Source organism: Haliotis asinina, chromosome 5, assembly GCF_037392515.1.
Source record: "Haliotis asinina isolate JCU_RB_2024 chromosome 5, JCU_Hal_asi_v2, whole genome shotgun sequence".
NCBI lineage: Eukaryota > Metazoa > Mollusca > Gastropoda > Lepetellida > Haliotidae > Haliotis > Haliotis asinina.
Genome location: NC_090284.1, coordinates 77,949,485 through 78,064,757, shown reverse-complemented (window position 1 = coordinate 78,064,757; position 115,273 = coordinate 77,949,485). Strand labels below are relative to the sequence as shown.

At 40.9% G+C, this 115,273-nt stretch overlaps 2 protein-coding genes and 1 pseudogene across 7 annotated transcripts; 2 read left to right on the top strand and 1 right to left on the bottom strand.

Annotated features, from left to right (window-relative positions):
• The first annotated feature begins 26,877 nt into the window (after positions 1 to 26,877).
• Positions 26,878 to 70,847, top strand: LOC137285344 (cell death-inducing p53-target protein 1-like). Of its 6 annotated transcripts, XM_067817711.1 has the most exons (9): positions 26,881 to 26,962; positions 38,392 to 38,486; positions 39,509 to 39,550; positions 41,103 to 41,129; positions 42,166 to 42,186; positions 45,090 to 45,110; positions 57,083 to 57,106; positions 59,688 to 59,883; positions 67,934 to 70,847. In XM_067817711.1, the coding sequence occupies exons 2-9, from the start codon at positions 38,414 to 38,416 to the stop codon at positions 68,040 to 68,042; spliced, it is 513 nt and encodes a 170-aa protein (XP_067673812.1). In that variant the 5' UTR covers positions 26,881 to 26,962; positions 38,392 to 38,413; the 3' UTR covers positions 68,043 to 70,847. The 6 variants fall into 6 exon arrangements, with proteins under 6 accessions (XP_067673815.1, XP_067673812.1, XP_067673813.1 ...); XM_067817712.1 differs by lacking the exon at positions 42,166 to 42,186; XM_067817713.1 differs by lacking the exon at positions 57,083 to 57,106.
• Positions 31,313 to 33,898, top strand: LOC137285343 (E3 SUMO-protein ligase ZBED1-like). The gene is made up of 2 exons (XM_067817709.1): positions 31,313 to 32,388; positions 32,657 to 33,898. The coding sequence occupies exons 1-2, from the start codon at positions 31,762 to 31,764 to the stop codon at positions 32,957 to 32,959; spliced, it is 930 nt and encodes a 309-aa protein (XP_067673810.1). The 5' UTR covers positions 31,313 to 31,761; the 3' UTR covers positions 32,960 to 33,898.
• Positions 70,848 to 81,192: 10,345 nt separating the features above from the next.
• Positions 81,193 to 82,443, bottom strand: LOC137284092 (uncharacterized; annotated as a pseudogene).
• Between the last annotated feature and the right edge of the window lie 32,830 nt (positions 82,444 to 115,273).

The following is a 115,273-nucleotide window of genomic DNA, read 5'->3' as shown; positions in this document are numbered from 1 at the left end:
AAAGGCATACGACTCTGTCCCTCACGAATGGATTCTGAAGTCTCTTCAGTGTATTGACCTCCCTGAGCGACTACTTCATTTACTCAAGTCTTTAATGAGTTGCTGGTCGACTCAACTTGAGATGTACTCGCAAGGAGAGGTGCAGACTTCGGAATCTATTCCAATCAGAAGGGGAATATTTCAGGGGGACTCCTTCAGTCCATTGCTCTTTTGTCTGTCTCTAAATCCTTTGAGTTTCCTGCTCAACGGGGAGAAAGGGTACCATCCCGGACCTCCTCAGCACAGATCCCCAACACCTCTCACTCATCTCCTCTATATGGATGACATCGAGCTCCTTGCCAAAGGAGAGACCAATTTGAAAGAACAGGTTCTCCTTGTCGAGTCCTTCTCTAATGATATTGGCATGACATTTGGACTCGACAAATGTAATACTCTTCACCTGAAACGTGGCAAGGTAACTAGTGATGGATCGGTCAAGTTACAAGGGGGAGGAGTTATTGAGCATCTTGTGGAAGATAAGGCCTACACCTATCTTGGAATGCAAGTTGGAGACAAGCTCCAGAATGCCCTGATTCAAGATAAACTTCGGGCCGAGTATAAATCTCGTTTAAAGAAAATCTGGAGTTCAGAGCTAAATGCTCGAAACAAAGTCAAAGCCACCAATACTTTTGCTGTGCCAGTCCTCTCCTACTCCTTTGGAGTAGTTGATTGGACAAAACAAGACATCCAGAGTCTTGACCGCCTGACCAGAAGGATCATGTCTGATAACAGAGCACGCCACCCTCGCTCCTCTCTTAATCGTTTATATATGCCAATCAATTCGGGAGGTCGGGGTTTGATTAATGTGGAAGCTCTTCATGACAGAATTTTATTGTGTACTTTCGCACATATTTATTTGTCAGATGATCCTCTGGTGATGCACGTCAAGATTCATGATGAAAGCAAGGAATTCCACAGCTACTTTAAGCGTGCCAAGGTTGTTGGAGACAATTTGAAATTTGAAGTTGATTTTGTTGATGGCGATGTACTGCTGGATGGTACAGTGATGGGAGTAAACCAGGTGAAGTCTTTCACCAAGTCTGCCCAGAGTCGGTCCTTTGTGGAGAAGCTGTCTGAGAAGCCATTGCATCGTGTGTATATGCAGTGTGTGGAACAGAACAGCAATCCAACCGACTCCTTCGCCTGGATGAAGTCGGCTGGTCTCAAATGTGAAACTGAGGGCTTCCTTTTTGCTGCTCAGGACCAGTCACTTCCCACTCGCAATCGCCAGAATGTGATTCTTAAAGAAAATATCAATATGAAATGTCGTCTTTGCAATCAATTTACAGAGACTGTCCAACACCTTGTTAGTGGATGCCCTTCCTTGGCACAAACAGCATATCTTAAAAGACATGATGGCATGGCTCGCTGCTTTTATTATCGTCTCCGCCATGCCTGTGGCTTTGACTCCGAGGTCCATCCATGGTACGACCCTGAGCATGTCCAGGGCGTCCTGGAAAATGACAGCTACAAACTTCTCTGGAATAGGCCAATATACAGCCTGAGACGAATTCCAGCCAACAAACCTGATCTTGTCCTTTTTGATAAAGCCAATGAAATTATTTATATCATTGAATTTTCTGTCCCTTTTGACAGCAATGTGATTGGCAAGATTCAGGAAAAGCATGATAAATATGCGGACCTCGCCTCTGAAATGTCTCGCTTGCATCCCAAGTACACTGTCGTCAGGCTCCCCATTGTTCTCGGTGCCCTTGGTTTGGTACCTCCTGATCTCTTGGCGCAGATGAGGAGAGTGCCCGGGTTCTCCACCGGGAGCACAGCCCTTCTGACAATCTGGGTAATGCAGAAGGCTGCAGTGTTGGGGAGCTTTCATATTCTCCGAAAAGTTCTTGGTGGGTTCGACTAGGCAGTGTTTCCTGGGAGAAGTCCCATTCGCTGTCTGGGCTGCGTGTAGAGGGGGCGAGGGCCCTGAGCTGATGATGAGCTTGACCAGCCTGACTGTGCCAGGATCACCCGAACCCTCTCTGCTGCATTTCAATTTTTAATCTGTAAAAAATAATAATAATAATAATAGTCAATAGTGTATTGACCTCCCTGAACGACCTCTCCATGTGCTGGATAGACTACAAAAAGGCATACGACTCTGTCCCTCACGAATGGATTCTGAAGTCTCTTCAGTGTATTGACCTCCCTGAGCGACTACTTCATTTACTCAAGTCTTTAATGAGTTGCTGGTCGACTCAACTTGAGATGTACTCGCAAGGAGAGGTGCAGACTTCGGAATCTATTCCAATCAGAAGGGGAATTTTCCAGGGGGACTCCTTCAGTCCATTGCTCTTTTGTCTGTCTCTAAATCCTTTGAGTTTTCTGCTCAATAGGGAGGAAGGGTACCATCCCGGGCCTCCTCAGCACAGATCCCCAACACCTCTTACTCATCTCCTGTACATGGATGACATCGAGCTCCTTGCCAAAGGAGAGACCAATTTGAAAGAACAGGTTCTCCTTGTCGAGTCCTTCTCTAATGATATTGGCATGACATTTGGACTCGACAAATGTAATACTCTTCACCTGAAACGTGGCAAGGTAACTAGTGATGGATCGGTCAAGTTACAAGGGGGAGGAGTTATTGAGCATCTTGTGGAAGATCAGGCCTACACCTATCTTGGAATGCAAGTTGGAGACAAGCTCCAGAATGCCCTGATTCAAGATAAACTTCGGGCCGAGTATAAATCTCGTTTAAAGAAAATCTGGAGTTCAGAGCTAAATGCTCGAAACAAAGTCAAAGCCACCAATACTTTTGCTGTGCCAGTCCTCTCCTACTCCTTTGGAGTAGTTGATTGGACAAAACAAGACATCCAGAGTCTTGACCGCCTGACCAGAAGGATCATGTCTGATAACAGAGCACGCCACCCTCGCTCCTCTCTTAATCGTTTATATATGCCAATCAATTCGGGAGGTCGGGGTTTGATTAATGTGGAAGCTCTTCATGACAGAATTTTATTGTGTACTTTCGCACATATTTATTTGTCAGATGATCCTCTGGTGATGCACGTCAAGATTCATGATGAAAGCAAGGAATTCCACAGCTACTTTAAGCGTGCCAAGGTTGTTGGAGACAATTTGAAATTTGAAGTTGATTTTGTTGATGGCGATGTACTGCTGGATGGTACAGTGATGGGAGTAAACCAGGTGAAGTCTTTCACCAAGTCTGCCCAGAGTCGGTCCTTTGTGGAGAAGCTGTCTGAGAAGCCATTGCATCGTGTGTATATGCAGTGTGTGGAACAGAACAGCAATCCAACCGACTCCTTCGCCTGGATGAAGTCGGCTGGTCTCAAATGTGAAACTGAGGGCTTCCTTTTTGCTGCTCAGGACCAGTCACTTCCCACTCGCAATCGCCAGAATGTGATTCTTAAAGAAAATATCAATATGAAATGTCGTCTTTGCAATCAATTTACAGAGACTGTCCAACACCTTGTTAGTGGATGCCCTTCCTTGGCACAAACAGCATATCTTAAAAGACATGATGGCATGGCTCGCTGCTTTTATTATCGTCTCCGCCATGCCTGTGGCTTTGACTCCGAGGTCCATCCATGGTACGACCCTGAGCATGTCCAGGGCGTCCTGGAAAATGACAGCTACAAACTTCTCTGGAATAGGCCAATATACAGCCTGAGACGAATTCCAGCCAACAAACCTGATCTTGTCCTTTTTGATAAAGCCAATGAAATTATTTATATCATTGAATTTTCTGTCCCTTTTGACAGCAATGTGATTGGCAAGATTCAGGAAAAGCATGATAAATATGCGGACCTCGCCTCTGAAATGTCTCGCTTGCATCCCAAGTACACTGTCGTCAGGCTCCCCATTGTTCTCGGTGCCCTTGGTTTGGTACCTCCTGATCTCTTGGCGCAGATGAGGAGAGTGCCCGGGTTCTCCACCGGGAGCACAGCCCTTCTGACAATCTGGGTAATGCAGAAGGCTGCAGTGTTGGGGAGCTTTCATATTCTCCGAAAAGTTCTTGGTGGGTTCGACTAGGCAGTGTTTCCTGGGAGAAGTCCCATTCGCTGTCTGGGCTGCGTGTAGAGGGGGCGAGGGCCCTGAGCTGATGATGAGCTTGACCAGCCTGACTGTGCCAGGATCACCCGAACCCTCTCTGCTGCATTTCAATTTTTAATCTGTAAAAAATAATAATAATAATAATAGTCAATAGTGTATTGACCTCCCTGAACGACCTCTCCATGTGCTGGATAGACTACAAAAAGGCATACGACTCTGTCCCTCACGAATGGATTCTGAAGTCTCTTCAGTGTATTGACCTCCCTGAGCGACTACTTCATTTACTCAAGTCTTTAATGAGTTGCTGGTCGACTCAACTTGAGATGTACTCGCAAGGAGAGGTGCAGACTTCGGAATCTATTCCAATCAGAAGGGGAATTTTCCAGGGGGACTCCTTCAGTCCATTGCTTTTTTGTCTGTCTCTAAATCCTTTGAGTTTTCTGCTCAATAGGGAGGAAGGGTACCATCCCGGGCCTCCTCAGCACAGATCCCCAACACCTCTTACTCATCTCCTGTACATGGATGACATCGAGCTCCTTGCCAAAGGAGAGACCAATTTGAAAGAACAGGTTCTCCTTGTCGAGTCCTTCTCTAATGATATTGGCATGACATTGACAAATGTAATACTCTTCATTTGAAACGTGGCAAGGTAACTAATGATGGATCGGTCAAGTTACAAGGGGGAGGAGTTATTGAGCATCTTGTGGAAGATCAGGCCTACACCTATCTTGGAATGCAAGTTGGAGACAAGCTCCAGAATGCCCAGATTCAGGATAAACTTCGGGCCGAGTATAAATCTCGTTTAAAGAAAATCTGGAGCTCCGAGCTAAATGCTCGAAACAAGGTCAAAGCCACCAATACTTTTGCTGTGCCAGTCCTCTCCTACTCCTTTGGAGTAGTTGATTGGACAAAACAAGACATCCAGAATCTTGACCGCCTGACCAGAAGGATCATGTCTGATAACAGAGCACACCACCCTCGCTCCTCTCTTAATCGTTTATATATGCCAATCAATTTGGGAGGACGGAGTTTGATTAATGTGGAAGCTCTTCATGACAGAATTCTATTGTGTACTTTTGCACATATTTATTTGTCAGATGATCCTCTGGTGATGCACGTCAAGATTCATGATGAAAGCAAGGAATTCCACAGCTACTTTAAGCGTGCCAAGGTTGTTGGAGACAATTTGAAATTTGAAGTTGATTTTGTTGATGGCGATGTACTGCTGGACGGTACAGTGATGGGAGTAAACCAGGTGAAGTCTTTCACCAAGTCTGCCCAGAGTCGGTCCTTTGTGAAGAAGCTGTCTGAGAAGCCAGTGCACCGAGTGTACATGCAGTGTGTGGAACAGAACAGCAATCCAACCGACTCCTTCGCCTGGATGAAGTCGGCTGGTCTCAAATGTGAAACTGAGGGCTTCCTTTTTGCTGCTCAGGACCAGTCACTTCCCACTCGCAATCGCCAGAATGTGATTCTTAAAGAAAATATCAATATGAAATGTCGTCTTTGCAATCAATTTACAGAGACTGTCCAACACCTTGTTAGTGGATGCCCTTCCTTGGCACAAACAGCATATCTTAAAAGACATGATGGCATGGCTCGCTGCTTTTATTATCGTCTCCGCCATGCCTGTGGCTTTGACTCCGAGGTCCATCCATGGTACGACCCTGAGCATGTCCAGGGCGTCCTGGAAAATGACAGCTACAAACTTCTCTGGAATAGGCCAATATACAGCCTGAGACGAATTCCAGCCAACAAACCTGATCTTGTCCTTTTTGATAAAGCCAATGAAATTATTTATATCATTGAATTTTCTGTCCCTTTTGACAGCAATGTGATTGGCAAGATTCAGGAAAAGCATGATAAATATGCGGACCTCGCCTCTGAAATGTCTCGCTTGCATCCCAAGTACACTGTCGTCAGGCTCCCCATTGTTCTCGGTGCCCTTGGTTTGGTACCTCCTGATCTCTTGGCGCAGATGAGGAGAGTGCCCGGGTTCTCCACCGGGAGCACAGCCCTTCTGACAATCTGGGTAATGCAGAAGGCTGCAGTGTTGGGGAGCTTTCATATTCTCCGAAAAGTTCTTGGTGGGTTCGACTAGGCAGTGTTTCCTGGGAGAAGTCCCATTCGCTGTCTGGGCTGCGTGTAGAGGGGGCGAGGGCCCTGAGCTGATGATGAGCTTGACCAGCCTGACTGTGCCAGGATCACCCGAACCCTCTCTGCTGCATTTCAATTTTTAATCTGTAAAAAATAATAATAATAATAATAGTCAATAGTGTATTGACCTCCCTGAACGACCTCTCCATGTGCTGGATAGACTACAAAAAGGCATACGACTCTGTCCCTCACGAATGGATTCTGAAGTCTCTTCAGTGTATTGACCTCCCTGAGCGACTACTTCATTTACTCAAGTCTTTAATGAGTTGCTGGTCGACTCAACTTGAGATGTACTCGCAAGGAGAGGTGCAGACTTCGGAATCTATTCCAATCAGAAGGGGAATTTTCCAGGGGGACTCCTTCAGTCCATTGCTTTTTTGTCTGTCTCTAAATCCTTTGAGTTTTCTGCTCAATAGGGAGGAAGGGTACCATCCCGGGCCTCCTCAGCACAGATCCCCAACACCTCTTACTCATCTCCTGTACATGGATGACATCGAGCTCCTTGCCAAAGGAGAGACCAATTTGAAAGAACAGGTTCTCCTTGTCGAGTCCTTCTCTAATGATATTGGCATGACATTGACAAATGTAATACTCTTCATTTGAAACGTGGCAAGGTAACTAATGATGGATCGGTCAAGTTACAAGGGGGAGGAGTTATTGAGCATCTTGTGGAAGATCAGGCCTACACCTATCTTGGAATGCAAGTTGGAGACAAGCTCCAGAATGCCCAGATTCAGGATAAACTTCGGGCCGAGTATAAATCTCGTTTAAAGAAAATCTGGAGCTCCGAGCTAAATGCTCGAAACAAGGTCAAAGCCACCAATACTTTTGCTGTGCCAGTCCTCTCCTACTCCTTTGGAGTAGTTGATTGGACAAAACAAGACATCCAGAATCTTGACCGCCTGACCAGAAGGATCATGTCTGATAACAGAGCACACCACCCTCGCTCCTCTCTTAATCGTTTATATATGCCAATCAATTTGGGAGGACGGAGTTTGATTAATGTGGAAGCTCTTCATGACAGAATTCTATTGTGTACTTTTGCACATATTTATTTGTCAGATGATCCTCTGGTGATGCACGTCAAGATTCATGATGAAAGCAAGGAATTCCACAGCTACTTTAAGCGTGCCAAGGTTGTTGGAGACAATTTGAAATTTGAAGTTGATTTTGTTGATGGCGATGTACTGCTGGACGGTACAGTGATGGGAGTAAACCAGGTGAAGTCTTTCACCAAGTCTGCCCAGAGTCGGTCCTTTGTGAAGAAGCTGTCTGAGAAGCCAGTGCACCGAGTGTACATGCAGTGTGTGGAACAGAACAGCAATCCAACCGACTCCTTCGCCTGGATGAAGTCGGCTGGTCTCAAATGTGAAACTGAGGGCTTCCTTTTTGCTGCTCAGGACCAGTCACTTCCCACTCGCAATCGCCAGAATGTGATTCTTAAAGAAAATATCAATATGAAATGTCGTCTTTGCAATCAATTTACAGACACTGTCCAACACCTTGTCAGTGGATGCCCTTTCTTGGCACAAACAGCATATCTTAAAAGACATGATGGTATGGCTCGCTGCTTTTACTATCGTCTCCGCCATGCCTGTGGCTTTGACCCCGAAGTCCATTCATGGTACGACCCTGAACATGTCCAGGACGTCCTGGAAAATGATGCTTTTAAACTTCTCTGGAATAGGCCAATATACAGCCTGGGGCGAATTCCAGCCAACAAACCTGGTCTTGTTCTTTTTGATAAAACTAATGAAATTATTTATATCATTGAATTTTCTGTCCCTTTTGACAGCAATGTGATTGGCAAGATTCAGGAAAAGCATGATAAATATGCGGACCTCGCCTTTGAAATGTCTCGCTTGCATCCCAAGTACACTGTCGTCAGGCTCCCCATTGTTCTCGGTGCCCTTGGTTTGGTACCTCCTGATCTCTTGGCGCAGATGAGGAGAGTGCCCGGGTTCTCCACCGGGAGCACAGCCCTTCTGACAATCTGCGTAATGCAGAAGGCTGCAGTGTTGGGGAGTCTTCATATTCTCCGGAAAGTTCTTGGTGGGTTTGACTAGGCAGTGTTTCCTGGGAGAAGTCCCATTTGCTGTCTGGCCTGCGTGTAGAGGGGGCTAGGGCCCCGAGCTGATGATGAGCTTTACCAGCCTGATTGTGCCAGAATCACCGAAACCCTCTCTGCTGCATTTCATTTCTAATCTGTAAATAATAATAAGAATTCGCTGTCTGGGCTGCGTGTAGAGGACCCTGAGCTGATAATGAGCTTTACCGGACTGACTGTGCCAGGATACCCGAACCCTCTCTGCTGCATGTCAATCTTAATCTGTAAGATATAATAATAATAACAATAATTATAGATTTGCATAGGACAGCTGCTCAAAAGCGCTTCTCGTATCTGACAACACATGGATATACACAATACTGGGACTGTCCATCCGTAAGCCTCCTTGAACAAGTGAGTGTTGATGACATTGTTGAAATCATCCAGATACGACATAGAAGTGAGTTCCACAGTGCCGGGACTGCTGCTGCAATTCTACGGTCACCATAGGTTCCTGACATTGAAGATGAGCGATCAAGCACATTCTGACTAGCTGACCGCAAGACTCTGGTTGTTGCTTGTGATCAGTTCTTGAAAACAGGGTGGAGCAAGTTTGTGTTTTGATTTAAACACAAGCATCAGTACTTTGTATTTCACCCTTTGTCTCACTTTCAACTAATGAAGGCGCTTATGCTGTCAGATTTCCGTGTTCTCGTCACCACTCTGGCCACCGAGTTCTGTACTCGCTGCAACTTGTTGATGAGGGTCATGGGTTGTCTGTACAGCAGAGCGTTGCAATAGTCTAGATGCGAGAGCACATATGCCTGGACTAGTAAAATAGCAGCTTTGGTGGTGATGAAAACCCTTTTCTGACTGATGTTGCGTATATTGGCATATGTCCTGCGGCATATTTTGTTGATGTGTGATTCAGCTGAAAGAGTTGATTCAAGGACAAAGCCAAGATTCCCTGCCTCCAGTGCTGGTTTTATAACATGGCCTGCAATGTGAAATGATGGAAGACTCAACTTCTGTCGTGCAGATTTGGGACAGAAGATCATAAGTTCCGTTTTCTCACTGTTCAGCTTTAAGAAGTGGCAAGCCATTCAAAGTTTAATGTCCTCAGCACAGAGCGTCATCCGATTGAAAGCCGAGCTGATAGATCTCTGGTCGGTGGGTTTGAATGCAAGATACAGCTGCGTGTCATCTGCGTAGAGATGTATGGACAGACCATGGCTATATCTCCCAAAGGTGAAGTGTATATGGAGAATACGACTGGCCTTAAGACAGACCCCCGAGGTACACCATAGCAAACTTGTACGTTCTTAGACACACTATTCTTCATCTTCACGGCCCTGACAGATATGATTGAAGCCAGTCATAAGCAGAGTCGTCAACACCAAATCTTTGGTTTAGGGCCTGCAGCAGGATGGCCTGGTCAGTGGTGTGTAATGCAATCGTTAGATCTAGTATTACCAGAATGGAAGCCCCGCTGGTATCAACAGCTTCGAAAATGTCATTCTGTACTCTAACAAGCGCAGTTTCAGTACTATGCTGGCATCGACACGCTGACTGCATGACTTCAGCATTGCCAGTGGCCATAACGTTTTGGTTTAGCCTTGCTGCAACGACTCGCTCCAATATTTTGGATATAAATGCCAAATTGGAAACAGGACCGTATTTGCTGAGAACTTCGGCATCTAGGTTAGCCGTCTTTATCAAAGGCGTTACTAAGGCTTGCTTCATGTTCACAGGAACAGTAGACTGCTCAAGAGATTGGTTCACAATGTGTGTGAGTATTGGCACAGTTTCATCAACACACTCCTTCAGCAGCCATGTGGGTAGTGGATCCAGACTGCAAGATTTGGTCGGCGATTTCAGAATGATCTGTTTAATTTCTTGCTCAGTTGAAAGTACAAACTCAGACAGAGTTTGGAGTGGGGCTTGACAAACACTTGGTGCTGTACTTGAAGGTTTAGTTGCTTCGAGACTTGAACGAATCAGCTGTATCTTTTCTTAGAAGAACTTTGAGAAGTCCTTTGCTAAATCATCATTTGACTTAGTGCTAGGAAGGACCTGTGATTTGTTTTTTGAACAGCCATGTCCACTTATTCTCTAGTTGGCTCGTCAATTACTAATCAACACATCATTACATACATTGTGTAACCTTAAGTAATATGTAAATCTAGAAGTGCCTCATTAACTAGTCGCCATTGATAAATTAATTGTTAATCCTTGTGTCTATTGTTATTGTTCTTATACTTTTCAGATGTAGGAAGCACCCATAGGCATTAGGATTAGCTTCAACAGAAATTGTCCCGCGAGGCGTCATTAAATGAGAACACTGTTAAATTCATCTGTATCTTAGTTTTTACTGCTCATGCTGTGCACATTATGATTGTTAATTAAAAAATACACGAAATAGATGTAATGTTGTTTTACAGATAAGGTAAATTATCCAAAACCGAAAAAGCGGATCCTAACAAATTAACCAACAGAGGTTGTCTCCTACTATAATACTTTTACATTACATCTTCATACAGATAGATACTTTTAGGTGCCTGAAAATAAATTTGCAAAACACGCAGAAATGATTTGGATGTGAAAAAAATGAATGATTCAAGTAAAAAAAAAGAAACTTCACAAAATACAATGTAAATGACGTTAGCGCCAAATCAGGTTTTGCACGTGCAGTCGATCATGTGATCTTCGCATTGAAGTGTTCTTCATTTACACGTGTTTGCATTCGCCTCAACACACTTTTAAACCACAGTACTTTAAATGCCACCATTGTCAAGTGTGCAACGTGAACGTGCCGTTGGCATACTGCAAATGGGAAGACCAGTTATTGACGTCGCAAGAGCAATAGGATGCAGCCGTCATACTGTGTATGACTTGCGAGGTCGTCTACAACAAATTGGCACCACTTCTGATCGCCCAAGATTGGGTCGTCCACGTGTGACGTCACGAACAGAAGACCGACGTGACAGATCTCTGCCGGCTACCCGAACCAAGGTTGAGATGTTTAGAGGTCGATTGTTCTCACGGACCATTCGAAATCGGTTGCAGCTGTCAGTCTCCATTCTTGACGTCCATATTGTGAGCCAATATTGACGTCGTTTCATCAACGTCAGCGTCTCCTGTGGGCCCAACGTCAGCTCTGATGGACCCAGAGAGACTGGAATTGAGTCGTCTTCAGCGATGAATCCAGGTTTACCCTCAGATTCGCGGACAGCGGGCATGGAGTCTGGAGACGACGTCGTTAACGGTATGCCCAATGTTGTGTACAGGAAGTCGCCATATCTGGGGCAGAAGTTGCATAGTGAGGGGTGCTTTCTGTGAGAACAATCGTTCCCGACTTCTGGTCATCCGTGGAAATCTCACAGCTGCTGCTTACAGCGACCAGGTGCTCACTCATGAACTCGTTCCTTTCATGGCGGCTCATGGCCCAGGTCTGCAGTTCCAGTATGATAATGCTCGGTCGCATACCGCGATGTTGACATGAAATTTCCTTCAAAACGCTGGGATCAACGTCATGGACTGTCCATCACGGTCCCCCGACCTTAATCCAATAGAGCACGTTTGGAATGCACTTGGGAAGAGGCTTCCTGGTCTTTGGAACTTGCAAGAACAATGGCACAGAATCCCCAACTATGTGTTCACAAGCATCAGGCAGTCGATGAGGAGACGGTGTTTGGCAGTGGTGAATGAATTTTGAATGCGGCCATACACAATACTGAACTCAGAAATTTCAAATTTTTATTCTTGTGACTTGACATTCTGTATACCCATGTTTTGGAACGGCGGTGTAGCCTAATGGAACTGATTGTGGCACTGTTCGTGTATCGAGTACATCACACAGATCTCAGCAATGAAATAATAACAATCTAACCATCTTTACCGTCTCTTGTTCTTTTATAGTGCCCTGAAGAAAGAATGTGAAGTTTCTTTTTTGACTCAGCTTATTAAGATTTAGACGAAGTTTGGATTGAAAGAAATCAGCATATTTTAATGTATGACTCAGTATGGGACATGACAGTTTGAAAGCTATCACGCTATCACTGTCACGCTAGATACCGTAAACATATATTTACACATGGATATATTTGGAGAGCGATATAAACAGAAAGGTAAACCTTCATACTACTAGGTGGCAGACTCATTGAAGAATGAATGGCTAACTACAACCAGGCAACAAAATGTAGGTAATACGTTCATTTGAAAAAAAGCTTTTCGGGTTACTAAGAATAGATAACAATGTCTTTCAGATGGACTTTGAAAAAAGAGAAACATTCAGTGTCAGGACGAGCCACACTCTTTGACGTACCAAGAAAGTGTTAGCTTGAACATTAAAGAGAACTATTATGACACAGTAGGTGATAGGACTGTGTCGTTACAGGAGTCTCAAACTATGTAGGGCACCGTGAGTTTCAGCAACCCCCAAGGAACCAAAAGAGCCCAACGTTTCGAGATTTTCCAGTTTTCCCATTTGTTTTTCCAGAAGAAATGGCAGCCGAAGCAACGTATGAACATATGTGTTTGCGAGCCGATAAAGCAGTGTCATACAACCTTCTACTGGAAAATACCGTGGGAAGCAGTCTTCCACCGGACAATGCCCACGTAGACGGCAGTCTCAGCAAACGAATCTCCTACGACAATATCTATGCATTCGGCTATCTTTGACCAAAAGACTATCTCTATAGAGAAGGAACCGTGTATTGCACCATTGGGGAGAAAGGAATGGCATCCGTTATAGTTTCCAACATGGCGAGTGCAGCACGTGAATCTTTGAAGCAGGAGGGTAATGTGCAAACCAAAATCACTATAATATTCCTTAGATGCCCCATCTGCTATACAGAGCACTGAGTTTCTAGCTTGCGGAGTCTATCGTTCTTTTTCTGGGGCGTTCTCTTGCCAGTGAGTCCTTGGATTTCCTTTTCTAGATAGAATCCGCATATGGGTATATCTTCGTCTGCTGTCTCCACTCCAGTTGGAACAAGCCACAGTATGGCTCAGCGATAGGTTGCAGAAGCAATTTCCGTCGAATGTATTCCTCAGGAAGCATATCAAATTTACGTGTTGTTTCGTTGGCTTGTTTGGCTTCGCCTCTTCAATTGTCTTTTGTTGCAGTCTTTTGAGATCTTGCACTGCAGATTCCGTAGCAGTTGCTCGGGGAACACATTCTTCCGTGTCATCTGGCAGTGATACAATAGACATTGGATTCTAATAGATCGGGACACCTCTTTCTTTTTCGAAACTCCTGCTAGCAAAAAGAAACAGTGCCATGTGGAGTCCAATACGTTGTACATTCCCACCTATAGCGTTTCTCTTAGGAAAAATCGTTGCACGAGGAGAGAATTTGTTTGCCCAAACTACTATTCTTCATGGTCGTTATTTTGCACAACTACTCTGTGGGAAGTCTTGCTGGAGTCCCATTTGGCTTTCTGTATGGCTTTCTGCCATGTGAGAATTGAATAGGTTTTTATTTTCTGTTCTTGATGGATTGTGCTAGGTGGATTGTGCTAAGAAGGGAGAGACTGTTTTTGACCACTTCCACTGTTTTTGTCCGAAATGTGTGCGTAGCGCTTTTAGGTGGCAAAGATCTCTTCATGACTATGGACTTCCTCTGTTCTTCATTCATTTGCAGTCCTCTTGCATTGTCTCTAGAAGACTCCATGCATCTCTAGGCCATTTTTCTGCATTGATGGCATGTAAAAACTCTTCCAGTCGTCTATTGTGATCTCTTGTCGACCGCAGACCTTAGTAGGACCTACTACAAGTTCCGGTATCTCCCCTATCTCACATTTTGAAGTTTCTATGCCGACGGCGTTTGTGGTCCTTTTTTTGTGAAATTCGAAAGTGACTCGTTTGTTTGGGGTAGTGACGTATCTAGATTTAGACCTTGTGGATGTAGCTGCGTCGGCCTATGACTTCGAGATAGAATCCAAAATCGGCGATAGCCCATTGTACGGCATGCTCCCATTGACTATCGTCTTCAATGTTGGCTTCAGTGGGTTGTACTTGGATTCCAGATACTCATCCTGCCTTTCGATAGGTTCTCCCACTGATTTGCCGGCGCTTGTACAACGAATAGGTTTTCTCCCGAGAATAACTCTTACAAAAAGACCTCAATGTGAATGCAACTTCTAGCTTGGACATCTGGATGGAGACATTTGGATGCGTTTTCGTACTTCTCCAGCTTCAAAATTGGAAATTACCTTGTTGTAAACTTTTGTTCGCATGGTATTGAATTGGTTTCTTTCTCGATTCTTCACACAGTGCTCTGTATTGCAGATGGGGCATCTAAGGCATATTGTAGCTTACGCACGATTTTGGTTTGCACATAACCCTCCTGCTTCAAAGATTCGCGTGCTGCACTCGCCATGTTGGAAACTATAACGGATGCCATTCCTTTCTCTCCGATGGTGCAATACACGGTTCCTTCTCTATAGACACAGTCTTTTCGTCGAAGATAGCCGAATGCTTAGATATCATCCACGAATGAAGGTAGACCGTCCAGGGATTGGAGATTCATGGACATGAATATGGACAGTTGTATTATTGTTTATGGTGTTCTAAACTGATCCCAAACAGATAAATAAGACAAGAAGTGTTAAAATAGTTTACACTTTTTGTATTTATGTATTTTGTGACACTGGGTGACACTAGCGTTCGAATATTCACAGTTCATGTCGGTGACATTGGCGGTCGAGTGTTAAGTGTTCGTGCAGGTCACACTGGCGGTGGTGTGTTGACTGTTCATGTAGGTGAACTGTCCATGTAGGTAAACCGTTCATGTAGGATCTCAGCTAAAAAGCCCAAGCGATGTCAATATGACTGAGTGGGTGAGTTGTTCTTCAATGTTCCAGTGGCATGGCTTGTCTGCTTGCTTTGGTAAGAAAACACATGTGGAAGATATGAAACCCATAGTTTCTCACTACCTATTTCTAGTCCTGTAAAACCAAGCCACCAAGCAGTCACCACCACAGACATACATCAACTCAGGAATTGCTTCAAGGTGTTTGGTATACATAGATAAATCTGCTTGTAGAATATTTCCACAACGTAGCTGCTCTGTGACGTATCCAATACGTAAGTGTTCAAGGCTACTTGAAGAATGTTGCCACAGTTTTGCTGCTCTGTCACCTATACGTACGTGGGCACTCTTGTAGAGTGTTTCCACAACTCTGCCCTGTGACCTATACGAACTTGGGTGCTCTTGGTCACTTGTAGAATGTTTCCACAAAACATGCTACTCTGTTACCTATACGGTACTTGAGTGTTCAAGGCTCCTTGTAGATTGTTTCCACAACTTTGCTGCTCTGTGACATATACACGAGTTGCATGGCGACCCTGTTAGAAATCCGTAGTATCTTGACCACAAGCTGATGGAAATCTTAATTCAAATTTGTTAGTCCAACATTAAACATCAGAGTCTGAAAAGTGAACTTTGAAGAAAAAGCACGTTCCAGGCGTAATACACTGTACATGTTACATTCAGTGATGAAGGGCAGTGATGTGTTATACTTACACTTCATTGTTCTTTGTGGCTTTTACTCCAGGTTCTTCTACGGACTGAGTCCGCCTTAATGTTTAGTTTATTAATCTTAATATTCCTGCACGTACGACAGCAGAAACGTTTCTTCCAAATGTATGGACATAAAGTCTAAAAAGGTTGAACACATTGTAATGTATCACAATGGAATACTGGGATGATTCAAAAAGCTAAGATTAACTCATCTCATACAAGGTGACGAACTGAGAGTTGAGGCCTTTATGGTGGATATTTCAACATTCATGAAGCTTGCTCATGTTCACCAGTAATGTTTGCATCGATGACCTAATATTGTTCAGTAGCCATCACATAGCCAATTGCCTTCCACAGATTAACACATGTCAACTTGAAATTATGGGGACAACTGTTTCATAGTTTGACATATACATAAAGAATCATTGATCAAAGTAATCTTGCTCGACTAGTGTTTGTGTAGCTCTGTATCTTGTAACATTGTTCGACTCGACTAGCTCTGTGTCTGTAGTTCTGTATCTTGTAACATTGTTCGACTCGACTAGCTCTGTGTCTGTAGTTCTGTATCTTGTAACATTGTTCGACTCGACTAGCTCTGTATCTGTAGTTCTGTATCTTGTAACATTGTTCGACTCGACTAGCTCTGTCTGTAGTTCTGTATCTTGTAACATTGTTCGACTCGACTAGCTCTGTGTCTGTGTAGTTCTGGATCTGTATCTTGTATATCGTTCTACTCGACATGCTCGACTAGTGTCTGTTTAATTCTGTATCTTGTACATTGTTCGACACGACTAGCTCTATGTCTGTGTAGTTCTAGATCTATATCTTGTTCATTGTTCTACTCTACCAGCTCTGTGTCTGTTTAGTTCTGTATCTTGCACATTGGTCTGTTCGACTTGCTCGATCTGTGTCTGTTTAATTTTGTGTCTTGCAACTTGTATCTTGCAATTTGTTCTGCGCGACTAAAAACCTTGGAGTCAACTTTGTGTGGGGACTCTTTCGGTGTTGTCACAACCCCTAGTGTACAGTACACAACTCTGTGCACTTAAAGAACCCACGAATCCGTTGGTATATGACCAGACGGTAGCCACATGAATACGTGCAGACACCTAGTCGGGGGTACAGCAACGTGCAGTAAATTTGGACATAGTGGCAACGGGTGCCTGTCGTCAACGCGGACTATATGATTGACGTGGTTACATATATGCAATACTTTGACGAAATGATGAACGAATACGTTGCTGAGGACGAAGGCATAGTTAAGTTGTTCAAACTTCTTTAGTTGGTTTCACAAGACATGACAAACAAGTATACATGAATGAGGTGAGCGGACTTCCAGCTCAACCTCAGGGCCTTTCCTGCGAGCGGCATAATCCAGCTCGCGGTCGTCCCTACAAAGACAGTCGGAATGCCGGTCTCCACACTCACATCATACCTCCCATATCTAGATGTGAGCATACATATATATACAGTTTTTAACAACAATGGACAAGCAACGATTCAACAATGGACAGCTAGAGAAACAATAGTACTTCCTTCTACAGTTGTTGTGATGACAGACACAGCCAAGGGGGATGACCAATAAAGGCCATAAATGTCATATACAGTAATTAATGGAAGTGACAAAGAGGAACAAGGTAGCTGACAAAACAATGTACTCTGCGGTAGTGATAAAGATCAAGATTGTACATTGAATAATAATAACTAAATATCAAATAGCCTGGTCACATAGTTTTTGGTCTGTAGAAATATTTGGACATGGCTGTCCTGAAGTAGACACTATAACAATAGTACTGTGACTATGTGTCCCAGTCCACCCAGCTGTGAATTGGGTACCTCATTAGGACGAGAGAGCCACAATAGACTCTATGCGCCTAGTGGCAGCAAGAATTGTATGATCCCCAGTTGAGATTGATAATATTATGTGACGCTGAGACGGACATCCAGTTATCGAGGAGAAACAAATCCCAGCGCTTTGAGCAAGCACTAGTTGCATGGATATGTGCGCTATATAAATATCCAACAATAATAATAATCACTGGTCTGAATAATAAATACTGTGCATGCAGAGGGCGTAAATAGAAGTGATACAATGTAAACTAAGGTTTAAAAGTACAATTGCACTCGCCACACAAATCAAACATGGTAGTACAGATTATATTACGTGTGTGCGTCAATCAGTCACACATATCAAAGATACATGCATTCACGCCTTTAAACATACATGCATTCAAACGGACTAGTGGTTACTCTTTTGAGCTGCCTGATATTTAGTTAATCTATTCTTAGACATGCATTCAATACTTAAACGTTACATGTACTTGCTGTAACACGGTGATTTGACGGTTCAGTGATTTGATATCTCGGCTTGGCACCAATACAAGAAGCTGTATGGAAACGTCGCTTCACCTGAATAAAGTTGCTCATCTATAATGTTTGTCCTTGTAAGAACTATCCACATATGCAATAAACACGTCACAATTTCATTCTGGGCTCACAAAGGTCCAGAAACTCTCCGCACTGTGGCCATTCTCTCACAAGGGGTTTGACAAAAATAATCATGCAGCTGTTGCGAATATGTGCTAAAGATGAAAAAATGAAAATTTATTTTCCAAACCTCAAAATTTAAACTCGCCCATGGGCGAGAGTATTCAATTTCGTACAGAATTAATATTTTTTTAGATTGTAAATGAATGAAAAAGTGTTTATAAGTATCATAACAGAAATTTCAGCTCGTTGTGACTTTACTCCGCTCACTAACTTTAAACAATCTCGCCCATGGAAGAAAAACATTTTGGCCTATGGACGAGAATATTTCCTTTTACTCGAAATACATTGATTTGGAGGAAGCAAATAATTGCATGTACCTTCATGAGTATCATGACACAAAAGCCAACTCATTTTGACTTAATTCAGGGCTATTTTAAAAGTATGCACGAATACTTACTTTTACTCAAAATACATATTTTCCTGTGTTTTGGAGGTTATAAATGAATGAGGATATATTTAGAAGTAACATGGCACAAAATTCAACTCATTTTGGCTTACTTCTGCTTATTTTTAACAAGTACAAGAAGACGTACTTGTACTCAAAATACATAGTTTGTTTTATTGTTTTGGAGGTTGTAAATAAATGAAAGTGTGTTTATGAGTATCATGACAAAAGAAATGAAATCATTCTGGTCTAATTTCACTCGTGGACGAACATATTTCTATTTGCTTGTTTTCTTTATTTTGCAAACATATGATTAAAACTAGAAGAAATTATAATGACAGATAATTCAGGTTAACTAAGTGAACGAGTAACATTTTACGTCGCACTCAGCAATATTCCAGCTATATGGTAGCGGTTTGTAGATAATCGAGTTTGGACCAGACAATCCAGTGATCAACAGTATGTGCTTCGATCTGCTCAATTGGGAACCGATGACCAGTGTCAACCAAGTCAGCGAGCCTGACCAACCGATCCCGTTAGTCGCCTCTTACGACAAGCATAGTCGCCTTTTTATGGTAAGCATGGTCTACTCAAGATCTTCACGGGTCCTGAACGCAGAGCTTTACTTCCAGTAACATATACACTTAGAATACTACCCCTCGAGATTCTTTTGAATTTAGGTATTCTATAGATATAACAAAATTCAAAATATATCTTTGAAGCTGAAGTTATTTGTGAGAGTCCTTATCAAGAGTGACCGAACTCAAGTGACATAAAGACTATGCTGTACTGTCAACTTCTTTCCAGGACGTCACGTGTCACCAGTCGTGAGCTAAAGGCCTTGTGAAATCCTCTCACAAAGGAAACCCAAAGCACCAAAACTGTGTTTCTTTCTAGGTGACACACGGTATGTTGTCAAAGTTTCCTTTGTTGAATACATTCTGCCGTGAGCAAAACCTTCCGCTTGGAAAGTGTACCTACCCAGTAGTTTTACGTGTACCTACCCAGTTTAGCATGCTCCGTTTGAATATTGCGTGATCCATTTTTAGAAATTCTCGTTTGCCCGTCCAGGCTTTCTTCCACCGGGGTTTTATGGGATATTCTCCTGTTTGTCAGACCATTAATAATCAACAACAGGGATAGGTCAGGGATTGCTTTCTTTACCATTTGTACTAATTAAAGGTCACATGCAACCAAAAACTCAAACATAATTAAAATACAATCATCACTTTTTCATGACAAATAAAATACATTGCTGCTTTTGAAAAAACAAATAAACAAAATTATAAGCGTACAATCGCGATTCAAAAGTGCAATATTTTGTACTTGGGCTTACTTCCCTCGAAACGAAGCCCTTGGGAGACCGAACCCAGTCATAGAGGGTCGATGTGCACTCAAGAAGTGTAACGACGGCCTCCGACTGGCTGGTTCATTTGCTGATGCACTGAGGGCTCATTGTGTGTACAGAAAGATGATCTGTTTGATGGGCATTTTAGAAGTATGGCTAGTCACAAGAAAGTAAGATTCTTTATGGGTAACAACTTCTTTTATTGTACTTGATGCGTCGTTTCAGTATGGATTCGTATACCGTTGTCAAACAAAATCATATACACCAGGAGTTGTTATCCTTAAACAAAATGTATTTAGAGATGTTGGGTTTTGTAAATACATGTTCTCTGAATTTCCGTTCGATCCAAATTAAAAATCACCTCAGATGAGATAGTGAACTACTGGAAACTGTCATTCGTCCAAGTACAAAGCAGGACTTGAAAATGACAAGAGTTTGCACCAGTTTCCGTCAGATCCAGTCATCCGAGAAAACATGGATGTAGTTTGTTTTCAACCCACTGACATAAAAACATGTCATATGCACAAGTATCACACCTGCCTAATTACATAATGTCTCAGAGACAGGACTCGGGTGCACGAGTCTTAAATCAATTTATTTTGTTTCTGGCGTATAGCCTGAGCGGTGTTAAAGGGGCACTGATGCGGTGCGATTTCCGTGCAGTGGTGGTTTCTTTCGTTATTGTTTGTCTCCCGTGAGTACTCGGATGATATCCCAGAATTCGTGACTGGTTCGTGACCTCTGCTGCGCCTCCCATACGCGCAATTGATAGTTTATGCGTAGACTGAGCAACAATGATGAAGTCATTTTACTTCGTTATTATGAAAACAAATCAAACACCTTGAAGTTTACTTATCTGCCAGTGGTATAAAAAAAACGTTAGGACTGAAAAATAGCGAAGTCATTGTAGTCTTTATATTTTGTCTTATAAACCTAATTAGTTCCTTGTCACACTTGTATGCATTTTGAAAGTTAATGAAAAAAACGATCACGGTCTGCATATACTTACAGTGAATTTCTTACATTCTTACATGATTTAAATATCTAAACATTGTATAGAGCGCCAACGTGAATCATATTTCACACACACCTTATTCGCGACCTAGTCCATGTTTTCTGTAATACAGCTTCTGCTGAATGCTACAAGAAATAAATTAAAACAAAACGCAAATATTAAATTTAAGACAGACGAAAGTTATAGCAACAATGTCAGGCTGTTACCTCGTTCAGAAATGTATCCATCAATATCCACATAAAAGAACGATATTCCATTCATCTGCAGCTGGTAAATAATCCTGCTCTATGTCTTGTGTCTTTCAACAGTCTTTCAACGTGCGAAAAAGTGACACATGGTTTAAGAATGTTTCACACTGGTGTATACACAATCTCACTGGTCACCCAGGACAGCACAGTTGGCAACTAACTGTATGATGTCCGCCTTTAGTTAGGTAGTGGCGGTTAATTCTTTGTAGGAAGGATGTTGTTTTTACACTCGTACTTTACGACAGGGTGTATTCAGAATAGATTACGTAAATCTACACTCATAGACACTGTCTTTTTTGACAAATCCGCTAGAAGATAAAAGTAATTAATCAATCAGTGTGTTATCGGTTAATCCTTCGATCGAAGTTTGTTTTTGTAACTCATCTGATAAACCGTCTTGCATCACTTACATCCACATATTACATAACATTCAATACACTTGCCATTACAGACCTTAATTTATAATGTTGAGTAATTACTCCAGACCAGCATGTGATGTGAGGCAAGCATGTGACATGGACATGGCACGTCACCGAGCGCTCGCTCACTTTGACCAGGGAGCCTATATAGAGGGGGAGAAGAAACTCCTCGAAAAGCCGCTGAACATATGTCTCGGGTCCTTATGTAACCAGTGTAGACAATGTGGGGGCAGCGTAGTATTTAAGATTGAGCCCGGTTTTTTTTCAACAGCTAATAAAGTTCGCTGAGTGTTGTAACAACTGAAATCATACATGTAGAAGATAGGTTAAAGGTCACATGCAACGTAAAACACAACTTTGCAGATTCTGATACCTTTCCGTTTGCACTTACCGAAACAAATCATCGAAAATGCCAATTCCACCTATAAAGTTAAAAAAAAAACGCGATGAAAAAAAAGCCCGCGAAATCGGAGTTCAAACGAATCTCTAAATTTCTACCACCGCTCGGGGGGAAAGTGGTTTCAACAGCTGTGCTGCACTGCACCCATAACGCATGTGCAGTGAATAGGTTGAAACTGCACGGAGCTTGAAACAGTGTTCATGGCCGGAGTAAGAGGTTGTAAGCAGTAGTCTAGTCTTGGATGTGTACACAAACAAGTAAATAATCTACTCGTTACATAAAACAAACTTGTTGATTGTGGTAAGCAGCCTCTGTCACAGAGAAAGTTCAATGTCTGGTTTATTGACACCTATATGTCTGCCTGCATGTCTGCTAAAGACAATATGCAATACACAGCTTCAATCATTGACCACATGCAATTTAAAGGGGCACTGATTACACGATGCCATTTAGAAAGTGGTCAAATGCAACATATGTCATATTTGGGATTTCACTTTCTTAGTAAAGTACAAATTCTAGTACTTTTTCGGTTGAGTCCCATTCGGGATTCGAACCCGCACCCTCAGAGTCAGGCACCTAATCGCCAGCACACAAAGTCAGCCGCCTAGCCCGCTCAGCTGGCGATTAGGTGCCTGACTCTGAGGGGTGGAAGTCGCGGTGGTCGAAACCAAGCAGCAAACTGGCCAGCACCCGCTCCCTCGACCGTGACGTACAAAGGGACAGGGCTCCTATCAATATTAGACAATAAGTCCGAAAAATTGCAAAGCTTTATATTTAGATAATTTAGAGGGTTGGCCCAGCTGTCATAACAAACATCATACGTAAATGTAAATCACTGCTTCATGGTTCACTGTCTGCCGGGGATGCATGCTTTTCCCACGTGGCGGGGTAAGACTTCTCCCTCGCATGGCCACGTGAATCAATCAGAAATAGGCATTCTTAAATGAGGTAGGATAACTGTGCCCCGTACGTGCTTATGAAGCTTGAGCTTGCAGTTATATTTCTTCAGTTGTGTACAAATATTGGTCTAGAATAATCTTTCAAATCCCTTAGTGTTAAATATGTATTGATGAAGGGGCTCCATACATGTTCATGTTGACATTGTTGGTAGTTATTGTCTTCTTGTGAGGGTGCTAATGTCTCAAAACATTTGAAGTAAATACACCAGGTTTATACTTGTAGGATATTTATGTGTGTAAGTGATAGCTAAATTTGTGCACAATCGCTAACGTATGAAGAGACCATGTAAGTCCATCTCAGGTCCTTGCAGGCAGCAAAAGTACTGTAAGTCACCATGGTGATCTACCGTCAGTTCCTGGCGGTCTATGGCCTGTTCTCATTTTGTATGGCTTGTTTGTATTTTGTGTATTGTCCGAAAGGTGCTTTTATATAACTATTAAGTGCTTGGTTTAAATCTGACTCACATTCTTTTACTTTCCCTAATACTGACAGGTTTTATAATATACATCTATTTATTATCGATGTTTAACTGGGTCATGTGAGGATAAGACTGAAATGTTGCGGACTCCCGCTCAAATGGTTTTTAGGATTTGTTTTAATTTGGTCATCGAACTTTGATAATAAGGATAATCTTAAACAGTTTGCATTGTGGTTTCATTAAATGAAGAAAGAATTTTATCAAGTGTCACGATAGTTGTGTAGACATTGACGTATACAGTTTTGCAGACTCAAACAACTAAATTTTGAAATTTAGTTGGCTTGCCAATGTGTCAAACTGTTTCGTCATTGTGGACTGACTGTTTATAACTGTGTTTTAGCAGAAGTAAATATTCTCGCAAATAGGCCAAAGTCAATATGAGTTGAATTTTGTGTCAAGATACTGAAACATGTACTTTCATTCATATATACAACCTCCAAAGCATGAAAAAAACCCATGTATTTTGAGTGAAAATAAACGTTCACACACACGTGTCAAAATGTTTTTCGCCCATGGGCGACATTTTCTTTTAAATCGTTCTAAATTAGCTGAATTAAGTCAAAATGAATTGAATTTTTGTTTTTCATTCATTCGCAACCTCCAAAACATGGAAAAATGTGTATTTGGAGTAAAAATATTCTTGCCCATGGGCCAAATGTTTTTCTCCCATATTCGAGATATTTCAAAACAGCTGTAAATTAGCGGAATTAAGTCAACAACAGTTGAATGTCGTGTCATTATACTTATGAATATACATACCCTTATTCATTCATAACGTCCAAAACTTGTATTTAGAATAAAGGTATATATTCTTGCCCATGTGTCAAAATGTTTTTCGCCCATAGGCGAGATTTTAAAAAAATGTTCTTTCATTTATAATCCCCAAAACATAAAGATGCATTTGGAGTAAAAAGAAATATTCTCGTCCATGGGCCAAATGTTTTTCGCCAATGGGTGAGATTTGTAATAAAAGCTCTAAATTAGCGGAATTATGTCAAACCGAGTTAAATTTTGTGTCAGGACACTTATCCATTGGCGAGCGAGTTTAGATTTTGAGTTTTCGAACAAAAATATTCAATTTTTCATCCTTAACATATATTCATAACAGCTGCATGATTATTTTTGTCAAGTCCTGTGAGAGGGCGGACATAGTGCTGAGAGTTTCTGGACTTTTGTGAGTCCAGAATTAAACTGTGACGTGTTAGTGTTATAAACAATACGAGCAAACCTTAAATCATCATAAAATTCTCATGACCATGTCTTTATGTTCCCTTCAACAATACAATCAGGCATCGGAGTTCAAAATCTGACAATTGTTGTTAAGCTGTGATCAGCTTGGCCAATCAGTTAAACGATAGAAATGACTAAAAGCTGGGGTAAACAGTGTTGAAATCATGCAGTGTGACAATTAGTGGAGGTTAGACTGAGAGTTACAAGGCTTACTATGCAGAGCTGTGGAATAAAAGAAAAATGAAGTATAAAACATGACTAAGATTCTTATAGGTGTTCTTAATGTTTAACAGAGTAAGTTACTAAATAGAAACAGTGCCATTCACTTCATATAATCTTCCTAACTAGAAACTATGTACAAATAAACATTTGGGTCTGCTGAATATTTGTGTTAATGTGTACACAGTAACCAATGTAGTGTAATAAAGCTGAAATGGACCTGAACCTGAAGCATACAATATTTGATATGATGATATAATATGATATGATCACTGAATTTGAAATGAACGTCTTTCATAGAACCGGGGTAGAATAGGTCTTCAGGCCACTTTCTTTGTGGTAAGAGGCGACTAACGAGACTGTGTGGTCAGTCTCGCTGACCTGGTTGACACGGTATCGTATCCCAGCTGCCAAGCATGATGCTTATGCTGTTGATCACAGGAGTGTTTGGTTCAAACGTGATTATTTACAGTCCGGCGTCATTTAGCTGGAATATTGCTTAGTGTGGCGTAAAACTAAACTCACTCACTTTTATATAACATTCTGAGTCATGAGACCAATCACAACTAATTAGATTACTGAACAGTATCATTGACACCCATGGCTGTTTAAACTTCACAACAAATCAAAACGTTAATCTTGTACAGATTACTGACTGATGGCTGACACTCATGACTCTTTAAATCTCTTGTATACAAACATTGCAGAAACAATAACTGTTGTACGGCTGACTATACTCGTAACATAAACACCTATGCACTACTGTTAACCTTGTTTAGATTACTGACTACTGGTAATCATCAGACAAACAGTACGTGGTATGATATAATGTAAACACTTAACCACTCAGAGACATTTAAGATAAACAACACTCGAGACACGCGGATATGTTTATGATTAGAATTATTGCAACAATCTGTAATAAATTTCTTTTTAGTCCTACTGTTTTCTAAAAGTCTATGACCTTTTGACTTTCCGTTGGCCAAATTTTACTTTCCTTTGGCCCTTTTGACTTTTTCAATTTTGACCCGTAATTCTCCTTTGGCTCTTTTCACCGTCTTGCTCAGAGTCCGTTTAGTTCCTCATGGTCGATCCATTCTGTTCAGCTGAACTAGCTCAGTGCCTGTTTTGTTCTGTATCTTGTTTAATTGTTTTATTCGACTAGCTGTGTTATCATTGCGTCAGTCTACCTGAGAATCGTGTGAACACGTTCTGCTCGACTAGCTCTAGACTAACAACTAGTCTCTGAAATGAACATAGTCTACTGAAAAAAGTTCATAGTAAAAAAATACAACATAATAAAATGGAGCCCTGAGACATCCTTCATTTTCCTGACGCTTGGGGAATCTAGACTTGCCACATTTTCTAGACTTACATGAGCTTTCTTGATATATTTGCTTCAGGGTCTGTAGGGCAGACTAGACTAGCTCAGGTGATGTCTGTTCAGTTGTGAATGGTCTATCCTGTTCTAATCTATATTCTTATTCTATGGTCTCGGTTTAGCCATGCACCTCAGTGAGCATAGTGTAACCCTTCGTGTTTATTTAACTCACGAAAACTATGCGGAGCGTTACGTCAAAGAGTTTTTTTCCACAGTAACAATATTTCCTCAGTAATCTTTTATATGTGAGGTCCATTAGGGACTATTTCCACAGCGGTTCTGTTCATCATTACGTAATTCCTGAGAACGAAATTTTGACATTTGATAATATTAAATGGCGAGGCTAGAGCTTTCACTGAAGATAACACCAGCTCTGACATTGGCATCTCCAGGTAGCGCGTGCGTGGTCAACAAGCAACCAGTCATGTGATTAGGAAGGGAGGCAATTCGGTTTCCCCCAACACAAATAATTTCTGCACACGGCACCATAGTACTTACATTAGGTGTGACCGAGCGACAGTGTTCTAAAGTATCTGACATTTAGGTATGTAACTGGCTCTTGTTGTCTTTGTTTGTACCGACATATCAGACACAAACATTAATATTTCAGGTATTGTCAGTTGACGGAATCCTTTGTCTCTACAGACAGACTGCTTGGGGCGGACAATTTCCGTGTTTTGTTGGGGCTCAACGTATCATGTTTACGTTCTTACGAAACGTTGTTGTTCTCGTATTATGCCTTGAAGTGCTGAAACTGGTTCCTTGTGTTAGTAAGAGGGTGGCCATGGAGGCAGTTACGATACTTTCCTCTCTCAAGCCAACCCGATGATGTCAGCGCAGGCAGCCTGCAACAGAATTAGCCATAATTAGTCGGACGGACGGCATGCTCCACCATTAGGCAACAACAACAGGACGTGCCATTCAGGTTGGCTAGTGTTATGGTGGACTCGATAGATATATTGCGTGACAGCCAGTCGGTTAAACATCCAGCCCTGATTAGTAGGGGTATTGTTTTCACATGTACATGCAGCATGGTATGTCTTACCAGGCAGCAGATAATGCTTTTAACAGACTTCAATGTCGGAGACAGCCGTCACTTAACTATATTCTTGAACTATGCTATAAAGTAATAAGTGTCATTCTTATCACCAGTCAGCTCACAACACACGTTTGGTTTTCACGTTTAAAAGTGGAATTATAATCCTAGTTTGTAGCATGAAAGAGGCAAATAAACTCAGATTTGGTTCTAATATTCAACATTTAATTGGTGTATGTAGAAGTTTTCGCTCAAATGTCTCATTATTACAATGCTTTGTCAGTTATATGATAGAATGTCCAGAAGTAGTGAGCCTAACTATATTCTTGATGTGTAATGTGTATAAAGTCTCCATTTTATTGTGAAGGGATCATTAGCAAGGCCATATCCAAAGTTTAACATGTGGGTAGTGTGGTTCACATGACATGAGTCATCACAACACATTGGGGTATAATACTTGTGAAATAATTGCAGAAAATAAAACCAATATGTCACTTGGTACCTCTTGGATAATGGTATGTCCTCAGACAATATCTAAAAAAATATGCCCAGAATGGTATTGGATGTATTTCCATCATAATCAATAGCCAAAGATTTGGATTGCTTCAGTTAGATTTAGACAGATTATCCTTTAAGGATACCCCACTTTGATCTTTCACAAACTTTGTGTCCAGATATTCAAGCTGGAACTTGTGTGACCAGTCAGTATTTATTTCAAACCCTTGGCATCATGTATGAATAGTGAAAACATTGGAATCAGTTATGTTCTTATGATGAAGTCATCTGGAAGATGGTTGGTTGTGTTTCCAAAACAAGCTCTTTCAGCAGACATGAAAGTTGGGGGTCACATTTACAGGCAATTGTAGTTTTAAATTGCTTTTTTATGCACTTTAATATATATGTCTGATTCTAGTGGACTTCTGCCTACATCAAACACACGAAATGTTTCTTGCATATTTTGTTTCCTGTGGTTTGTGATACATTTAGTGCAGATTTTGTGGTTATGGGGGTACCAAGACAAAAAGTGAAAAAAATGATTATCTTAAGGCTGAAACATAGCAAACCAGTTTGCATGAGGTTGACAGATGTTATGAAAATAAAACACAAAAACAGCTGCATTTATACCATTGTCCTGGTGAGTCTCACAACTTTTGATAACCCCTAGTAAATCACCTGTTTCTCAACACCTCAAACAAGCTCAAACACGCATGCAAATACTCTAAAATTAAATCTGTAATTTATGACTCAAGTACTTGCTAGTGTAAGCTAACCATAAATACATTGATGTTATTTCTTCTTTCAGTTATCTCGTTGAATAAGGCTAAATAGAAAAAGGTGAAATGTTTCTTGGGCATTGGTGTGTCACTTTTATTTGTGTGTGTAACAAATTTTTTTATTTCCATTTTGAAAAAAAAAAGCAGTGTCCTGATCATTCATTTGTCCAAGAATGAATGTCAGTAAGAATGAGTGACTGAAACTACAATTCATTAGCACATGCCAAACTTCCCAAGCTGTATTTTTGAGAGCAAGAAAATAAAAATGTGTTACTCCCTCCCTTAAAATTGAAAATAAAGTCCTACTGCCCTCTTCACATTTGAAAAAAATGTCCCCGAGAAACATTTGATTTTTTTATGTGGCCTAATTGATGTTTCAGTTATCAAATTAAATTGATATTTGTAAGAAATGAGGTTGCACAAGTGCATCAACTGATCTGTTATTTAAAAAGATATTTTGTTATCAGAAATGTTCTACCTAGTTCTCTAACAGGAGTCAGTGACAATAATTCACTGTTGCCTTTTTTCTGGTGACAATGGGCTCTTTCTTCGGCTTTTTTACAATTCATGTATCTTCTGGATTTATTGTGTGTGGTATTTCTTGTGGATGTTTGAAGTACATCGAACATATCATGTTTCTACTTGGTTAATACATAGTAAGTGACAAAAAAGTAGCGGAGCTGTACTTTCAGTGTACAATTGTCGAAATTTGGAGATATGTGGGATTAAGTCAATGTTGATACAATAATAATGGATGTTTTGAGAACGCATCACCTTAAGGATTTCATTCAAAGCAAAGCTGTTCTTTCAGTTTTCCCCCTTGTTATGTGACTGGAGTATGACATGAAAATTTCAGGTTTACAAATTTCAGTCAGTAGTGTGTGATTTGACCCTGAAAACCCTGACCATGCAGAGATGCAAGAATATTATCTTAGGAAATGGTCTACAGTGATGTATGGACCTGCCTGAAAAATGTCAAGATTCATACTGACACCCCATGCACGTGTAGAAGGCTCCCATATTGTGCACATGCATGATGCTGCATACACAAGATGAATGTCATTGTAACGTTCCACAATGGGTTTTCTTTCTACCAGACTTCAAAGTTCAGGTTCCACTACTTGTTTTGAAGTGTATAGCATGTGTATAGTGAGCTAAGGTGGTACGGGTTAGTACATGGTGAGCTAAGGTGGTGCGGGTTAATACATAGTGAGCTAAGGTGGTACGGGTTAGTACATAGTGAGCTAAGGTGGTACGGGTTAGTACATAGTGAGCTAAGAAGGTATGGGTTAGTACATAGTGAGCTAAGGTGGTACGTGTTAGTACATAGTGAGCTAAGATGGTATGGGTTAGTACATAGTGAGCTAAGATGGTACGTGTTAGTACATAGTGAGCTAAGGTAGTACGGGTTAGTACATAGTGAGCTAAGGTGGTATGGGTTAGTACATAGTGAGCTAAGATTGTACGTGTTAGTACATAGTGAGCTAAGATGGTACGTGTTAGTACATAGTGAGTTAAGGTGGTAGGTGTTAGTACACAGTGAGCTAAGATGATGCAGGTGAGTACATAGTGAGCTAAGATGGTACGGGTTAGTACACAGTGAGCTAAGGTGGTATGGGTTAGTACATAGTGAACTAAGGTGGTACTGGTTAGCACATAGTGAGCTAAGGTGGTGCGGGTTAGTACATAGTGAGCTAAGATGGTATGGGTTAGTACATAGTGAGCTAAGATGGTATGGGTTAGTACATAGTGAGCTAAGGTGGTATGGGTAGTACATAGTGAGCTAAGGTGGTATAGGTTAGTACATAGTGAGCTAAGATTGTATGGGTTAGTACATAGTGAGCTAAGATGGTATGGGTTAGTACATAGTGAGTTAAGATGGTATGGGTTAGTACATAGTGAGCTAAGATGGTATGGGTAGTACATAGTGAGCTAAGGTGGTATGGGTTAGTACACAGTGAGCTAAGATGGTATGATATGTAGAGTTGTGACGATTAATCGATAAGCAAGTTATCGCGATTCAAGAGCTGCATGATATGATTGTCATGTATCGATTCAGCACGATACCTATATACCTAAAAATAACTCTATACCATACCTGAAAAAAATCAGTCAATAATATCTTTACGATAAACAAGTCGACAGCGAGGGGCGACCATGTTTCAGGTAAATACTCGCGCGTTATTTACAAGTAAAAAAATGGCGGATGGGGTGGATGCGGTGAACGAACTGCCACCTTCAGATTTCATAAAACCGCCAGCAGTTTTTAAAAGCCAAGCTTGGAAACACTTCCTTATGTCTAAAGACAAAGGTAAGGTGTGCTGTACGCTGTTTGGAACAATTTCTGGGTATAGCAGTAACACAACAAATATGCTTACGCATTTAAAGAGGCACCATCCAAACATCGCAATAGACGGCGATCAAAGGCATAAGAAAGTGAAACTTGCTACAAGCAAGCAAATACCAACTACTGTAACGATGTGTGCAACTTTACCAGATATGTTCATGAACACTCGCAAGTTCCCTGCGAGTGAGCTAAGATGGTACTTTATGGTTGCTGACTTACAGCCATTTTCTCTTGTAGAAAATGATGGCTTTATGAAGTTCGTTGCTGCTGTCGAACCTAGGTACAAGTTGCCAAATAGAAAAACTGTCACAGAAACTCATACCAGAATTGTATGAAACCACAAAACTAGCAGTGTTGTCAGATCTCGCCACGTGTTTAAACATTGCTTTGACGACAGATGGATGGACAAGTCGTTCAACCCAGGGATACATCACTACTACCAGTCAACACATATCCATGGAAGATAGTGTCATATGTGCTGAAAACTCGTCTCATACAAGAAAGTCACACAGGAGTTAATATTGGTAAAGTTCTGAAGATGCTGTGTTGGAGTGGGGAATTGAAGACAAAAAACCAGCTCTTGTGACTGACAATGCATCCAATATGGGTGAGGCAGCAGAGGTTGCAGACATGTCACCACACATATATTGCTTTGCTCACACATTGAACCTTGCAACCAAAGAGGAATGAAGCTTTCCAAGGTGTCTTCTCTACTGAGTCGTGTTCGCAAAGTAGTTGCGTTTTTCCACAGAAGCACAGTGGCCTTTGCTCACCTGAAGACAAACCAAGCTCGTCTTGATCTTCCAAAGACCAAGCTAAAGATGGATGTCGTCACCCACTGGAATAGCACATATGACATGTTAGTGAGCTACCTGCAGTTACAGCCGGCAATATATGCGACTCTGGTCTCCAAGGATGTCCAGAGAAATGAGAGTGATGTCAACACACTCTCTGAGGGTGATGTACGAAGCCTAGAACAACTCTTAGAAATTCTTCGTCCACTGAAGGGAGCAACAGAAGTCTTTTGTGAGGAAAAGACACCAACCATATCAATTGTAGCTCCCATGCTACATTTGATTCGTAGCCAGATGATTCCCCTGGAAGGAGATTACGGTCTTATGAAAGACGTGAAAGAAGTCGTTCTCACCGATTTGGGGAAGCGCTACAATTCAACCAAAGTGAAACATATGCTACATTACTCATCAGCCACTGATCCCAGATTCAAAACAGTACCATTTCTTAATGATGAAGAGAAAAGCAGTGTGTTTGCTGATCTAGCTACTACTGTGGCAGAGTACAGCGACAGACACAAGGTATGTATTCTTGCTGTGTAACTTGTTTTAATTTCTTTTTCAAAATGAAACATAGTATACGTAGCAAGTTAAAGAAATATTGAACTGTTGAACTGTATGTAAACTGTAATACGAACAATATATTAGTATATATGAATCTGCTGTCTCCAAAAGTTCTTTATCTCTGAATTTGATTTAATTCATTTAAGCTTCAGTGTCAGTTTACTTGTACTTACAGTGAATCGGGAAACAGAACAAATGTTTTAACAATACATGATATGTGTTCCAGGTTCCAACACTGGTGAAGGAGGTGCCTCAAGACCCCTCGGCTATCAGTGATACACCACTACCTGACCTACCTGACTTACCAAATCTATCCAACACTGGTGCTGCTGGAGGTGTTGGTCTTCCTCCTGTGAAGCAGGAACCCGTTAAAGTTCCCAAACAAACTGATTCTTCAGGTAGCCTGTCCAATCTGTACTGGGATGTGTACGTAGTAAAGATGGACCCTCCTCCACACCAAGAGCAGACCAAGTCCTCTCTACTCAGTGCACAGGAGGAGATTGAGAAATATGTTGCCCTTGAATGTTGATTGTAATCCGTTGGATTGGTGGAAATTTCATGAACATATGTACTCAAATGCTGTCCCAGTTTGCCAAATCCATTCTGTGCATTCCTGCAACGTCTGTCCCTTCTGAGAGGGTGTTCTCTGCTGCAGGTGATATTGTTACAGCACGGCGAGCCAACATCAGTTGGAAACATGTAGACAAAATGATATTTGTGAAGAAGAATGTCAAACACCATTTCTAAACTTGACTTGACCTGTTCCAAGTTTTTTGCAGATCAATGTGAAAGGGTTTATTTTTTCATGTTCAAGTTTTCCATGTTTGAAAATATCAAGTTGCTACTGAACTTTGATAGCGTGTTCTTAAGTTAAATCTTAAGGTGAATGATGAGCAAGCATTGCATTTTGAAATTGTCAATTTACCAGTGTTTTTTGGTATTTTTGCTTTAAAGATATTGTGGTTTTAGCGATTTCCTACAAGAATATCATGATTATATTCCAAATAGGAAATATATCTTCTAATTCTTTGGAACCCTACTTTGCATTACATAAAAGGAACAGCTGTTCTGATATATTCCACAAATGTTTGTGAAATGCAAGTTCAGTAATTTAAGACTTGACTTATCTTGACAAGTGGTTGTTCATTATGTTTAATGGGGTTAAGTTCTCATTTAGCAACTGTCACATTTTGAAATTGTCAATTTTCCAATGTTTTTTTCAAAATATTTGAAAAAGTTGTGAGTGTAGCAGTTTTATCATGCTTCTATTTAGATTTTCGTGGAAAATGTTGCCATGGACATGAGATGAGACGGAGACATGGACTGAGAAAATTTTCAGAAATGTATTTTGTTATATGTGCAAAAAAGCCTGATGTGCCAATGTTGATCCCTGCTGTTCCAATTTTTGGGAAAACACTGCTTTACCGAAAAAACATGCCAAACATTTTTAATAAAATGTCTTTCATGATGACGTGTCTTATTTTTCTTGGCAGAAGAATACCTTCCCTAAAATGATAACATAACAGCACATTATTTCCAGTACTTTTATTTTTCTGTATACAAGGACAAAATATCTTGATACGTATCGTATCGTATGTATCGAACTACCAGTATTGTGATACGTATCGTATCATGGCATGGACGTATTGTCACAATTCTTATGATAAGTACATAGAACCAAGTTCTGTGGATAGTCAACTTCTTTGTTGTATTGGGTGTGACTTTTCATCACATAACAGTGTTAGTACCTACACTGAAATGTCGCACCCAGTGCAGACGTTAGCTATCCATAGAACTTGGTTTTCCTTCGTCTATACAACTTCTTAGAAGCCTTTCAAAGAAATGATTTATGATGTTAAAACAACCTTATACGGCAATGTTGCATTGAATAACGTAATAAATAGTGATATTCTGAACTCATTACGCCACTTCATTTCAAAAAGTAACTGTTTTCAGTGATTATGATCTATGCATATATATTGAATGTAAGAGAAGCTGGATGTAACAGCTGCAGCAACTTACATGGTTACTAGGCATAACCAACACCTAGCAACAGTTGTATGCTATTTGGTCCTACTATTGATCTTTGTCATTGAACTACTTCAACTATATGTCCACCTATTTGGAACACTTTAATGTACTGGAGCGGCGTTAAAATTAGCTTCTTGGCTTGTTCACCTATCCAGATTTCAGCACATTTTGAAATAAAAATATGCTTAAACCAAATGATTTATTGTTATGAAAAATGATACATGTTCACAGAAGCATATAACAGATCCTAGTTTCCAGCAAACAGTAGTGTTTATATAAACACAGTAATTTAAGTCAAGTTTCATTGTGATTTAAATTGATGACCTTAAACATGTTTCTTAACAAGGTCAAAATCATGTCTGAAGTGCATTCCAAATCATTTTCATCAAAATCGAGTGTGACATTTTCATGTTTTTCAGTATACTCAGGGCTAAAAAGAATTGCATTGAATTGTTGACAGCAAAATATTACAGTGCTAACATGCCAGGAAATTGATATGTGAAGCCGTACATAAATGTTGTAGTACTCAAGTATATAACAAACCATTTGTGGCTTGCTGAGAAACCGAGTGAGAAAGACATATAGTTCTATAGACCCTACCCTATTAATATATATAAAAGGAAATGAATGTCATGACGAAACCACCCTCTCCTAAATCAGAGTTAGATTTCACCATGTAAAACACTTAAAAATGAAACATAAAACTTTATGGTTGACAAATTCTTATTTATTGCTTAGAGTAACGTTGTGATGTAGGTTCTTACATTGTTATCAAGCTAAGAATGAATACAACCAGATGATGAGAACTATATATGCGTGATATGTTTTAAGAACAGTGGATTAACATTAGCAAAAACAAAGACTGAATGACAACTGATACATAATAGGGAGAGCACAGTGTGAGACAAATGAGACTGGTGATGAAGCCAATAAACAAGGGCATTGAGTTTTAATAACAAGCTGCTAACGTGTTTTACAGAGTCTATTGTTTGATTAATTCTTCATAGGCTGATGATATGTAGTATCCTTGGTCTCTGTTGATCAAAGGTTTGTGGTGGCGGGCTTTGATGGCTTCCCAAAGTTTTCTTTTTGTGAAGTCTTGATTGTTGGTTGATAGGATTTCGATGTTGGCAAACTTGATTTGATGGGTAGAGAAGTTGAAAATAATTTAACATCAAGAATTGTCAGAAGGAATGTCATAATTAATATGTCATACCTAACAATGTGTGCAGTTTGTTATTTCTGTACCAATCAGTTGAAAGAGTAACTAGCTGTGGTGCATTGTGTGTTGATATGTCCATGTATGTAACATTCTGTGGTGCATTGTGTGTTGATATGTCCATGTATGTAACATTCTGTGGTGCATTGTGTGTTGATATGTCCATGTATGTAACATTCTGTGGTGCATTGTGTGTTGATATGTCCATGTATACATGTAACCATCCGTTGTGCATTGATATATCTGCGTATGTAACATTCTGTGGTGCACTGTAGATTGATATACAGTCAAACCCCATTTACCCGGACGTTTTGGTTTCCCTTGAATATTGTCCGGATAGCAAGACATCAAACATCCAAAACGTGAAAATTACGTGAAAGCAAAAAATATTCACGTATGTCTATCAATAAATCAACAGTCAGTTGTAATAACAGTGAATCATCATAACATATAAGTGTACCGATAATACGTGGAAGGCGGAACGTAGGTTACCATTTGTCAACTTGTCTCGGACGTAATCGTGTAGCGTGTGGAGCTTCAGATGGTAAGTTAGATGAAAAACAAAAATCGATGACAAAAAGTTTCTATTTTGCCAATTGCATATTCTTTTGTTAATTTTAAATGCCCTAAAAACATACAACATAGTATCGAATTTATGCTGTCTGCAGAAAGTAAACTTCCGGACGGGATCACATGACTTGATCATGTGGCAGGCTATTTTTAACTTGCATCGCGACAGATAGCAAGGGTCGATTTATAAGTTTTATATACAGTACAATTAGTGTAGTTTCCCTTAATCCTACATAACATGTGTTTTCGTTACTGATGAGATGTTCTCACACGCGCCAAATCCTAATGAACTAGCCGAGTGACAGTCGTCACTAGTGTTTTGATGGCTAATTAATCAATTCACACCAAATGCCTTGTGATAGATTAAGTAATCACATAGTTGTGTGGTAAATGGTATTGACGTGACACATACACATACACATGCACGTTGCACAGATCTCTCCGTCCGGATAACTGGATCATTTTTCAATGGGAATGGTTTGAAAATTCGCCGTCCTGGTCCGGAAGCACGGGGTCCGGTTAAGTGAGTACAATTAATGAACGTAAGTTTCGTTTCACATAAAAAGGCGGGGTTTCCGGATATGTGGGGTTCGGGAAAACGGGGTTCGACTGTATCCATGTGTGTATTGTAATTCAAATTCCATACAAAATGACTGCGTGAACAATATTAGTATGTTCATTCTAAATACTACGTATGTAACACCTAAAGCAGAAAACACAACACAACACAATTCTAACATCAAGTATACAGTTTGAGGACTGCAGTGCTGCTTGTGCTTGCTGCTTCTTGTGAATTATTGTTGGGATGTGCTTCACATTTTCATAATTCACCTGCTTTGAGGCTTTTTCTTACTTGGTTCAGACCTACGAAGTCATCCTTTATTATTGTTCGCTGTTTTAAATAGTGGTGGTGTTTGGTCCTGTTTGCAAAGCTCAGGTCACAAATCAGTTGAAGTTAAGCACCATTGAGCTCGTACAGTCCTAGGATGGGTGACCGTGTTTGTCATCTTGACTCCAGAGAGTTGCTAGAATTTCAGCCCTGCCCCACAACGAAGCACACAATACATGTGATCTCACCTTAGGCAAGTGAGTTTGTTCAAAATTGCCTCTGTTCACCCAGCAGAAACTGGGTACCCGATGGAATAAGTCATGTGACTATAACCTTCCAGCTCCTAACAGGCAGCTTGGGTTACCCGGGGTAATAATATACCTGCTTTGACTGTTAGCGCTATAAGCATTTCCCTCGTGATGTAACCACTAACCATCTAGCGCCTAATAGCCTGCTTGAGTTAAATCGGAGTAATGATAATTAGATTTGATTGGGCGCTTCGAGCATGCATTGTGCATGGACCAATGTGCTTGATAAATGGACTATTATTATTATGTTTTACAGATTAAGATAGATATGCAGCAGAGAGGGTTCGGGTGATCCTGCCACAGTCAGGCCGGTAAGGCTCATCATCAGCTCAGGGCCCTCGCCCGCTCTACACAGCGAATGGGACTTCTCCCAGGAACTTTCCGGAGAATATGAAGGCTCCCCAACACTGCAGCCTTCTGCGTTGCCCAGATTGTCAGAAATGCAGTGCTCCCGGTGGAGAACCCGGGCACTCTCCTGATCTGTGCCAAGAGACCAGGAGGTACCAAACAAAGGGCACCGAGAACAATGGGAAGCCTGACGACAGTGTACTTGGGATGCAAGCGAGACATTTCAAAAGCGAGGTCCGCATATTTATCATGCTTTTCCTGAATCTTGCCAATTACATTGCTGTCAAAAGGGACAGAAAATTCAATGATTTGAATAATTTCATCGGTTTTATCAAAAAGGACAAGATCAGGTTTGTTGGCTGGAATTCGTCTCAGGCAGTATTCCTATTCCAGAGAAGTTTGAAAGCATCATTTTCCAGGACGCCCTGGACATGTTCAGGGTCGTACCATGGATGGACCTTGGGGTCAGAGCCACAGGCATGGCGGAGACGATAGTAAAAGCAGCGAGCCATACCATCATGTCTTTTAAGATATGCTGTTTGTGCCAAGGAAGGGCATCCACTGACAAGGTGTTGGACAGTGTCTGTAAATTGATTGCAAAGACGACATTTCATGTTGATATTTCATTATTATTATTATTACTCTTTATGTCACAGAAGCTGCTGTCAACTTTGAGACATGTCTGGACCCCCACCACCCTACCCAGGAGGCCCAGCCTACCCCATAGATAACAAGGGAGTTCCCCCTCCAGGTTGGTATACAGTCTTATTTCTGGACCCCCACCACCTTCTTACCCAGGAGGCCCAGCCTAGCCTGTAGATAACAAGGGAGTTCCCACTCCAGGTTGGTATACAGTCAATTTCTGGACCCCCACCACCTTACTCAGGAGGCCCAGTCTATACCGTAGACAACACTGGAGTTCCCCCTCCAGGTTGGTATACAGTCTTATTTCTGGACCCCCACCACCTTCTTACCCAGGAGGCCCAGCCTAGCCTGTAGATAACAAGGGAGTTCCCACTCCAGGTTGGTATACAGTCAATTTCTGGACCCCCACCACCTTACTCAGGAGGCCCAGTCTATACCGTAGACAACACTGGAGTTCCCCCTCCAGGTTGGTATACAGTCAATTTCTGGACCTCCACAACCCTACCCAGGAGGCCCAGTCTACCCCGTAGATAATAAGGGAGTTCCCCATCCAGGTAGGTATAGTCAATTTCTGGACCCCCACAACCCTACTCAGGAGGCACAGTCTACCCCGTAGATAACAAGGGAGCTCCCCCTCCAGGTTGGTATACAGTGAATTTCTGGACCTCCACAACCCTACCCAGGAGGCCCAGTCTACCCCGTAGATAACAAGGGAGTTCCCCCTCCAGGTAGGTACAGTCAATTTCTGGACCCCCACAACCCTACCCAGGAGGCCCAGTCTACCCTGTAGATAACAAGGGAGCTCCCCCTCCAGGATGGTATACAATTTCTGGACCCCCACCACTCTACCCAGGAGGCCCAGCGTACCCTGTAAACACCAGCTAGCACCAACACCTGGTGGCTGTAACGTCAACCGTTGGTTGGTCTCAGTGTTCATTTTCAAAGATTAAGTAGTGCAGTACGTGAGTTGAATTCAGTCTATGAAGTTTTCATTCTGATGTTTGTGTTTGAGAGAAACTGTTAAAACTATCCCTGATTAGATGTGTGTTTCTGCAACAAGTGTTATCATCTTAGTTATGGTTGTCCATATAAAATGTTGAACATTCAACTTATTTTTGTTTTTTATAGTGCAGTATCCCCCGCCTGGACCTCCACCCCCTGGATACCCAGGTAAGATTGTTAATATGTAGGTATCGCTTGTAACATGTGTAATTGTTTACTAAGTAATGCGTAGATATCGCTGGTAACGTGTAATTGGTTACTAGGTAATACAAAGATGTTGCTGGTAACGTGTAATTGGTTACTGGGTAATATGTAGATATCGCTGATAACATGTAATTGATTACTAGGTAATGCAAAGATATCGCTGGTAACATGTGTAATTGATTACTAGGTAATATGTAGATATCGCTGGTAACGTGTAATTGTTTACTAAGTAATATATAGATACCGCTGGTAGCATGTGTAATTGTTTACTGAGTAATATGTAGATATCACTTGCAACATGTAATTAATTACTAGGTAATACGTAGATATCGCTGGTAACATGTAATTGGTTAATGGTAATATGTAGATATCGCTTGTAACGTGTAATTGATTACTGGTAATATGTGGACATCGCTTGTAACATGTGTAATTGATTACTGGTAATATGTAGGTAGTACGTAGATATCGCTGGTAACGTGTGATTGGTTACTAGGTAATATGTAGATATCGCTGGTAACGTGTAATTTGTTACTGGTAATATGTAGATATCATTGGTAACGCGTAATTAATTACTAGGTAGTATGTAGACATCACTTGTAACGTGTAATTGATTACTGGTAATGTGTAGATATCGCTGGTAATATGTTTAATTTCTCTGGTATGATGTGGCATTGTTTACTTGATAATATGTAGGTATCGATGGTAACATTAATACTGATACTGCTGGTAACATCACTAATTACTTGGTAACATGTAGATATTGGTGGTACTGGTTACTGGTAATATGTAGATATTGCAGATGACGACAAAAGTTATTTGGTAAGATGTAGTTATTGCTGGTAACATCACTAATTACTTGGTAACATGTAGATATTGGTGGTAACATTACTTGTTAATTGGTAATATGTAGATATTGCGAATGACAACATTAGTTACTTGGTAAGATGTAGTTATTGCTGGTAACATCACTAATTACTTGCTAATGTGTAGATACTGCTGGTAACACTAATGATATGTGCATATATCATTGCTCCAAACTCCACTCACGAGGGGAATGCTTATAGCGCTAACAGTCAAAGCAGGTATATTGTTACCCCGGGTAACCCAAGCTGCCTGTTAGGAGCTGGAAGGTTATAGTCACATGACTCATTCCACCAGGTACCCATTTTCTGCTGGGTGAACAGAGGCAATTTTGAACAAACTCACTTGCCTAAGGTGAGACCACATGCATCATGTGCTTCGTTGTGGGGCAGGACCAAGTCCTAGAAACTCAGGTGTTAAGCATCGTTGCTTAACTTCACCTGATTGTGACCTGAGCTTTATGTACGTTGCCACACGCCACCACAACACTACACTACTGGTTACTTTGTAATATGTAGATATTGCTGTTAACATCACTGGTTAGTTAGTAAGATGGAGGGTTAGGGGCTAGGTTAGGGTATGTTAGAGATGTGATTGGTTACCATGGTACCAAGTAGATAAGATACTGATGGCACTGATGAACTGTTTTTTGCAGCACATCCTGGTTATCCCCAACAAACAGGTAGGTCAGCTGCTTCTCAGTTTACAGCATGTCCCCCACATCGGTACAAGACATGGACTCTGATGTACGATAAATGTATTCTTTATGACAGAACTGTGATGGTTTAAGTATGTGGTGTCCCTGGTACAGATTCCATTGTTTTCATCAAGCTTGATGGTGCTGTACCATGTATAGTAGACAGTCAACTTGTCTGACAGTCTACAGCCTCTTAGAAGTACTGTTAGGGTTAGTGTAAGCTGTAGATCAAGGGCTGTCACCAGCTTGATGGGGTTAATGTCAGTTGTAGATCAAGGACTGTCACAAGCCTGTGGAGGTTAGTGTCAGTTGTAGATCAAGGACTGTCACAAGCTTGTGGAGGTTAATGTCAGTTGTAGATCAAGGGCTGTCACAAGCCTGTGGAGGTTAATGTCAGTTGTAGATCAAGGGCTGTCACAAGCCTGTGGAGGTTAGTGTCAGTTGTAGATCAAGGGCTGTCACAAGCTTGTGGAGGTTAGTGTCAGTTGTAGATCAAGGACTGTCACAAGCTTGTGGAGGTTAATCTCAGTTGTAGATCAAGGACTGTCACAAGCTTGTGGAAGTTAATGTCAGTTGTAGATCAAGGGCTGTCACAAGCTTGTGGAGGTTAGGGTCAGTTGTGGGGCGGTGGGGTAGTCTAGTGGTTAAAGCGTTCGCTCGTCACGCTGAAGACCCTGGTTCGATTCCCCACATGGGTACAATGTGTGAGGCCCATTTTCTGGTGTCCCCGCCGTGATATCGCTGGAATATTGCTAAAAGCGGCGTAAAACCAAACTCACTCACTCACTTACCCCAGGGTCAGTTGTAGATAAAGGACTGTCACCAGTCTGATGGGGTTAATGTCAGTTATAGAACAAGGACTGTCACCAGCCTGTGGTTAATGTCAGTTGTAGATCAGTATGGGTGTAGCATTAGTGGAAAATGTGACTAAGTGTGTTTGTAGAAGCACTTATCTTACTGTTGCCGTGACGATATGCTATTATGTACTTATGCTAATGAAGAAATAATTGGACAATTACAGGTCAACCCTATGGAGTACCAGGTTGGTTTTAACTGCATGTGTCATCACTTACAGTCTCTATGTTCAAGTGTATTTTTGCATATGCCCATTGTGTTTTTGTTAGTCTGCACTATAATGTGTTACCGATTAACAGAATCCTCGTATTTGAGTGCAAAGTGTTGACTCCCTTGCATCCAGTGTGCATCTAGCTGTAGTTTTGCTGTAAGCTTTGCTCTGTACTTCGTACTAGCACAGTAGTATGTGCATCATCTCGTCACTTTAAGAGTGTGCCCATGTTAGTACTGTTTTCATCTTACTTCCAAAACATTCAGTGAGGTTCCCAGTGTTGAATCACTTCAGATTGCAGAGTTCTAGGACCCACTGATTCCCCTTAGTGTATGGCATTTTCTGGGACCTCCAGATAAACCTCTGTATCTGACAGTGTTCAAGGATACCTGGATACCCCTCAGAATCTGGCAGTGTTCCAGGATCTGTGGACATCCCTCAGTTTCTGGCAGTGTTCCAGGACCTTCAAATACCCCTCAGTATCTGGCATTGTTCCAGGACTTTCAAATACCCCTCAGTATCTGGCAGTGTTCCAGGATCTGTTTACATCCCTCAGTATCTGGCAGTGTTCCAAGATCCCCAGATTCCCTCAGTCTCTGTCACTCTGACCAATCTCACCCCAGCCCACTGTCAGTGTTAATGGATACAAAGTTAAGAAGGTATGGATGCTAGTTTGTTTTGAGAAACATTACTTTTCAAACTATGTTCTTACACCATAATTCATCAAGTGAAATGATACACCAGCATCATGTTCCTCAAATACAGAAGGTTGCTACCATATCTTTTCAACTATGTGCATCCGTTATGACAGACAAATTTAAGCCTCCTCATCTAAACCTGAAAATTTGCATGATGCTCCATATTTGGTTACAGAAAGCAGTAGTTTAGAGGGTCTGAGTAAGTATCAAGAAAATACTTTGGTGACCTTTGAAGTATGTACACTACCACTTGACCTCAGAAAACATGTAGTGTTCATATAGTACCCTCTTTGGTATTTTAAAAATAAAACTTAAGGACACTTATGATGGCAAATATGGTATGCAGGTGTCTATTTTGTTACTTGATTTTATCTAACCATCTACCAATTCAGTGGAATGAGTAATGCACTCAACCAGTCTACTGGCTTGTGCTATGTAAGTCATTGAAACCACTGTTTCTGTGTACCTGGCATACAGTGTGACATGTAGATACTTGTCTCCATAAAATGCCCATCTCTGTTTGAGCCAGCTGAAGCCTAGTTTGAAACTCACTCTCTGCACCCTGAACCACTCACTCATAGTTTTCGACTACTGGTAGGCATTTCACTCACTGAATATGTAGCGATGGCTGTTCAGACATTATAATTTCAACAAGCATAATTGCCTGCATATCTGTAGATGGCTCATGACTGAAAGAAGCATGACTCACGTCTTTAGCATCCCACCAAACCCACAGATCATTGCCTGCATATCTGTAGACGGCTCATGGCTGAAAGAAGCATGACTCATGTCTTTAGCATCCCACCAAACCCACAGATCATTGCCTGCATATCTGTAGATGGCTCATGGCTGAAAGAAGCATGACTCACGTCTTTAGCATCCCACCAAACCCACAGATCATTGCCTGCATATCTGTAGATGGCTCATGGCTGAAAGAAGCATGACTCGCATCTTTAGCATCCCACCAAACCCACAGATCAATGCCTGCATATCTGTAGATGGCTCATGGCTGAAAGAAGCATGACTCACGTCTTTAGCATCCCACCAAACCCACAGATCATTGCCTGCATATCTGTAGATAGCCCATGGCTGAAAGAAGCATGACTCATGTCTTTAGCATACCACAAATCACCAATGTCCTTCATGTTCCTTGAATTCACAGCTTCTAAGAGCCCACCAGTCATATGCCTGTATGGATGAGTCTATCTCAGTGTTGTAGAAATGCTGTATATTACTGTCAATTTTCAGAACCTATTCAGTTTATCTGGTACATCCAAAACAGGAAATAACTTAGTTGACAGTTTTTGGACTGTAATTGTATTCCCAGTTGTTAATAACTTGTGAATGATGTTTCTTCCTGCCACACAGAGGTTAACAGGGGTGACAGGAGTGATCATAGTGAAACATTATCTCAAGCCTTTTAGTGATGTTTTATGTGGTGTATTTTTTGTTTACATTATCGGTAGTGTTTCATATATTTAACTGTTTTTATACTGGCGATGTCTTCTTTCCTGTTTAATTTGTACACATTGGTGAAGGGTTTCTGAATCTTAGCCAACTTTCTAGCATTTTGTTTTAATATTCAATGGTAAGCTGATGTGTACACCTGGCATGGGGACACAATGTGACCTTGAATATTTAGGATGTCACCAGGCATCTTCTGATGTACCCTGCCATGTTTAGATTACTGTAGAATACCTACCTGCACTGAGGTTTCATTGTGTCCATACCTCCCCATTGATTCTCGAATGCCTACCTGTACTGAGGCTTCCAGTAAGACTCTTCATGTCCATACCTCCTGTTCATACAGATTACAGGAGGGGTCAGTCAGGTGACTTTCAGCTGAAGCTGACAATCTAGAGAACTCTAGCCAAGCATCTAATTTGACATGCATATCAGTTTTCAGAATTTAGTTGCCATTTTGATGGTACTTTTACTCTTAGATAGAAACAGTCTTACTTGTTGTGGTGTCATCAACAAGGTGGCTGCAGAAATCTTGAAATAATCCAGATATCTCTGAAATAGTCTCTGCCTTCCTTCCCAAAAGACTTCCATGTGTGAATAGATACGGAGTGAGTGAGTTTGTGTGTCTGTGCATGAATGGGCCTTTCCATTCAAGGAAATATTTTAGCTAGCTGACCAAAGTATCATGTTACTAAATACTGTGACCTTTGTTTCCAGGCCAGCCGATGTATGGTCAAGGTACTGTTGTCCCAACACTAACCATAGTCCACCAACACTCACCCTGGCTCTCAGACACTCAGCCTATAGCATGGGGCTTCCACACACACACTAATCTACTTTGAAAATTATTTGCTTGTTTTGGTTAAGTATTTTGGAGATTAATTTATGTGCCATGACAACATCTTAAAGAACGTGTCATTGTGCCTCTACATTTACTGATATCTTCTTCCCTAACTTCTTGAACTGCTGTGGAAACAGTGTAAAGACATTTTAGACCATCAGGTGCTTGTATGGTGGTGTGTACCTATGCTATCTGCTCACACGTAGAGTTGTCACAAGTCTGCATGTTAGCTGTATTCTAGAAACTTGTGTTTTGACAAATGATACCTTCTGGAAACAGGGAGGGACACAAGCTAAACCTTTTCAGCTCTACTTGTTGGTCCTGAGCACAGGTAAGGTCCAGGTCCCCCTGTGTATTGACTGGTGTAACTAACAGTGGCTTTCTAGTTGCATGTCAGTTGCAGTCAGCTACTTAAGACAGGGAGCCAAAACATGCACAGAGTTGAACAGTTGCTTCCAGTCGAAATTAAGATAGATGTCTACATGTCCAATACATGTATATGCTAAAGCATTTTATTTCCTCTTTATTGGATTGCCAAGATAGAGATTCATACAGGAAAATGTGAGCTTACTGCACAATTTTCACCATAGGTTTTTGGACATTGTGTCATGCGTTAGTCACGTCACATTGCCTATCATCTTGCCTATCATCGTCATCTGGTCATGAGTGAGTGAATATGGTTTTACTCTGCACTTAACAATATTTCGGCAATATCAGCCGGGGACACCACAGATGAGCATCGCTCATTGTACCTATATGGGAGTGGAACTGTAACGTGACCATCTGGTCATGAGGTGTGCGATGCTAACCTGCTGATGTTGGATGGGGAAACATGATCCATGAGGGCATACATTTGGAGACACTCAGACATGCAACTTCTTTAGGGAAGAACTTGCATGGTTTGCTGAATATAACCAAGAAGTTGATATCCATAATATTAGTAGCTCTACTTGCTGGTATTTGTTTACCTCAATCATTGGATTGGAATGTCATATCATATTATCAATGTGAACTCCCTCGGCAGTATACAAGTCTTGCTGCCAATAGGTGCACTGAGTTTATTGTGGCTCTACCATTCTAAGGATCTATCATTTCACAGCTGTGTGAACCGGGACACATAGTCACAGTACTTTGTCCAAGTGTATGGCATGTTGCTGTACCTGCAACTTGGTGTTCGCACTCAGTTATGTGGCCACCATCTGGTCATATACCAACAGATTTGTGATTACCTTTAAGTGCACAGGGATGTGTACTGTACGCTAGGGTTTGAAACAACATGGAAAGTGTCTGCACACAAAGTCAACTGCCAGTCACAGGTGGGCTCAATCCCGACACCTCAACCTCATTGGATCACTAGCCTGGTGCTAAAGTCAACTTGCTCACTGCGCCCCTAGTGTCTCAGTGAACTTGTAACGATGAAAGATGTAATTGTATATACACGTCATTTGTTCCTCTGCACTGTGGTATGACTGTTGTTCTGTTCTGTTCCAGTGTGTTTGTTCTGTAGCTTGTTCTGTTGTGGACATCCTACAGCTTGTTCTGTTGTGGACATCCTACAACTTGTTCTGTTGTGGACATCCTACAACTTGTTCTGTTGTGGACATCCTACAACTTGTTCTGTTGTGGACATCCTACAGCTTGTTCTGTTGTGGACATCCTACAACTTGTTCTGTTGTGGACATCCTACAGCTTGTTCTGTTGTGGACATCCTACAACTTGTTCTGTTGTGGACATCCTACAGCTTGTTCTGTTGTGGACATCCTGCAACTTGTTCTGTTGTGGGCAAACTGTAGCTTGTTCTGTTGTGGACATCCTACAGCTTGTTCTGTTGTGGACATCCTACAACTTGTTCTGTTGTGGACATCCTACAGCTTGTTCTGTTGTGGACATCCTACAACTTGTTCTGTTGTGGGCAAACTGTAGCTTGTTCTGTTGTGGACATCCTACAGTTTGTTCTGTTGTGGACATCCTACAGTTTGTTCTGTTGTGGACATCCTACAGCTTGTTCTGTTGTGGACATCCTACAGCTTGTTCTGTTGTGGACATCCTACAGTTTGTTCTGTTGTGGACATCCCACAGTTTATTCTGTTGTGGGCAAACTGTAGCTTGTTCTGCTGTAGACATCCTACAGCTTGTTCTGTTGTGGACATCCCACAGTTTATTCTGTTGTGGGCAAACTGTAGCTTGTTCTGCTGTAGACATCCTACAGCTTGTTCTGTTGTGGACATCCCACAGTTTATTCTGTTGTGGGCAAACTGTAGCTTGTTCTGCTGTAGACATCCTACAACTTGTTCTGTTGTGGACATCCTACAGCTTGTTCTGTTGTGGACATACTACAGCTTGTTCTGTTGTGGACATCCTACAGCTTGTTCTGTTGTGGACATCCTACAGCTTGTTCTGTTGTGGACATCCCACAGTTTATTCTGTTGTGGGCAAACTGTAGCTTGTTCTGCTGTAGACATCCTACAGCTTGTTCTGTTGTGGACATCCCACAGTTTATTCTGTTGTGGGCAAACTGTAGCTTGTTCTGCTGTAGACATCCTACTGCTTGTTCTGTTGAGGACATCGTACAGCTTGTTCTGTTATGGACAACCTGTAGCTTGTTCTGTTGAGAACGTCGTACAGCTTGTTCTGTTGAGGACATCCTGTAACTTGTTCTGTTGTGGACAACAAGCAGCTTGTTCTGTTGTGGACATTTTACAGCTTGTTCTCTTATGGAGAACATCCTACTGCTTGTTCTGTTGAGGACAAAGTACAGCTTGTTCTCTTAAGGACATCCTACAGCTTGTTATGTTGAGGACAACCTGTAGCTTGTTCTGTTGTGGACAACTTACAGCTTGTTCTGTTGAGAACACCACACAGCTTGTTCTGTTGTAGACATACTGTAACTTGTTCTGTTGTGAACAACCTGCAGCTTGTTCTGTTGTGGACAAGCTGTATCTTGTTCTGTTGTGGACATCCTACAACTTGTTCTGTTGTGGACATCCTACAACTTGTTCTGTTGTGGACATCCTACAACTTGTTCTGTTGTGGACATCCTACAGTTTGTTCTGTTGTGGAGATCCTACAACTTGTTCTGTTGTGGACATCCTACAACTTGTTCTGTTGTGGACATCCTACAACTTGTTCTGTTGTGGACATCCTACAGCTTGTTCTGTTGTGGACATCCTACAGCTTGTTCTGTTGTGGACATCCTACAACTTGTTCTGTTGTGGACATCCTACAGTTTGTTCTGTTGTGGACATCCTACAGCTTGTTCTGTTGTGGACATCCTACAGCTTGTTCTGTTGTGGACATCCTACAGCTTGTTCTGTTGTGGACATCCTACAGCTTGTTCTGTTGTGGACATCCTACAGCTTGTTCTGTTGTGGACATCCTACAGCTTGTTCTGTTGTGGACATCCTACAACTTGTTCTGTTGTGGACATCCTACAGCTTGTTCTGTTGTGGACATCCTACAGCTTGTTCTGTTGTGGACATCCTACAACTTGTTCTGTTGTGGACATCCTACAGCTTGTTCTGTTGTGGACATCCTACAGCTTGTTCTGTTGTGGACATCCTACAGCTTGTTCTGTTGTGGACATCCTACAACTTGTTCTGTTGTGGACATCCTACAGCTTGTTCTGTTGTGGACATCCTACAGTTTGTTCTGTTGTGGACATCCTACAGTTTGTTCTGTTGTGGACATCCTACAGCTTGTTCTGTTGTGGACATCCTACAGCTTGTTCTGTTGTGGACATCCTACAGCTTGTTCTGTTGTGGACATCCTACAACTTGTTCTGTTGTGGACATCCTACAGCTTGTTCTGTTGTGGACATCCTACAGCTTGTTCTGTTGTGGACATCCTACAACTTGTTCTGTTGTGGACATCCTACAACTTGTTCTGTTGTGGACATCCTACAACTTGTTCTGTTGTGGACATTCTACAGTTTGTTCTGTTGTGGACATCCTACAACTTGTTCTGTTGTGGGCAAACTGTAGCTTGTTCTGCTGTAGACATCCTACAGCTTGTTCTGTTGTGGACATCCCACAGTTTATTCTGTTGTGGGCAAACTGTAGCTTGTTCTGCTGTAGACATCCTACAACTTGTACTGTTGTGGACATCCTACAGCTTGTTCTGTTGTGGACATCCTACAGCTTGTTCTGTTGTGGACATCCCACAGTTTATTCTGTTGTGGGCAAACTGTAGCTTGTTCTCCTGTAGACATCCTACAACTTGTTCTGTTGTGGACATCCCACAGTTTATTCTGTTGTGGGCAAACTGTAGCTTGTTCTGCTGTAGACATCCTACAGCTTGTTCTGTTGTGGACATACCACAGTTTATTCTGTTGTGGGCAAACTGTAGCTTGTTCTGCTGTAGACATCCTACAACTTGTTCTGTTGTGGACATCCTACAGCTTGTTCTGTTGTGGACATACTACAGCTTGTTCTGTTGTGGACATCCTACAGCTTGTTCTGTTGTGGACATCCTACAGCTTGTTCTGTTGTGGACATCCCACAGTTTATTCTGTTGTGGGCAAACTGTAGCTTGTTCTGCTGTAGACATCCTACAGCTTGTTCTGTTGTGGACATCCCACAGTTTATTCTGTTGTGGGCAAACTGTAGCTTGTTCTGCTGTAGACATCCTACTGCTTGTTCTGTTGAGGACATCGTACAGCTTGTTCTGTTATGGACAACCTGTACCTTGTTCTGTTGAGAACGTCGTACAGCTTGTTCTGTTGAGGACATCCTGTAACTTGTTCTGTTGTGGACAACAAGCAGCTTGTTCTGTTGTGGACATTTTACAGCTTGTTCTCTTATGGAGAACATCCTACTGCTTGTTCTGTTGAGGACAAAGTACAGCTTGTTCTCTTAAGGACATCCTACAGCTTGTTATGTTGAGGACAACCTGTAGCTTGTTCTGTTGTGGACAACTTACAGCTTGTTCTGTTGAGAACACCACACAGCTTGTTCTGTTGTAGACATACTGTAACTTGTTCTGTTGTGAACAACCTGCAGCTTGTTCTGTTGTGGACAAGCTGTATCTTGTTCTGTTGTGGACATCCTACAACTTGTTCTGTTGTGGACATCCTACAACTTGTTCTGTTGTGGACATCCAACAACTTGTTCTGTTGTGGACATCCTACAGTTTGTTCTGTTGTGGAGATCCTACAACTTGTTCTGTTGTGGACATCCTACAACTTGTTCTGTTGTGGACATCCTACAACTTTTTCTGTTGTGGACATCCTACAGCTTGTTCTGTTGTGGACATCCTACAGTTTATTCTGTTGTGGACATCCTACAACTTGTTCTGTTGTGGACATCCTACAGTTTGTTCTGTTGTGGACATCCTACAACTTGTTCTGTTGTGGACATCCTACAGCTTGTTCTGTTGTGGACATCCTACAGCTTGTTCTGTTGTGGACATCCTACAGTTTGTTCTGTTGTGGACATCCTACAACTTGTTCTGTTGTGGACATCCTGCAACTTGTTCTGTTGTGGACATCCTACAGTTTATTCTGTTGTGGGCAAACTGTAGCTTGTTCTGCTGTAGACATCCTACAACTTGTTCTGTTGTGGACATCCTACAGCTTGTTCTGTTGTGGACATCCTACAGCTTGTTCTGTTGTGGACATCCTACAGCTTGTTCTGTTGTGGACATCCTACAGCTTGTTCTGTTGTGGACATCCCACAGTTTATTCTGTTGTGGGCAAACTGTAGCTTGTTCTGCTGTAGACATCCTACAGCTTGTTCTGTTGTGGACATCCCACAGTTTATTCTGTTGTGGGCAAACTGTAGCTTGTTCTGCTGTAGACATCCTACTGCTTGTTCTGTTGAGGACATCGTACAGCTTGTTCTGTTATGGACAACCTGTAGCTTGTTCTGTTGAGAACGTCGTACAGCTTGTTCTGTTGAGGACATCCTGTAACTTGTTCTGTTGTGGACAACAAGCAGCTTGTTCTGTTGTGGACATTTTACAGCTTGTTCTCTTATGGAGAACATCCTACTGCTTGTTCTGTTGAGGACAAAGTACAGCTTGTTCTCTTAAGGACATCCTACAGCTTGTTATGTTGAGGACAACCTGTAGCTTGTTCTGTTGTGGACAACTTACAGCTTGTTCTGTTGAGAACACCACACAGCTTGTTCTGTTGTAGACATACTGTAACTTGTTCTGTTGTGAAGAACCTGCAGCTTGTTCTGTTGTGGACAAGCTGTATCTTGTTCTGTTGTGGACATCCTACAACTTGTTCTGTTGTGGACATCCTACAACTTGTTCTGTTGTGGACATCCTACAACTTGTTCTGTTGTGGACATCCTACAGTTTGTTCTGTTGTGGACATCCTACAACTTGTTCTGTTGTGGACATCCTACAACTTGTTCTGTTGTGGACATCCTACAACTTGTTCTGTTGTGGACATCCTACAGCTTGTTCTGTTGTGGACATCCTACAGCTTGTTCTGTTGTGGACATCCTACAGCTTGTTCTGTTGTGGACATCCCACAGTTTATTCTGTTGTGGGCAAACTGTAGCTTGTTCTGTTGTAGACATCCTACAGCTTGTTCTGTTGTGGACATCCCACAGTTTATTCTGTTGTGGGCAAACTGTAGCTTGTTCTGCTGTAGACATCCTACTGCTTGTTCTGTTGAGGACATCGTACAGCTTGTTCTGTTATGGACAACCTGTAGCTTGTTCTGTTGAGAACGTCGTACAGCTTGTTCTGTTGAGGACATCCTGTAACTTGTTCTGTTGTGGACAACAAGCAGCTTGTTCTGTTGTGGACATTTTACAGCTTGTTCTCTTATGGAGAACATCCTACTGCTTGTTCTGTTGAGGACAAAGTACAGCTTGTTCTCTTAAGGACATCCTACAGCTTGTTATGTTGAGGACAACCTGTAGCTTGTTCTGTTGTGGACAACTTACAGCTTGTTCTGTTGAGAACACCACACAGCTTGTTCTGTTGTAGACATACTGTAACTTGTTCTGTTGTGAACAACCTGCAGCTTGTTCTGTTGTGGACAAGCTGTATCTTGTTCTGTTGTGGACATCCTACAACTTGTTCTGTTGTGGACATCCTACAACTTGTTCTGTTGTGGACATCCTACAACTTGTTCTGTTGTGGACATCCTACAGTTTGTTCTGTTGTGGAGATCCTACAACTTGTTCTGTTGTGGACATCCTACAACTTGTTCTGTTGTGGACATCCTACAGCTTGTTCTGTTGTGGACATCCTACAACTTGTTCTGTTGTGGACATCCTACAGTTTGTTCTGTTGTGGACATCCTACAACTTGTTCTGTTGTGGACATCCTACAGCTTGTTCTGTTGTGGACATCCTACAGCTTGTTCTGTTGTGGACATCCTACAGTTTGTTCTGTTGTGGACATCCTACAACTTGTTCTGTTGTGGACATCCTACAACTTGTTCTGTTGTGGACATCCTACAGCTTGTTCTGTTGTGGACATCCTACAACTTGTTCTGTTGTGGACATCCTACAGCTTGTTCTGTTGTGGACATCCTACAGCTTGTTCTGTTGTGGACATCCTACAACTTGTTCTGTTGTGGACATCCTACAGCTTGTTCTGTTGTGGACATCCTACAACTTGTTCTGTTGTGGACATCCTACAACTTGTTCTGTTGTGGACATCCTACAGCTTGTTCTGTTGTGGACATCCTACAACTTGTTCTGTTGTGGACATCCTACAGCTTGTTCTGTTGTGGACATCCTACAGTTTGTTCTGTTGTGGACATCCTACAACTTGTTCTGTTGTGGACATCCTACAACTTGTTCTGTTGTGGGGAAACTGTAGCTTGTTCTGCTGTAGACATCCTACAACTTGTTCTGTTGTGGACATCCTACAGCTTGTTCTGTTGTGGACATCCTACAGCTTGTTCTGTTGTGGACATCCTACAGCTTGTTCTGTTGTGGACATCCTACAGCTTGTTCTGTTGTGGACATCCCACAGTTTATTCTGTTGTGGGCAAACTGTAGCTTGTTCTGCTGTAGACATCCTACAGCTTGTTCTGTTGTGGACATCCCACAGTTTATTCTGTTGTGTGCAAACTGTAGCTTGTTCTGCTGTAGACATCCTACTGCTTGTTCTGTTGAGGACATCGTACAGCTTGTTCTGTTATGGACAACCTGTAGCTTGTTCTGTTGAGAACGTCGTACAGCTTGTTCTGTTGAGGACATCCTGTAACTTGTTCTGTTGTGGACAACAAGCAGCTTGTTCTGTTGTGGACATTTTACAGCTTGTTCTCTTATGGAGAACATCCTACTGCTTGTTCTGTTGAGGACAAAGTACAGCTTGTTCTCTTAAGGACATCCTACAGCTTGTTATGTTGAGGACAACCTGTAGCTTGTTCTGTTGTGGACAACTTACAGCTTGTTCTGTTGTGGACATCCCACAGTTTATTCTGTTGTGTGCAAACTGTAGCTTGTTCTGCTGTAGACATCCTACTGCTTGTTCTGTTGAGGACATCGTACAGCTTGTTCTGTTATGGACAACCTGTAGCTTGTTCTGTTGAGAACGTCGTACAGCTTGTTCTGTTGAGGACATCCTGTAACTTGTTCTGTTGTGGACAACAAGCAGCTTGTTCTGTTGTGGACATTTTACAGCTTGTTCTGTTATGGACAACCTGTAGCTTGTTCTGTTGAGAACACCACACAGCTTGTTCTGTTGTAGACATACTGTAACTTGTTCTGTTGTGAACAACCTGCAGCTTGTTCTGTTGTGGACAAGCTGTATCTTGTTCTGTTGTGGACATCCTACAACTTGTTCTGTTGTGGACATCCTACAACTTGTTCTGTTGTGGACATCCTACAACTTGTTCTGTTGTGGACATCCTACAGTTTGTTCTGTTGTGGAGATCCTACAACTTGTTCTGTTGTGGACATCCTACAACTTGTTCTGTTGTGGACATCCTACAGCTTGTTCTGTTGTGGACATCCTACAGCTTGTTCTGTTGTGGACATCCCACAGTTTATTCTGTTGTGGGCAAACTGTAGCTTGTTCTGCTGTAGACATCCTACTGCTTGTTCTGTTGAGGACATCGTACAGCTTGTTCTGTTATGGACAACCTGTAGCTTGTTCTGTTGAGAACGTCGTACAGCTTGTTCTGTTGAGGACATCCTGTAACTTGTTCTGTTGTGGACAACAAGCAGCTTGTTCTGTTGTGGACATTTTACAGCTTGTTCTCTTATGGAGAACATCCTACTGCTTGTTCTGTTGAGGACAAAGTACAGCTTGTTCTCTTAAGGACATCCTACAGCTTGTTATGTTGAGGACAACCTGTAGCTTGTTCTGTTGTGGACAACTTACAGCTTGTTCTGTTGAGAACACCACACAGCTTGTTCTGTTGTAGACATACTGTAACTTGTTCTGTTGTGAACAACCTGCAGCTTGTTCTGTTGTGGACAAGCTGTATCTTGTTCTGTTGTGGACATCCTACAACTTGTTCTGTTGTGGACATCCTACAACTTGTTCTGTTGTGGACATCCTACAACTTGTTCTGTTGTGGACATCCTACAACTTGTTCTGTTGTGGACATCCTACAGTTTGTTCTGTTGTGGAGATCCTACAGCTTGTTCTGTTGTGGACATCCTACAACTTGTTCTGTTGTGGACATCCTACAGTTTGTTCTGTTGTGGACATCCTACAACTTGTTCTGTTGTGGACATCCTACAGCTTGTTCTGTTGTGGACATCCTACAGCTTGTTCTGTTGTGGACATCCTACAGTTTGTTCTGTTGTGGACATCCTACAACTTGTTCTGTTGTGGACATCCTACAACTTGTTCTGTTGTGGACATCCTACAGCTTGTTCTGTTGTGGACATCCTACAACTTGTTCTGTTGTGGACATCCTACAGCTTGTTCTGTTGTGGACATCCTACAGCTTGTTCTGTTGTGGACATCCTACAACTTGTTCTGTTGTGGACATCCTACAGCTTGTTCTGTTGTGGACATCCTACAACTTGTTCTGTTGTGGACATCCTACAGCTTGTTCTGTTGTGGACATCCTACAGCTTGTTCTGTTGTGGACATCCTACAGTTTGTTCTGTTGTGGACATCCTACAGCTTGTTCTGTTGTGGACATCCTACAACTTGTTCTGTTGTGGACATCCTACAACTTGTTCTGTTGTGGACATCCTACAGCTTGTTCTGTTGTGGACATCCTACAGCTTGTTCTGTTGTGGACATCCTACAGTTTGTTCTGTTGTGGACATCCTACAACTTGTTCTGTTGTGGACATCCTACAACTTGTTCTGTTGTGGACATCCTACAACTTGTTCTGTTGTGGACATCCTACAACTTGTTCTGTTGTGGACATCCTACAGCTTGTTCTGTTGTGGACATCCTACAGCTTGTTCTGTTGTGGACATCCTACAGTTTGTTCTGTTGTGGACATCCTACAACTTGTTCTGTTGTGGACATCCTACAGCTTGTTCTGTTGTGGAGATCCTACAACTTGTTCTGTTGTGGACATCCGACAGCTTGTTCTGTTGTGGACATCCTACAGCTTGTTCTGTTGTGGACATCCTACAACTTGTTCTGTTGTGGACATCCTACAGCTTGTTCTGTTGTGGACATCCTACACCTTGTTCTGTTGTGGACATCCTACAACTTGTTCTGTTGTGGACATCCTACAGCTTGTTCTGTTGTGGACATCCTACAACTTGTTCTGTTGTGGACATCCTACAGCTTGTTCTGTTGTGGACATCCTACAGCTTGTTCTGTTGTGGACATCCTACAGCTTGTTCTGTTGTGGACATCCCACAGTTTATTCTGTTGTGGGCAAACTGTAGCTTGTTCTGCTGTAGACATCCTACAGCTTGTTCTGTTGTGGAGATCCCACAGTTTATTCTGTTGTGGGCAAACTGTAGCTTGTTCTGCTGTAGACATCCTACTGCTTGTTCTGTTGAGGACATCGTACAGCTTGTTCTGTTATGGACAACCTGTAGCTTGTTCTGTTGAGAACGTCGTACAGCTTGTTCTGTTGAGGACATCCTGTAACTTGTTCTGTTGTGGACAACAAGCAGCTTGTTCTGTTGTGGACATTTTACAGCTTGTTCTCTTATGGAGAACATCCTACTGCTTGTTCTGTTGAGGACATCCTACAGTTTGGTCTGTTGTTGGCAGACTGGAGCTTGTTCTGTTGTGGACATCGTACAGCTTGTTCTGTTGAGGGCATTGTGCAGATTGTTCTGTTGAGGACATTCTACAGCTTTTTCTCTTGTGGACAACCTTTAGCTTGTTCTGTTGTGGACAACCTACAGCTTGTTCTGTTGAGGACATCGTACAGCTTGTTCTGTCGTGGACAATCTGTAGCTTGTTCTGTTGTGGACAACCTGTATCTTGTTCTGTTGAGGATATCCTACAACTTGTTCTGTTGTGGACATCCTGCAGCTTGTTCTGTTTTGGACATCCTGTAGATTGTCTTGCAAGTGTTTTTACATTCTATAGAGTGGTGTATCTGAAGTATGTATTTCATGTTGTCAGCTCTTGCCTCGACTCCCAATATATTTTTGAAAGGGGTACTTAGTGTTAACACCATTTCAATATCTTGGTGGTGGGATACTATCAATTTTTGTGTTGTACCATCATGCATGCCCACAGAACATTAAATGTATATAGCAACTGTTTATGGCTAGGTTTATGCTTAGTTTTCACATTAACATTTGTAATTCCTGAATGTTTTGTTTCTGAAGTCCAGATTACTTCAAGTCTGTGCTGCTTAATAATCATTTTAATCAAGTTGACATTTTGTGATGTGCATTAATCAGTTTGCAGCAGTATGGTATTGTGTAAATATTGTGAAGTCATCCTTGATTTGTCGATTTGTGGTGATTCCATTTCTTTTTAATCCTTGTGCTTCATTGTGTTAAAATTTCAGGTTGCCATGGTTACAGTCAGCCAGGTGTGTAAGGAAGACGTCTGACAGTTTATTTGTCATTGATTGTTAACTTTGTTTTCACCCCTTCATGTTTGTGGTCACCAGAAGTGATTTGTTGGCTACTTCTATTCACTTGTCTTGATAACAGTATCTTTGGGCTGGTTGTGCCGTTTACATGTTTGGTATGACTGTTCAAGTAGTTGACTCACTTGATGAATCAGAAGTTGGTGACTAAAACATTAATTATACAACTTTATGGATGACATTTTCTTATTTATTGCCTGAAAATGTTATAAGAACCTACATAAAAATGTCACTCTCTGCAATAAATAAGAGGTTAAATTCAGTATAATTCGCTTAAGTGGCTTGCTCACATAGAAATGTGTCAGATTTAATGTTTATTCAAATCATTGATTTACTGGAAATGTTCTGTGCTATTTGATCTTTCATTGGTTTTGTGCAATTCCTGGATTAGAGAATTTTTTATTAGTATTTTATACAGATTGATTGAATTTCTGCCATTTAGAACACTATACTTGAATGTGACACCTTTAACCAATGTTTTAACGAACTCATCATACACAAACATTATGATTCATTATGATATCACTTTGTAAATCTAGATGTTGTTTTCCTCCAATGTTATGGTTTTTAGGTGTTACAGGTATTTTGGGTTTTCCTTCCCTGACACTATATCGCTCACAGTCATGACCTCAAAACATGATATTAATATGAATACTGGATCTGTGCAACCATTCTCATGCTGCTAAAGGACAGTGTCAGTAAGCTGGAGAAAACACTGTGTGATGTATGCTCACTCTCACAGATTGTGTCCCCATGTTGCATGTAATCTAAATTCCCTCATCTGGTCATGTGACCTGGTGGGCAACAACCTATATCTGGTGACCTTGACCCATATCCAGTAAGCGTGACCTGCTGCTCAAGACACTACTCATGCCGTTATCTTGAACCCTGTACTTTTTGTTGAGGTACATTCGAAAATAAGGATTTAGTTTGCCCAGTCTTTGTGGGTGTTGTGTGAAGATAGGTGTTATTCCAACATTTGTGCACTTGTTTGTTTGGTTCATATAGGGGCACTCAGTCACCAATTGCAATTTGTGGTAAACAGCTGAATATTCGACATAACATTTTACTATCTTGAATGAATTTGGGTTTTAGACTTGATTCCAGATATTTACCTGTCTTATCTTACCACTCTTGCAACACAGGTCTGTTATAATTGCCTCGTCTGGCCATGTGACCAAGAGGAAGCCATGTTAAGCTGATCATTGTCATTATCTTTAACGTTTTGTCAATTGATTCTGGTTATTACAAACAAAATCATTATTTTTCCTAATAGAGCATGTAGTAACAAGCTTTCATTGTTTTTCTTTAATGTTTTCATTTACAAAATATGAACCATTTTGAGTATACTTTCATTTTAGCATATCTGTTAATTGCAGTATCTGTCATGTGATTGGGAAATATTTATTATCATAATACGTATCGTGAATATTGATGCAGACACAAATACTAAAGGCATTTGAACTTGTCCGTGTGAAACCTTGACTGGACAATGTTGTAAAATGTTTATAACTGTTCTTTGTGTTAATAGCATGGTTCTGTAGGGTATGTTGAGTTCCATCTTACCCAGGCAAGGAACGTTGAGGTCCATCTAATAGGGAAGGGAAATTTGAGGTCCATCTAATAGGGAAGGGAATGTTGAGGTCCATCTGATAAGGCAGGGAATGTTGTTGTAACATCTGATAAGGCAGGGAATGTTGTTGTAACATCTGATAAGGCAGAAATTGTTGAGGTCCACTTAACAGGGAAGGGAATGTTGTGATCCATGTGATGAGGATGGGAATGTTGAGGTCAGTCTAATAAGGCAGGGAATGTTGAGGTCCATCTGATAAGACAGGGAATGTTGAGGTCCATCTAATAGGAAAGGGAATGTTGAGGTGCATCTAATAGGACAGGGAATGTTGAGGTCCATCTAATAGGAAAGGGAATGTTGAGGTGCATCTAATAGGAAAGGCAATGTTGAGGTCCATGTGATAAGACAGGGAATGTTGAGGTCCATCTAATAGGAAAGGGAATGTTGAGGTGCATCTAATAGGAAAGGCAATGTTGAGGTCCATCTGATAAGACAGGGAATGTTGAGGTCCATCTAATAAGACAGGGAATGTTGAGGTCCATCTGATAAGGCAGGGAATGTTGAGGTCTATATTAACAAGCAGTTATTTGATCTGTATCTCATAAAGGCAGGGAATGTTGACGTCTATCTTAGCTAGGTAGATGTTTGATTTCTGTCTCATGAAGGCAGGAAATATTGTGCTCTATATTAGCAAGGCAAATAGTTGATTTCTATCTCATAATAACAAGAAATGTTGAGGTCTGTCTTAGAATGGTCTAGAAAATTCATCTTAGAAATGTCCTGATTATTGAGGGCTCTTGTTACTTTCTGTATGCTTTGCTGTTAAATAATAATGTGTCTTGAAAGGAGTCCCCAGTCAGTCTAGATACACTCAAACTATTTTCCTTATATGTGGAAGGACTAGAAAGAGTGCATAAACTGTGGTGATAGTGTGAATCTATGTTGCAGGCCAGCCAGGCTACACACAGGGACAGACAAGCACTACTGTGGTGGTTCAGCAGCCAACCATCGCTGTTGTACAGCAGTTCAGAGAGGCACCAGTACAGACACAGTGCCCACACTGTGCTGCACAGATCGTCACTGCAACTCACTATGACAATGGCACGTTTACCTGGGTCATCTGTCTCATCCTGTGCCTTGTTGGGTAGGTGTACTTGGTTCAGTTGTGTGAGCCTATTTTGTAGGGTATGTATACATTGTTGGTTCAGTTGTGTGAGCTTGTTTAGGTGGGTAAGCATGCATTCTTGTGTTGTGTTGGCCTGTTTTGTCAGTTATTTGTGCTTGCTTGGATTGTGTGGGCCTGTTTTGTTAGGTAGGTGTGCTGATTTGTTTGAGCTGATGATGTAGAGTGATGCTAAGCTTTCAAGAAGTGTGCAGAGTGACAGTTTACATCTGAATTTTTCCATACAAGTAGTAAATTCCTCCTAGTACAGTGGTAGTGGTAGTAGTAGTAGTAGCAGCATATCTCTCCTAATACTATCAGTCCTGGTTGGAACAATTGTTTCCCTTGCCTGCGTCACAACTCTGTACCCATACAGCTGTCCCATATAGTTGTAAGACTACTGCATGAGGTGTACGTCTGGGGATGTGATCAGTATGAGAATAAAGGGGAATATGAGGGAAGTTCAACAATTTGCTGTGTAAAAGATAAAGTTATCAAAAACATACCCAAAGCTTCAAGTACAAAATATGAATATTTAAGTCTTAATCGTGAAAACAGTTTCTGTTATCTCAGCTTCGGCCATTATGCATATTCGGTTGGAAGTCACGTGACCTTTCTGCTCGTGACGTCAAATTAGCTACCAAAGACCAAGCGCTCTAGTAATACAAGTCGTGTTGTTTCTGTCGTTTTAGCAAATGGTATAATAGTTTATTCAGTTGCCAGGGGATGCATGGAATCATCGAACCATAAAAAGAGCCACCATTTCATCTGTTTTCCAAGTATAAAGACAGATTTAGGCAAGAGAAATATTCCGATCATTCCGAGTCAGGAGCCCATACTTTCAACATAATATACCCAAACCATAACTTCTGTCGCTGTTTTCATGAAACATCTGTTATCCTTTTCTTGAAGATGCACATATGTTCTTCCTGTCACATGTTATGGCTATGTCATCACAATCAATTGTACTTTGGGTCCCTTGGCCAAACTACCTACTACTGCTCATTAACTGTCGGGTGTTTCCGTAATAAGTGGAAATCGTTTTTCATGTTTTTATTGCGATTTTACAAACTTTTTGAGACATTTTGATACAGAAAGTGATCTTTAGGATGCCCTTTTCCATATATCAAAAATAATTTTACGTTAGTATTCTCCTTTAATATTTAAAGTTGTCTTATCTCACGATTTGCACTTCTCTCTCGTGCTTCGACACTTGAGTCGAATGAATGAGAACTTTCCCTGTAGGTCTCTCTTGTTCATACACCTGTGTTCTCCAGACAGGTCCCTAGCCCCATGCTGAGCATGCAGCATGCTCCACTGTCTACCAACATGACTACCTCAGAGTGATCATTCTTCTTCTTGTTGCACCACTGTGAGGATGTAATGTGAGAGCTCTGTTTTGCCTTTAAATATAAGTTAGCATGAGAAATAGTATAGATAGATATAGGATATTTATATAGCGCACATATCCATGCACTAGTGCATGCTCAAGGCGCTGGTATTTTTCCCTCGATCACTGGATGTCAATCTCAACAGCACATCGTAATTCAATCTCAACCCCCTGAGGAGTATACAACTCTTGCTGCCACTAGGCGCACAGAGTTTATTGTGGCTCTCTCATCCTAGTGAGGTACCCAGTTGACAGCGGGGTGGACTGGGACACATAGTAACAGCACTTTGTCCAAGTTTACAGCACGCTGCTGTACCCGCAACTAGGTGTATGCACGTGTTCATGTGGCCACCATCTGGTCATATACCAACGGATTCATGGGTTCTTTTAAGTGCACAGGGTTGTGTACTGTACACAAGGGGTTATGACAACTCTGAAAGAGTCTGCACACAAAGTTGACTCCAAGGTTTTTACACCCGGTCACCTTGCCCCCATGATATATATCATGAGTAGTCAAAACTAAGTTGCGTTATGTTTCGTACAATTTCTTCTTCGAATCCCCACTCATGTGCTCCCTTATTTAAGATGGTTTTAGAGCATTTAAATGTGCTTGTTCCTGTTGACTGGCAGACTGAACTCATTATACTTCAACAGAACATAGTCGATGGCTGACAAACCCCCTGCATTCAATGACTTATATTAACTGCTCATCCTTCAAAGATTCCACTGTTGGAATGTGATGATTGTTTGGGTGTACATCGTCAGATGTCTACAGTACTCGTTAAGTGTTTTGTACGTTTGGCTGGGTTGAGTCCCATGCAGGATTCAAATCCATAACTATTTGACACTGTGTAACAGTGATTGAAATAATTTTTCAACTCAACCTGACAGCTGGGCTGGTGGCCCATAAATGTTGCCTGCCCATCTTGAAAGTTGCCTGCCCACCTTTAAGTAGCCCTCTCTTTGATTGGTTCTTATTGAACCATGTGACTACAGATATCCAATCATAGCTTAGCTTACTAAGCCAGCCAGTTTTAGTGTCTTATCTTCACTGGCTGAAGAGTTGTCCATGTATACTTATGGCATATGCTCGTAGCTTTCATTCATCTTTCTTAAATCAAAATATGACATGACAATTAAAATGGGATGATCATCCTGAGAGTGAACTGAACCGAGAGACAGTTGGGCTCAGTTCCACCTCATTGAACCACTCTTTTTGCCAGCTGACTCACACAGCTGATCTATGCAGTCAAATTGATTCACATTGAGTCAATTCACCATATATGACTGCTTCTTGTCGCTGAATGGCTCAGATCATTGAATCCATTCACCACACCACAACAGTTCGCCACTCGGAATGAATTCACCTGGCTGAACCGTTTTGTCACGCCATACTGGGTTACAACATCGATTCAATTTGCCATATATGCCTATTTCGTATCGCCAAAATGGCTCACACCATCGAATCGATTCATTACACCAGAATGGTTTGCTTCACCGTGATGGCTCTCTTCACTGAAATAATTCACCTCGTTGAACTCTCTCGCCTCAGCCGGAACATTTCCCCTTGACGAACCAGTTCATCTGATTCTTTTAGATCTCTTCATCAACTGAGATCATTGAAACGTTATCAAACCAACCCAAACCACAATGCTGATACTGATCGCAGAATGATCCAGATAACCTCAACATTCTGGCTCACCATTCTGAACCAGATCACTAAGCTGAACTGATTTACCAGCCTGAATCGATTTACATTTGAGATCAGAAGCACAAACATCTGGACATATTACTCGCAGCATTTGATGTTCAGACGATCTGAGATCTCAAGACTCCTCCGTGACTAGGGTTCACCTCATTCTAGATATGAACCTACCTTCCAATCATCACCTTACGATCTTCGGTTCCGTGAATCCACCCTTCGGCGGAGATACCAGCTCTACAACCACACGTTTTGGCACTACTAAGTAAGCTTGCGATCCAAGAATACTCTGCAACTCTTCACTGACTCAGATTGCTACGGACTATTTGCGATGTTATGTCAAGTAGCCAGCATCGCTTAGCCTAGATTCTATTTGTCTTGGTCCATGAGTCCTATATCAAGTCCAGCCTTCAACTGCTGGTAACAATGAATGCTGCCATTCCCGGTAAGAGTGATTGTATGGGGATTTTTTCAGCCTGCTGAAAGAGATTATTATCAGGCATGATAGAAACATCCGAGAACAGTTGGATTTTGGGTTGGGTTACTTGGTTTTCTGCCTTAACTCAAGCACTGTGTTCAGAGGTAACCGCAGTTATGTCCGACAGTCACCAGGCCAATCTACTATCTTCATTACTCCCCCGCGAACCATAATTTCTATTCATCTCACAAAAAATTCTGGAGATTGCCGATTGTATGAATGTCATCAGTTCGTTTACAATGTGAACGTGCCTGAAGATTCACCAACAATCTCCATGTGGAGAACCTACTACATTTATCACTCCATTGGTACTATCATGGCAACTCGACTAATTGAACGTTCCTATCTCAGGAGATATCCCTTTGTCAGGGGCGAGAGCTACTTGACCTTTCTTTTCCCTCGACCCACTTCACATCTTGATACATCCAGACCGTCATTACCAGTGGAGGGCCCTACCGTTGACATATTTACGGCCCTGTTGCTTTTTACTTGGTTAACCAAATTGATAACTTTATGAGCTACCTGTATTGTTGGGGTTCTATATTGATGACTGTGTTCAAGCAGAGCAGGATCCAGTCTTCTTTGTCTTCACAGGCAGTTCACCATCAAGTTGCTAAGACAGTCTGGGTGGCTACTGAACTATGAGAAGTCTGAATACACTAGAATGGTTTACAACTCAGAGATTACAATTCACAGGACACAAAACAGGCAATGTTGTTTGAAACCGGACAGATGGGACAAACTTTGGTTCATTCTATCTTCATCATTGAGCTCACCCAGAACTCTCTGCCAGTGGCAGAAGTTACTAGGGTTATTGACGTTGGCACAAGCACTTACTTACAAGGGCCAACTGCAACTTTACTCTCTTCAGATGTTTTTGTGCCAGTACATCTGGAACGACAATCTCAGGGAGTTGATTCGTCTTCCCGTGTCACGATGACCAGTTCTTAGTTGGTGGCTTGATGAGAAGAATGTTTGCATCAGAGAATCTATGGTGCCCTTCACACCAACTTGTCAACAGTTTGCCTGCGAGTTCCTGAAGGCATAGGGGGCCCACTTTCTTCGTCATAAGTTGCCAAGCAGTAGTCATCTGCAGAAAGCCCTTCACATCAGTGAGTTAGAATTCAGTGTTGTCATTCTCGACCATTTAAGATTGGACCTCAGAACTCTAGTTGTCCCATCTACTGATTCAGTCAGACAACTTGACAGTAGTGTGATGCATCAATCATCAAGGGTAGACAGGTGGGGCAACTGGGCACCAGTGGAAGTTTTCATTTTACCATTTAATCAATTCTTTCAACATTAGGTCCTGGGGTGGAATAGGCCTTCAGCAACCCATGCTGGCATAAAAGGTCCTATGCTTGTCAGTTCCCAACGCACAGATTGATGCTCTTGTTGTTGATCACTGGATTGTCTGGTCCAGACTCGATTATTTACAGACAGCCGCCATATGGCTGGAATATTGCTGAGTGTAGCATAAAACTAAACTCACTCACTCACTTTCAACATTATAGCCAGAGCAGACACATTCCTGGGGCGAGGAATGTCATAGCCAACACCCTGTGGTGCCCCAAAGGCATCTGCTACTCCCGAGCTCCAGTATCTGCTTTATTGATTCAGACTTGCTGACCAATCTAGGAGGTTCAGACCTCCTACATGGGATTTGTCAGTCGTCCTTTGTCACTTGGTAGCCAGTGAATATGAGCCACCACGTGATAACATTCAAAACTTTCTTTCTAGTAGCATTAGGTACTGTAGTTCGTATTTCAGAGGTGCATACACTGGATGCTCAATTCATGAGCATTTTGAGCGAAACATCATGGCAGAATATTTCTGGGACTGAGTGGTGACCTAGTCGCAAAGAACCAGTTACCAGGGCAACCAGAATAGAACATAGAATGTTTCCTATCCCACAAAACCTCACAGACAACTTTGTCCCTTTGGATGCTGCCATGCTGAGGTGATATGCCTGTGCTGGATCGCCTAACAGCATCTAATTCACTCGAGACCCAGGTGTTAGCCCCTACGATGGCTTTACACAGCTGATGTTCCTTGATGGCCATTATGAAGAGTTTGTTTGATGCTCAGATACAGTGTTTTCCTCGCATTATCGGTCACTGATGTCCAGGGTTTGCACCAGTTTGGACCCCTTGTGTTAACACAGCAGCTAACATCAGCCCATCAACTCAGATAAGTACAGTGTGCATTCGTTCTCGTGTATTTGCAGAATAAAATTTACGGCAAAGAGTAATTTTAATGGAGGGCGAGTTTCGAGGCTAATGTTCCAACTTCGTGCGCTTTGGAGGCTCTGGATGGATCGCCCCAGCTGCTTTGCAGGTTCATATGATGATAGTTGGGGAAACGTCAATAGATGAGACGCTTGAACCTCCGCCTCCTTGAAGCAGTCAGTTCTAAGCAGATCTCCAAGGCTCTGACTGGGCGCATGGACATGTCTGGTGTATCATCTGGTCCGAGGATCGTAGACAATGCTGGGACGAATTGTCTATCTTGACCCGGTAGCTATGAAGTCCTATGTAAGTTTCCAGGAGGACAGCAGCTTTCTGGAGCCAAATCTTCTTCGTCCGTAGTCAAGGACATGTATCTCGAACATCCGAGCACCTGCACCAAGGGCGAGGAAGGTCAGCGTTCCTTGAGTTAAATCAAACATCAAGTTTGAATGACCTCAGCAGAGCGATGAGTTCAGGTACTTTGGTGAGTCTGAAGACTGCACTGATGGTGAGTACCATCTGGCTTGAAGAAAAAAATAGTAAAACCTCTTCCACTTATTATCGTATAGGTTCCAAGTTAGTCGTCTTAAGGAAAGTGTAAGTGCCTTAGCTGATAGATAGAATGTTTCCTATCCCATGAAACCTCGCAGACAACTTTGTCCCTTTGGATGCTGCCATGCTGAGGTGATATGCCTGTGCTGGATCGCCTAACAGCATCTAATTCACTTGAGACCCAGGTGTTAGCCCCTACGATGGCTTTACACAGCTGATGTTCCTTGATGGCCATTATGAAGAGTTTGTTTGATGCTCAGATACAGTATTTTCCTCACATTATCGGTCACTGATGTCCAGGGTTTGCACCAGTTTGGACCCCTTGTGTTAACACAGCAGCTAACATCAGCCCATCAACTCAGATAAGTACAGTGTGCATTCGTTCTTGTGTACTTGCAGAATAAAATTCTGAATTTATATCTCAATTTTGTTCTCGATTCTTGTGGCATTAGAAGTCTTCACTCATTTTTATTGGGTTATTGCAATTTCTATGTGGACCTGCGGTGGTTAGTTCTCTTATTTGCAGTGTAAAAGAGTTCGCCAATCTCGTTTGCTGACCTCTACTCCACGGAGCAATCATGTCAGTGTAGTGAATCCTTCCCAACCTTTGTGGATTTTGTAGCATTCTAGCTCTTAAGTATCTTAGTACACCATTGTGGAGTTACTGTGATAAGTAGTGGAGGCCATGTGGTGTTGTTCTGGTACTGAATGTTAAACTTGTGACCTTTCCGATTCGGTTTCCTTTTCGCCTCTTCAAGATGGAATCTGGGCGGCTGGATCAAACCAGGTGCGGACCTGATTACTAGTCATAAGACTTTAATAATGTGGATACTCTGATAAATCATGATGAAGTGATATGATTTGCCTTGTTGTGTCCTCTTGATTATGCAAGAGTTGCGGTTGAACAAGACATTGCTCCCTGATTGTGAGTATTAAGCTAAGAGGTTCAGGAGAACCCATCACAAGCGTACGCATGATGCTAGTTGGATCCGGCCTCTCTTGTTCATTGCTATCTGCAGTTGTCATTAGCCTATACAGTGTATACTGTCAGTGCTTTTTACCTAGGGTAATCTGCTACCCACCGTTCACTGATGGGATAAGCGCAAATTGTGAGGTAAGATAAGTTTAAAAATTGTATATTTATGTACTTATCCTATTCTCATGCAGTGTATGCCCACCCAGCTTCTGCATTACTCAGATTATGGCGGTGGCTGCAAGGAGAGAATGATCACTCTGAGGTAGTCACATGGGTAGATACGAGTGTGCTACATGCTCAGCATGGGGCTAGGGACTTGTCCTTCAAGGAGAGCAGCCAGGGGAACATGGGTGTAACGACAAGAGAATACTACAGGGAAAGTTCTCATTTGTACTACTAGAGAGAAGTGCAAATTGGCAGATAGGATAAGTATATAAATATGCAATTTACAATTGATATTTCCAACTTCATGAGGTGTGTGTTAGCAGGTGTGATCGGTATTAGACCACCTAATGAGGTGTGTGTTTGCAGGTGTGATCAGTATAAGACTACTTCATGAGGTGTGTGTTTGCAGGTGTGATCAGTGTAAGGCTATTTTATGAGGTGTGTGTTTGCAGGTGTGATCAGTGTAAGGCTATTTTATGAGGTGTGAGTTTGCAGGTGTGATCAGTGTAAGACTACTTCATGAAGTGTATGTTTGTTGCAGGTGTGATTTCTTCTGCTGTCTAATCCCGTTCTGCGTGGATGGATGCAAGGATGTAATCCACACCTGCCCCAACTGTAAGGCCATGGTGGCACGATGGAGTCGGATGTGAGCCCACTCGCAGAGGAGAGCATGGTGACAAGGAGTAGGCTGGTGTCAACAAATTCACCACAGTTCCTGAATGTTGGCCTACAGCTGTGTATTGTCTAATTCTGTATTGTTATGTTAAACTAAACAATGTCTTGTATCATATGAGATATTCTGGACCAACCTGTTTCTTTTTTGTTGGTTTATCTTGTAAATGATATACATGTGTTTTACTCAAGTGTACTTTTACCAATTTTGTCTTGCAGTTAAACAGGTTAACTAGGTTTAGTGGTTTCCCTCCGCTGCACAATGTTAATACAGTGACTTTCACCTTGTCTGAGGTTGATGGTACATAGGTTGTTGACAGGTGTACCATGCAGTGGTCTTTTCGTGATGAATGGTGTCCCTGCATATGCGTTGTTGATGTACGGTATGTCTGTACTATTTCGTGGAGGAGTAGTTGCAGTTGACAACTCAACTTTGATGTCTGTGTTCTAACCACCCTTGATGAACATCAGCATTTTTTAAGTCATGTTAGTTAACTTGCAGTGAAAGTGAAATCCATGCAGACACAATCTTGTGGATTATATATTTTTATGATAGAATACTCCAGGAAAAGACTCTTATATCCTGAATGTGGGTTTGTTTTTGTGAGGGAATTATTGCTGCTGGACACAAGCTGTAGGCCCTTTCTTGTACTGATCATACAGGCTGGCAACCTAGTACTGTAGGCCTCCATCTGGTACTGATCATACACAGTTTGGCAGCCCAGTACTGTAGGCCCTATCTTGTACTGATCATACAGGCTGACAACTCAGTACTGGAGGCCTCCATCTGGTACTGATCATACACAGTTTGGCAGCCAAGTACTGTAGGCCCTATCTTGTACTGATCATACAGGCTGGCAACCCAGTACTGTAGGCCTCCATCTGGTACTGATCATACACAGTTTGGCAGCCAAGTACTGTAGGCCCTATCTTGTACTGATCATACAGGCTGACAACTCAGTACTGTAGGCTGCCATCTGGTACTAATCATACAGGCTGGCAACCCAGTACTGTAGGCTGTCATCTGTTACTGAACATACAGTTTGGCAGCCAAGTACTGTAGGCAATTTATTGTACTGATCATACAGGCTGGCAACTCAGTACTGTGGGCCTCCATCTTGTACTGATCATACAGGCTGGCAACTCAGTACTGTGGGCCTTCATCTTGTACTGATCATACAGGCCGACAACTCAGTACTGTGGGCCTCCATCTTGTACTGATCATACAGGCTGGCAACTCAGTACTGTGGGCCTCCATCTTGTACTGATCATACAGGCTGACAACTCAGTACTTTAAGGAAACATTTGTCACTAAAGTAACTGTGGTTAAGCTACCCATGAGATTGTAACAATCCCAGTATTACCTTAATTATGTCAGAACTCATGTTTAAGTGAATATTGTGATTTGAGAAGATTATATTTTAAACTGTTTAATGTAAAGGAACAAGTTCACCCACAGCAGATAGACCAAGGCTGCATTCTTAAACTTGTTGATCAATATAGTTTTACTATAAACATTTTTTAACATGTTAATTTTAGTTTCTGTATATAAGAACCAAATATGTTTCACATTTTTTTGTGTTGATGTCGTGAGACTTAAAAATAACCTTACTGTAGCAATCTGTTGAAAGGGTTTTAGGTGAATAATGCTTTGATGTTGATGTATGCTGACCTTTGTCACTAGATGCGCTTCTTCCAACAGTTACCATAGTAACCTATACACAAGACCACAAGGAGCACATCGTTAAACATGTCCGCTAGGTCACTGATTTACTTCTGATGGCGGCTGGTTTGTTTTTGATGGTGGGACTATCGCTCCTGATCTTGACCAGTTTGATCTTGACTATCAGTTTATATCAATTTCAATCCAGTTTTCTTTGTAAAGATTTACACCATTAAAGGGCAGTTTTTGTTTGATCTGGATGAAATATACACTCCATTTTGCAGTTCATGTCTCCCATTTTCCTTTGCCTCCTCAGTTTCCTCAATTTCCATGTGGATTTCAGCTTTTATATCTCATGTTAAGACTGATCTGTTTCATAAGTGATAACATAGAATAGATGAGCTTTAACTGTGTAAACATACCACGTGCCAAATTTCAAAGACCCAAACTGTAGATACAAGTATTACCCCACAAGAACCCAAGCAATATAGTGATGATGGACAATTAGACTTACTGCACCAAATATGAAGTTTTCACAGTAGAAATTGTAATATTGGTCACAGAGAAACAGTTCTATGTGCACCAGTCAATGCCAAATTCATAAAATGTGATTGCTCAGAAAGAATGTACAGAGATGTGGTATCTCACAATTGGTATTTGCATTTCACTGGCTCGTGGTGTTATGAACCACCCGCATACAGCTAGCTACACACGTGTACACCCACATACAGCTAGCTACACCCGCATACACCTGCATACAGCTAGCTACACCCATGTACACCCACATACAGATAGCTACACCAGTGTACACACACATGCAGCTAGCTACACCCGTCTACACACTAATACAGCTAGCTACACCCGTACACACCTACATCCAGCTAACTACACTTACATACACCCATATACAGCTAGCTACACTTTTACACACAGTTGGACGCAGTCTAAGGTAATTTCAAAGCAGTTTATGATAATTTTTGCTGTCATTTATTAATACATTGTTCTTATTTTGAGGAAATCTGCAGTGTGTATTTAGCTCCACTTGTTATTCGTGTCCATTTCTTTTATTGTTAGTTTTGTATCCTAATATTCCTTCATAAATAAAATGTGTGTGCATAATCTTCCAGTTGTCCATGTTTATGTGTGGTGATTACCTGAAGGAGATGGTGCAGGATAGTTAAGCCTCCTTATTGCTGCAGGGAGTGGAGGAGAATGTAGCACTGCTTGCTCTGGCTGTAGTCACAACTTGGTAGCAGGAAGGTTGTGCTTTGTGAAGGAAGTTCAGTTTGCTTTACCCAAATGTATCTCTATATGGACATGTAAGTCAAGTAAAGCTTGCAACCTTGTACTTTAGCGTTGTTCTAGTTAGGTGAAAGTGTACTATATTACACCATATTAGTGGCTAGAGTGAACTATTTTTCTTTTCCAAGATGCCAGATTTCATACTTGGTAAAAATATTGTTCTGTGATGCTAGCTGCTTGAAAAGAACCATGAAATGGGATTCTGACTTAGTTATTTGCCCTTCATAAGACTCTACCAGACAGTGACAACTGACGTAAGGTTACCAAGGGTGTGTTTATCATTATTACTTGATCTCGCAGTCAACAATATTCTAGCAAAAGGATGACAGTTTGTAAACACAGTCTGCATTAGCCATTACAACAGGTCATTTTGTCAGCAACAAGCATTGTGTTTATTTGATCAACCAGATCATCTATTTTGACCACAGATCCAGTTTGCTACCTCAGTATATTCACTAGCATACCAGCAGGTTGGGGTGTCCCCCATTCGTAACTACTTGTGTCATTCCGGCATTTGTAGGTCACGGAAAGAGACGAGTAGTTACAAATGGGGTGTCCCCATGCCAGCAGTACACTATGAGATGGAGAGGTAGGTCTTTCCTGTAGTAGACATGGATGTGATGAAGATGTTGGTCTTTCCTGTAATACACACCATTGAGATGAAGAGGTCAGTCTTTCCTGTAGTACACAACACGTACATGAGGGTGCAGACAGCTCTACACTGAACACCGCAGTGCTTATCAGTAGTGCACATCAGTAGTGCACAGCTACCAGCAACCACTATGTCAGCAGCATGCCGGTATCATCAGGTAAGCAGTCCGTAAATCTCCACTACTAGCACTGCCTGCCTGCATACCTACCAGTCTGAAACTAACATACTTAATGCAATGAAATCCAGTTCTAGATTACTGAATTAATGAGTGAAGACAGAGTTTCTAATTCAATTGTAAGTTAATGTCCTTTGTGTTTTGTATTAGCTTGTGGTGATCCACACTGTTGCACCCAATACAAACGTTCATTCTCTGTTCCCTGCACCAACACACAGCTAGACTCCATACTGACAAGACTGTTCCTTGGTTGTCCACCTACGCTAACACACAGCCGGACACCACACTGGCAAGGCGGTTCCTTCTTTGTCCGCTGTCCTAACACAGTTAGACCCATGATGAGAAGACGGTTCCTCCTTTGTCCCCTGTCCTAACACACAGCTAGACGCATATTGACAAGACGGTTCCTTCTTTGTCCCCCTGCCCTAACACACAGTTAGACCCATATTGACAAGACGGTTCCTTCTTTGTCCCCCTGCCCTAACACACAGTTAGACCCATACTGACAAGACGGTTCCTTCTTTGTCCCCCTGTCCTTAGACATACTGACAAGATTGTTGTCTCACTCTCCCCTACCCCAACAAACAACTGGACCCCATACTGACAAGACCGTTAGTCAGTCTCAGCATTCCCCTGAAGTGCTTTGTCTGTCTCATTGGGACGTGTTTGTATCGAGTGGAGAGATGTCTGAAGATGAATGAAACGAGGGTCTCCGCATCCCCTGGACTGCTTTGTCACTTTCTCGTTGGGATGTGCTTGTAGCAAATGGAGAGGTGTCTGAAGATGAAGTGCCGGTCTCTGCATCCCTCTGGACTGCTTTGTCACTTTCTCGTTGGGACGTACGTGTAGCGAGTGGAGAGGTTGCTGAAGATGAATGAAATGCCGGTCTCCGCATCCCTCTGGACTGCTTTGTCAATGTCTCGTTGGGACGTGCTTGTAGCGAGTGGAGAGGTGTCTGAAGATGAATGAAACGAGGGTCTCTGCATCCCCCTGGACTGCTTTGTCACTTTCTCGTTGGGACGTGTTTGTAGCGAGTGGAGAGGTTGCTGAAGATGAATGAAATGCCTGTCTCCGCACCCCCCTGGACTGCTCTGTCAATGTCTCGTTGGGACGTGCTTGTAGCGAGTGGAGAGGTTGCTGAAGATGAATAAAGCGCCGGTCTCCGCATCCCCATGGACTGCTCTGTCAATGTCTCGTTGGGACGTGCTTGTAGCGAGTGGAGAGGTTGCTGAAGATGAATGAAATGCCGGTCTCTGCATCCCCCTGGACTGCTCTGTCAATGTCTCGTTGGGACGTGCTTGTAGCGAGTGGAGAGGTTGCTGAAGATGAATGAAATGCCGGTCTCCGCATCCCCCTTGACTGCTTTGTCACTTTCTCATTGGTACGTGTTTGTAGCGAGTGGAGAGGAGTCTGAAGATGAATGAAACGAGGGTCTCCGCATCCCCCTGGACTGCTTTGTCACTTTCTCGTTGGGACGTGCTTGTAGCGAGTGGAGAGGTTGCTGAAGATGAATAAAGCGCCGGTCTCCTCATCCCCCTGGACTGCTTTGTCACTTTCTCGTTGGGACGTGCTTGTAGCGAGTGGAGAGGTGTCTGAAGATGAATGAAACGAGGGTCTCTGCATCCCCCTGGACTGCTTTGTCACTTTCTCGTTGGGACGTGCTTGTAGCGAGTGGAGAGATTACTGAAGATGGATAAAGCGCCGGTCTCCGCATCCTCCTGGACTGCTTTGTCACTTTCTCATTGGTACGTGTTTGTAGCGAGTGGAGAGGAGTCTGAAGATGAATGAAACGAGGGTCTCTGCATCCCCCTGGACTGCTCTGTCAATGTCTCGTTGGGACGTGCTTGTAGCGAGTGGAGAGGTTGCTGAAGATGAATGAAGCGCCGGTCTCTGCACCCCCCTGGACTGCTTTGTCACTTTCTCGTTGGAATGTGCTTGTAGCGAGTGGAGAGGTTGCTGAAGATGAATAAAGCGCCGGTCTCCGCATCCCCCTGGACTGCTTTGTCACTTTCTCATTGGGACGTGCTTGTAGCGAGTGGAAAGGTGTCTGAAGGTGTATAAAGCGCCGGTCTCCGCATCCCCCTGTACTGCTTTATCAGTGTCTCGTTGGGACGTGCTTGTAGCGAGTGGAGAGGTGTCTGAAGACAAATGAAGCGCCGTCTCGCTATCGTCTCTCGAGTATTAGTGGGTGTGTGTCTCTTTGCTAGGATATAACGATGCACGGCAGGCTGAATAAAGTATTGTAAACAATGCTACAAAAATGGTTATCGCCGTGTATTTTCTCATCTCAGCTATCATCAAAAGGCTGATATAAAATATGAAATAAGGTAACAACTACCCAGGTGAGATTTCAAGCTTTAATGAAATCACCGATCCAGTACCATCGTTTACAGAGGGCAAAGTCGGAAAGACCAGCGCTTTCTTATATTTCTATAAGTCCAAACAACACTAAGAAGAGGCAGACTTTAGTTATGCAATTGGCCTCGCACCCAGGTCAGAATTGAACAGTAAGACATTTTATTTCATAATCAGTCAGCATTATTGAGGTCTCAAACATGTGTAGTATATCAATTATTTTGTGTGTAAGACGTGTAGGCTCTATATAACACAATAATCCCGTGCACTCGGTATACGGTCTATAGTCCGTTTAATTGCAATCTAGCTCGAAAACTAACAATCGCTACATACTCAATGAACCGTTGATCGACGGTTCGGTGTAGAGTTTTACATCGTTATTAAGCTAAATGTGAAAACAAGCGAATAGTGAGAAGCTTTATATGCACGGTTACATTAACAAAAGCATGTAATAGAATAAACAAGCGGTACACAATTGGAAGGGGCCAGAATTGAATAACATCAAAGTCCACCTGATGAAGGAGTAAGCATTAACTCCGAAACGTTGTGTTCTCATATAAAGAAGTTGATATCCATAAAATCTTCATCCTTATCAAAGTGAAAGAGGTGACAAATCATAAGTGTTGCAGCCATTAAACAGTGGTGTTATCCCTCCTCACGATTACAAACCACAGGCTACGGGTGGTGAGGTCTATCAATATCTTTTATTCCGTTATGGAAGAAGAAGGAGAAGAAGAAGACATTCTATAAATACAATAATTACGCAATGTATATATACACTGTATACAATATAACACGCGACCTCACACATACAGCTATAAACATCTGATCTGGTATAGGCATAGTCATATCAAAACTAATCATTCATTCATTCATACAGGTAAAACAGCACACTGTGTAAGCATTTACATTTGATTTGTCTTGAACATATTTATGCCTATACTATTCAGTTATTTAGATTACAGTTTACTTTGCCATGTGCATAACAATTACAAATGTGTAATTACTAACCTGTAGCTAAATCCTTCAATTTAATAAACAGTCCTCATGTGCATAACAGTGGTGTGCAACTGGTTAGTAGGAACATGGCGTTGAGACGTATATTTGAATTAAACCAATCAGCTGAGAAGCTGAGCTTGGACTATTGTTGAAACAACCAAAGACAATGACATAAAAGTAGACTGATCCATAAACACTTGAAAACACAATGAACCAGCCCTGTGAAACAACTGAACAGATAAGACTACAACATGATAAAGCTGAACTGACAACTAATTTTAATGAAAATAATGTACAAAGAGGTCGTCTGTCGGACCACAAAACCCTGAAATGTAATAAAAATGATTAGTTATAAATTTATGTACATAATATACAATGTCAGAATCCATCCCTGTTATACATTCCCACCCCCGTAAGTACTGTGACGTCATCCGGAGTAGTTTCTCCTGAAACTGTTACCTCTACCTACTCACAATCTGGAGAAGGTACATCTGTCGATTCCTCTGCATCATTATCACCCATTGCAATGACTCCTATATCTTATTCTACTGTAACGTCAGCTGGCCTATCGACTGCTTGAGCACTCGAAACTGACCGTTCGGATGATGTGATGGGGACTATCACAGATTCTTCATCACTATTCCCAGGTTCCCTTCCTTGTAATCTACGTGATGATCTTGTCCTTGAAACTGACACTGATGGCAAACTCCTACGTAGCTTTGGCGTGGTCTGAGATGTAGGTGCAGCTGGTAATGTCCTACGTTGCCTTGACACTGAAATATCCTGCTGGTTTATAGATTCTACTGGAAGAAAGAGATTCCTATGAAGAGTCTTCCTTCGCCATTCTCCTTCCCAACTACGTAAACAGGCACAGATGTATTTGGCTGGTTGATCACAACATAGACATTGTTTTCCCATCTGTCAGCAATATTGTGGCGCCCTTCAAAGGCTACAATCTTCACAAGTATTCTGTCGCCTACGTCCAAAAGGGCAGCTCTGGCTCTTCGGTCATAATTATCCTTCTGTTTGCTCAGAGATATTTTCACCTGTTCTGTAGCCACTTCGTATGCCTGTTGAAGTTTCTTCCTCAGTGACTCAGTATACTTGAGCATAGATCTTGGCTTTGCTGGTTCTATGTCAAGACCAAAGGCCAAATCAATGGGAAGTCTTAGATGTCGCCTGAACATAAGAATGTATGGAGAGTGCTTTGTCGACTCATGCCTTGTACAGTTGTAGGCATGCACTAAGGGCGCTACATGTGTCTTCCATTCTTTCTTATCTTCTGGATCCAGTGTTCCTAGCATATTTAACAGAGTTCTGTTAAATCTTTCGTACATACCATTCCCCATTGTGTGATAGGGTGTAGTAGAATATTGGTCAGATTTTAATAACTTGTTCATGAGGTCAATCATGAGATTTCCAACAAAGATAGCACCTTTGTCTGAATGGATCCTCTTTGGTAGACTGTAGTGACAGACAAAGTTGTTAAAGAATAGATCTGCTGTAGTTTTGGCCGAGGTGTTCTTGCAAGGATAAGCTTGGGCATATCTAGTGAAGTGATTGGTGATTACTAGCACGTACTGCTGTCGTCCCTTAGATGATTCGAGGGTGAGAAAATCCAAGCATACCAATTCTAGTGGTTGAGTTGTCTCGATGTTTACTAATGGTGCTCTGTCAGTACTTGCTTTCCTCTTGATACACCGTTCACAGGCTTGTAAATGCATGTCAACATCACGCGTCATACCTGACCAGAAGAATCGTGCCTTCAGCAGGGATAATGTCCTGTCTCTCCCCGGATGTCCGATGTTGCAGGTCATGCAAGCTAAGAGGGGCTGCTGATCTACAGCTGGTAGGTAAGACTAGCTGTTACAGTTCAGTGTCCTCTTGACAGGTGATCCTGTATAAAACCCCATGCCTGATCGTAAAATGATGGTAGTTCTTTCGCATTGAAGTCATTTCCTTGTCCCCAGTGTAATGTGTCCTGTCGGGTTTCTGTCCAGTTTCAAGACTGTCCATAATTGTAGCTATAACTGGATCTCTGTGCTGAGCGTGACTCCATTCCTTGGCATTGTTGTGGCACTTGTCATCAAATACTCCTGGACCATCATCATCCATGACGTCAGCTGACAAGCACAATGTTTCAACCAAGCTTGAGACCTGAACCTTATTACAGATGGCATTCACTACAGTAGTTTAAATAACTGTAGTTTAAATAAACTGGAGGAATTTTTATTAGATAAGCAATCGGAACTTAGTGACGCACATTTGGTTTTATGTGGTGATCTAAATGCCCGAACTGGTGATTCTAACAACCCGTCAACATCCACAGATGATGATACATTTCATAGATACTTTCAATTTCATGAAGATGTTGATGTTGATAATCGGATATCTCACGATTCAACTATAAACAAATTTGGCCAGAAATTTTTAGAAATATGTTACTCATTTCATATGTTTATCGCTAATGGGAGAGTATATGGCGATTTACAAAGGGAATATACATATTGTGCAAATCAAGGTGCTAGTGTCAATGATTATTTTATATGCTTATCTGATTTCTTCCAGTATACAGGCTTGTTAAATATTGGGGATAGGCACGAGTCTGACCACTTACCTCTTGAATTAACTTGTAAGTTCCCAGGCATTAATCATAGTATAAACGATGATAACGGGCCCATACATACTAAACGACTGGTCTGGAATGTAAATTTTGTAGGCACTTTCTTATCAAACGTAAAAGAATACCTAACTTCGTTTGGAGAAACTTTACTTCAAAAAATTGATTCAGATGTAAATGGGGCCATAAATGACTTTGTAGAACTTTTATCAAATTCATCTAATTGTATGCTTAGTGATGTCAAACTCAAACACCGAACAAACATGCTAAACGCAGATTGTAGAAATGCGCGACGCAACGCTCGTAAACATCTTCGTAGATTCAGAGTGACTCGAAGCAATCATGATAGAAGGAAATACTGTAAACATAGAAATAAATATAAAACTTGCTGCCGAAAATATACATGTGCTATGAGAATGCGCAGACAAGAAAGGTTAGAACAATCAGTAAGTCTGCTTTTTGGAAAAAATATCCGTCAGTTACAAAATAGAAATACGTCGAGAAACAACATAAGTAAAACTCAGTGGTTACGGATTTTTTCGATTGTCCACTTAGCTTAAGACAAGGTTGTTGTTTAAGTCCACTCCTTTTTTTCCTTTTTCATTAGTGACATCAATTTAGGTGGAAAACATGGAATCCAAATGTACCCAGATCTTGCAGAAGTACTCCTGCTCCTTTTTGCTGACGACGGTTTACAAACTCAATTAAAAATCTTGGAAAGCTATACAAAAGAATGGAAGTTAACAGTTAATTTAAGCAAAACAGAAATTGTAATATTTAGAAGGGGCGGTCCTGTGGCCACAAACGAACGATGGTTTTATGATGGTGAAATGATTTATATATCCGATCAGTTTACTTACCTAGGATTTTTGTTTTCAAATAGAATGAGTTTGTTTAAATGCACTCAGAACTTAGCTTTACGTGGAAAAAAGCTTTAATACAGGTTTTATCGGTTTTACATCAAGTTGGGACCATGTCACCCAATGTGTATTTTAAGATATTTAACACTCAGATTCAACCCATTCTGTTATATGGATCTGAAATATGGGGTTTTCAGCAGTTCGATTGTATTGAGAGAGTTCATCTTTTAGCCTGTAAAAAGTACCTCAATGTAAGCCTAAAGACACCCAATTGCATGGTATATGGTGAATGTGGTAGATTTACTTTATATAGTAATTCACAAATAAGATGTTTAAAATATTGGTTTAAGATTCTAAATATGCACGAACAACGTCTGCCTAAATTAGCTTATAATATGCTCTTAAATCTGGATAGTGTGGGAAAACATACTTGGGTAACTGATATCAGGAATGTATTATTTTCTCACGGTTTCGGTTTCATATGGTTGTGCCAGACAGTTGGCGATATGAATGGGTTCATAAATGAATTTCGCGTTAGATCAATAGATATGTATAATCAAGAATGCAAATCCATCTTAGATTCAAGCTCTCGATATGAATATTACAGGATGTTCAAAACGTTACTCCAACCAGAAAAATATTTAGCAATAATTACAACGTATAGTTTACGAACAATGTTCGTGTGTGTGTGTGTGTATGTATGTATGTATGTATGTATGTATGTATGTATGTATGTATGTATGTATGTATGTATGTATGTATGTATGTATGTATGTATGTATGTATGTATGTATGTATGTATGTATGTATGTATGTATGTATGTATGTATGTATGTATTCCTGCATTAGTGTAAGTCTCATGTATACATCCTTTGACTTTGACTTGACTACATCCGTAGTTAGTTCTTTCAGGTCAGTATCACCACTCTTAGGCAGTCTAGACAATGTACCAGCATCTGTGTTACCTTTTCCTGGTCGGTAGGTGATGGTGAAATTATAATTTGACAAGGCTGCCAGCCATCTGTGCCCCGTTGCATCAAGTTGAGCTGTCAGTACGACAAAACTATTTCCATAAAGATAATCATGAGTGAGTGAGTGAGTTAACATTTAACGTCACATCGGCAGTATCTCAGCCATATCGTGACGAGAACATTTAATTCTGAAATGAAATATATGCCTATTATAAAACCTGTCAACGAAGGACAGTAAAACAACTAGAATATCACAGAGTAGAATATAAAACTAGTAACTATACCTAAAACAATTTATCTATACAGGACAATACAATATAAAAATGGGCTATAGATAGATAATCATGAAATCTTTTCAGAAATGGTCCATTTCAAGCATAAGAATTCCAATTTGTGCGCTGAATAATTCCTTTCTGATTTGCTCAACCCTTTGCTGGCATAGGCAATCACTCGTTGTTTACATCCATCGTTTTGATGCAAAACAGCTCCAAGGCCTTGTGTACTTGCATCAGTATGCAATTCAAAGGGTTTGGAAAAATCAGCATATCCCAATACTGGTGGGGTAGAAAGACAGGTCTTCAACTTGTTGAACGCCTCCTCATGCTGATTCCCAATACCATTCCTGTGAAACCTTGTAACGCTGTAAACGCTGTGCTCTGTTTATGGTCTTCTGCCACCTCCACCTGATGATATCCACTTTTCATGTCAAGAACAGAGAAGTATTTCATCCCTTCCAGACAATCAAGGAGTTCTTCAATCGTCCATCCTTAAGCTTAGTCAAGGCAACATTAGAGGCCCACGGATTATGTGAAGGTCGGATAACACCAGCAGACAGAAGATCTTGAAGATGACTCTTTACTTCTGATACCAGGTAAATTGTCCACAGGTTTTCCAGGTGATAACCTTTCAATGGTCACAGGCTGCAATTCGCAGAGCACAGCTGTGGGATGTATGATAGAAGTCTGTTTAGTGATGTTCGACACAAGTACCTCTATCTCCCCTGGATGATGGTAATCATAAGTCACAAGTGTCTGTGCAATATCCAAATCAGATGATACAGAGGAGGATACGGTAGCCTGTCGGAGTGCACATAATTGACGATATAGAATTCCACGACTTAACTGCCCTTTGATACCGACGGTACTGTTAGCGGGTATGGAAATACTTTTGCATTCTGCACATTTGACAAGTCCTAACTTTCCTCCATTCATAGTCAGCTCCTTGTCCTGGATGACCAAATTTCTGAATGTCAAATACCATGGCGTAGAAGTCACCTTTTGAAGAATCCTTGTTCCATTAAACCTTTTATAGGGTAATGACGACCCTCCAGCGTGTTCAATATCCAACATGCAGTCTAAAGCTTGTATAGGTATATGACTGAGATGCTTTTTGTAGAATGATTCCGATACAAATGACACTGTTGCTCCAGTATCCAATAGAGCTTTCACAGAAATGTTTTTGACCTGTATTTCAACTTCATTGGAATGTCCTAGTAATCTGTCCATTGGCGGCTTTCCTCGGGGTTTTCATCCTAGGCCTGATAGGCCCCCTTGCCCATAGGCCTGTTCCACAAAGGTTTGCGGCGATGATCCAACCTGAGTCGACATCCATAAGCAAGGTGACCAGGGTACCCACATCTCCAACAAACTGGTTCCTGACACTGAGGAGAGGCCCGGTTCTGGGTTGCTTGGACTAGATGGTGAATGGGAAGTAGCCTGTTGTGATACCATAGGAGGAGAGGATACTTCTCTGTTAGAAACGTTCTCTGACCAGCCTTTGTTTCCATGTTTAGATTGACCCCCGCCTCTATTTCTGTTATATGCGCCTCTGAATGATGTAACTGCAGGTGCGTGATGGTCGTACCTGACAGATGGAGTTGTCTGTAGCTGCTGTATCTGAGCATTCATATGCTTCTGCTGCTCCTTCATCTCAGCAAACTCAGAGTACATCTCCTTGAACAGTGATTTAATATCTGGAAGGTCCTGACTAGATGAGTCGGTGACTGTAGCCTTAGCCGTATGAGCTGCGGCTTGTTTGGTCTTTGCCTTTGATGCATCAGCTGAGCTTCGCTGTAGATCAAACTCCATTTCCCTGAGGCATAAACGAAGATCAAAGTTTGTGACTGAAGCATACTTGTATCCAGCCAGACTTTTAAGAGTTGGATTTAGTCCATCCCATAGTCGTGTAGTCAACATTCCATCTTGGTCAATAAGTGGTATTGACTTTTGTTCTGATAACTGATAGAGCACCTTTTCCAAACGACAACTCCATGCTGAGACATCCTCGTATTCTCCTTGACAAGTACTATAGAATTTGGACATAAGTGTAGAACTCCGTCGAAGTGTCCCAAAAGCACTTTTAATCTTTGATAGTATGTCAGATATGGTGGCCTTAGGTCCCAGTTTCATGGCAGCTAGAGCTGCTTCTCCTTTGAGGGATCTTCTTATAGATTGCAGCGTTGTTCCTTTGGAATAGTGGAATAGGTCTGTGTGTCCAATAAGCAATCCACCTCATAGCGTCACAAGTCATATTCTGCATCCTTACCAGACTCTCCACTAAAGAATGGTAATTTAGGGAAGTTATGATACGTCACTGCAGGTGCTTTGGTATCGGATTCTAGGTTTACTCCCTCGAGTTGCTTCTTAATGACAGGTGTTATGTCCTGCTGTGATAATCATTGAATCCAGTGCTTGAAATCCTCAGGTGAGTCAGACTTGGGCTTGAATCCTACCTTTCGAAAGGCTTCAACCATGTTATCAAGTTCCTCCTTGTTGAACTCCATCGTGAATGAGTGCACTATATTCACTGAACGTGAAACGCTCTCATAAAAACAACTGTTGTGTTTGAAATAGAAGGTATATGGTATACCAGTGTGTAATCGCAATTAAGGCTAGTGACGCTACATATATAATGTAGCACGAAAGTAAAGGTAAATAAGTACGAAGGTACTCAAGAGATAATAAAGTGAATGATGCGGGTGTCAAAGTGAAGTAGAGACTTGCAATGATACGAAGAAGCGTAACGGTAAACGTTAAGCATGGCGCGGATAAGCGCGAAACAACCGCAGGGTACAACGCGGAAAAACAGCAGTTCGGGGCAACACTATCAAACGAATAATTGATTCAGCAAACAGCAAAGACAATCTATCAACTCATCATTTAAGAAAAACTCAATTAACTAAAGCCCAATGAACTATGACCTGTAGACTACACAGGAGATACTGGTAGTATAATGCAGTACTGGTGCAATGATATGTGAAATGTATTACATATACCTAGTTTTATGTGATGTGTACAGACAATTGACACATTGTTTATGCCTAGCTAGCTCATATGTAAATGTAGTTAAAGTAAACTCAGTCACACATCAACCAACCACAGTCTGTGTACCTGGAACAGACAGTTACCCAAGCACTATGTAAACTGAGGTAAATACGCTAAATTGTGCTAATACCGGTACTACTGAAATACTAATGCCATGGCAATAACATACAAGTACTAGAGCCTGTTATGAGACAAGCTGTCATATATATGTATTAATACAATGAGATGTCACAATACAAGTTAGGTATACCACATAACAACACAAGGAATAACAACAAAGTGTCTTCACAGAACCTTTATGGCTATACATCAAATTCACATAAGAAAATGATAAATTTTCTTATCATTAAAGAAGTTCACGGACACTTCATTTGTTAAGTATAATTGTCAATGCACAAAATGTTCAAGCATGGCAATGGCGAGAACACAGAAAGTCACAATTCACAAGAAGACTGTCATCACAGTTACACACACTAAAGACTATAGTCTTTATTACTGTTCTTACAAAAATAGAACATCGGATCCACTTCTTGTGCACGAACAGTTGAATGCTGTCCTCGGCCACTGGTCCTGGCGATACTCAGATAGTCCTCCCTGGGGGCTCCATTGTTGTAGGTATTAAACAGTGGTGTTATCTCTCCTCACGATTACAAACCACAGGCTACGGGTGGTGAGGTCTATCAATATCTTTTATTCCGTTATGGAAGAAGAAGGAGAAGAAGAAGACATTCTATAAATACAATAATTACGCAATGTATATATACACTGTATACAATATAACACGCGACCTCACACATACAGCTACAAACATCTGATCTGGTATAGGCATAGTCATATCAAAACTAATCATTCATTCATTCATACAGGTAAAACAGCACACTGTGTACGTATTTACATTTGATTTGTCTTGAACATATTTATGCCTATACTATTCAGTTATTTAGATAACAGTTTACTTTGCCATGTGCATAACAATTACAAATGTGTAATTACTAACCTGTAGCTAAATCCTTCAATTTAATAAACAGTCCTCATGTGCATAACAGTGGTGTGCAACTGGTTAATAGGAACATGGCGTTGAGACGTATATTTGAATTAAACCAATCAGCTGAGAAGCTGAGCTTGGACTATTGTTGAAACAACCAAAGACAATGACATAAAAGTAGACTGATCCATAAACACTTGAAAACACAATGAACCAGCCCTGTGAAACAGAACTGAACAGATAAGACTACAACATGATAAAGCTGAACTGACAACTAATTTTAATGAATATAATGTACAAAGAGGTCGTCTGTCGGACCACAAAACCCTGAAATGTAATAAAAATGATTAGTTATAAATTTATGTACATAATATACAATGTCAGAATCCATCCCTGTTGCATAAGCACTTGGGCACCGTATTCCAAGCAAATGGTAAATGGCACAGCCACATAGACTCAGTTGTTTACAAAATATATCCATTAATGCGAAGCTTTAAATACCGTCTTGTTCAAGACCGGAATAATTTAAGTAACGTAATTAAAAATGCACGAACTGTGAAACATTTTAATCTTCTTGTGAACCAGGATAGACAACTTACACAAGACTTCAAATGGTATGCAAACAACGGCCCGCGCCACTTACAAATAGCTGGATTTTTATGTGTAGACTTAGATTAGAAAGTAATAACCTTAAGGCAGATATGCACAGAAGATTCGCAAAAATAAATATTTTTTTACTCATAACATAAGCATCATGGATATCCTATACGGGAGAGGTGCATCTAAACAGGACTCTGTACAAATTATTGACTCAGTTACTCATTATAATACAGCTACTACGTGATTTCCTGAATGACAAGATTCTGTTTCGTGTTGCGCTGATTAAATTTAAAAGAAAATAAGAAGATACATAAGTCGTGTGCACATTAAAACTTGTATGACTTTAGTTGATTCCTCACATATAATATCCACTACCTTCGTGCATTTTATATTGTTCTTCCATGCTCTAGAAATCATGTTTATGTTTGTCGGGTATAATTCTCTTATTACATTATAATTTGTTCCCTGGTCAAGAGGGGTTCATGTGCTTATGTACCCTCGAGGTTTGTTTATGTTCCTCGAGCCCGCAGTTCCGCAGTTCCAAATTCAAAATTAAAATCCTGTTTGTTCACTGGTCCCTTGGGGTCCATTGGCTCATGAACCCTCGAGGTTTGTTTATGTTCCCCCGGCCCGCAGTTCCGCAGTTCCAAATTCAAAATTAAAATCCTGTTTGTTCACTGGTCCCTTGGGGTCCATTGGCTCATGAACCCTCGAGGTTTGTTTATGTTCCCCCGGCCCGCATGAAGAACTAAATGAGTTCGGCATTCCCAGCGGTATATTTTGAAAAAAATACATCGTCTGTAAGCGTGGTACATTGAAAAAAATAAGATAAGCCGGAGGTTTATGTCAATACATTTCCACATGGTGCAGGGTATACAATGAGTGTACACTACATATTACATCATCGTAACTCACATATGAATGTCGCGTTCTGATTGGCTAAGCGCCCCTCTATTATGTTACTATATTGTAAGGACTTGCTGTATTGAATAATAAATATCGTTTAAAACAAACAGAATTAGTGATGAAGCCAATGGTGAGGGGGGTTAAGTAGTAACAACAAATAGACACAACGCTTTTATAGATAGTCTATAGTTTCATGAGTTCTTCATAGGCTGATGGTATGTGGTATCCTTGGTCTCTATTGAGCAAGGGTTTGTGGCGGAGGATTTCGATGGGTTCTACAGTCTACAGCAACCCCACCCACTCAGACCAGTACATACATTTAAACTCCAACCACCCCACTAAAACCAAGTCTGGTGTCATATCTAACCTATCTAACCATCTCCACCACGCTCCAGGACAAACCCAAACTGACCAAGCACGAAACCGCCCCTATTAGAATTAACCTTAATTATATTGGCAAGACCTGCCATCAAATCAGCGTTTTGAGACTCAATAAAGAGGTATTTGGGTAGATAGAATGCTAACCGATGGGTATAAATGCAAACCAGTATTCATGTTTCAGGTTTAAGTTGTTTCTGAGAGCCGAGCGAAGTCATGCCGAACAAAGACTGAACACTTTTGATTGAGGTTATGCTCAGAATGGAGTGAGAAGGGGGCTTCACTTTAAGGGACCATTTTCTTTACATGTTGCATTTCACTGCATTCCAAAGTGATATTTATGTAGATATTATACCCACATCGATAGATTTAAACGTAGTTGTGGATACATGTCTCATGTTTAAGGTGCTTCAGAGAGCCCGGGCGAAGCCGAACGGTACGCTTGTGGTACAGCAACTATGTTGGGAATATAAAAGGACGCCTTCACTTTCAGCAATGTGCTTGGTTCAGATTCTACGGTTCGAGACCCAGTAAAGAGGTATTTTGGTAGATAGAATACTAATCTGTGGACTTAAACATAAAACAGTACACATATGTTAGGCTAAGCTGTTTTAGACCTCGCGCCAAGTCTGGCCGAACAGAGACTTAACACTTGTGATTGAGGCTATGTTGAAAATGGAGTAAGAAAGGGCTTACTTTAAGGGGACAGTGTCTTTACAGGTTGCATTTGATAACATCATAAAGTAGTATTTAGGTAGATATGATATCAATCTGATTTCGATTTTGAATTTGATTACAATTCAAGATACATGTTCTAGGTTTAAGTTGCTACTGATGACTTGAGCCACGCCGGCCGAGATAATGTTGAGAGTGTAGGGAGGACATCACATCATGCATGCTTTACTTACCTACCAGTGAATGTACGGGGCCAGTTGAGTAGTGAGGCGATAGCTGTCTGAAGGTGAATGAAACGCTGCTCTCGGCAGTCCTCTCCGGGGTCGTCTTGTTGATGTCCGCGAAACAATTTATTGTGAATCTTCTACGATAATAATTTGTTTGTTTTTGACGAGGAAGGTTTGTCAGGCTTGTTGCTTCCCTTGTTCTATGAACTTTTTTTCTCGTCATCGCTGCAGACAGTCTTTTTTAGCTTGAATCTCTTGCTTCATTCCGTGGTATCTCTCAAGTTCAGAGAGAAAAAAAACGAACTTCCTCCTCGGAGATTTTACTGTCCGTGAGCGTGGTGGAAATATATAGAAATTAATACACGAGCGAGTATGTGATATTGTTTTTACGAAACGAGAGTCAGAATATCCTTATTTCCCGAGCGAGAATGAGAGCGAGGGAAATATGGAATTTTCTGACACGAGTTTCGTAAAAACATTATGACATCCTCGCATGTTTGTTATTTTCTTTATTATCCATTTGTATCTTACTTTTTGTTTCTAAACGACAAAGTCCACCGAAAATGAAATCAGCTGTTGCCGCTTGACGTAAAGGTAGAGGTCGCGTAAGAATACAGTGATACGTCACTATGGTGCACTTAAGGGCACCACAGACGTAAACTCCTGGTGTAATGGTAGTTAGTAAAGAGCGCGACATATTGACTAGCTACTCTTGCACGAACACAGAAAATACACACACACATTTTGAATTGAAATTTAATATTTATCAACTCAGGTAACTGTAATAGTTGTATAACTGGAAACATTGTTGATGAGAAAGTTATTCGTCGTCAGAAGTCACTGAGAGGAGGGCGAGCAACACGGCGACGTTTTGTAAATGGCTCGGTGTCACTCACTGCCAGAGAAGACTTGCCAATATTGATGTGGAATGTAACCCCGTACATTGGACCTCTGAAGATAGTGTGAACAACATCACTAGTCAAGGCTTTGCTTGTGTTTGTGTATGTGGCAGACTCCATTCCTGAATAGTTTGTTGTAAATAGTTTTATCTAATTCAGGTGTTGTTATGTTGTGGCATTTTAGAGTTGTCTGGATAGCAGTTTTCTTTAACTTCTCCTTACTATGCTTTTGGAGCAGCCTATTAATGTAAAAGGGGTTTCAGGTTACTCCATGTTTGTCATTGTCTCTTTGTTTTAACCCAAGCCTTGCTTTCATTGGTCAGTTTAAACCCTTCACTTTTCATCCACCTTGACAAGACTTTGACGTGCAGACTAGTCTTTACTTGGGATAAAGGATTAGTATTGTTCAAGGTCAGTAATATGTATTATTGCTAGCTAGTCTATATGTATATATGTAAGTAGACTTAACTATGTTTAAAACACACTTTGATGTATTTAACATATTTATTGTTGGTATGGTATCGTCATGTCAACATAGGTATTACCTCAGTAGGGATAAAATATTCTGATCTGTTCTAACCTTCCTCTGCGAATCTTCCTGTGTGGATGTTCAGCGAGTGAATGTGTTACCTATTTGAATGCATTGTATTTACTTACTACGAGGACTAGTTCCCTCACTGATCTTTAGGGCAGTATAGCTTATGTAAGGGAATCCATTATGTGTCTGGTTGTCAGTTATTTGTATTTATGTGTTCCTGTGCAGGTGTACACTGTCATTCAAGGTATAAGGCGGCTGCCCAAGGCAATTTACACCCCTGTATCACCCACAGGGTATGGATAATTTCAGTACTGATTATTGTTCTTGGTATACATTGTAAATAGTATATTATGACAACTATATACCTCTGATTTCATTTTCTATCATTGGTACCACAATGTGGTAATTAGTTTTACTATTAAGAATGTGTAATATAATCCATAACCATATTTCTTCATGTTATGGTATGCCTCACGTACATGGGTTATCACCCTTGATAAACCATTTGTGTAGTCTAAATAATGATTTTATGTCTCTTATGACCTAAATAATCACCTGTATATGAAGGATGAACCATGTTTTTGAGATAGAACATTGATTTTTATAATATTGTCTTATTGTTATTGTATTGTGTTACAGGGTGTCAATACTGCTCTCCTGCAAAAAAACCTCACACCCGTAGCCTGTGTTTGGATGTATTCCATACCCAGCATAACCCGGTTACATATACGACATGCATTGGGATGTGGATTTAGTTTGCACAATTCAGATGACGGAACGACTGAAGAAGCGCGAAGCGAGCATGGAAGCATGGAGGGTTGATTTCCGGTTGAAGACAACGGATTTCCTACTTCCCTGAGTTGTGCATCAGAAAGGCGTGAATAATTGTTCACACTCTGTACATTTTTATGTCCAGACACTTGCATGATATGCGTTGGAGCTACATTATTGTCATACAACTTCTGAATCAAATGTTTGCTAGCACTGTGGTTAGTTAGCCGTTTGTCGCCAGTGATGTGTGCTCCTCTTGTCATCCTTTTCATTAACGAGCCGAGTTTATGTTTACCTATGTGCTGTCGCTTAAACCATAGTTGACCAGGAAGCGGTCTACACTTACAACCTGTGGCAAGATCATAAGGTGTGATGGAATTGCAGTGATCTGACGGTCTGAGATTTGTACAGTTTGTGCATGGCAACCGGACGTCTGCTTGGATTTTCGTCATTGGCCCACGCCCGAGGAGGAAGGACTCGCGCATTTCTAGGATCGGACCCAGTGCGTGTCTTCGTTTGCCTCTCGGACATCTCAAGATATTCCCTTCCATCAGTCTTAAGTGAAATGTCACCCCAGCATACCAGACCGCATCCCGAAGTAGATTGTGTTTTGCCACCACAAAGTGTTTATTATGGATTCGGGATTGTCACCATCCAACCGCCCAGAATTCCACAATTTGTTTACTTCGTCATCTGTCAAGGCCTCAGATTTATTTGGTAAGTTACCCTTTCCATCTCTCTTTAACTGTCTTTGTTTTGACATGAGTACCGTTTTCATTTATCCCAAAACGGGATCAGTCGCTAGGGACCTGTCATGATTGGCTTGCTTTAAATGTCTGTCAAAACTGGCAAGTATGCCACGTAATGTAGCTGGTTGATACTCTTCACCATTATCCTTTCTGGCACTCACGAAAAACTTTGCTAAAATTTCGTTGAGTTCAGTGGGAGGAATGTCATGAATTTGTCGGTGTTCATTGTGCTTGGAAGACATGTACGAATTTGAGATAGTAAGGTCATGTTTCGTCTTTTTAGCAGTGTTTTCGTCTTCGTTCTTCAGAAAATCCTGTATTTCAATGTCAGAAACATCCCGAACTCTTTCGACTTTAGGCTCATCAAAGAAATTGTCATTAAGGAGATCATTGAGTTGCGTGGGTAGATGCATGTCACTGTTTGCTTCACAATTAGTGCAGCGATGTTACAGTCTCCGGTAACTTCCAGATTCTGTATCTGTGAACTTCTTTAACACCATTGGCAGTTTGAACAACGAACACGTCAAAGGAATTCAGAGGCTGTGTAATACTGATAACACAACCCTTTAGCTGGCCATCTATCTGAACGAAACTGTTGACTGGGATGGGACAGAAGCCATCTTGTTGTCGTCTGCGATTGTGTTAAGTTAGCAAATGTAAAAAGATAATTAATGTTTACTCATGAAGTTTGTATTTTTCATGAAATCTCATATCAATAAAGACGGTGTGTGAAAATTTGTTTGTTTGTAACGTTTTGTATTTGATAGCGTTTCATTGGTTTGTTCTCGTAGTAGCGAGACTGAACATTCGTAGTAAATTTGTAGTAAAAAGTTATGAATGAAAAAAGTAGTTCCACATTCCAATGGGGTCATGGAGGTCATGGTCGGACAACCGACCAATGAAATTCGTTTTAGGGTTTATTACACGTGTGCAACAAATGATTGTTATGTACTCGGTTATGTTTCACTGTATTGATATTAATAAGATTTTTTTATCATCCGAAACTGTGTTCCACAGGAGACATCGTTTGTGTGAGATCAGACGATATCTCCTAAGAGACATCGCTTTGACAGTGGCTTTTGTACAATGCCCTGACAATGCTGTGACGTCATGAGCTTGATGACGTCACAGTGCTAAGACATCGATACACTGAAAATCTAATGCCAGTGCAGTGTTCAGAGATGTATATTTTGCATTGAAAACTAACGAGGAATGTTTTTGGATGATAAATATTGTGTCTATTGATATCAATTTATCAATACTCGTTGATAAAGGTAAAAAGAAAAACATCCTCGTCAAGCCTCGGATATTTGTTACTCTATCAACTCGTGTTGATATATTTGATATCAGTAGACACTTGGGTGAGATTCTGCGTCTGTTGTGTTGAGCTTCGCCTTTGCTGGACTTCTGATTGTGTCTTGTTTCGTCGCTTTGCATTGCAGTCTGCGAGACAGGTACGTGAGCGCCAACCCTCCCAACCCTGCTACCCCGACCGTTATTTCGATGCCCAGCACCACGGGCACGGCAGTGATGGTGGATAACATGTATAACCTTGGCCTAATTCCATACTGGTCGCCGTCAGGGCCGTGTGGGCACCGTCCACGAAGTTTGATGGCCCCGTTATAGTCCATGTGCAACGCTCTGTGCGCAACCCGATCTTGTCATTTCATTTCGCATAACTGTCGCAATCGAAACCCGTCTACGGTTGTTTCCACAAGTTTTGCCATGTCGTCCACGACTGGGTACCGTCCCATTTTGTGCGTGTGTGTATATGCTGTCTTATGAAATGATATTCAGTTGGTTTTCACTTAATATTCGATGAAACTGATAAGATGCACGTATTTGTATTCGTACATTCTGCTGAATCAAGTGGAAGACTTTTGAAAAGTCATGACCCCAGGTTTGTTTTGGAGACTCTTCCCAGTTGTACGTAGACATGACAACGTGTATTGTCCGAAGCCGCAACGCGGAGCGGGGAGCATCATCATCCGGGACGATGTAGGGGTAGGTGAGACTACTACTTTGTTTGATCAGGAACATGTAGGTATGAATCAAAGGTGGGATTAACAACAACAATGGATGGTAGTAATGATCTGACAATAAGAGGAAGCCAGTGGTGACTAGCCGAAACAAAATATACATGTCTGGTAGCGTAACTAGAAATGATTCACTCTTGCTTGACAGCGGTATAAGGATCCATACCGAAACGTCGCATCATATGTAATAAAGAAGTTGTTATTCATAAAGAATCTTACTCTCTGAGAATAATACTGATGATCCAGTTCAGTTGTGATTCCATAATGACTCCTCGTCGTGTGTACACATTGTGTTGCTAGTGTAATACCTACTTGGAGCTTTACCTATCCGGTTAGTCAAATCGTCGCGTGTCCTCGAGATTGTAGAACGCGATGGTGGTGCTTTGGTTTGGGGTTGGCACGTCGCCCACGATTATGCTGGTATTATGGAAGAGTCTGAAAGATCACATATACTCTAGTAGGGTACAAATACAGAATCACTTGCTGACATCGTTATAAATCCCCGCCATTAAAACTTCTCATTTCGACATTTAAATAACTTAAATCAGGGAGCCTATATATATGTTGTAGAGTATCCCTGCTTAAATCGACCTTTTGGTCAGCAGTGCACAATTCTCAGCCGCAAACGAAATTTCAACCAAGCAGAGCAGCGCGTCTCCGTAACGTAATAGTAGGTATAGAAATGAGCGTCTGTGCAATATTCATCTACATTTCAGGGGTTAATCTATTTCGTTTATAATTTTGTACAAACCTGAAATTGCGAAAGCTGTTGAGAAAAATGAAAGCTATATGTTCATTTAGTGTAACAACCCTTGTTTTCATAGACGATTCTGTCAAAATCACTTGGTGTCGCTAGGTTGTAATCCGTGTTAGGTGGTATAAACCTACACGTTATTTGTCATCATTCACTTGATGCTCAGTTAAAGAATTTATAACTGGTATAATGAGTGGTAACGCCAGTTAGATTATCCGACAAAGGCTCCCATTTGGCATTTCTTGTGTCTGGATCGATCAAAGGATGAACCGATAACACGCTGATTGATTAATTAGCTTTATGCGGATTTAAATGGGGGATTTGTCAAAAGGTAGTGTTTATGTATGTACATTTACTAATCGATACTGAAAACACTCTGTCGTGTCTGTGTCTATGAAAAAACAACACCCTTCTTTCAAAGGATTAACCGCCAATACATTGATTGAAATAACTTTTTAAAAGAATGACGCATATTATGCAATTAGTTGCAAGGTGAGCTATCTTGGGTTACCAATGAAACTATACAGCAATGTGAAAAACCTGAAACGATACATTCGTATATTAGACTGTTAAAAGACACATCACTTGGGAAATCTGCAGATGAATTATATATCACTCGTTTTTGTGGATATTGATGGATACATTCTTCGAACAAGGTAATAGCCTGACTTTGCTCCTATAACTTTAATTTTAATTTTTGCATTTTTGTTTTTATTAAGTTGTCGTAGCTTTCAACAGAATCATTGTTTTCGTCGTGAAGTGTAATGATGCAGACGACATACACTCGGGCGTGCGTGCGAATTATGATTCATATAGGAAAACTATGAAATGTCTATATTTTACATTCCTGTTATACATTCACAGATCGCTTCTTTTTATTAAGTTTCAAAATGCATACAAGTATGATTATAAAGTAATTAGGATTATGAGACCAAGTATAAAGAGGTATATTGACAAGTGTCTACATACTGGTGAGTGAACGTTACAAACCAAGTAAATTTAGCATGTGAAGAAATTTATCGCGGAGTATTTTCACTTCGACCCCGACCTCGCTTAGGTTATGTTACAGGTTGTGTCATGCAAACGCCTTTTGGTTATCATTCAAATACAGTTTTGATTTTGTAGCTTGATGAAAACAAACCATAATCTCATTAATTCAAATGGATTTGACTTCACGATTTTCAAAAAATGGCGGCGCCCTGTCCTAGGAGGAATGCTATTCAAGTTTGTTTTCATCGACTTACAAAAGCAAAATTACTTTCTACTGGTAGTAAAATATGTATTTTATTGATGGACGATAGGACTTTGCATGACATTGCTTATAACATAACAATTTCACTCTTGGAAGTGAGGTGGAGGGCAATATAATATTGCTTGCAACATAAATGTCACTTCGACCCCCACCTTGCTTCCTTGGAAGAAGTCCTTATGTCAAAAGTTGTGTCATGCAAAATCCTTTTGGCCAAGATTCAAATGCATATTTATCTACTACTAGAAAGTATTTTTGATTTTCTAACTTGAGAACAAATCATAATCTCAATAATTCTAACGGACTTTTGCTCGCGACTTCAAAAATGGCGCCCTGTCTGCTATTTAAGTTTGTTTTCACCGACTTACAAAATCAAAATTACTTTTCAGTGGTAGTGGCACCCGTGGCGAGCCACCTCCTCTTGGTGGGTGCTGGGTAACGCCAAGAGCTTGCCGACATCCCCGTAGTGGACCCGGGGGGATATTTGGTCCACCAACCTGTTTGCCGTGGGTTACAGCCCTGTGTCGGCGGAGGAGGGGATCCTGGTGGTTGAGGGCAATAGGAGCTTGCAACCGTGTTCCTGTTGCTCAATACACCACTTCGGCCCTGACTTCGCCTAGACGGGTGGTCGAATAGGCCCGGTTCGACCAATCGGCTGGTCATGCCAAGCCCTGTGCATGGGGTATTATTATATTTATCAATGCACATATATCATTTGAAATCGTTGTAATTTTGGAATTGGCTTTATAATCTAAAACATTTTGAATTTGAAGTATGTTGTTCTGTAATTTGCCTAGAGTCCTATGCCAGAAGGCGGTGGCTCATGGGCCAATCTGGTAGAATTATTAATCTCTTAATTCTTCTGCTGGAGTATAGCATCCGGGTATCCTTGGTGCTGCAAGCTGGAGGCCCGCTTACTTTAGCATTGTCCTTGTGATAGTCCGTGGTGGGTGGGGAGCTCGGATGATGAACCATATGACACCAATCATGGCTTATCAAATACCCCCCCCAAAAAAAAAACAAAAAAAAAACAAAAAAAAACAAAACAAAAAAAACAAAAACCCCAAACGTCCACTTGAAATTGATCCCGTTGATACTTCTCATAGACCGTCTCTATCGATTGAGTATTGGCCACGTTTCCTCGTTACTGAGACTCCGGACAAGACACCATTGAAGTTGAACCCTTTGGCAGTATCTAAGGGCATTCAAGGTATTGCTGGGGATGTTCGGGTGCACTGCTAACTGAGTGTGGCAAGAAACTGCAGACAACCAATCTGATGAGCATTGAATCTTTTGTGGGCATTCCGGTCACGGTCTCTGCTCACACGACCTTGAACACAAGTAAAGGTATCATCAGAGGTCGTGATCGGTTGTCTGCTGACATGTCCGAACTTGATATAGCATGCGAAATGAAGGATCAAGGTGTGCTGTATGTGAAGCGCTTTTCCACCCGAAAAAACAATGAAACAATCCAAACAAATACCTATCTGTTTTCTTTTTCATTGCCGAATGCTCCCAAATCAGTAAAGGCGGGTTACTGCAATATCCAAGTTGAAACCTACATCCCCAAACCGCTCAGGTGCTTAAATGTCCGAAATATGGACACGGTGTATCTACCTGCACATTGCCTGTTGTGTGTGCTCACTGTGGTGAGAAGACACACACAACAGAAGATTGTGACAGTGACTTTAAAAAACTGCTCAGGCGACCATTCATCTTCGTCAAAACAGTGTCCAATATGGAAAGAGCAAATGGCGATTAACAAAATAAAGTTCACCCAAAATATCTCTTTTTCTGAGGCAAAGAAACTGGTGAAGAGATCTGACCTTCTAGAAAGTTATGCTACAGTAGCAAAATCATCATCTGAATCCAGCTCTAAAATAACAAAATCATCCACAGGATGCCAAACTACCTTGACTTGGGGCAGTTCCGACTCCCCACAGGTTTTATACCCTGCTATATCATCCCAGACTGAGGAATCACTTCCTACTACATCAAAGTCCTCTGATCATAAGTCATCTTCACAGTCACTCTCTGAGTCTCATTCAACAGCTGATAGACAACAAATTGTTAACACTAAACCCAAACCTAAGTCTGATGCTTCAAAACAACAAAGTGGCAGAGCTCCTAAGGGGTCACAAAATAAAATTCAATTGTTTAATAAATATGGGTCTCTTGAAGATATGGACGTTTCTGAAAACGTCCATTCTAGGGCACATAGCTTGTCGCCCTCCAAAAGAGTGCGGGGTAGATCCCCAAAAAATCCCCCCAAAAGATAGTTTATTCCCATAATATTGTACAATGGAACTGCAGAGGATTGAGGACTAATTTACATGAATTACAGCTATTAGTCCAAGATTTCACACCTTCAGCGTTATGTCTCCAAGAGACATATTTAAAACAAACCGATACATTTGACCTTCGTCATTTTTAATGCATATCATTGTTTTGCACCTCCGGGTGATAGGGCCACTGGCGGATCATCCATTCTAGTCAAACAAAACGTTATTCAAAGCCCTGTTTCACTTAATACTAATATGCAAGCTGTTGCAGCGAGAATTACTTTACATGTAGCGTTTACGCTATGCTCTCTTTATATTTCACCATCTTCGGCTTTTGCCAAAACCGATCTTCAAGCTCTATATGATCAGCTCCCGAAGCCCTGTATTATAATGGGAGATTTAAATGGCCACAACCCACTCTGGGGTAGTGTAAATACAAACACTAGAAGTAAATTGTTGGAGGACTTTTGTTCTGACAATGATTTATGTATTTATAATGATGGTTCCAACACATATTTACACCCTGGTACAGGGACTTATTCTGCTCTCGACTTGTCACTTACAAATTCAGAACTATTAAATAAATTCGAATGGTCAGTCCACGATGACCTCTGTGGAAGTGACCATTTTCCTATTATATTAAAAGCTGTAACCCCATCTGATGTTCTTCCATCATCAAGGCGGAAATTTAAAAAGGCTAACTGGGCTTTATATGAAACACTGTGTGCTGAAAACCTTAAACCTGAACGTTTCATTGACGTTCCTGATGCTATTAAATGTTTTTCTGATGAACTGAATTCCATAGCTGATGAGTGTATACCAAATTCCTCTGTAGTTCCACACATAAGAAAACCATGGTTCAACGTTGAGTGCAAACAAGCTAGGAAGGCAAGGAAAAAGGCAGAACAATATTTCCGTCGCCATCCTATGGTACATAATTTAAATAAATTTACAATTTTAAATGCTAAAGCGCGGCGTACTTTTAAACAAAACAAACGCCAATCTTGGCAAAATTATGTGTCCAAAATATATTCTCAGACACCCATGTCCAAGATATGGAACATGGTCCAGAAAATCAAAGGTAAAGGTGCTAAATCTACTGTCCATCATCTCAAACATGGAGATCAATTGCTTACTGATAAATCAGATGTTGCTAATAAACTAGGGGAAACCCTTGCTAAACACTCTTCCTCTTCAAATTATGTACCAAAATTCCAGCAATATCAGAAACAAGAAGAAAAGAAAACTATTAATTTCAATTCTGATAATGGGGAAGATTATAATGAAACGTTTTCTATTCATGAACTCCATACTGCTCTTGTTCAAGTTCATGACACTGCTACTGGAGCTGATAACATACATTGTCAACTCCTGAAGCACTTACCAGAATCCTACCTAGAAACTCTTCTCAATATTTTTGATGATATTTGGACATCGGGTAACTTTCCTCCCTCATGGCGTGACGCCATAGTAGTACCCATACCTAAACCTGGACGTGATCATGTGGATCCATCCAATTATCGTCCGATTTCATTAACTAGCTGTGTTTGCAAGACCATGGAACGCATGATAAATAATCGACTTGTTTGGTACTTGGAAACAAATAACCTTATAACTGATATACAGTGTGGTTTCCGTAAAAACAGAAGTACTGTCGATCACTTAGTGCGTTTAGAATCATTTGTTGCAAATGCACTAATTAATAAACAACATGCTGTGTCTATCATTTTTGATCTAGAAAAAGCATATGACACAACCTGGAAATATGGTATTTTAAGAGACCTACATGACTTCGGCTTGCGAGGTCGCTTACCTCAATTTATAGCAAACTTTTTAAATGACAGACAGTTTCAAGTTCGTGTGGGTTCTACCCTGTCTGATCATTACAGTCAGGATGAGGGTGTTCCACAAGGCAGTATTTTGTCTGTCACACTTTTTAGCATAAAGACAAACAGTTTATCAAAAGTTTTAAACGATTCAATTGATGGATCGTTATTTGTGGATGATTTTAATATTTCTTGTCGTGGGAAAAATATGCATACTATTGAACGGCAACTGCAGTTGTGTTTAAACAAAATAAATAAATGGTGTCTTGAAAACGGCTTTACATTTTCTAAATCCAAAACTAACTGTATACATTTTTGCAAAAAATATAAACCACATAAGGTCCCTGAACTATCTCTAGATGGCACTCCCATCAAAGTTGTAAAGGAGGCCAAGTTCTTGGGCCTAATCTTTGACTCCCATTTGACATTTCTGCCTCATGTCAAGTCCCTTAAAACTAAATGACTGAAGGCTCTTGACTTGTTGAAAGTTGTTTCCAACTCAAAGTGGGGAGGGGATCAAGCAACCCTCTTACACCTGTATCGATCACTCGTACGTTCGAAACTCGATTATGGCTCCATCGTATATGGTGGAGCCTGCAACAGCAACCTTAAACTTCTTGATTCTGTCCACCATCAAGGCGGAAGACTTTGTCTTGGGTCTTTCAGAACTTCACCTATTGATAGTCTCTACGTTGAGGCCGATGAACCATCTCTTACTCAACGTCGTATAAAATTGTCTTTACAATACATTACTAAATTATATTCTAATGAATCTAACCCTGCCTATAACTGTGTGTTCAATCCCCTTTATGAGGATTTGTATAACAAAAAGTCTTCTCTTGTTCCAACTCTTGGGCACAGAATTAAACCATTTATTTCTTCTGCCGGTATTGAGCTGGAAAGTATATCGCCTTCCCGTCTTCTTTCTTCTCCTCCTTGGCAGTTGGTTAGGCCACAAGGTGACCTAACATTAACATCGTTTAAAAAAATCAGAGACAAATGACTTACAATATAAACAAGAATATCATCAATTAAAGCATAAATATAGCAATTACAAACCCTTATTTACAGATGGGTCCAAGGACGGTGGCGCAGTGGCTTGTGCCACTGTCATTGGATCCAGAACAATATCTTCTAGATTACCAGATAATAGTTCTATTTTTACAGCTGAAGCTAACGCCATATTAACAGCTCTCAAATATATTCAAAGACACCCGAAACGTAAACAATATATAATCTATTCCGACTCTCTTTCTTGCCTTCAGCCTATTAAAAATATTTCTTGCAAACATCCACTTTTAATAGAAATTATTGAATTGTATAATGATCTTGCTACTGGCCAAAACGACATCGTCTTTTGTTGGTTACCCAGCCATGTAGGCATTTCTGGTAACACATTGGCCGACCTTGCTGCTAAAGGAGCACTCAACAAATCTGTGACACCACTTCGTATTCCTTATAGTGATTACAAAGCCACCATTAGATCTTATATCCGTGATCTGATGCAAAAGAAGTGGGACACCCAAGTGGGTATCAATAAATTACATGAGACAAAACCTTACATTGGTTATAACCACTTGGGTTGTCAGTCCAGATTTGAAGAGGTTATTTTACGACGATGTCGTATTGGCCACACTAGATATACTCATGCGTACCTGTTAAAAGGTGAAGATCCTCCATTTTGTATCCCTTGTGATGAGAGAGTCACGGTCAAGCATATTCTGCTTGACTGTGTTGAATTCTCCATCACAAGGGATACGTATTTTACAGTTAAAACAATTAAGGATCTTTTTACCAGCGTTAATTCTCATTTAATTATAGTTTTTTAAAAAGAAATTGATTTTTGGTTGAATTTTGAATAATACGTTTCTGTAAATAGATGCATTTTAATGGCTGGTAGTTTGAATAAGTAACTTAAATTGTTGGTGGCTGTTCCCTCAAAGGGGGTTGAAGTATTGTAAAATTATTGTCCTCCTGAGAGGGTACGTAAGTCCACAAACATTTAAAGTAAATTCTAAATTTCCACGTTTTTAATCGTAGTATAAGTGTTTTTTTTATTGTATGGCTAGATTTCCGAAATTGCTGACGGCTGAGGGGATGATGTAAATCCAGGTAGCAAAGGTACTATAAGTCCCCATGGTCCCTAGTATGGTGATCTACCTTCAGTTGTTGGCAATCTATAGCCCGGTTTTATATTGTATTGTCCTCTATAGATGAATTGTTTTAGGCACAGCTACTAGTTTCACATTCATTTCTGATGTTCTAGTTGTTTTACTGTCCTTCGTCGACAGATTTTTATAATACTCATATATTCCATTTTAATGTTCCGTTCCCGTCACGATATGGCTGAAATATTGCTGATGTGACATTAAATTTTAACTCACTCACTCACTTCAGTCGTAGTAAAATATGTATTTTATTGATGGAGATTAGGATTTTACATGACATTGTTTATAACATAACAATTTCACTCTTGGAAGCGGTCAATAGAAGGGGTCAATATTATATTACTTACGATAATATTGTCACTTCGACCACAACCTCGTTTCCGAGGAAGAAAGCATTATATCCATGTAAAATCCTTTTGGTCAGCAATGTGTAGTAAGCAGTCTTGATTTTATAAACTTGGTGAAACTTGAACTCCATTTTCTATCCTGGAAACGTGGTAGGGGGCAAGCCATCCGATTTAGTATATACCACAGGCGTCCACAACGCTCATTTCGCACACACTAACAACCAATTTAAGCACAAACTACGGGGTCCTATGGAAATCTGTGCATAGTGACACCATCACCCGACCCCAAGGAACAATTGACGGTAACACAACAATTCGGCAAGTCTTTGGTGACGTCGAGAAATCAGCAAAATGACGACGAGCTTCTTACACATTTTCTTTACATTTAACTGAAAATCGTTCCTTCTATGACGTCACTGTAGGGCTCTGGCGACAGAGTTACGTAACCTGTCTGCGGTTTCGTTTGCGGGCGAGAGAGAATCAGACGGCTTTTTAGCAACTTTTGAGCGCTTGGTATTAATTAACCAGAATTTTCTTTTTAAAAATGGTGTTCCGTTTATGACTAGCCAGAATTCTTTCATCTGCAGTGATGAAAAGAGAACCCAAGATTTGAGTTTAGTTGTTCTTTAAAGTGGCTTTCCGAAAATCTCTCGAGCGTAAACTTTAAGTTGATGAGATGGATTTTGATATGGTAAATGAATATTCGTAAGCGCGATTACGTAAGGTAATAGTGACGTCTTTGAGATTTGCGCAAGTGTTGACATTTTTCTGTATATATAAATCAAGCACACATGATTTTGATGTTTTCAAGTACAACGGAAGTATACTCCCGGTATAATGTCTATATTTTGACTGCACGATGCCTCCAGGAGGAAGACTTTCATGTAAAGCGTGGAATTGTTTGGCGTCCCTTGTCTGAAATCGGAAATGTCTTTAAATTCACACACCAATTTTAAACTCGTATTTCGAAAATCCAATCGATTCGCTAGCATTTGAGCTGCTTTATGTTGGATGACGCTCATGAACTCCTTCATTGCGTAGGGACGCAGCGAGAATCCCCTTATTGAGGACTTTCGTTAAATAATGACTCTTCGACTACACACACTCGTAGGTCCGCGGGTCCGTTGGTTACCGTCGGTTAGGACGAACAGTTACATGCTGTCGTTGCGGACGAGATTGTACTTCGTTTTCTTTACAAGACCTCCAGTCTCGACATATGCATAGCTAAGGAGAATACGTTTTCTTACATCATCTAGAGCTGTGCATGCTAGGATAATATGGAATTCGTCTAATATAGCGTTGTTGTTACAGATTGTACATAGTCTATTTTCTGTGATAATATTACACCATCTGCCGGTTTCAATCGGTAATCTGTGGTAATCTCAGTTTTGTTAACCAGACACGTTGTTTCAATGGGAGACTTGTTAAGTAAGGCTCCAGGTGGAGCGTATTCTTATATAGGGAATAATATTGATGAGTTTTGGAGGTCAGCATTCCATGATTGCCTAAACTGATCTATAAGTGTGTATTTAACAGAATTTTTCAGCCAGACTGCGGAAGGAGTGATTAAGTTAATATTTAACGTCACATCGGCAATATTTCAGCCATATCGTGACGGGAACATTCAGCTATGAAAACGACTATTGTGTACATTATGAAAACCTGTCAACGAAGGACAGTAAAAAGAACTAGAATATCACAATTAGCATCAAGACTAGTCTGGAAAGTTAAAACTGATATCGTTATATGGACAATAGAGTATAAAAACAGACTATAGATCGCCAACAACAGAAGGTAGAGCACCACACTAGGGACCATGGGGACTTACAGTACCTTTGCTACCTGCATGGACCCTAGTTGGATTTATACCATCCCACAAATACTACGCTTAAAAATTTTGGAAAGTATAAATTTATTTTGAAAATTTTGGGACTTACTTACCCTCTCAGGAAGACAATAATTTTACAATACTTCAACCCCCTTTGAGGGTACAACCACTAATGACCAATGTTCCTAATCTGTACTATCAACCATTAATATACAACTATCTACAGAACATATCAATTATAATTCAACAAGGATATCAATTTCCTTTAAAAATCCAGTAATTAAATGAGTATTGACTGTGTTAAAAAGATCCGAAAGTGTTTTTTACATTGAAATATTTAGCCATTATGATGGAGAATTCAACACAGTCAGGCAGGATATGCTTGACCGTGGTTCTCTCATCACACGGGATGCCAAATGGAGGATCTTCACCTCTCAACAGGTATGCATGTGTATACCTTGTATGACCAGTACGACATCGTCGTAGTATGACCTCTTCAAACCTGGACTGACAACCCAAGTGGGTATAACCAATGTAAGGTTTTATTTCATGAAATTTATTGATACCCACTTGGGTGTCCCACTTCTTTTGCATCAGATCACGGATATAAGATCTAATAGCAGTTTTATAATCTGAGTATGGAATAAGAAGTGGAGTCACGGATTTGGTGAGTGCTGCCTTAGCAGCAAGATCAGCCAGTGTATTTTATGAAATACCTACATGGCTAGGTAACCAACAAAAGACGATGTCGTATTGGCCAGTTGCAAGATCATTATACATTTCAATAATTTCAATTAAAAGTGGATATTTACACGACAATTTTTTAATAGGCTGAAGGCAAGAAAGAGAGTCGGAATAGATTAAATATTGTTTACGTTTAGGGTGTCTTTGAATATATTTGAGAGCCGTTAGTATGGCGTTTGCTTCAGCTGTAAAAATAGAACTGTTATCTGGTAGTCTAGAAGATTGTTCTGGATCCAATGACAGTGGCACAAGCCACTGCGCCACCGTCCTTGGACCCATCTGTAAATATGGGTTTGTAATTGCTATATTTATGTTTCAATTGATGATATTCTTGTTTATATTGTAATTCATTAGTTTCTGATTTTTAAAATGAAGTTGATGTTAGGTTGACTTGTGGCCTAACCAATTTCCAAGGAGGAGAAGAAAGAAGACGGGAGGGAGCTATGTTTTCCAGCTCAATGCCGGCTGAAGAAAGAAAGGGTTTTATTCTGTGCCCTAGAGGTGGAACAAGAGAAGACTTCTTGTCGAACAAATCCCCATAAAGTGGATTGAACACACAGTTATATGCAGGGTTAAATTCATTAGAGCGTAATTTAGTAATGTATTGTAAGGATAATTTTATACGACGTTGTGTAAGGAGATGGTACATCGGCCACAACGTAGAGACTCTTAATAGGTGAAGTTCGGAAGGACCCAAGACAAAGTCGTAGACCTTGATGGTGGACAGAATCTAATAGTTTAAGGTTGCTTTCACAGGCTCCACCATATACAATGGAGCCATAATCGAGTTTTGGACGGACCAGTGATCGATTTCGGTGTCGGAGGGTAGCTTGATCCCCTCCCCACTTTGAGTTGGAAACAACTTTCAACAGATCGAGTGCTTTAATATGCGTCAAAAAGGTTAAATGGGAGTCGAAAACTATGCCCAAGAACTTGGCCTCCTTAACAACTTTAATTGGAGTTCCACTTAAATATAGTTCAGGGTCTTTATGCAGTTTATATTTCCTACAAAAGTGTAGACAGATAGTTTTCGACTTTGAGAATTTGAAACCATTTTCAAGACACCATTTGTGCATTTTATGTAAAGATAACTGCATTTACCGTCCGAAGGTATGCATATTTTTACCACGACAGGAAATATTAAAATCATCCACAAAAAGTGATCCATCAACTGAATCATTTAAAACCTTGGATAAACTGTTGATCTTAATGCTGAATAAGGTCACCGACAACATACCGCCCTGGGGAACACCCTGATCCTGATTATAATGATCAGACAGGGTTGAACCCACACGGACTTGAAATTGCCTGTTTTTTAAAAATTGTGATATAAAAAGAGGCAAACGGCCTCTCAAACCAAAGTCATGTAGATCCTTCAAAATGCCATGCTTCCAGGTGGTATCATAAGCCTTTTGAAGATCAAAGAAAATTGATACAGCATGTTGTTTATTGAGTGTAGCATTTTTAACAAAGGATTCTAAACGTACCAAATGATCAATGGTACTATGATTTTCCCTGAAACCATATTGGATATTTGTGATAAGATTATTGGTTTCAAGCTACCAAACTAGTCTATTGTTTACCATACAGTCCATGGTTTTGCAGACATAGCTAGTTAACGATATTGGTCTATAATTCGACGGATCTGTATGATCCTTATCAGGTTTTGGTATTGGAACTACAATGGCATTTTGCCATGAAGGAGGAAATTTGCCAGACGTCCATATTTGGTCAAATAGATCCAAAAGTGTCATCAAACATGATTCAGGTAATTGTTTCAGTAGCTGGTAATGTACATTATGTATATTATCATCACCCGTTGCAGCGTCATGAGCTTGCTGAAGAGCCGTATGGAGCTCATGTAAACAAAATACTTCATTGTAATCTTCGCCGTTATTTGAATCGAAATTAAGCTTCGTCTTTTCTTGTTGTTTCTGATATCTCTGAAACTCAGGGACGTAATTCGCCGACGATGAATTCTTGGTAAGAGTTTCGCCAATTTTATTTGCAATTTCAGATGTGCCAATAATTAAATTATCCCCACCTTCAAGATGGTGAACAGCAGCTTTTGAACCTTTACCTTAAATTCTTTGAACCATGTTCCATATCTTGGACATTGGTGTACGTGAATTACGTTTGGACACAGTTCCTCCAATATTGCCGTTTGTTTTGCTTGAAGGTACGACGTGCCTTTGCATTGAGTATCTTAAAATTATTGAAGTTGTGGACAGTTGGGTGCTGGCGGAAATAGTTTTCTGCCTTTTTTCTCGCTTTCCTGGCTTGTCTACAATCTGTATTAAGCCATGGTTTCCGTACATGTGGAGTTGTAGAGCACTTTGGTATACACTCATCAGCAATTTCATTTAAAACGTCTGAAAAACACTGAATAGGATCAACTATGTCACTGAAATATTCGGTTGCAGGGTGCAAGTGCTTGAATCATCATTGTATAAACATAAGTCATTATTGAAGAATCTGATAAAAACTTCCAGTATTTGACCTTTTGAGTTAGTGTTTATACTTCCCCATAGCGGGTTATGGCCACTGAGATCACCCATTATGATACAAGGCTTAGGGAGTTGGTAATAGAGACCTTGAAAATCCGACTGTTGGAGTGCCGAGGAAGGCGGTATATACAAAGAGCATAGTGTAAAAGTAACGTGAAGAGTAAGACTCACTGCAACGGCTTGGAGGTTAGTTTTAAGAGCTACAGAACTATATGGATAACATCTTGTTCAACGAGAATTGAAGATCCTCCAGTGGCCCTGTCACCCGGAGGGGAAAATAATTGTATGCATCAAACTGACGTAAATTAAAAGTATCTGTCTGTTTCAGGTAAGTTTCATGTAACATAAAGCTGATGGTGCAAAGTCTTGCACCAATAGCTGTAATTCATTAAAATAAGTCCTTAATCCTCTACAATTACACTGTATTATATTTTGGGAAGAAACTATGGTGGGTTGATTGGGGATCTACCCCGCACCTTTTTAGAGGGCGACAAGCTATGTGCCCGAGGATGAATGTTATCAGACACATCCATATCTTCTAGTGACCCAAACTTATTAAATAATTTGATCTTGTCTGACCCTTTAGGAGCTCTATTTGGTCTTGAAGTGTCTGATTTTGATTTGATCTTTAACGGCATCATTACCGATCCTGAGAAAATTGCAGCCCTACAGAATTGGCCAATTCCCCAGAATGTGGATTCAGTTTGTCGTTTCTTGGGGTTTTCTGGATATTACAGGCGTTTTGTCCCTAAATATTCTAAAATTGCCAAACCTCTCAGTGATATGTTAGCTGGACACTGTGGCAAGAATTCCAGTGAGACCAAATCAAATATGCAGTGGAATTGGGGTGTACAACAACAGACGGCCTTCAGTGAACTTGTGAGCAAGCTCAGCAACGTTCCTGTTTTGGCGTATGCAGACTTCATTCATCCCATCGAACTGCATATTGATGCTAGTAGTGAAGGCCTCGGAGTGATTTTATATCAGACACAACAGGATAAGAAACGAGTGATATCCTATCCTAACCGAGGATTGTCCCAGTCAGAGCATAATTATCCAGCTCACAAGAGTTTCTTGCTCTAAAATGGGCTGTAACGAAAAAGTTTCATGACTATTTGTACGGTAACCATTTCACTGTTTGGACGGATAATAACCCCCAAACTTATGTCCTGACCTCCGCGCGGTTGGATGCCTGTGGTCATCGCTGGCTCGCCCTCAGTGCCTATGACTTTTCCATAGAGTACATATCAAGTCCGAGGAACAGGGATGCTGATGCTCTGTCCAGATTGCCATATGAGGTAATGTAACTTACAGACCATACCATTTGTAGAGAATTTGACCTCTGTCAGTAATCATAATTCTTCCGATGTTGGGGCGGATCACAAAATGCTGACGTTTCACCAGACGGACCCTTCAATCTGCACGATTATTGAACTTCCCCGCAGTGGTGATCGTTCTTCTAAGGAGACAATTAAATCGCTTGACCGTGAGACAACCAACATTTTCACTTCACCTGTCAAACAACCTTCTGGTGAGACAACAGGGTAACGATGGCGACCTCTACTTCCCAAACTCGGCGTGAGACTATCATCACACATCTTCATGATGGAATGGGACATTTTTGTAGTGATAGGACTCTAGCACTTCCCTGTACCAGGTTCCATAGACCTGGAATGTTGGGTGATGTGGAGGACCATACCCATAGTTGTCAGCACTGCATTCTCAGGAAAGCTCCCAATCCGACAGAAAGAGCACCTCTTGTGAATGTTCAGACGTCACAGCCAATGGAACTGGTCTGCATAGACTTTCTTTCACTCGAACCAGGCAGGTTGCATTCCGATCAGGGGCGTAATGTTGAGAGCGACGTGATAAAGCAACTCTGCAGCATTATGGGCTTTAAGAAGTAACGTACCACCACATACCACCCAATGGGGAATGGCTTGGTTGAACAGTTTAACCGTACGCTTCTAGGGATGCTGGGTACCTTGCATGACCATGAAAAGGCGAAGTGGAAAAATCATTTATCTCTTATGGCCCACGCCTACAACAGTACAGTTCATGAGTCTAGCGGGTTTTCTCCTTTTTACCTCATGTTTGGTAGGATTCCCAGGCTATCTGTCGTCGTTGCGTTTGACTTATCTTCGGCTACCACATCTCCATCCACTTATCCGCAGTTTGCTGCTGATTTGAAGCACAGATTGGATTCTGCGTATGAGTTGGCTTCATCACACCTTGAAACTGCCCGTGCCAAGCTGCAGAAAGCATATAATCTGAAAGCTCGTCGTGCAACAGTCAAGGCTGGTGATGTGGTGTTGGTTCGCAGCGTTGGCATTCAAGGTAAACAGAAGCTTGCCAATCGATGGGAAGAAGATTTCTATGTCGTGGAGGCTCAACCAAATGTAGGCATTCCAGTTTTTAAAGCCTGTAAGAAGGAACTACTGAATGTCGTGTTCTTCACCGCAACATGCTTCTCCCGATTGGCACTGACGAAAGCCAAATTCCCAAGCCACGCAGTCCTACGCCACGATTAAATGTCTCTGACACTTCGATGGAGTTGTCTCAGTCCACTCCTCATCCGAACAGGATGTTGGAGCGTGTAGTATTTCAGAGGCTGACATCTCAACAACTCAGCAGACGGACACATCCCTGTTGCTTCAAGATCAACAAAATCAGCCCTTGGTGCTTTCACAATCCACACCTGCGCCCTCTGACTTGACCGACCCTGAATGTGGCTTCTCTTTGATGCATCGGACACATCGCAAGCATACCAAAACCAGTCTTAATTACTAGTTCTGATTACCATTTTTCTAGTTTGCAGTATTGTTCTCATCTTGAATACTAATCACACTGATTGAATGTAGCAGTGCTTTATTAATGCTGTAATTCACAACATAATTCATAAACATGATTCATCACATATTTCATAGACATCATTATCTGTTCAAAGTTCCATGTTGTCTGTGTCTTGCGGTGAAATGCCACCTCAGTGCATCTTTTTCTTCTGTTTCTGGAGCCTTGTCAACGAAGATTTCTGTTCACTTCCTCTCTATTCTTTGCCAGGTAACCCATTCCATGGGAGTTTCTCTTTTCTATTAATAGAAAGCATCAAAGACTTCCTTTGATGTGCTACCTATGTTCTTATTGGCTATTGTGCCCTCTGTCCTTACTTCCTTTGGCCACCTGTTTCCCACCTCACTTCACTTCCTGCTGCTGAGGTGGAAACATCTTTTCCTTTTCCAGTATGGCCAGTTTTTAAATCTGTTTCCATCTACCTCTTTACTTCATAATTCCCTATGAAAAGGTGCAAAATGTCCTTTAAACAATAGTAAAATATAATTAAAAGTAATATGTAATCAATAACAACACACATTTGGGAATATATATATATATATGTAAACTGTAAACATGGCTTGGACCATGTGCTTTTTGAATGTTTCAATAACTTTATGCAGGTGCTTTAGGAGGATATTGTTGTGGTATATACACTTGTTGATTTTTTCTGTGATATTTTGAACTATCTAACATTTAAATCCATCAGAATTATTTACTTGGTTCCCAAATTTTATCACTGGCTGTTGCTGAGGTGGAAACACCATTTCCTTTCCCAGGACTTGTCTTAGGAACAGCTTCATTCCACAAAACATAAATCTCCGTTATCACCACCATTGCCTTGCGTCGTCTTGAGTCGCAGCCCAAAACCGAACCAACAAACACACGGCTACATAATTATAATAGTGACTTTCTTTGTAGGGATACATGATTTGAGAAACAAACACGTTCAGTTTCTGGTAAAATATCTCGCAAGCGTGAATTACATCCTGATAATTTACTAACAATTCATTCCAATATGTGTTATTAATAAGTGCCTTCAATGATGTATAATAACCTTGGTTGTAACATAAAACATCTCTGGTATATGTCATTTCTGTATTCACTGTCGTGGTTAGTGCCACGTAAGAGGCTTTGTGATCACTTATCGATCCGTCGAATGCAATAACTCCACAATCATCAATTCTTCCAATATCATCGCTGACAATAATTAGATCAATCAAAGTACTAGAATTCCGCGTTACCCGTGTAGGTTCTCGTTTGATTGGCATTACTAGAAGCTGGTAAGTGATAAGAGGGTAAGATTCTTTATGGATAACAACTTCTTTATTGCATATGATGCGACGTTTCGGTATGGATCCTTATACCGTTGTCAAGCAAGAGTGGAGTAATACATCACAGAACAGACTTATATACATGGACAGGGATAAAGTAATAACAACACGTAGGTATGAATCAAAGGCGGGGGATTAACAACAACAACAGTGGGTGGTAGTAATGATGAGACAATAAGAGGAAGCCAATAGTGGCTGTAGCTGTGACAAAGTATACATGGCTGATAGGGTAATTAGTAATGGTGGCTGGTGAGCTCTAATCTGTTAAAAGCAAGCCCTCAGCACCTCGACCATCAAACCCACTTGCTGGGTAAAGTAGGTTCGTTCCCAGAATTCTAACGAATTATACTCGGGTCTGTATGCTAAACATATGATTAATGGTTTAACAGGTAAGCATAGTTTTGTCCAGATTGTTTCATCATAATTTGGTTTCTAAGTTTTGCATTCTCGCAAATGTTAATGTATTTCTGATGTAAATCTGATTCATAATACCTCCGCCAAATGAGTTTCTGTCCTTACGAATAGGTAACCTGTGGTAACCTGTCCACTTCATTGAATCACTATCGGTGTTATCGTCTAAATGTGTTTCTGTAAGGCCAACAATGTCGTTGTCCGAAACATACTCGCTAAGATATACAAGTTTATTTCTTATGCTTCTAGTGTTATTGTGAAACAAGGATAGAGTTTTGTCATGAAACTCGTGCATTTGTGGGCCTGGATTTGACTCTAAGTCTCAGCAAGCTGGAGTAACAATAGCAGAAGTGTGATTATGTTTGTGTTGATAAATTGACACTGTAATGAACAAAGGAATGTAATCACAAGGCTTGTTTTACAGAGAATACACATGTTATATAATTCTGAGAGAATGGTAAAATGTAAATTGCTACATGAACTAAATTGGGATGGTCTTTTGCTAAAGCGCATGATCTCACACCACGTTTTACACTGAAATATCCCGGTTGTCACACAACGTTGAATTATATCATTACCCACTATCTATTGTCTTGACAAGACGACTAGACAAGGTGTGGCATGAAAATCGGGGCATTTCATTGTAAAACAATATCAATTGTTGCAGTATAATTCTGACGTAGATTGAAAGTGCAGACCTAGTGAGATAAGACATTCTGAGTATGTGATTTCGTAAACTTGGAGCTAAGAAAAAGATTGGGTTCTCGGATCATTATATTTGCACGTGTGCCTCGTGGATGTGTGTGCTTTGTGGATGTGAAGGTGTGGGTAAGCATGTGTGCACATGAGTATGTATGTGAGCCATGGATGTTGTGTGGGTAATCCGATATCTTTAAAAATTGTCAAGATTCCAGTACCTTGCAATAATTAACTTATTGGTCGAGAGCTAGAAGTGAACCGTCATCATGTCTTCCATATTCAACGCTCAAGGCAAGAAGACTTTTAACAAAAGACTTCAATGTTTTCAGCTTAAAGGAACAATGACACTTCCTCTATTTGGAGGATTAGTAACAGCGTTAGAGCAGTATTGATGCTATTGTGACAGGAGCTACAGCGACGGCGTACAGAGAACCCCAACATGCGTTACTACTTTAAAGGTAACAAGTTGATGGAAGTTCCCTTGAACAACACGGCTCACTCGAACAGGGCTACACGACCACGTTCACGCACACGTATCAACGCTTGGGGTGGAAGTAACCAGGGTCTCAGCCGGAGACCCAGGTCTGACTCACGTCACGCGGACATGGACGACACCCACTAGGGGTGTGGCCAGGGCCTTGAGTCTCATAAGGAACATTTTACGGCGCATCGGAAACACTCATATGTACAGCCAATTCCTAACATACACATTACTACTACAAATGACCATGATAACCCGACAGACTCAGTGACTTTTTTGTTTTGGAACATTGGTGGAATTATACACAAATTATGTGACACCGATTTTACTGACTATGTTAAATCATTTGATGTAATTGGCCTGATTGAAACTTGGAGTAATGATGTAGAATTACAGAATATCTTACCTGATCATGATGTGATAGTGAAAACAGCAGATAAATTATCTACTAGTGGGAGACTATCCGGTGGAATGGTAGTGTTAATTCGTCGTCAGTTTTGTAGTTATAAGAAATGGATAAAGCTAACAGATAATGCTATCTTCATATTATTTGATCGAGGTCTATTTGGTTTAGACAGAGACATTCTATACTCATGTGTTTACATTCAACCGGAGAGCTCGACCTGGTATGATAAACTATCACCAAACTGATAAAACGGAGTGCTTCTGTATCAAGAGTCCTTATTAGATATCATTTCTGGTTTACCCGATGTTTATATCCTCAGCGGCGGAGATTTTAATGCCCGAACTAGTACAAACCCAGATTTTGTAGAAGATGACCTTCTAGATTATACAGAAAACCAAAATGCATCACAGTGGGACTTTTTAACAGACTATTTTAATTTGAAACGTTTTTCCGCCGACAGAACTTTAAACAACTTTGGTAAATCCTTACTAGATCTTTGTTCTGTCTAAATCCTTACTAGATCTTTGTTCTGTCATGAATATTCATATTATGAATGGGCGCTGTGGTGGTGATACAGAAGTTGGAGACTTTACTTTTATAGGTAACAACGGGGCAAGTGTAATAGATTACATAATATCATCGTCTGTGATATTTGACCATGTTTGTGACTTTAGCATACAGTCACGTACTGAATCAGATCATCTACCTGTTACCTTATCAGTAAAAGCACAACATGTTAGATCTTTAGATAACACTAAAAGAAATTCAAATAAGGCCTATAGGTTTTATTGGCAACAGGATAAAGTTGAAGTATTTCGAGAAAATCTATTGTCTGAAAACATTCAGTTATTGTTTGACAAGTCAGTCGATTCTGCTTTTACAAATATAGACGATAGCATTAGATATGTCACAGACGCACTGTGTTCCGCAGCGGAAGATATGAAACGTAAAGTTGGTATGATACGTAGAATATCAAACAAATGGTATGATGGAACTTGCGAAAAATTGAAAAGAAAACGGTGTAAATTACTGAACGAGTTTAGAAAGGTAAAAGGCAAGGAAACGTTTGAAGATTATTGTCAAGTAAGAAATGAATATAATGCAGTTTGTAAACAAAGAAAGCTTGATTATTATAAGAACAAAAAAGCGGATATAGAAAATAATATAGCAGATTCAAAAAAGTTCTGGAATAAACTTAAGTCTTTGAAGAATCCTACCATATCAAACAACAGTATTGACATGAATGACTGGCATCAGCATTTTAGTGGCCTCTTCAATTTCTGAACTGATCAACAGAAAGGAGTAAATGATAAGGTAGAAACATTAAACGCATCTGAAACCTCTGACTCTAGTTTTGAGATAACAAAGGATATGTTGGATTCTCCGATCAGTAGAGAAGAAATACTTGATGGTATCAATAACTTAAAATGTAATAAATCGCCTCGGGTTGATGATGTTTTACCTGAGATGATCAAGAGCTCAGCAGATATAATAGTCCCTACCTGGAACTGTTGTTCAATATCATTCTTGAAAGTGGAACGTATCCATCCAGTTGGTCCATCGGTATTATCGTTCCAATTCATAAACAAGGCAGTGCTGACAATCCAAACAACTATAGAGGAATCACGCTTTTAAGCATTTTTAGTAAAGTTTTCACTTTTATCATAAATAAAAGACTAGTGACGTGGGGGGAAGCAATGAATAAAATCAGTGAGTCTCAGGCTGGATTTAGACATGGGTATACGACCATAGACAATATGTTTATCTTACATAGTATTATACAACGTTATCTGAATTTCAAGGGTGGTAAATTATATGCTCTTTTTGTTGATTTTGAAAAAGCGTTTGACTCTGTCGACAGGAAGAAACTTTGGGATACATTCAGTACGCATGGACTTAGCCTGAAAATGAAAAATCTGTTACACAATATCTATGAAAATGTAAAAGCTTGCGTCAGAAATAATAATGAATTGTCAGATACATTTAACCTAGAGCTTGGAGTGAGGCAAGGCTGTATACTTAGCCCATTCTTCTTTTCGTTTTTCATTAAAGGTCACATGCAACGTAAAACACAACTTTGTAGATTCTGGTACCTTTTGGTATACAATTTCCGAAACAAATCATAAAAAATGCCAATTCAATCTATAAAGTTGAAAAAACGCGATGAAAAAAAAGCCCGCGAAATCGGAGTTCAAACGTTTCACTAAATTCCCCCTAGCGCTGGGGGAAAAACTGGTTTCAACAGCTGTGCTGCGCTGCGTCCATAACGCATGCACAGTGAATAGATTCGCGGAGCTTGCAACAGTATGCATACTGAGGTCGTGAGCAGTAGTCTAATCTTGGTTGTGTACACAAACAAGTAAATAATCAGCTCGTTACGTAAAAAAACCATGTTGATTGTGGTGAGCAGTCTCTGTCACAGAGAAAGCTCAGTGTCTGGTTTATTCACACCTATATGTCTGCCTGCCTGTCTGGTAAAGACAACATGCAATACACAACTTCAATCATTGACCACGTGCGATTTGAACTTAACACCTATCAGACCATACGACATAAAGAAAATAAGCTGATTCATGACTCGTGCACCCGAGTCCCGTGTCTGCCACATTATGTAATTTGGCACGTGTGATACACATGGCATGTTTTTATGTCTGTGGGTTGCAAACAAACTACATCCATTTTTTTTCGGATGACTGGATCTGACGGAAACTGGTGCAAACTCTTGTCAGTTTCAAGTCCTGCTTTGTACTTGGACGAATGACAGATTCCAGCCATGCAGTAGTTTACTATCTCTACTGACATGATTTTTTTATTGGATCGAGCGCAAATTCAGAGAATATGTATTTTCCAAACCCAACATCTCTATATACATTCTTCATGGATAACAACTTCTTTTAGTGTATATGATTTTGTTTGACAACAGTATATGAATGCATACTGAAACGACGGATCAAGTACAATAAAAGAAGTTGTTATCCATAAAGAATTTTACTTTCTGGTGACTGGCTATACTTCTAAAATGCCCATCAAACAGATCATCTTTCTGTACACACAATGAAACCTAGCATATCAGCAAATAAAACAGCCAATCGGAAGCCGTCGTTTCACTTGAGTGCATATCCACCCGCTATGGCTGGGTTCGGTCTCCCGAGGGCTTCGTTTCGGGGGAAGCAAGCCCAAGTACAAAATATTGCACTTTTGAATCGCGATTGTACGCTTATAATTGTGTTTATTTGTTTTTTTTTAAAGCAGCAGTGTATATTATATGTCATGAATAAGTGATAAATGTGTTTTAATTATGTTTGATTTTTTGGTTGCATGGGACCTTTAATGAACTAGCAACTCAAATTGAAATGAATTGTGAAAATGGAATCCAATTGCATCCAGATATTGTACACGTATTTCTGCTGCTTTTTGCAGATGACATTGTCCTATTCTCGAGCACTGTGGCAGGTTTACAAAAATTAATAATGGAACTAGAGACATATTGTGATGAGTACAAGTTAAAGGTTAACAGGAATAAAACTAAAGTAGTAGTTTTCAAAAGGGGAGGGCGCCTAGCGAAAAATGAGAAATGGCAGTACAGGGGCATAGAACTAGAAACCACCAATTCGTATAAATACTTGGGAATATTTTTTAGTCACTGTCTCTCATGGCTAA

Bases quoted from the DNA above. Each gene is read 5' to 3' on its own strand.
- LOC137285343 (XM_067817709.1), top strand. From the start codon at position 31,762: ATGAAGCTTTCCAAGGTGTCTTCTCTACTGAGTCGTGTTCGCAAAGTA. The intron at 32,389-32,656 runs GTATGTATTCTT...TATGTGTTCCAG, and splicing joins AGTACAGCGACAGACACAAG to GTTCCAACACTGGTGAAGGA.
- LOC137285344 (XM_067817711.1), top strand. From the start codon at position 38,414: ATGTCTGGACCCCCACCACCCTACCCAGGAGGCCCAGCCTACCCCATA. The intron at 42,187-45,089 runs GTTGGTTTTAAC...CTTTGTTTCCAG, and splicing joins TCAACCCTATGGAGTACCAG to GCCAGCCGATGTATGGTCAA. The intron at 59,884-67,933 runs GTAGGTGTACTT...TGTTTGTTGCAG, and splicing joins CTCATCCTGTGCCTTGTTGG to GTGTGATTTCTTCTGCTGTC.